The sequence below is a fragment of the Hemicordylus capensis genome, chromosome 7 (genome assembly GCF_027244095.1).
Source record: "Hemicordylus capensis ecotype Gifberg chromosome 7, rHemCap1.1.pri, whole genome shotgun sequence".
Lineage (NCBI taxonomy): Eukaryota > Metazoa > Chordata > Lepidosauria > Squamata > Cordylidae > Hemicordylus > Hemicordylus capensis.
The window spans coordinates 7,462,489-7,587,124 of record NC_069663.1 but is presented as its reverse complement, the minus strand read 5'-3'; the positions used below and the strand labels follow the sequence as shown (position 1 = coordinate 7,587,124).

At 48.0% G+C, this 124,636-nt stretch overlaps 1 protein-coding gene across 3 annotated transcripts; it reads right to left on the bottom strand.

Moving 5' to 3' along the window:
* Positions 1-58,985: 58,985 nt before the first annotated feature.
* Positions 58,986-114,725, bottom strand: MFSD2A (MFSD2 lysolipid transporter A, lysophospholipid). 3 transcript variants are annotated; one of them, XM_053268804.1, is made up of 14 exons: positions 114,209-114,725; positions 104,759-104,884; positions 101,996-102,120; positions 87,627-87,750; positions 85,800-85,878; positions 83,887-84,062; positions 81,115-81,205; positions 77,455-77,576; positions 76,059-76,142; positions 67,293-67,376; positions 65,249-65,361; positions 64,063-64,206; positions 61,507-61,683; positions 58,986-59,684 (listed from the first exon to the last, which is right to left on the bottom strand). In XM_053268804.1, the coding sequence occupies exons 1-14, from the start codon at positions 114,296-114,298 to the stop codon at positions 59,621-59,623; spliced, it is 1,599 nt and encodes a 532-aa protein (XP_053124779.1). In that variant the 5' UTR covers positions 114,299-114,725; the 3' UTR covers positions 58,986-59,620. The 3 variants fall into 3 exon arrangements, with proteins under 3 accessions (XP_053124779.1, XP_053124780.1, XP_053124782.1); XM_053268805.1 differs by lacking the exon at positions 114,209-114,725 and adding an exon at positions 113,805-113,942; XM_053268807.1 differs by lacking the exon at positions 114,209-114,725 and adding an exon at positions 113,721-113,805.
* Between the last annotated feature and the right edge of the window lie 9,911 nt (positions 114,726-124,636).

The window sequence follows — 124,636 nt, the reverse complement described above, 5'->3', positions numbered from 1 at the left end:
AGGTGGCTAAATAATCTATTTTAAATCGATTAATTGTTTTTATCCTATGAGATTGTTTAAACTTTTTATTCTGTTAAATTGTTTTAATTGCTCTTAATCATTTTATATTTGTTGTGCTTTAAGTTGTGTTTTTAAAACATGCACATATCAGAAGGTGGGATATACATGTGATAAACACACATAAATCTATCATTTTTACAAGACAGGAGTTTCAGAGCTCATCAGGAGAGCTGGTCTTGCAGCAAGCATAAATTATCCCCTTTGCTATGCAGAGTCCTCTATGGTTTACATTTGAATGGGAGACATGTGTGAGCACTGTAAGATATAACCCTCAGGGGATCAATGGGGTTGCTCTAGGAAGAGCACATACATGCAGAAGTTCCCTCTCTGGCAGCATCTCCAAGATAGAGCTGAGAGAGACTCCTGTCTGCAACCCTGAAGAAGCTGCTGCCAGTCTGTGTAGACAATACTGAGCGAGAAGGACCAATGGTCTGACTCGATATAGGACAGCTTCCCATGTTATCACCCCTGAATAAGATGTTATTCTGGTTTAACAACTGGAAGGGATTTTAAAAAAACATTCCTGGGCAGCCAGATTTGGATCAGGGGCTTCCAGGTAGGTAGATCCTGCTAGAGAGGTGGATTTCAATCCTCTCACAAGGAACAAAGACTCACAAGCAGCCTGAACCTTGTTTCCAAAGTAAAATTTTGAGAAATTTAGAAGATTCTATCCCCTTTATGCCATACACAATGCTCATCTGGCACACTGCCTAAATTCCAAGCTATTCCTTTCCATCCTAACCTACCAGCCTCAGAAGACAGACAGCGCCTTTTACATTCCTTTACAAATATATATTTCCTAATCAAACCCGTACCCATTTGTTTGTGAAAGAGGCTTGTCTATAAAAAAACTGTGCTATTGCCGGGACATGTTGACGAGAGGAAGAGGAGACACCCCAGTGAGGTTGGCTGGTTTTACCACAGCTTCCTGCTCTTGTCCTTTTTGTTACCATAGATGGTAAAATTGACAGGAGACTGCCTTCCCAGGCTTGTGGAAAGTGGAAACAAACAGGCGTAATACTGGCCTGGAGCTCTTAAATTTGTCTGCACAGACGTCTGCTCTATTTCTAGGATTCCTCCCGTTCAGAAAGGGGGCGAAGCCAAGGTCTGTTTTGTTGCTAGGAGGGAATTAAACAGAGCAGATTCATCATGCATGAGTGTGTGTGTGTGTGTGTGTATGCATGCATTCGAGTCAAGGATGCGGAACTGCTGACAATCTAATGCCTTGGTTTTCTGGTAAAGGTAAAGTGTGCCACTGAGTCAGTGTTGACTCCTGGCAACCACAGAACCCTGCTGTTGTCTTTGGTAGAATATAGGAGGGGTTTACCATTGCCTCCTCCCGCGCAGTATGAGATGATGTCTTTCAGCATCTTATGTTTTTATTTTATTTTATTTATTTAACATATTTCTATACCGCCCCAAACTCTGGGCGTTTGCTATATTTCCTATATCATTTCTGCCCGATTTAGGTTTTTCCCATATGGGAAACATACCAGCGGGGATTCGAACCTAACATACCAGCGGGGATTCGGCTTGCTAATCAAGTCTAGGGTGTGAGAATGCCTGGTTATAAAATCATAGGGCTGGAAGGGACCAAGAGGCCCTGAAGACCAATCACTTTGACAGTCCACACACTCGAAAACTGTGGACACGTGTTCTACCCAGCTTTGGGAGCTAAGCATGCGCCTGGTTTTTGATCGGGTTTGTGCATGAGCAAACAACTGGGCAGGAGAAGAGAGAGTGATCGTGTGCAGGGTTGGTTGTGAGCTCCCCGACTGCACAAGAAGCTGGTGCAGCCCGCCTTATCCCCAGTCTGAGCACCTCCTAAACTTGTTCTAATTGAAAAAATATAGAAAGAAAACAGAGGGAAGAGGAAATTAGAATGAATAGAGAACTGAAGAGAAAGAGACACAAAAGGAGGAGCCGAGGAGGGAAGAAAGGATCGGAAAGGAGAGATGGAAGGAAAAGTAAGGTGCTTTGCAAAGAATGGATGAGATTCTTTTCCTTCTCACACTATAGTTGAGGACTGAGACGTTTTCATCACCTCTTTCTACAGGGCTGTTCTTTATTAAAGTCCCATATTCTCAACTGCACAAAAACCTAGATCCCACTGCACAATTTCCCCCCACTGCACAAAATGTGTCTAGATGCACATTAGAATAAACCCTTAATTGTATGTGAGAACAGATCTGGGTAGGACTGTGCCGTCCTACCCAGCTGTCGTACTCAGCATTTTACCAAGGTAAGAGGAAAAACCATCTCACCCAGCTCCTGCCTCCCACACAGTCACCCCCACCACCTAGTTGTTTGCTCACACATGAACACGATTGAAAACCAGGAGTACACACAGCTCCTAAACCTGGGCAGGACACTAATCCTACCCAGTTTTTTATTATGTGAACTGCCTTATAGACTCATAGAATCATAGAGTTGGAAGGGATCTTGGGGGTCTTGTAGTCCAACCTCTGCTCAGTACAATAATCTGCTACAGGATCAGGGGCAGAGCGAAGGGAGAGTGGACCCATGTTCACTACATATGGCGGCCTCCCCTCCCCACGCAGCACCCACCCACCCCAGTTACAACACACACACACACTCCACTCACATAGCTCCACCCACCCTCCTTCCATCAGCCAAGCTCCCAGCTGATGGGAGGATAGGCAAATCCCAAGCTGAAGGAGGTGACTGGTGGCGGCGGCAATGGGCCACATGTGCAACCCCCTTCCTGTTGGGAATTCCCTCTGGTAAGAGATACTCTGGTAAGAGCTAATGAGCCCCTGGTGGCGCAGTGGTAAAACTGCCGCCCTGTAACCAGAAGGTTACAAGTTCGATCCTGACCAGGGGCTCAAGGTTGACTCAGCCTTCCATCCTTCCGAGGTCGGTAAAATGAGTACCCAGAATGTTGGGGGGCAATATGCTAAATCATTGTAAACCGCTTAGAGAGCTTCCAGCTATAGAGCGGTATATAAATGTAAGTGCTATTGCTAGTAAGTGCTATACTCTTCTATTACAGCAGAGTGCAGTAAAATAACCTGGAGCCAGTTCATAGCTTCAAATCAATATAAATGGTATTTATTCGAGAACTCCATTCTAGATAGTAAAGTGGAGAGATAGGATCTCTAATCTAGCTAGCTAGCTGGATACAGATGGATTCATCTCTGCACACATGGTGCAGGGAGAGAGGAGCTTGCATGTTGCAAGGGAGAAGGAAGGGAAGGAAAGGAGAGCAAGGAAGGAAGAGGAAGGCAAGAAGGAAGGAAGTTAGTCCCCTAAGAGTAGCAATCTACATACCAAAGGGATGGTGTCAGAACAGTAGAGAAGGGATGACCAATGTCTTGACCTCTCTAGCCCTCTGACTCACTAGTCTGTCCCCCTCTGTCATTGAGATGAGACAGCGCAAAGTCCTTCACTTCCAACACTTCCATCGGCCAGTAGTCTGGCCAATGGAAGGGGGAGGCCAACCAAAGGAGGTGGCTGGCAGTGGCGATGGATAGGCTGCCTATGTGCCCTCCTTCCACCAGGTGTGTGCACCCTCTTTTCATCAGCCGGAAGTCCAGCAGATAGAAGGAGGAGATGCAGAGCCAGACCAGCTGCTGAGGGAGGATGCAGTGGCAGGAGCTCGGGAGCTTCTCTGGTTGCTCCACAGGGCGTGATGGGTTCTTTGATCTGCTCTATTACAGCTCCTTAAGTGGTGCAGAAGCAAGCAGAAGGTTACCAGTTCGAATCCCCGCTAGTATGTTTCCCAGACTATGGGAAACACCTCTATCGGGCAGCAGCGATACAGGAAAATGCTGAAAGGCTTTGCATGTGCATGTTAACAGCCAGGATCGGGTCATAGGAACATAGGAAGCTGCCATATACTAAGTCAGACCATTGGTCTATCTAGCTCAGTATTGTCTCCACAGACTGGCAGCGGCTTCTCCAAGGTTGCAGGCAGGAATATCTCTCTCAGCCTTGTCTTGGAGATGCTGCCAGGGAGGGAACTTGGAACCTTCTGCTCTTCCCAGAGCAGCTTCATCCCCTGAGGGGAATATCTTGCAGTGCTCACATATCAAGTCTCCCATTCAGATGCAACCAGGGCAGACCCTGCTTAGCTATGGGGACAAGTCATGCTTGCTAACACAAGACCAGCTCTCCTCTCTCCTATCCAGTATTCGGTCATGAGAATAGTCCAGAGTTTAGGCCTACTATTACATGTTGGCTCTCTGAGTCAGAAAGGCAAACATCGTGGGAATAGAGGACCTTACAGACAGAGTCAACGGAGGAGCACCAGGTATTTCTTTGCAGGCACTGCATCTCTCCTGATCGCAGAGCAGCTGATATGCCAAGACACTTACAGGAGAGGTAGGTAAAGCTTGCTCTTGGACTTAAATGGCCACCCAGATTTTGCCTAGAGTGAAATTTGAGGAAAATGTAGTAGTTGTTGCTCAGGCAAAACATGAAAGGAATTTTGTGGCAATCTTGATAAGTACTGATGACATTTCTCCAGGCTGTTTTACATCTATATCTCAGTTGTTTAAAGAGAGATTTAAGGCAAGCTGGCAGCTCTGGTGTGGGCAAACAATTTGAGGAATTTTGAGAGACACTAACAGAGCTTCACAAAGATGAGTGACATTTCTCAAGCTCCCCCCCCCCCCCGCGGCAAACCCGCCTAATTAGTCACCCTTCAAAATGAGGTTACGGGAACAAGAGCTCCTTTAACCTCGTTTTATTGCTCATGTAGCAGCTGCAAAATTTGCAGCTGGGGTAATTGGTAGCATTTGGGGAGGGCGAAAGCTCATGATTTTTGACCTGGTCTACACACCCCTAGAAATGGAAAATAGGTGAGAGCCTTGAAAGACTGTCAGCTTTCAGTGAGTTCTCATACTTTTGTTGTCCTGACCATCGGGCCTGCAGTGGCCAAATCTGCAATGATGTTTTAAAAGCTTAAAAAAAAAATTAAAAACACAAAAACTACGATACAGTTTTCATTGATGATTTCAGAGGAATGGATATGAAAATTGGCAGGAATGTCCTCCAAAGATTACTCCACGGGGAGAAGTTGGCCTAGTTCTCACCGAACTGCTAAATGTAGTGTGCGTTGCACCATTTCAGACTGCAGATAGAGCTTTGCATGATGGAAAGATATGCAGGATTTGGAGGCGTTTTATTTTTGTGTGCAGAACATCCGATAATGTGGCTCCCCAGTCCGAAGCTTATTAAAAAATTGTAAGCCTGCGGACAGGCTTTGTTCTCTTGCATGTAATTATTTATATTTCAACTATTGCATGTATAAACCCATTTGCACCTTGCCTTCCTACTCAGAGTAGCTAACACTAGAAATTTACAACACAGCCTAAAAAAAAAATAAACCAATCCCTGTGACAACAGATATGAGCAGCAGTTGAAAAGAGGAAGCAATGTGATTGCATTGGCTGCTAGAGAACATAACAAGTGCCCTGCTGGATCAGGCCCAAGGCCCATCTAGTCCAGCATCCTGTTTCCCACAGTAGCCCACCAGATGCCTCCGGGAAGCCCACAGGCAAGAGGGGAGGGCATGCCCCCTCTCCTGCCATTGCTCCCCTGCCACTGATATTCGGAGGCGTCTGTCTCTGAGCCCAGGGGTGGCCTATAACCATCTGAACTAGTTGCCATTGATAGGCCTGTCCTCCATGAATGCCCTAAGCTTCTTTTAAAGCCATCCAGGCTGGTGACCATCACCACATCCCATGGCAAAGAATGTCATAGATTGATTAAGCATTGTGTGAAATACCTCATTTTGAAAATAGACAAGCTCTGCAAATTTGACACTGTCTGGAAGGTCTTTGTCAAGTTGTTGCCTGAGACTTGTGTCTAGTTCAAATTCTGGTGGTGCTTAAAAAAATGTTATTATTTATTGTCATTTTCACATTCCTTCTTCTGTGTCAAGGTATTCAGTATGGGGCTTAGGGGGATGGGATCTCAGGGGCCTTGTTGCTATTGATTGTATAACTTTACTGAAAGTTTAATAAGAGAGAAAGCGCGAGAGCGCATCATTGCACACACAGGAGAGCCTGACATAAGAAAACCAAACACCAATTAGGCCAAACACCTGCTGAAGCAAAAAGGTTTTTACCTGGTGATGAGAGAGCATCATGAGGCGGGGGGCAGACAAATCTCCTGAGGCAGGGAGTTCCAAAGCCTAGGCAAAGTGACAGCAAAGTTTTCTTTCTTTCTTTCTTTCTTTCTTTCTTTCTTTCTTTCTTTCTTTCTTTCTCCAGTTCTGAAAACTGCATTTTAACGCACATTGATCAGCTGGAAATGATTTGAAGGAACAGGGATGGAATGGTTGAGGGAAGAGCCAACTCTCGCCCCCTGTCCCTGGTGCCCAGAGAGAGGGTCGGCTTGATTTCTCCCTTCTAATGATTGAATATGAATTACATTAACAACATATAGCTGCAGAATGGGGGAAGGGCAAGATCCATGACTCAGTTGTCTAAGCCAGGCAGAAGTGGGGGTCGGTCACTCTGTGGGAGAAAAAATCTTGTGAGCCTGCTTTAAATGCATATTTGTAGGCCCCAGTGCTGGAGATCCAGCAGCACCATCTTGTGGAAAACAAGGAAATTGCTGGTTTGGAACACACAGGGCTTATGGGGCAAGGAGCATCTTCCTTCTCAATTTGTTCAACATTTGAACTTTGTATTTGAAACCTACTTTCCTTAAGGAAAGTAAGCTTATGAGATCACCCGGCATTGTGTTTGTGTGTCTGTCCATCCGTATGTCTGTGTGTGTGTGTGTCCTTCTCATCTATTTCACAATGACTAGACCAATATGAACCAAATTGGGTACAGTTGTAGGGACACATAAGGACACCTCAACGGCATAGTTTTTAATGATGTCATCCACCCCAATTCAAGATGGCGATTGTGGCTGGGGATGATGGGTGTTGTAGTCATCTGGAGACTAAAGTTCAAGCATCCCTCTATTAGCCTATTGAATCTGAAGTCAGTCAAGACTGAGGTTGTATTTTTCCACCACGGAAAGTAATTTTTCCTCTTTAGGTGTTCAATCAGCACAACAAGAAAGACAGTATTGACCCACCTCACAGGGTTGGTGTCAGGATAGCAATAGGATAATGCATGTGAATGCATTTATTTCTTTTATTACTACCCTGTATTTCAACATATTCTTTCCAAGGTGGCTTACAAAATCGTTTAAAACAAATAACAATTACAATTAGAGTAAAAAATGATGTTTTTCTATAGCCATCGGGCTCCTGGGAGCTATTTAAAAACCACAAAACCACTCGAAGGCATTAGAACACAATCAAAAGCCATTAAAAGCTGGCAAAAATTGAATTAGTTGTTCACCTAATGCTTCGAAAAATAATTGGACTTGAAAGACTTATTCTTATCTTGTAAATATCTGGGCTCTGTGGATTAATGTAACAGACTCACTGCTATTTCTTTACATTTGTGGTTCCCAGCTTCACAAGCTCTCTCCCTTCCTGCAACAAACTGGATGGCTTAATCTTCACTACAAAGAGGCTCTTCAATTGGCCACGCCCTCTACTGTAGGCCACACCCCATACCAGAGACTCCTCCCTGCCCCCTGCCGGCCCAGTCTTTTTTTTTTTCCCCCAGTGGAGAGATGCACAAAGTTCAGGGGCCAGTTGGCTGAGGGCAGAGTCAAAGGCAGCCCTGAATGGCTTCTGGAGAGAGTGGCTGTGTCTGTGGCTGAGCAAGGGCACCCCTGAGCATGTGCAGAATGCCCTTGTTGCTGGAGCCTTTGCAAGGGAAACAGGGAGGGGAAGCACAGAAGGGCCATGTTTCAGATATCAAGCAAGCTCTCTTTTGTTTGGATGGAGCTGACTTTCAAGTATGCGTGCTGAGGACTAGAGCTTTAATTTGGATTTACAGTTTGGAATTCAGTTATGCGTTCAGGTGCTGGCAGAAGGGGATGTTTTCTGGCAGCAGAATTACTATGGGATTAATTGTCAGAAAAGAAAGCACTCTTGAGTGCCCCCACACCCCGCGAGTAAGCAGAGAGGCCCAGTCCTGGAGCAGAAGGCAAGATACTTGTCAGGGGGTGCTGCCTGCACCTCGCTCTTCTGATGCCATCTATGCCTTCATGCTGCAGCTCTGAACATGTGCAGAGTATCATTGTTGCTGGGGCTTTGAGCATGTTTAAAATATCTTTTCCATACTTGAGAAAAAAACTGCATCTGGAATGATTGGTTTTCTTCATGTGCATGTGGATACAAAACATTTGGCTCTTTTCAGCCCAAACATTGTAACAAATGCATGTTCAACAGTGAAGCAACGTAACCCCCCGTGGAATGCCAGTAAGGCTTGACTTCTGAGTAAAACATGCTTGGTTTCCATTCTACCACACAGCCATGGGATTTATAGCTGCTTCCCTCATAAACACAAAGTGATCGTATATAGATTGGACTAAGAGTTTATTCAGAAACTAGTTATTTTAGGCCCGTTAAATTAACGGGCGCTAGGAGTATTGCGCACTCCGGGCCCCCCGCCGCCATTCCCCTACCCTCCGCCGCCAGCCTCCATGCCGCAGCCAGTCTCCACGGCCGGGCAAGGGCCCCCCGCCACCGCCGGCCTCCCCTTTCCGGCTTCCCCTGCCGCCTCTTCACCCCGTCCGTCGGTGGTTTCGGGTGGGGGGGTCCTCTTCCCCCCACCCGGCTTTGGCGGCGCGGCCAGGCCTCGGCCACGGCTCCGCCGCCGCTTCGGCCGCGCCGCATACTCTGGCTGAGGCCGCGACTCCGCCGCCACCGCCTCAGCTGGCTTCCCCCGCCGCCGCCTCCTCCCGCCTGGCTTTGGCGGTGGCCGCTTCTCCTCGGCTGCTGCTTCTCCTCCTCCAACATGGCCGCCGTGTCTCTGCGGCCGTATCTTTCTCGGGCGTTCTGGGCATGCGCTCTGCGCATGCCCAGAATGGCCGAGAAAGACATGGGCAGACACGGGATTACACCGAAGGCTTTTATTATAGAGGATGACTCTCTTTTTCTTTCTGACTCCACCTCCCACACTCTCTATAGGATCCCCACTGGGACAAACTTCTAAACAACAAAACACAAAAGATTACTAGCCAATGGGAGAGGAGAGGAGCCCAGCCAATCAGGGTGCCCTTTTGCCTTTGGGTGTGGCATCAGCTAGGAATGCTTCAGCCAATGGGAGAGGAGAGGAGCCCAGCCAATCAGGGTGCCCTTTTGCCTTTGGGTGTGGCATCAGCTAGGAATGCTTCAGCCAATCAGAGAGGAGAGGAGCCCAGCCACTCAGGGCTCCCTGGGAGGCTGGAGCTCGCAGAGACGGTGAGGGTGGCAGTTGGAGGACGCCATTTTGTGCAGGGCCCTGCTTGTGTGGCCGCCGTTTTGTCTGCTGTCCTCTCTGGCAGTCTGAGGAGAGCCAGAGCACTGAGAGATCCGATGCCGCCTTGGCAGCCGCCTCCTGTGGGCCCGAGAAGCAACCCCTGCCTGCTAAGAAGAAGGGGGATTGTGTAATAATTGGATAAAAATGGGGTTATGTAATCCTCTTGTGAGAGTTACTATTATTTATCCTATATAATAAAAGCCTAGACCGTGATCCTGTGTGCCCGTGTCTTTTTGGGCCGTTCTGGGCCACAGATCGGCCCAAAAAGATGCGGGTGGCCATGTTGGACCAGGCCGTCAGAGAAGAGGAGTGCGGGCCGAGGTGGCGGTGGCTGCGGCGGGGCGATTGGCCTCTATGGCGGCGGCCGCCGCCACAGCGAGACCGGGAGGAGCAGAAGCGGCGGGCAGAGAGTGCGGCCGAGGCGGTGGCGGAGCCGCGGCCTCGGCCAAAGGTGGTGGGCCGAGGAGTGTGGGCCGAGGTGGGGGTGGCTGCGGCGGGGCGACTGGCCCCGATGGCGGCGGCCGCCGCCACGGCAAAAAGGCCGGGAGGAGCAGAAGCGGCGGGCGGAGAGTGCGGCCGAGGAGTGCGCCGAAGGCGGGTGAGGCGGCAGCGGGCAACCCCCCCACACTAGAGCCCGTTATTACAACGGGCTAACACATACTAGTTAATAATAATTATGCTAGATTTCCTCAAGCAGATCTGGGGGGAGGGGGTAAAGAACTGAGGAGAAGATGCAGAGAGAGGACAGCACCAGCTCAGATGTGCAGCGCCAAAGCTTCAGGCAGTTCTCCTTAACCAGGAGGCCGAAGGGCCCCCAAGAGGTGTGCAGCCGACTCTAAGAAGAAGACCAAATAGACCGGATGGTCAGTTAACCCCTGCTAACTGAGCAAAGAGGCACCTTTTTAAAGTGGTAATTCTCTTTCTTGGGCGGGAGCGGGGGAGCAACTGGCCCGATCCATCCCCAGCACAGCATCCCTCCAGTGGCTGTTGCTGGTATCTAGCTTAGGTTTCTTCTTTAGATTGTGGGCCCTTTAGAGACAGGGAGCCATCTTATTTTTCTGTTAATTAATTTTTCTATGTAGACTACTTAGAGAACTTTGGCTGAAGAGCGGTATATAAATATCCATAGTATTAGTAGTAGGAGCAGTTACATAGGAACCTAGGAAGCTGCCATATACTGAGTCAGACCCTTGGTCTATCTAGCTCAGTGTTGTCTTCACAGACTGGCAGCAGCTTCTCCAAGGTGGCAGGCAGGAGGCTCTCTCAGCCTTGTCTGTTGGAGATGCTGCCAAGGAGGGAAATTGGAACCTAGATGTTCTTCCCAGAGCTGTGGCTCTCTCCACTGAGGAGAATATCTTATAGCGTTCACACTTCTAGTCTCCCTTTCGTATGCAACCAGGACAGACCCTGCTTAGCTAAGGGGACAAGTCATGCTTGCTACCACAAGACCAGCTCTCCTTTCGATGGAAGAAGTAACAGCTTCTGTCCCTTACCATCCTGTCTGCAGAGATGGAAAGTTGGGTCAGAGAGAATGCGTAGTGCAGACCAGTTCCCAGGCAGTGGCCCTGGCGGAAGGTTTCCTCCTGAGCCAGGGAAGCAACTTATCCTGCCAGTCGCAAAGGGCTTGGAACACGAGCCAGGATGACCTAAAACAAGCCAGAGGTTGCCCAGGAACGTGGATCTCACCACTCCATGGGGATGATCCACCTATCTCAACCCCTTCATGGGTTCGGGGTCTTCTTGGGGATCAGCCTGTAGAAAGTCCCAAGTTCAAACCAAGAAGCAGCATCTCCAGGTAGGACTGGGAAAGACACCTACCTGAAACAGGGGCGTAACTACTATTAGGCAAGGGGAGGCGGCTGCCTGGGGGCCCCCACGCCTTGAGGGGCCCCCCAGAGGCAAGTCACATGTGAAGTCTGTGTGCGTGTGTATCAGTGAGGGGCCCGTTTTAAAATTTTGTCGCTGGGCCCACTCCAACCTTGTTATGCCCCTGACCTGAAACCCTGGAGAGCTGCTTCTGGTCAGTGTTGTAGACGGTCCTGAGTGAGATGGACCAAGCCAGGGTCTGACTCGGTAGGCTCTCTCCTCCTGCACCATTCCTTTTCTAATCCCTCTCTCCCTGTTCCTGCTTCTGGGAACCTTTTCTTCTGTCTGTTTTAGATGCAACACCTGTCGTCAGAAGCAGCCCCTGATTTTCCTGAAGCTAAGAAGGCTCCATCGGACACTGGGCAGAGGCTGCTGTCCAGGGGAATCTCACAGGAGAGTGATGGAGGTGCCACCTTGCTAGGTAAGGCGAGATGCTGTGGACGTGTATGCCCCCCCGCCCCGTTCTCCCTCCCTTTTAAATATCTCTGTTGTCTGTGGTCTGCTTTGATGTTCCCCCAGCCTTTTTGAAGAAGATGCTCTTCTCCAGCCTCCTGTGAGCTTTTGAAAGTCTTTTCTTTCAGCAGCCACAGAAATCATGTACACTCAAGGCTGTACGTGATTCAGAGACAATGCATTTTCTTTTGTGGCGCTTAAGTATAAAATTGCACAAACACACACAATTTGTGTAAAGGATGAATCATCAGTGGAAACCATCCAATCACCAGGCCAGCATCTTTCCTGTTAAACACTCCTGCATCACAGACCTCAGAGGGTGGGCAGGTGTTCCCACCTGCTCCCCCATTGTGGGACCCCTGGGGTAACTTGAAGGCAAGGCGCTTTTCACACGCTTCCCCCAATACACATTTTTGTGCCCCCTCAGTAATTTTTCTGGAGTCTGTAACAGTTTCCTACAGTCAGGGGTGTAGATATAATTGAGCGGATGGGTTCAAAGAACCCAGGCCACCCAGATCCACCCCTCCCTATTTTCTTCATGATCTCCCTCACTCCGAGGGGTCGCCAGGGAGAGGGGCAAATACGGCCCGGGCCCCTCTCCCCTAGCTACGCCCCTGCCTACAGTGCTGCACTCAAAAGAGCTCAAGGGAAGGCAGAAAGCAGGAGAGGTTCATGGAGGGGAGGATTTTTGTGGGCACGAGGTAGCAAGGCTGCTCCTCCGGATGACCTTCTCCACAGAGTGAAAGGTTTGGTCTGCTGCCCTCAGGGAAAGTAACCTGCCACCTGTCAGCCACTAGTTTATAGCAACATAGGGAGGTGCCTTCTGTTGAATCAGACCATCTAGCTAACTTCAGTATTGTCTACTACATTGACTGGCAACGGCTCTCCAAAGCGTGGAGTTGCCATGCCCCCCAAAATTCCGGGTTTCACCCCATGCCCCCCAAATTCTGGGTTTCACCCCCATGCCCCCCCAAATTCTGGGTTTCACCCAGATTTTAAGCATCTCACCCAGATTGCTTAGCCCACCCAGATTCACCCAAATTCCAGCTTTAATTAAAAAAAAAACAAACCCCCAAAACTTAGCTTTAGCCCTTGTAGAAGCAGAGTTATGGAGCAAAACGTGCAGTCACTATTCTCAAAAATTATCTTCAAGCCAATTTACATCATATGCAAATTAGGCACCTGGATTTGGAAAGCCAGAATATGGCAACCCTACCAAAGTGTTGGAACAGCCCCATCCCCTAAAGGGAATCTCTTACAGCAGTCACCCATCCAAAGGCAAACCAGGATGTGCCCTGCTTTGCAAAGAGGACAATTCCTGCTCACTGCTGCAAGACCCAATACCCCATCCATCTTGGACTAGGACTAGGACCGGGGAGACCCAAGTTCAACTCCCCATTCAGCCATGAAACTAGCTGGGTGACTCTGAGCCTGGACCTAAGGCCACCCGCCCCGCTGCTGGTGAAACATCATCCCGCTACACACACACCCCGTGACAAACACAGTATTTATAACGTGGGTTTTTGAGGGCACAAACAGCAACTGAACTTGCAAGAATGTAAACAGGTATATTTATGCAAATGTACAGTAGTAGAAACATTTCAACATGCAACTTAACATTTTTCCATCCCACACATTTCTTTCCTCACTCCCCCCTCTGTCTCTCAAGCACCTGGCACAGGTCATAAGCACTTGGCCGCCCAGTGCAGTGTGGGCCTGCGGTGACCACAACACCCAGGACAGACTAAAGAGGATTTGGGGGGCCCCAGGGGGTATGGACGACCTGGACTTGGGCCCCGAAGTCCAGGGGTAAGAGCGCCACTGTTTGTAGATACAGAATGAAGAAGTGGCCATACGTTTCAGATTAACTAAGCTGCATGTAAGCACGTGGTTGGCGTGGCACACAGGGGGTAAGAAGGCCCACAGTGATCCTCCAGCATCCCTGCCACAAGGGCTCATTACCCAGCTGAGTGGGCAAAGATGCAGAGGGGTGGTGGTGTCAATTTCCACTTCCCTGCCCTCTTCCCCTTTCCACCTGCAGGAATGTGCTAATGAGGGCTGCCTGGCAGGTGGAGGGGAAAGAGATGAACATGGTTCTCCCCCGTCCTCCATGCCCAATCCTCGCTGCTCTGCATCACATCTGCCAACCAATGTCCCCCATTTCCAAAATGCTTACACGGCGGCTGCCTCCCGGGATGGGCCACCACTCTGACTGTATCGTCCAGACTGGCCCATCATCCACTCTCCCGCAGTGGCTGATGCCTCCCTCGCCTTCTCCCCTCTAGGGTGAAGAAGGAGCCCCTTTTGCTGTAGCGGGGGTGGGGTGGTGGTGCACCTAAGACTTGGGGAGGACTGGGAGGGGAGGCATGCTGCTATGCTACACAGCAGGGAGCTGGAGGGAAAGGAGAATTCTCTGGGCTGCAACCAGCCGCACTAGGAGCCAGTGGGGCATCTTCTCCACCTCCCCCATACTAGGGCTGCAAAGGGCCCTGGAAGTCTCCCGGGCTCCTCTGCTGCTGCACCATTTTTGGAGGAAGGAGGAGTGAACGAAGGGGGATGTGAAGCTTGGCTGTGGGAGTGGAGGGGGAGGAGGAGCACACCCTCAGCAGGGAAGGGGGGCTGATGCCTGGACGGTGCTTCTCCTGCCAGGGGAAGCCAGGCCTCTGGGGATGGGGAGAAAGGAAGAAAGAGAGGTGCTCCCTGCCCCAGTTGGTGCGAATGGAGGGAAGTGGTGATCTTTCTTTCCTGCTGGGGCCACACAGCCTCCCCAGACCCAAATAAAGCCCAAGAAAGGTTAGAAAAGGCCCCTGGGTGGCAGGGTCACCCTGTAGGATCTTCCTGCAGCCTTCCAGCAGAGGCATGGGGAAGGGGCTCCTGACCCCTAGGGTGGGACTTCCTTGGGTCAGGGGAATGGATCCTGCTTTCTCCTCACTCTTCAGCCCAAACTTCGCTTCCCTGCTTGATATCTTCTGGTGGACCAATATTTTGTCCATTCCTCTCCATGATGTTTTCTGGGTGGGCCTGATTTGCTTATCTGCTGCACTGCATGATGTTCTCTCCACTGCAGGCACGATCTTCCTCAAGCCTCCCTTCAACTTCCGGTGTTTCAAGGGAAGAGCGCTGGGCTCTTGTTCCTGGTAAGCAAGCAAGCAGTCTCAAAGCTTTGGATTCTTCTCACACTCTCCCCCATGACACTACCTGCAGGGGCTCCAACTACCAGAGAATCATGGCAGAATATTCGCTTCATAATTTCCTTGAGAGAAAAGAGAGATTTCCTCTTTCCCTTTGGCTACTAGTACAACCAGCTGCAAAGGCTTTTGCTGGCATTCCAGCATGAAGGAGGACTGCCCAACTTCTTGCCCATCCTTTCCTGCACCCCCAGTCCCCTTCCTAACCATCTTGGTCTACTCACCAGTTGATCAGGCTCACTCTGCAGGTATCTTTTCCTCTTACAGTCTGCCCACAAGTGCCAAACGGCAGCCTGCAGCCTGTGCTGGGAGTGGAGGGAAAAGGCCTTCCATAAGATTTGTCTTGCAGGCAACTTGCCCAACTTCAGGGTCATGGTCGCCAAACAAGCACTCCAGCGCTAGAGAGATGAAGGAGAAGGTTCAGGACTTGCACCCAGACATGGAAGGGACCCATGAAGAAAGCACCCCACCAAGACCCACCATTTCCCGACTAACTAACAGAGAGCACTATCTCTCCCTTTTGCTCTGGGTAATCCTGCCACTGATCATCCCTGAGGATGCAACCGAGACCTTTTATTTGAAGGGACAGGTGACCCATTTCAGGTCTGAGGTCGCTAAGCCCAGCCCTCAGCCATCACAGGCCTTTTGTCTGTCCCCTCCCACCCAGAAACCCTCACTTACCAGCATGGTAGGTCTCTATGCTCGCTTCAGTGAGGATGCTGCCTTTTTTGTGGACAAGGTGACCTAAAAACAAGGGTGGAAGGAAATGGAACCACAGTTTAGGAGCCTGCACATGAACAATCTGCATCCCATCTTTCAAGAGAGGAAGTCCTCCCCTCTCTAATCCCTCTGGGACTGACAGATTGAATGATTCCTTTGTTGACACTTAAGTCACCCTGAGAGGAAATTAAGCCAAGAGACCTCTTGCTCAGTGGGCCAGTCCTCCTGGGGAGGGAACATCTCCTGCACCTCCACACCTTTCTGGCAGTGTCCTCAAAGACAGTGAAATGTTGCCCACCAAAAAGACCCTCTAAGGGACACACAAGCTTCTTGTTTCACTTACTGATCAGCATGGCAGCCGTTTTCCTCACTGAAGGCTGCTCGCTGTGGAAGAACCCCAGGATGTTGGAGGCCTCCATCTCCACAGCGTTCCTGGAGCAGAGCTACGAGCAAAGACAAATCCTGAGTGAATAAAGTATCACCCAAATGTCCTTGAGTCAGAGCCGAGGGGCGGACAGGGAAGGGCTGCTCTTACCAGATGCTTGGAGATCTTGTGGAGCAGCTCCTGCAGGCAGGCTGTAAGAGTCCCGCGCCAGCAGTTTGCCTTGCAAGTGCTATTGGAGGGCTTTCGCCAGGAGCTTCAGATTATTTATTTAAAATATTTCTACCCTGCCCCTCCAGTGCACTACTGCTTGGGGCGGCTCACAACAATAAGACCATTATCCTTCACAGCCTTTAAGAGGAGATAACAAAATGGGAGAGAGAAAGGCCTCCCTCCTCCCATCACTTACTGAATTGTGGCCACTGGACTCAGGGATTCTAAGCAACCTCTTAGGGGGCTCCAAAGAGCAGGGAAGATTCTGGACTTCAGTGGCCTTTCATTGGCTGAAGCACCACTGAGGGAAGGACTTTGGGAAGACCAGATTCAAGAGGGGAAGCTGGAGAATGGAAGCTTTGCCCCATCCCAGGAAAGTGCCCTGGATGAACTTTTGGAAGAGAAAGTGGAAGGCGGCAGAGAGATCAATTCCCTGAAAGGTTTCTGAGAGGCCTGGAGGGGCCAAGCCACAGCGGGATAGCACGTTGATTCACCACCCCGTGAGGCTAACTCTGGGGTCTGGAAATGGGAGGCCGGACTTGGGGAAGCCTAAGCACCTTTGTAGAGGTGGCAGGGACAGATGAGCCCTTACCTGTGCTACCTCCAGATCTTCATCCTCCGCATGCATCAGCACCGTGATGAGGGTTGTGACGTTCTGTTCTGTACCCTCGTGATGGTGGCGGTGCTGCAGGAAATCTAGATGTGTCCTCATGGCTGCCCCTCGGATCTTAGCCACCTCCTACAGAGGTGAAAGAACAGGGGTTGATGGTATGGAGGAATTCTTTAGCTCCATTAGCACCAAGCTTTGCTTTCATGGGTCTCTTAGGAGGTATGTAGTTTCCCTTCTCCAACCCAATCAGAATCTGGATGATGGCCAGCCCTCATAGAGCTGGCCAATCACTTTTCATAATTGGCTGGTCCTGGGGCAGAGGGCTGGAGTGCAAGCACTTACATGGTGGAAGAGAGGGCAGCACAGGGCAGCCAGGGCAGCATTCACCATGGCCTGATCTTCTGAATCGCAGTGCCTCAGCCTCTCCATGAAGGCCAGGACCCCCAAAGTAGATTCCATACTAGAGATCCTGAGCCTTCCCAGGATCCAGGCACTAAAGTCCTGGAGTTTCTTCACCTAGGTAAAAATAATGTGGGTCCTTTCAGTTCTTTCACATGCTAATCCACCCCTGGCTAAACAGACCACAGGCCTCTCTGGTGGCTGATGCCTCTTGGCCACCATCCACTGCCTTGGGGAGAAGATCACTCAAGCCATCCCAGAGGCAGAACGAAGGGGGAGAAGGTGACATTGGAACACATGGGGAATACAGGGTTCCTACGGAGAGATGCAATCCTGTGTCTTCCCAGGGGGATTTCTCCTTCATCCTGTAGTAAGGGTTCCAGAGGCTGAATCCACACAGTTGCAAAAACCTCCCCATCACACCTTGGAATGCCTAGGAGCACCAGCCTCAGGAAGGGCTCCCTAAAGAGAGGATCTGGATGCTCTCTTTGTGCCCAGAGATGCTCCTAGAGTTGTGTGTCTGTGCCACTGCCTTGAGGTTGCCAGAAATATGGAGAAGGCCCCTTTCACTGAAGTAGTGGATGGTCTGGCTGGGATGGACAAGCCAAGCTACCAGGAGTGTCCAGATCTTCTCCAAGGAGGCGATGTGTTCATGTTTCAGGAGCAGCTAAAAGAGGCAAAGGAGCAGAAAACCCATAAGCCCCTGGGGCCAGACTCTCCTCTCAGGGAAGCCCACGCTGACAAACGTGCTTCTCACCTCAACAAAGAAGGCCACCACTGTGAGGGAATGCTCCTCTGGATCTTCCTCCAGGCTGAAGTTGGAAGTCAAACTATGTCTCTCTCTCCTCCCACAGCACTCTCTCTCTCTGTCTCTCCTCCCACAACACTCTGTCTCAGGGGCGTATGGTACATTAGGGAGCCCAGAGATGCTGCTGGAGTTGTGCGTCTGTGTCACTGCCTTGAGGGTGCCATAGATACGGATAATTCAATGTTTTGCAGAAGAAGTGGATGGGGCATAGGTGTCAAAGGAAGTCACCCTTGGTTTCCATCCCTTACCTCTCCCAGATGGACTGAGGAGAACCAATCCAGGGGCAACTGTGCTCTTCCTTCTTCTTCTCCGATGGTCCTGAAAGAGGCGAGAGAAAAGCTGCTCAAAGAACTGTCCTGTTGGAGATGGCAGCCAGCTGAAGAAGAACACGAGCACCCAATGTGATGCTAAGCAAGGATCTAGCCTCCCTTTGAAGGTGGACGGCAGGGGGACATCATCAGGCTAAAGATCTCCCAAGTCCATACTTTCATTTCCAGCTGCGGCCATTGAGAGGCCCTGGAAAGCATTCAAAGAGGGCATTGAGACAGGAGCCCTCCCCTGCTGTTTCTCCCCAACACCCAGTCATGGGAGTCTCGGAGCTCCCTCAGGTAATAGCCAGCAATAGACCTGCTCTTGTCTGTCTTGCACCGACTGCCAGTTGGCTTCCTTGGGAGAACTCCAGAGTTTTCAGAGAGCAGGGAGGGAGGAGATAACCCTCCATGGTGCTCAGAAATGGGGGAAAAACACTCCTGTCCCCTGCAGCCTTTTGGTTGCTGCATTAAATGTCCCCCAGCAGCCCTTCAGCTGAGAGGAGGGTACCTGGCCGAAGTGGGGGTTGGTGGAGAGCCCCATACCTTGTCCTCGATGCTGCTGACATCATACATGGTGCCATTCTCATCTGGGGAGGAAAGAGAAGCATTGTAGGGGCAATGTTTTAGTGCTTGAATTAACCTTCTAAGGCTTCTGAGAGGAACCAAGTCCAAGGGACGGGTGGTGTCCAGGTAGCACCCTATTCCTGATGAGTAGAGCTTGATCACACTTCCCAGAGGAACAGGTGATTTGGGGTCATCCATCATGCTGTATGGGGCACTGAGGTTTCAAATTAATGGAATACCCTCTAAAATAAGAAGTGCCTCTTAGAACAAAAGGCATTTAGCGTCTCTGCCCCAGAGAGCCTTGCATCCCATTTTTGGTCCCTTTCCAATGCCTCAGCTGTCAATGTGTCCTGGAACGCTGCATTTCCTCCTATCCCACCAATCAAAATCTCTCCCATGCAGCAGCGTTTAGAACTGGATCTGTTCCACATTCTTTCTCCTAATGGGGAATGGGACACACACACACAACCCACAATCCGTCCACATGGAACCATGGATATTAATTCCTGAACTCTACAGAGGACAGCTCTTCTAGCAGCCTCTTGATGAGACATCTCTGTGGCTTTGGGACTCTGAGAGGAGGAACAAGAGGCATGACACAAGAACATCAATGCATGTAAAGGGCATGAAAGCAACACCCTGCTTCTTACAGTGGACAGTAAGATGCCTCCAGCAAGCCCACAGGCTACGGAAGCAGAAAACCACCTGTCCCTGGCTTTTGAGTACATCCGTATTATCTATTTTAACTGTGGATTTTGAAGATTCTAGATATTTAATTGGTTGTGAACCACTTTGAGACTTGGATATATCTATATCTATAAATGTGTTTTATATATTAATAAAAATGATATGTAAGAAACGCTCATATTTCCCTGCAGACTTAATTTGGCTAAACTAATAAGCCCCCGACCATGCACCTCCTTTCTTCCGGGTTTTATTGCTGCATCCTACAACGTTGTAGAAAAATAGCTGTAATTTTCCTGTTGTTGGGAGTTTCATGCAAATTAGAGAAGACTGCTCACCCTGTTGGTGGCTTTGCACAACATCCTTTAATTATGCTGTCAATTCAATCCCGCCAAGCTGAAGCATTTTACGGTGGCTGTAGCCTGTAATCTGAAAAGTGCCCAGGTGAGCTGAATGCAGGAAGTGGGCCAGAACTGGACACTTTATGTCCCAGAAGAGCCACTGGGGAGGCGGGTTCTGCATCACAGTATATCCATTTCAAAGGCAAACAGCTGCTCCAGAGGCAATATTTGGTGGGGAAAACAGAGGGGGCAATTGCATACACTCTGCTTCCACATTGCTTGGGGCTCACTCACCTGTGGCTTCAATCCCTGTGGCAAATACTTCAATCCCGTAATGATGTGTTTGGACTACTGTGGTAAGGAAGGCCTGCCATTTTTTACCATTCTATCAGACTCCCATGGGACAAGGTGGGCTCCTAGTCCTCCTTGGACTCCAGAATGACTGGGTCAGTACCAAAAAAAGGCCAGCCTCAGGCACAGCCAGGGGAGGAGGTTAGCATGTCACCTGAGTCCTCCTGGCTTGCTGCATTCGGCCAGTTTCCTCTCTTGGAGAACTCCCAGCAACTATACTCAGAAGCAGCTCCTCCTCATCAGCTGCCTTGCCTTAAATACCCCAGTGAAGAGCTGACCGGGCTTAAAGTCTACTTCCTGACCTGGCTTCCTGTTTCCTGTCACACCCAACCTAGCTGTCTCCCTAGAGCTGTTTCCTGCAGCTCTCCCTGCTTTGCCCTCTCAACCCCACTGGGATCTAGGGATGTGCATAGAACTACTGCGGGGTGGTTCGGAGGCAGTGAGGGTTTACTTTTAAGAGTGGAGGAGGATGCACTTACTCCTCCCACCGATGGTATTTTAAGTAGTCCATTGGGCGGCAGCGTACCACCCTGCCCCACCCTGTTGCCCTCCTCTTCCGGAAATGACTGGAAGTCGCTGACACTCCTGTGCACACCAGCACGGGGAGTTATGCTGAGCCCCTATGGGCTACTTAAAATACTGGTGCCTGTGGGGGGAAAGTGGTGGGAGTGGGAGGGGTGAGTGTACCCTCCCCCGCTCTTAAAGGGAGACCCTCACTGCCTCCAAACTGGCGGAACCGCCGGTTCTTCGAACCGGTTTGGAGGCCCATAAAGCTGGGATACAACCAGCCTGGGCCCTTCTCATCCCCACTGCCCCCTAAAGAGAATGAAAGCCTCAGAGGATGGATGCCACGCCCTTCTCCAGACTCCATAGGGTCACCCAAGCAACCAGGTAACATGGCATCCCGACACATTTATCTTGGATTTTTCTATTTGTATTTATTTTGCTTTGTCAGCAGTGCTGGGAGACCTTAAAGGGATCAGACTGGGAGTGACTGGGACTGGGAAAGAGAGCAGGGCAGACTGCGGGGACCTTTGGGGCACCCCCAGACCCTGTGGGCCTGGGGACAGTTTCCTCCCTTGATCTATTCTCCCTACACCCCTAACTAGGTCACTTCCTTTTCTTTCCCCAAAGAAAACTGTAATGGAAGCATGGGTGTCAGCTGGAGAGTGAGGCGGAAGGCTGGGCAGAGAAGAGTGATTGACAGGCTCGAGTGGCCCTTGAAGGATCATGGCCAACTCATAGTGAGGAAGGAAACTGGTAGTAGAATCACGCCTGTTACAAGTGTCAGCTGTTAGAAACACCACATCCTATAACTGACTGCCTGTTCCTGGTCTCACATAGCCTAAATAAATGCTTCACTCTTTTCAGTTGGTTTGGTGTTCTGGTCTGGGTGGCAGCTATTGTGAGCAGGAGGTGTGTGTGTGGGTGTGTGTGTGTGTCTTAATTTGACTTGGTTGTTGACCCCCAGGGAACCCAAGCCTTGAGTGAGACTCCAGCTACATCACAAGAAGTTATTACTCAAACAAATGTCAGTGAATGGGACCCCAGAACTGAACACCCTTTCATTGCCATTTGCTCTGGGTGTGCTATGGTTTCAGGGTGCATGGAAACAAATATGAATGGGACCCATTGGTATCAGTTTCCATCCATTCAGAAAAGAAATGCACGAGTCTATCAATGTGTAACGGCCCAGAGAGGAACCAAACCCCATAAATCTACTGAACCCCAGAGAGCAGCTTCCCCCACATTCCTGGGGATTCGGGTGAGATCTTAGGTAGCAGACAATTTGGAGTCATAGGACCCAGAGTAAGAGTCAGGCCTCCTGCTGTATGGGACCCTGTGGATTCACAGTCAGGGATGGTGCTTTTAAACAAGAAAGGCCTAGCTAAGTTTGTCTATTTGCTGGGAAGAGCTACTGGCCACCTGATTCTGGTGGCCATATTCTGGCTCTCCAAAGCCGGGCACCCTAATTTGTATATTATGTAAATTGGCTTGTGAATATTTTGCATATTATGCAAATTAGCAGATGAACTTTCCAGTTGACTTTTATTTGGATATCTACCAACAATAGTTGGGGAAGATCTCTTTGCCTGACCATTTTCCTTGACATATTAACAGCTGCAATAGAACAGAAACATGCTGAGCTTTTCAGTTAAGGCTGCAGTTATGTACACCCTTATTACCTGAGAGAAGAACTGATTGAAACCACCAATGGTGCTTGCTTCTAAGTAGGCATGCACTGAATGCAAAGTCAAAGCCTTTAAACATTATGAAGCCTAATAGTCAGGTAATGATTTACACAAAAAACAAGCTAGCCTCTCAGCTGACCCACAGAGATCCCCTGCTGATAAAAAAAACCAAAGGCAACATTCCTCCTCAGTGGGGTTACTTACTTACTTGTGAACCTCTCCCTGCTAGCCTCCTGTGCTTTACGTACCTGCCTGCCTCAATCCGAGTCCAGCAGTTGAGCAGAATAGTAACTGCACGTTTTGCTCCATAACTCCACTTCTACAAGGGCTAGAGTGTGACTTTAAAATAAATAAATAAAGCAAGCAAGCAAGCTGAAATTGGTGGGATCCGGGTAGGCTAAGCAATCCAGGTGACATGCTTAAAATCTGGATACTACCTGGAAAATCAGGTGAGATGGCAACACTACACCTGATGCAGACTCGTGTTTTGAGGACCCTTCTGATGCTCAATTGCATGCTAAGCAAAGTCAGAAAGGGGATCGTGGAGCCGAGAAGTGGCAGAAGGGAAGGAGTGCACAGTCTGTTCCCCAACAACACTTTCCCACTATAATTCCCCTCCAGACTGCTCCCTTCCTGTGAGTGGTGAGTACAAAACAGAACAAAAGTGAGTTTGTGGTGAGTACAAAACAGAACAAAATAGAAGTCTGGAACCCTGGAGGGAAACGGTGGTTTGGGGCAGGAAAGCAGAATGAAGAAGCGAAAGGTGAAAAACAGGTAGACACACACCTCTTTCTGCTCAGCACTTCTCGTCCCCAAAGTTCCCATGCTGCATTCAGCCATAGCAGGGGTCTTTCACCTTGGCGTGAACAACTTGAACCCTGATTGTCTCTCATCCTGCCCAACAAAGTTACTGCTTCTACCACTGCAAATATTTATGTATATCGCTTTCAACATGGTTCTCAAAATGTCCCTCCAACCTGCACCTTCTAAGACTGGGTCTCTCCCACTCTCCCTCTAACGTAGCTTAAAATGGGGTCTCTCCCAACCCCTCCCAGGTCTGCCATGTATGGACTGGATTTTCATCCCCTACTAGTGACCATTTGGTACTTACGGTCATGGAGCACTCATCAATAGGCTCCTGTGGCTTGAAGTTGCTGAGGAGAAAAAGACACAACTGAGCGAGTGTGTCAAAAGAGCCCCGAGTACCCGGTTTCCAACAGTGGACAGCCAGATGCCTCGTGACAGGGCGTGGAGGCAACAACCCTCCCTCCTTTCCCCGCCCACAGCAATTAACATTTCAATCCCACGGCCAGGAAGTATAGGCTGGGCAGGAAGTGGGCCTTCTATTTATTTTTATTTATTTATCAAATTTATACCACGCCTAAACTTACCTCTCTGGGCGGCTAACAACAATTAAAACACATATAACAGTTAAAACAGTTCAACATATAACAACACACATAAAAGTTTAAAATACAATAATTTAAAAACCACAAAATTGAACAAACAGTATTTTTTTTAAAAACAACAACAACAAAAATTAGAAGTGTCTAGTTGCAGAATTGCTTCCTAATGCATAGGTAGTAAATAGGTAGTTAACATATACTATTCTAATAAAAGCACATTGGATAAAATAATGCACAGAGCTATGACAAACGTAGTGCTGCACCCCAGGGCTGCTGTAGACTTCATAGGCAGCCCTGATGCTGTTCAGAAGTTTCCACATTCATGACAAGGTGGAAACACTGCTTCCACAACCAGGGAATAGTTCTGAACAGTGACAGGACTGGCTTTGAAATCTGCAGAGCCCCTAATGCTGCACGTCATGTAAGCCATTTGAGAGAAAACCCCTGCAACCCACAAGTTGGCTCGTGATTTCAGGTCTACAAGTTTCATTTTCCTCCCCTCAGCTGTTGGCCATACACACACACAGCTGTCTTTTCTCTTCATTTACCGTTGCTTTTTCTTTTGGCTCTTTCTATGACCTGTAGGATTGGGGAAGTGCAGCTTCTCTCACCCGCAGAGCCCTCTGGTGTGACAAGCAGCACCTGCCCAAGTTCCCTCTTCTCTCCTGGGATGTAGCTCAGGGCCGGGATCAACCCTAAGAATCTCCATTAAGAAAAAGATCTCAGCTCCCTTGGTTGGGGTTTGGAGAGAGGCTGCTGGTCAGAATAGACAACCATCAACTGATTGGAGCAATGGTCTGGCTCAGCATCAAATGTTCAGAGGGGCTGCCATGACCCCCTCCTGTGCCCCCCAGAGGGGCTTCCATCACTCCCGGTCCCAGCTGCTCCCTTTCCCCTGCAGCCACTGAAGGAGGCACCAGGGATCCAGCCCTGAATAAGCAGCCAGCCACATGCTGGCTCCAGTGTCACATTCTGGGTGGCTGCAGGCCTCACCTGGAATCCAGGCACTGAGAAATTGTGTGCCAGGCGCACCAGCAAATGCAGCCTCTCAGCCCCTAATCCTCACAGTGCAGACTTGGGGACCAATTCCCGCCCCCTATCCTTATTTGAAACCCTAGGATGCTAAGTGTTCATGAGAACTCTCCCTCGCCTCCTGTGCCTTCATTCCTGGATCCTAACCCAAGGCTCAGGTAGCTCAGACTGATTGCCTGCTCTCCTTTGCCTATCCTTTCTGTCTTTCCGACAGAATTTAGACTGGGTGCTCCTTGCAAACTGGGGCCTTTTTTTCATGGCTAATGAAACCTGGCAAGTGCCGTGTTCCTTGAGAATGTCAGCAGCGGTATACAAATCTACGGTGCCATCAATCAACAATGATCCCTAATAATCCAGGGGGAGCAGGAGAGAGAACGTACCGGAGAGGAGTTACAGGAGCTTCCTTATCAAGGCTGCCCACACTGTGGAGTAAGGGGCGTCCTTTTCCCACGTCTTGCAAAGGAAAGAGGAGAGCAGGAGTCCACTGGGGTCAGAAGCAGAGATGGGCTGGGCCAGTCTCTTCCTGCCTACCTGGGTCAGCCCAAAGGGGCCAGGAGGGACTTGCATCCAAATATCTCCACCTTGACCCAAACCCAACCCCTGGTGGTCTTCTCCCACCATTAAACCTCTCTGGGGCAGTGCGGTGAACTGAACTCCTTGCCTGAGGCCATGTTCAGCGTTCCCTCATGGCCAAATATAGACAACAATTGGCATGAGCAGCCCGGAGAGACTGGAAAGCCCTCCTGCCAACGATCAAGACCAGAGAGTCAAAGGGCAGCAGCGGAACCTCCAGCCCCATCACAATCCGTCAGAACCTCAGAGCCATGGCGACCAGGTAAACACAGCCGGCCCTGGGATCCAGCACAGCAACTGCCACTTTTTGAAACGATGCAAGCATGGCGGAACTCCCAGGGCCTAGTTTTGGGTGTGGGGCACCAGCCGGGATCCAAACTGAAGCCCGTACCTGAGCACACATGGACATGGGCTGTGCCTTTCCTCCAAGGGGCAGGAGGAATGTTCCAGACATTTGGACCCTCAAATCTTCAGAGACTTTTCCACACAGGTGTTACAGGGCATGAGGGAGGATCCCAGTAAATCTGGATAACAGAGCTGTTGAGGAGCAGGAAGCTTGGCTGTGTGTGTGTGTGTATGTAAGATGGGGTTCAGGTAAGCAATCTTCTTCTTTCTGGCCATAGCGGGGCTTCATTCCTAGAGCCAAGGCACCATTGCTGTGGAGACTGATGAGGCTCTCCTGTGCTGCATCGGTGAGTTCCAGAGACTCCTGGTAGTGTGACAAGCTGCAGAAACATGGATTCCCAGGATGAGAACATAGCGTCAAAGTGTGTGTGTGTGTGTGTGTGTGTGTGTGTGTGTGTGTGTGTGTGTGTGTGTGTAGATCAAGGGCCAAATTATCACCTGGAAATCTGCCTGACCCAGTTTTTGCTTCTCTCCTGCCAGGGGCCTGAAATGCCAGTGGGCTTGTGGGACTCCTAGCAGGACATGAGACTTGACTGGCCATCTGTTGTGCTTGGCTTAGTGGCCACAATGACCAGGCTAGCTTTAGGAATGAAGCCCTGCTATGACCAGAGTCATAGTTCAGCAACATCTGGAGGGCCGCAGGTTGGGGAAGCCTTACACTAACTAACGGAGTAACCCTGCTGTTAATCCTCCTCTCGAGTAAACACATCTGTGGGTAGCTTCTTGGCTGCCAAGCATGCACTTCTATGCCGGCATGGGAGGGCATTCCAAGCCCAGCTGCACCTCAGCATGTGGGAGCCCTGCTGGGGCTTCCCTGGGAAGTTGGAGCGGCCGAGATGATTCTCGAGGGGCCAGCAAGGCTTCTGGGACATGCTGTTCCTCAGTTAAGGGTTTGGGTGCTGTGGCAGAGGGTGATACCCTGGGAGGGTCTGGAGAAGGACACAGCTCTGGGGAGAGTGGGGTGGGTGGGGGTTTGGGGTCGCTTTGGAGGAGGAACCCCGGTGGCAGTTCCCCAGTAAAGAGGAGTGGAAATCGTCCCGGGCTTCGAGGTGACCCTGATGTCTGTGGAGTGTTTTGCAAGGAGAGACTCCTTGTCTGAGGCTAGAGCATCTTCTTTGGTTTGTCCTTTTCTCAGGGCTGTCCTTAGGGCAGGGCAAACAGGGCCCCATTCTTTAAACCCCCATTAGAATTACCTGGAAGGAGCCCCCCCCACTGGCTGATTTGCCCCAAGCTCTGCACCCCACTTGGACTAAGGACAGCCCTGCCTTTGCTGGACCCTGAGCCTGGGTCAGGATGGGTGGGTGGTGTGGCTGGTGAGTTCCTGACACTTCTGCACTCAAGGAACATTCTCTTTCATAGAGCTATGCCCTCTCCCCTCCCTCCCTAGCCTTATTTACATATTTTATTGCATTTTTGCCCCACCTTTTAAGTGAGATGCTTTCCTTCCCACGGCCCAGAAGCAAGCCCACTTTATCTGTCCATTCCTAAGATACTGTCCCCAACATAGCTTGCAGCAGGAAGACTGAGCCAAATCTGAATTCAAAAGGGCATCATTCTTCTTCGCTTTCCATGGCTTGCTTTTCAGTTTCCTCGGATGCCCTTGGCACCCTGGACATGCAATACAGTGCATCGAAGCTTTTGAAACCACTGAGTCTATTGTACACATTTTGCTATCAGACCTGCTCCTCTATGACCAGCCAAAGGCTCATAAACTTTATCAGTTCTCTTCACATGGAGCCTCACTACCAGTGCTGCATATAGTCCCAATTGTTTGCAAGATGTTTCTGATTCCTGGCATTTGAGACGATCAGCATTGTTGGGGTTATCAGTTGTGTTCTTTTGTCTAGACAATCCTAGCAGCGGGAGGGAGACAAACGGCCAGCAGGTCCATTTCCCAACACAGACATTGAGTCCTTCTATGCAGTTCACTGGAATTAAGAGCCCCCCCCCCCCCGTGGAGTTAAGAGCCCCATGCAGGCCCCGAGAAGGAAACTAGGGAGCCCTCAGAAAGGCAGTTTAGTGAGCCTGGTTGCAAAGCGCAGCATGCAAGCTGAAAACATCCATAGGCAGTTTTCTGGGCAGAAAGGAGAGCAGGTCTTGGGGTAGCAAGCATGACTTGTCCCCTTAGCTAAGCAGGGTCTGCCCAGGTTGCATTTGAATGGGAGACTAGAGGTGTGAGCACTGTCAGATATTCCCCTCAAGGGAAACCCTGCCATAACAGAGACAATAATATCCCAAATTCTAAAAAGCAAAAGTTCAGCAACTATTATTACCACCCCACCTAAACTAATTAGAAGATATAAAAAGTACTTTTCTGTTAGTACAGGCAATAGAACAAAATTTTGCAACCTTGATAGGACTATCATTTTCACAATCCAATAGTGTAGCAGAAATCCCCTGGGTTCTTGAGTGAGAGACTGGCATGAGCAATTTGAGAGAAAACAGATTTTTATTGCTAGCAGTTGACTCAAGGGAATAAATTCCAAAGCTTGAGCCCCGATTACATTGTCGCTTCAGCTTTTATACTCACATTTATTTACAAACAGTGGATACAATCCTCATTGGTTAGCATCACTTAATCGTCATTTTACAATTATTACCAATGAGACAATTTCTCATACTAAGCTATAATTAAGCATCCCTCCTCCCTCCATACAGCCAAACTATTTTCCACTCCTTTCCAGATGTGTCCTTGAAGGTGTCGCTAGCTAGCGCCTTGTTATCTAGAGATATCAGAGGGGCCCCTTTGCCTGCATTCCAGCGGGAGACAGATTTATTGCTTTTAGCAAGTTTCAATTAAGCAGTTTGCAGACCCTTTAACCATTTCTTGACCACAACCTGAGTCTGCCTCAATAGGAGGAGGGAAACATAAAATTATCTACCTTCCCGGGAATGTCGTTAAAATTTGAGCAACCATTGAAGAGCAAATGGGCAGTAGAAAAGCACATGGCCGACCGTTTCTACTATTCCTGTTTGGCATGGGCAGCCATGCTCAATATAGGGGATATTCACAGGACTACTCGGGAGCTGGGTCGGTTTGCAGGAAAGGGTGTGGCCCTAATCAAGCTATATAAGCTTCCTCCTGCAGCAGGTTAATTGCTGGTACCAACAGATTAGAAACATAGGAAGCTGTCGTCTACTGAATCAGACCATTGGTCCATCTAGCTCAGTATTGTCTACCCAGACTGGCAGCGGCTTCTCCAAGGTTGCAGGCAGGCATCTCTCTCAGCCCTATCTTGGAGATAGGGCTACAGAAGCAAATGCTGAAAGCATAATGGTAGGTGCTTCCATGACCAGCAGCTTTGATCGCCCCAGGCTGTCAATCATGGAAATTCCTGCCATCAAAGTTTCGGCATTGCCACTGCAGGCAATTGCTGCTGCGACCATGTGCGGAGTCAGTGAGGGGGTGAGTGACGCTCAGGGTGGAACTTCTGGGTTCTTCTTCTAGGTCAACACTTCTTTCAACACTGTACACAGTAGTAGCAGGGGAAGCGCCAAAAGAGGCATCCAAAGGAGGCATTTCAAATCGCTTCAGTCTCTCCTGCCCTGCCCGAGACCCACGCTGCCTGCAGGCTGGAAAGTTAGTTATAAGTTTATTCGGTCATTGACCAGCAAACATTTACAATAAACCAGTATGTATTTTACAAATAATATAACAAAACCTGGCCATAACAGAAATAATATCAGTGTCCTCATTAGTTAAAAGATAATTTAAACAGAATTCATCAGACCGGCCAGGCAAATTGTCTAACATAGGATATAAAAGTCTTAAACGGGGTTCCCTATAAAAATCACAATAAAGAATAGCGTGCGTGGTGGATTCTATAACCCCTTTGCCACACGGGCAAAGTCGTAAAAATAGCAGAACTCCCTTGAACCTGCCATCCAATACTGCTGTAGGAAGAACATTTAAACGTGCTAAAATGAGGGCTCGTCTAAATTTAGGGACAAGCACCACATCAAAATATTTAGCTGGTTTAAGATTAATAGCTTGACTCCCTAAGTATAAACCCTGCTTGAGCCATGCACCTTCTTGTGGAACTTCTGTATCCAGGACACGTTGCTTAACTAACTTCCTGGCTTGCTCAATTCCTACAGTATGCAAATCCTCTATGGAGAGGCCAAAAAAGGAAAATTTGCTCAACACAGCTCGTTTCCAGCTCGAATTAAAACCATCATTCATAGCCAAAGAGGCTAAACCCGGCAGGCTGGAAATTCACCAGGTAGAGCTGTCCAGCCTGCAGTCAGCGCTGGAGGCACACGAGCTGATAGTCACTACTGATATACGCTTAAGGTAAAGGTAAAGTGTGCCTCCGAGTCAGTGTTGACTCCTGGCGCCCACAGAGCCCGGTGGTTATCTTTGGTAGAATACAGGAGGGGTTGACCATTGCCTCCTCCCGCGCAGTATGAGATGATGCCTTTCAGCATCTTCTTATATCGCTGCTGCCCGATATAGTATCCACGGGGATTCGAACCGGCAACCTTCTGCTTGATAGTCAAGCATTTCCCCGCTGTGCCACCTAAGGTGTCTGGTACACACTTAGAGCGGGTTTTTTCAAAAAATATGTGAATCGCATCACCCTTCAAAAGTGAAGTGATCTCATTACCTTTCACCTTCAGTGATCACATCACCGACTGTGATCACCTATGGTTATCTTGCCACCATTCAAAGATAGAGGTCCATGGGGTAGGTCCAGGTGACTCGTGGGAAACCTTTGCTCCAATTTACTGTGCTTCCTGGTGAGCCAGAATAAAGTTATTGAAAATAATTATCCCAAGTACTTATTTACTCTCATTTATGCTGGAGTCTGATGAAGAGATATTAGATACATGGGGTGGAGGTCCATGATTAATACTTGAGGATCTGGAGTGGGGGCAGTTATCACAAGTCTTCTAAAAAGGCACCTATACTGAGATTTTGGTAACAAAATAACTTTATATTTATTCAAACTGAACCTCTTAATAGACATATTGATTCAAATGGAACCAGTTAAACAGTTCAAAAGCAAACCATGACTCAATTAAAGAGTCTTTTACTAGCCATGAGCAGAGAGGCAGGGTGGTGTAGTGGTTGGACTAGGACCAGGGAGACCCGAGTTCAAATCCTTGTTCAGCCATTAAACTGGGTGGGTGACTCTGGGCCAGTCACTTCACTTTCAGCCTAACCTACCTCACAGGGTTGTTGTGAGGAGAAACATAACCATGTACACCCCTCTGGAAGATGGAATTGATTGATTGATTGGATTTATATACTGCCTAGTATAAAAATCTCAAGGAGGTGTACAGAATTAAAACAAAATATAATATAAAACATTAAAATTCATACAAAAATAAAAAAAATAATAGGTAAAAACACATTAAAATCTAAAAGTGTAGTCTCAGTTGAAGACCTGGGGAAATAGGTATGTCTTCAGGGTCCTCCTAAAAACAAACAGATAAGGAGATGCTCTTTTTCCAGCAGGGAGGGCGTTCCAAAGTCCTGGGGCCGCCACAGAGAAGGCCCGGTCCAGAGTTGCCACCAAACAAGTTGGCGGCATCCATAATCAGACCTCTCCAGATTATCTTTATAGGTGGCAGAGTTCACGACAGAGAAGGCACTCTCTTAAGTATCCTGAACCTAAGTCATGAAGGGCTTTATAGCTAATAACCAGCACTTTGTATTTCGTTCAGAAACATATCGGCAGCCAGTGCAGTTCGTTTAGAATCGGTGTTATATGGTCCCTTCAGGTAAACCTAGAGACCAATCTGGCTGCCACGTTCTGTACCAATTGTAGTTTCCGAACTACATACAAAGGCAGCCCCACGTAGAGTGCATTACAGTAGCCAAGCCTAGAGGTTACTAGCATATGTACTACCGTTTAAAATGTTAAAATAAAATAAAATAAAATAAAATAAAATAAAATAAAATAAAATAAATCCATTTGTAGAGATGCCATCTCTTCTGCAGTCAGGAGGTGGCACCCTTCTTCCAACATTTGATGCAAACCCTTCAGTGGGCAAGTCTGGAGTTTTGCCCAACTGGCTTGCAATTAATCACTGAATGGAGAATGAAGAGAAGTTCTGCATGGATTTGGACAAAGAGTCTGATATATGAGAACAGCTTCTGCTATAAACAGAACAGAAAGTCTGGTGCCTGGATTATTTTGTACGCACAGGGAGCTCCTCATTGGTACCACAAAGTATAGTAGCTGTAATAGATGTTTCCCCTGAAAAGAGCAGCAAAGCCTTTTAGGGCATATGGTGCAAAGACGTTGAGCAAACATATCCTTGAAAAAGATCTTTATCAGAGGCACGCTGGGAATATTAATAAAAGAAAACTCGTGGTGCTCGCAGCTGTGTCTCTTCTTCTCTTCCATTGGGCTTGTCCCCCAGCTTGAGCTGCTTGCTATTTTCTCTTCTCTGACCAGCAGGCTTGAGAGGTGCAGGGAGTAGTGGACCATTGCTAGACCATCATGAGTCCCCATCAGAGGGGGAGAGTTGGCCTTTTGGGAGCAAGCATGACTTGTCCCCTTAAGCAGGGTCTGCCCTGGTTGCATATGAATGGAAGAGTAGAAGTGTGAGCACTGTAAGATATTCCCTTCAGGGGATGAAGCCGCTCTGGGAAGAGCATCTAGGTCCCAAGTTCCCTCCCTGGCAGCATCTCCAAGATAGGGCTGAGAGAGATTTCTGCTTGCAACCCGGAAGAAGCCTCTGCCAGTCTGTATAGACAATACTGAGAAAGATGGATGTATGGTCTGACACAGTATATGGCAGCTTCCTATGTTCCTATCAGGGGCGTAGGGGCTATGGAGCAAGGGGAGACAATTGTCCCCCAGCCATAGGGTCTGGGGGGGCCCACCAAGGAACTTTCTTGCTCTTGGCCAGGGTGTCTCCTTGCTCCCTCCCGTACCCAGATGGCAAGTGAAGAGCTCGTCATCTGGGGACGTGAGGCATGACCATCTTCTCCGCAGCCAGTGTATCAATGAAACGCTGGCTGGGAAGGCTGGGAGAGGGTCCCAACGGATCAGTGGTTCTCAAGAAGGTCCCAATCAGCAGTTCTCAAGAAGGCAGAGAAAGGAGTTCTCACTCAAGGGGAAGCTCTACTGGGGCTGACGGGCCTGTCCTTGGCATTGGCCCTGCCCCACCCCTTGCAGCTGGTGTCAGATGCTGGAGGCGTGGCTTGGGGTGCACAATTGCGAAGCCTAGGGGGTGGGGAGCTGCCGAAGGATTTTGTCCTCCTGCCGCTGCCAAGCTCCAAACGCTCCTGGTCCCCATATTGCCTCTGTAGTGCCTGATAAGCAGTAGGACTGTTCTCATGGCAGTTAAGCACCTTTGGGAACCGTGTGCGCTCCCGATTTTTCGGTCACGTGGGAGTTAAAAATGAGGCCAGAGGAGAGGAAAGCGATAGTGTGGAAGGCAGGCACAGGCTCTAACAGCAACATCCTACCTAGCACTTTTACCCAGTGGTATCTTTTGAAAAGCGGTATATAAATAGTTGTTGTTTATTTATTTTATCATAGTTCTATACCACCTGATATAGGCAGTGTACAGAGTTAGAAAACACAACAAACATAAACACAGTATAAGCAGAGTTAAAATTCACAAAACAAATAAAAACACTCTCAGAAGAGAAAAACACATTTAATAGTTTAATATTTTCAGTTTAAAGCCTGAGAAAACAGTATTAGAGGGTCTTCCTACAAACAAATAGAGAAGGAGGAGTAGATCACAAAGCCCTGGGGCAGCCACTGAGAAGGCCCTGTCCGTCACCACCAAACAGCCCAGAGTCAGCATCAAACAAGCCGGCGTCAACCATAACTGGGCCTCTCCATATGATCTTAATAGGCGACAGGGTTCATGACAAAGAAGGCACTCTCTTAAGTATGCTGGACCCAACTTTTCCCTCCTCCAACCTAGCTTTTAATTCACACACACCCCAAAACCAGTAGTACACACCGCTTCCAAAGGTGAGGACACTTGTCCTACCCACATAATTGTCAGGCAAACAGCCCTACTGTATTTGAGTGGGCCAGTGGTCCATCTGTAGTGATTAGTCTCTCATGGCCTTTGCACAAGTAGAAATCATCAGTTGATGTTGTAGGAAGACAATAAGGCCCCCAGTTGCCCCAGTTCCCTGAGTCATGAGAAATTCTAGGGGTTTGCAGTGTACCTTGGATTCTGGTTTCCTTTGGAAGAAGAATCACTGCAGACTGACAGTATTTTCGGGTCCTTACAGACTGCAAAACACTGCATGACATGAGGGGCCTACACGCAAGTGTATCTTATTTCCCTGTGGAATCTCATGGCCTAGTCAGATGGCCAGCAGGGACCTTGCATGGTTTCTGCAGGCCACACCCACACCTGTCAGCTAGTTCTTGCTTTCTGTGAATAACCCACCCTTTCCCCCAATTGCCAGAAAAGTACAAATGAAAAGGGGTGGATTATTCACAGAAAGCAACTGGCCAGCAGGTGGCACTGTGGAAATTGTGCATAGTCCTTGCCGGCATCTGACCAGCCCATGAGAGCCCACAGGGAAAGAAGACACAAGCCTGTGGGAGTGTGTGGAGACTGAAGAAGCTCTCCTAACTTGTGTGCAGATGCTGCATGTGTTGTGAACTACACCTGGTTTCGCACTCTGTACATGCTCAGAGGGAAAGAGGCAAAGTCACATCATACACAAACTGAATTGGTTCTTGGAGATGGTGACCATGTAGGATCTGGGCGCGCAAACAGAGATAAAGAGAGACACACTCAGAAAGTTCAATGGGCTTTATTATAAAAAGTTGCTCATCAGGATAAAATAATCCACATTAAATACATGTTTCCGATTCAAAGGTGTAGTGTAATGTGCCTAACTAACATATGTGTGTGCAATCAGTAATTACAGCTATCTAACAATCTAACAAATCCTAAATAAAACATTTAGAGAGAAGCAGAGAAAGGAGGAGGAGGAGGGGGGGGGCTTAGGAAGGGGGTAGCAGTGATTAGTAAGGAGGAGGAAAGTAGGGATCCAAGGCTTGTGGGGTGGCATATTACCAGGATCAGAGGCTTGAGAATGGTGGATCTTTCAGCTGAAGGAGAGAGGCTTTTGGCTGGGGACAGGAGCTTTTAGATCAAGCATGCAGTTTGCTCAGAGCACGGCTGAGAGTCAGAGCACCATGGCTGGGGAAGTCTTCGCAGCAGAAGTCACAAACAGTCCCTTCTCCCATGGAAAGAGTTCCTGCCTCTAGCCCCGCAGCTTCGGCAGCAAAACCTTGGATAGCTCATGAGCAGATCTTGCTTGTTCAACAAGACTGCTAGTTCTCTGTCCAGTAAGCCTTATTCTTTATAGTTATATCTTCCATTGATCTCCCATCATCTTTCCTGGGTCCCAAAAAGGTGACAACTTGCGGCTACCTTCTGGATAATGTCTTTTAATTATTCAGTATATTAGCCCAGTCCAGGGAGATCTTAACCCCATCTTCTGTTAGCTGCTATCTTGAGGAGGGGACATTGCCCAAGGCAGATCTGCCTCTCTGAGCTGCAAATGGGCATCTTCTCTTGTCCCCAGATTTGGGCCTGGTCCCAGAAGGTGTTAGTAAAAGGACTAAATCTACAGGTGTTCTCCTAGGGTGGAATTTCTATAGACAGCAACTGAGTAATCCCCTTTGGGCATAGCAGAGCAATCATTGACAAAGATTAACATAGACTTCTTGCAACAGGAAAGGGGAGATCAGCCCCTGGCCTCTTCCACAGACATTATCTGATAGTGAGTTACATTTTAGCATATTGATTAGCTTAGGCCTAGCCCTTGTGTTTCTGTGAGTGCCCATTTCACAATACAATGCTGGATTGCCTCCTCTTTCACAGAGCAGTACATGAGGCAGTCCTGAGATCTGGGTGTCAGTTCACCTTGAGTTCAGGCATTTAATTGAACTCTTAATATAAAATGAAATCAGACACAGGCCTGAATTCCATATAATTCTGGATTGGTATCTCTGGGTCTAATGTTGGGGGGGGGGTGCATACCCAATGGGGGGCGTCTCCAACAGAAACATCTTCAGGCTCTCTTGGGACACACAATCGCCATGGGAGGAGAGCTGATCCTGTGCTAGCAAGCACGAATTGTCCCCTTTGCTAAGCAGGGTCCATCCTGATTTGCATTTGAATGGGGGACTACATATTTGAGTACTGTAAGGGATGGGGCCACTCTGGGAAGAGCACCTGCATGCAGAAGGTTCCAAGTTCCCTCCCTGGCGGCATCTCCAAGATAGGGCTGAGAGAGACTCCTGCCTGTAACCTTGGAGATGTCAGCAATCTGGCCACCAGGAAGGGAAGTCTAGGAAGATAGTTCACAAAACAAGCTGGGTTGCAGAAGTGAAACACGGCTCGGAAATATTTCTCTCTCTCTGTCTGGCTCAGGCTGAAAGCTGTCGACACGAGGGATGACAAACTACCAGCAGCTAACTGAAAGCTGTAGACGTGCTTTATAGTCCAAGCTGATAACTCTCAGCTGGCAGGGATTCAAGGCGTATCAGCCCTCTGCAAGAGGCGCTTACTTCTCCTGATGGTTTCCAGCTGTTCCCGCCACCTTGTGACGCGCCTCTGCTGCGGAGTCAGTGGAGGTTGCCTGCACAGCTCATCTTCTAGTCTGTCCGTCTCTGTCTCTGCTGCCTCAGACTGCTGTGCCTGCTCTGAAACATCAGCTGGACCTGCCTCAGACGTCTCTTGGGAACCGACAACCAGGCTCTGCCCCTCAGGCACCCCCTGCATCGGCTGAAGGGCTGTCAGCTTCCCTTTCCTCCTCGCTATCTGAGAGCGAGGGCGTGACAGAAGAACCCGCTGCCAGTCTGTGAAGACAATACTGAGCTCGATAGACCAAGTGTCTGACTCAGAGGAAGGCAACTTCCTTCCTATGTTTGGGAACAACCCCTCCAACCACCCCAGTGGTTGTTGCTGGTGCCCACAGCCCAACGTGTTTCTCGAATGTTTTTTTAAACTGAAAAACGGCATAAATATTCATAGCACTAGTAGTCAATGTAGTAGTCGTCAATGACGTAGCAACGTTGGCGGCAGCTTGCGGCTGGATTTTTTGGCGGCCCTCTGCTGCCACTCACCCACCGCAGCCCCCGCCCACCTGCTGCTGGCCTCCGCAGCCCTCGCTCCCCACTACTATCGCCCTTTGCCGGCTGCGAGGTGATAGGATGACAGCACAACCCTGGTTCAAGCCCCTCCCAGGGATAACAGGCACTAGAACAATGACATCATCACACTGCATCTCAGCTGGCAAAGACAGCCAAGTTGGCGGTGAAAACGGTGGTGCATGGGGGCTGCAGAGGCCAGCGGAGTATGCGGAGGTGTGTGGCGGCACGGAAGCCAGTGGCGGGTGATCATGCCACTGAGCACCCTAGGTGCATCTAGGTAATGTTGGAGCCTGGACCTGAAGGCCTTTGGAGCCCCCTCCCCTTAATGGATCCCCCCCCCACTGCAAGTCAAGGATTATCCCCCTACACACACACACACACACACACACACACACACCATGACACAGTATTTTTGACACATTCATCATTCGATTTCTATACCGCCCTTCCAAAAATGGCTCAGGGCGGTTTACACAGAGAAATAATAAATAAATAAGATGGCTCCCTGTCCCCAAAGGGCTCACAATCTCAAAAGAAATGTAAGAGAGACACCAGTAGCAGCCACTGGAGGTCCTGTGCTGGGGGTGGACAGGGCCAGTTACTCTCCCCCTGCTCAATAAAGAGAATCACCACGGTAAAAGGTGCCTCTTTGCCCAGTTAGCAGGGGACAGGGATGGGTTCTCGAGGGCACAAACAGCAACTGTACTCACAAGAATGTAATATGCAACAGGTATATTTATGCCAATATGCATTAGCGGAAATATTTCAACTCATAACATATTCCCATCCCACATATTTCCCCCCACTTCCTCCCCATCTCTAAAGCACCCGGCACAGGTCACAATCGCACTCAGCTGCCTGGTGCCAGCAGCAACTACACCTCCTAGGACAGACTAGAGAGGATTTGGTGGCCCCCAGGGGGTGTGTGGAGGCCCTGGACTCCGGCCCCGAAGTCCAGGGGAAAGAGCGCCACTGATGGCAGCCCCCTTGCTGTGGCCCCACTTGTGCGCAGAGAGCACATGTTTGGTCAATCACGGATCTGCCCCAGGTAATAGTAGTAGTAGTCCAACAACATCTGGGAACCCAGATTGGAGAACTGGACAAGTTAACCACAGCAGCAGGAACCGTTTCTTAGCCAGCCTTCCCTGGGGTGGATGTTTGCTAATCGTTCCTGCATCCCTGGCAACGGCCATTTCGTGTGATCCGTCATTCCCGGCAGCAGCTGAGCGATAAGCTATCAGCCCTCCTTGCTATCGTTTCCTTTGTACACGTCCAGCTTCCTTGGGCCATTGCTATGGATACTATCCTTTCACGCGAGTGCTGCGATGAACTGAGAAACAGGCACAAGAAGTTCGTTTCCAGGCGCTGCTTGTACTTCCCCCAGAACATTTGGTCCCTTCTGCTGTGGAGAGGGCAGCCGGGATCTTGCTCAAGAGAGACTGCAAAGGAAATCAGTCGGCTGATGCTCACATACATAGGAACATAGGCAGCTCTGCCATAAACTGAGTCAGGCCTTTGGTCCATCTAGCTCAGGATTGTCTACCCAGACTGGCAGCGGCTTCTCCAAGGTTGCAGGCAGGACTTGCTCTCAGCCCTATCTTGGAGATGCTGCCAGGGAGGGAACTGGGAACCTTCTGCATGCAGATGCTCTTCCCAGAGCAGCTCCATCCCTAAAGGGAATATCTTACAGTGCTCTCATGTGCAGTGGTGGATTAACAGAGAGGCAGAGTAGGCATTTGCCTATGGCAGCAAAATCTAAGGAGCATTTTGCTCCTCCTCAAATCTTGATGCCCCTCTCTGTGAACAGCAGCAGCTGCAGCAAGGGTGGAGTGGGCAAGAAGAAAGTCCCCCCTTTACCTTATTTTTAAAAAGGCAAACTTTTTTTGTTTAAGGTAAAAAGGCAGCAAAAGCTTAACCCATTCAAATGCAACCAGGGCAGACCTGATTTGACAAAGGGACCCATTCATGCTTGCTGCCACAAGACCAGATCTCCTCCACAAGATTCACCTCTTCTCCAAGCACAATGAGGCCTCGTTTGTCTTCTTTGACCCTCACCTGGGGATTTATGTCTTTATTATGATATATCTATTGTTTATTTTGAAGAGTTTGTTTGCTTGTGGATTTGTTTGTGTGAAATATAGTCACAATTTCCGATTACCTATGGATACCAACTTTTGCATAAACAATCCTGCCACTTAAATTAGCTAAATGCACTACTTCTTACACCAGCATATGCTAGGGGAAAGTTTTCAATATATTTTTTAAAAGAAGGAATTCTGAATTTAATCATATTTTAACTGTTATTGTTCTCAGCAGGTTTTTAACATTCCATAATCAGATTAAGAATTCACAAACAACGTAATGCCCATGAGAAGCAGAAGATCTTTCTCAAATTCAAATTTACGATGATTCAAATGCATATGGTAATTCATATGGTAATTATTCGATTCAATTTGATTATATGGTAATCAAATTGAACAATTATATGGCAGTCAGATTTATATTGTAATTATTCCATCAAAGAAATAAATGTTTGTAGTTGACATTCTACAAATTTAAAACTGTTCTTTTATTTCCCTTTTGCCAGCACATTAATAAAAAATTCTGCTACATAAATATTTAATTTCTTGAATAAGTGTAATCTATGCAAAATGAATTTGCCTGGTCAACTAGGCCTCACTACCAGTTCATTTTATTGATGGGCTGGCTTCCAGCAGACAGAAGGTTGCTCCTGAGGTGGGTTACAATAATTTAAACATGCAAACAGACATGAGCCATACAAATACAGCATAACTGACCAAAAGCAAAAATATTGAGTGGAAACAGTGTAAAAACAACAACATAGGAACTTGCCTTACACCGAGTAGCCTTACACTGAGTCAAACCATTCGTCTACCTAGGTCAATAGTTTCTACACTGACTGGCAGTGACTGTCTACGGTTTCAGGCTGGAGTCTTTCCCAACACCATCCCCAAGGGCACCATCTTATTAATTATTATTGTTGTTATTATTATTATTATTACATTTATATCCCGCTCTTCCTCCACGGAGCCCAGAGCGGTGTACTACATACTTGAATTTCTCTTTCACAACAACCCTGTGAAGTAGGCTAGGCTAAGAGAGAAGTGACTGGCTCAGAGTCACCCAGCAAATATCATGGCTGAATGGGGATTTGAACTCGGGTCTCCCGGGTCCTAGTCCAGCACTCTAACCACTACACCATGCTGGCTCTCTTACAGTGTGAGCAATAAGAGAGTCTGTCTTACAACACACAGGGCTCACATGAAGTCACCCATCAAATGCAAACAGGGCAAACCCTGCTTAGCAAAGGGGACCATTTATGCTCAGCACCACAAGGCCAACTCCCCACCAAGGAATTCCACATGGAGTGATTTGTTTTCTTCTTTCTCTTTGCAGAGTTGGTTGTTTTTTTATGGTTGTAGAGATAATGCTTGAAAAAATGAAGGCTCTGTCTGCAATAGTCAAGTCAAGTCAATCTTTATTACAGTCAGTGACCAGCAAGACAATGCAATAAAGGTATTTACAGGGCCTCAGAAATCCACTAGTCTACTTGTCTGTGATGAGTGAAAAATGATGCCTAATGAGTGTAAAAAGTTGGGATGAGCAATGTACCAAAATAGCTTGACAAGTAAAATATTCTGTCTGGCTGATAAACTGAGCCAACATTTCTTCACTCCCTGGGCATTTATGCAAATCATACCTACATCACTGACAATCATTGATTATATCATTGCTCCTCATATGGACTAGACATGAACTGAGGCTGTAATTTAGCAGCAGACCATCTGCCTCAAATACAGAAAGCTCCAGGTTCAATCCCTGGCAGCATCTCCAGGTAGGCCTGGGAAAGGCTCCTGCCTGAAATCTTGGAGAGCTGCTGCCAGTCAGTGTTGACCAGGCCTGCTCAACTTAGCCCCTGCCCCAGCTGTTTCTGAACTACAAATCCCATAATCCCCAGCCACAGTGGCCAGTAGCCAGAGATTACAGGAATTGTAGGCCAACATCTGCAGGAGGGCCAAAATTGAGCCGCCCTGGATGGACCAATAGTCTGACTCAGTATAAAGCGGCTTCCTCTATTCCTGTCAGCGCACTTTGGTTAACTCTGAAGGTGCATTCCCCGGCAAACGAAGACACCCCCCCACCCCCACTAACATTTGTATATTATCTTTAAAAATCCAATACTAATTCTGTCTTAAAATCCTATTTTTAAAAATCCTGTCTTAAAATCCTATTTTTGATAGGTAGTACTGGTAATAGGTATAGAAATAATTCATCCAAGTGATTTCAAGCAAAAAATAAAAGGTGTGTGTGTGTGTATTTATCTATTCCATTCATTCATTCATTCATTCATATGCTAAAAGACAATGTTTTTACTTCCGAAATTATCTTAAACTATGCACAAATTCTAATGGAAATCAGAGGTTGGCACACTGAATTTGATTTATCCTGCTGATAAAGGAGGGACTACCCTTTCCAGTTAAGTTATCCCCCTAATTCTTGGCCAGATCCCCTTTTTCTAATGTGTCTTCCCAGTGATGGGGTAGCCCAAGACTCTGAGGCAGGGAGGCAGCAGTCTTACGATAAGTGAGACCCGGTTTAGCAGGGTGAGCGGGGAGGCAGCCCTGGGCGGCTGGATCGGCCACCCATACGATTGCCGGCTCTGTGACGGAGCTGGAGGGAGTGGGGGTTAATTGGCCCCCAGAAGCTCCAGCATGCCCTATGTGAGTGCGCAGGGCAAGCTGGCGAGACCCCCGGAGCCGGGAGGCAGCTTTTTGCCTCCCCTCCGGGGGTCTCCTCATGAATAGGCGTGGAGCTGCACCGTGGCTACTCATGATCTTCAAAACCAGGTTTGCGGAGTCATGAAAATAGTCCCAAGGAATCATGAAAATAGTCCCAAGGTGTTAAATGCTTCTTTGCCCACGATCTTGGAGTGGGGCAGCCCCCTTTTCGAAACCAAAACTTGCAAGGTTGCCAGCAGCCTCCTCTGCTCTGCTTGTGCTTCTTGCAAGAAGTGTGAGAAGAGACATTCCTTGCAAAGCCTGCCAGGGTCAGATCATCAGCAGTCCCAAAGAGCCGCTCCCAAGGCGGCAGAAAGGGGCATCCCACTGCCTTGTTGGCGCCCCCATAATCTGCTGTCTGAAATGACCGTTCCACCTTGCCTCCCGAAAGGGCTGATCTGCCCAGTAAACACATATAATTTCCTTCTGACTTCTTTTAACTCAGTCAATGTCCTTTGGCTGCATTAGAAGTCTTGTTTGAATCAGATGGTTCACTGGGGTGATCAGACCCTGAAGTCCTTCAGAGACAGTGGCTTTTTCCTGTGTTGACAAGCTCAGCCAATACAAAGGAGCTGGGTTTTTCTTTGCCAACAGTTTTAAAGGCTGGCATAGTCCAGCTTTTCTTCTCGCTTCCTGGATTTCAGCTCCCCTTTCCCTTTGGCTTGTCTCTGGAATGATCTCTTTTCTCCACTTCCAGCCGTTCTGCTGTATCCTATTTAATAATCTGTTTTGTTCAATCAATAATCTTTATTACGGTCAAAGACCAGCGCAGGATATCGTACAGATACAATAAAATAAAAAATCATGAAAATTAGTATAGATACACCTAAAATGCTGCGAACCCATAGCTATAATTAGCCTATATGATTATATTATGATTATGATTAGGGAAATACAACTCTAAAAACTGTGGTGCTGATTAGTAAAATAAGCATAGGCATAACTATAGGGGGGGCAGGGGGGGCAGGGGGGGCAGGGGGGGCACGTGCCCCGGGCACCACTTGGCAGGGGGCGCCAAAAAGTGCCCCCGCCGATTTGCCAGAAATTTTAAAAAAAACTTTTATTTTATTTTATTTTATTTGCAGAGCAGTCCCCCTCCCCCGGTCCCAGCGCCCCCACCATTGGCATTGATCCAGCACTGGGCGCCGCGGCGTCTTCGTAATCCAAGTCTCTGACTCTCACTCCCCGGTGCACCCCGCCGCCCCGCCACCGATCGTGCATGCGTCGAGAGGAGGACATGCACCAGAGCAAACTTCCTGAACAACTCCCTCTTCTGAACAACTTCCTGAATGCCCGAACCAGTTCCCCTTTTTGCTCATTCAAGTCCTTCCTCCCCTATAATCTAACCACGTTTTAACTGAAAAGGTTCAGGGAGGGGGAGATGGGGGGATGTGGAACCTTGGGTTCCACATCCCCCCCATCTCTCCCTTCCTGGACTTTTTCACTATGTAATGCAAGCTAATTTAATTATATGTCATCATCAAAATGGATTAGCTGTTTCAGCCCATCAGGAAAGTCTAAACCTCCACCGATTTAATTAACCAGACTGAAAATCAGATGAACAGAGAATGTTTTAATGAAAGGTGGTATATAAATTTAACAATAAGTAAAACTATCATTAGGAGCAATTAGCGATTACTTAAACATTGGTGCTGCCAAGCAATTTGTAAATAAAACTAGAAGCCCTTTGAAAATAAGCTGGAACTAATTGTAGGTTAGGCAGGGGGTGAAAGTATATACTTCTAAACATTTATTGTTAAATTTATATACCACCTTTCATTAAAAACAACCCCAAAGTGGTTTGTTTTTAGTCATGGATTTTAATTTTAATTGCTCTTTTTGTCAATGTGATGAAGATTAGTTAAATCTGAGTGGTCTTAGGCAACCAATGTTGCATCTGAAATGCCATTTCATTTCTTATTGTCATAAATACTCTCCAACCAATTTAAATAGCAAAGGTGTATATTATCGCTTTATTCAATTGCAGGGAATCTCAAAAAAGCAGGAGTTGCAACTAAGGCAGTGCATATCTTCTCTAAAATGGCCCTTTTATAATTTTTCTAACTTTGAAATCGTAACATAAAACAAAGCATAAATGCTTCCCCCTCCATTTGAAACCTTTTCTGGTGTAAATAGCGCACGGTTTTGGAAAAGGGGAGTCTTTCTTTAACAGTGGGAGAATAAGGAGTCTTTAGCACTATCACCCTAGTCCCTCGAATTACTTTGGAGTCCTTGGTTTTCATTTTGTTAAAATACAGTCACTCACAAGGGAAAGTCAGGAACAGAACCAGGGCATGAGGGAGGGGCATCATAATCATAATCATCATCATTGCATCATAATTCTGATGTTTGAGATACAAGCCAACTTCACAGGGTTGTTGTGAGGAAAAACCTAAGTATGTAGTGCATTTTGAAATTTTTGGTAATTTTGGTAATTTTTTAAATTTTTAAAATAAAAGTTTTCTGAAACATGTGTGTCAGTCAGATGTATGTTGGGGTGGTGGTGGTGGGACGCGGCGGGGGGGGGGCGCAATTTCAGTGCTTGCCCCAGGCGCCGTTTTCCCTAGTTACGCCTCTGAAAATAAGATAAAGCAGGGGTAAAATTATGCTTAGAGATAGAGAGATTAATAGAGTAGAGATAAAACAAGGCTAAGTATACAACTATCTTTAAAGCAGGGCATCTAAAAATATAAAATAGTTAAGTTAACATATAAAAGGTAACGTGCAGAAGAGAAGCAAATAAAAATTATGCAATTCTTATAATTTTTATTTGTATAATTGTATGAAAACAGGGGTGTATCTAGGGGTAGGGCAGGCAGGGCATGTGCCCCGGGCGCCACTTGAAGGGGGGTGCCATTTTTTTAAAATTAAAAAAAAATTAAAATGGCTGCTGAAAACAAAATGGCCACCGCACATGCTCAAATGGCCTCTGTGAGGCCCTAGGCCATGCCCCTAGGCCATGGTCCCTGCGAGGCCCTAGAGGCCAGAGAGGGGAGGGGAAACCTTTGCAGACCCCCTCACAGCCTTTAGGAAGCCCCCCGAAGGGGCTACAGGTAATTTTCTTAAATTAATATGTCACTGTACACATATTCAGTTTGGCACTATGTACAGAGAATCAGATGGGTGTCAGATGTTTGGACAGGGGGCGCAATTTCAGTGCTTGCCCTAGGCACTATTTTCCCTAGATACGCCTCTGTATAAAAATTATACAAAGGTAAAATGATCATGGGGTATTAACTGGCACTCAGCACCCGGCGGATCTTGCATACTGCCACACAGAACCTGGGAGCATTGTACGTGAAGGTCTGATTGTCATCTGGGAGCAGCATCTTGGTGTAGATTTGACTAGAGCAACCAGGGTATTTGAGAAGCAGGGAAGATATGAGCTTGTCACCTCTGTCTTTATAAAAAGGACATGAGAAGAGCACATGCTCTATGGTTTCTACCTCCACAGAGTCACAGAGACAAAGCCTTTCCATGAGTGGGATCGTCCTGTATTTGCCTTTCAGAACGTTGGAGAGAAGGGCATGACGCTGGGCAAGAGTGAACGCCCTTCTATGGCTTGCTATTTCCAATTGTGCCAGATATGCAGAGGGGGAGACAATGAATCTATGACTATCCGGGGCCAGAAAGCCGAGCGCCTTACTTAAAATCTGTTTTGTTATTTAGAAGTTTGCCCCAGTGGTGATCCTGGGGGTGGGTGGGGGTGAAGTTGAGCAGAGATGGAAAGGATGAGAAATGGAGATTTTTAAAAAAAGAAAGTTCTCAGCTAAGTCTATCTATTTATTTAAAATATTTATACCTTATCCCTCCAGTACAGTACTGTTTGGGGAGGCTCACAACAAAAGTAATATAACATTTAAAACAACACAGGCAAACCTTGTTAATTGTGGACCTGGCATCCGCGGTTTCGAGTATCCATGGTTGGGTAATTGCCACCCGACCTTGGTATATGAGGGGAAAATCAAAGAGTTAAGACTCATGTATCTGCAAGTCAGGGATGGGCAGAAATGACCTCGGAGGTCATTTCCACCCGCCATTTTTGAGAGCAGGAGCCATTTTGTGGCTTGTTTTTGTGTGGGGAAATGCAATTTTGGACTTTGGGGGACATTGCTGGGGACACACAGAGCATGGTAGAGCACCCCTCAATTCCCCCCATTTTAAACCCCTTTTGTCCCTCTTTTCACTGCCCCAGGAACCTCACCACCCCAATTCCTATTGCCCTAATGCCCCGTTATCCGTTCTTTCGCTATCCCCTCCCCCTCCCCCATGGAACGTAAGCCCTGTGGATAACAGGGTTCTCCTGTATAGCAAATAAAATACAGCATTAGATAAAATCAAATAAAACAAACCCAATTAAAAATAACCCAATAACAATAAGATAAAAGAAAAGTAAACACATGATTCTTTGTGTTTACAAGGGAAGCAGATATAAAACACTTTCCTTCTCCAATTAGTGTCAGCTACAATTCCTTCTTTTACACAGTGCTGAAAAGTCCAGAAGCTCTGCTCTCCCTTGCTTCTGGTCTCCCAATATGTAGGCATAAGAACAGAAGAGCCAACGGCCCATCCAGTCCAACATCCTGCTTCACACAGCGGCCAAGCAGGTGCATCTGGAAGCCTTCAGGTGGGGGGAAGAGGGAAACCGCCTCCTCTCATTGGTGCTCCCTAGCACTTGGAGTTAAGGGGCACGTGCCCTCTGATCCTGATGGAAATGCATAACTATCAAGGCTAGTAGCCGGCCGGAAAGAGCATGGGGAAGCCGGCGGGGGGAGGGGGAGGCTTCAGAGACAACCCCCCCCCCAGCAGTAGTACCCCTCCTGGAGGCGGCAAAATTACCCCAGACCCAGCAGTGAATTATTAAAAAATAAAATAAAATTTAAGCGTTTTGACCTGCGTACCAGTTTGAACTTGAGCCGAACGGGTGTGTGTGTGTGTGTGTGTGTGTTATTCGGGAGTACACAAGACCAAATATGCCCTGTCCGGTTCAAGACTGGTCCGTACTTGAACTGAACTGGGCAGGCTCATTTTGTGCACACCCCTAGCTGCAGATGGGGAGTGGGTTACGGAGGAGCAAGGAGCTCCACCCCTTCCTGGAGGTTGGCTACCAGTGGCCCTCATCCAGAGCAGGTGCCTGAACTGCCCTCCCCATCCTCCTACGTATTTTATAACGGCTTCCCTCACAAACACAAAGCATTCATGTCTGCTTAATTAAACTTTATTAAGAAACAACTCAATTTTTAGCCTACTTTCCTTAAGGAAAGCAAGCTTATGAGATTTCCTGTGTGTGTGTGTGACGTGAACATTTGAGGTGCAAGTGGGCTGACTTGTGGACCGCCTAACCAATTTGAACCAAATTTGGTACATTCGTTGTGAGTGACACACAGGGACACCTCAAGAGTGTAATTTGTGATGATGTTATCAACCCCAATTCAAGCTGGAGGAGGCATGTATTATTGAGGCACAAATGGGCTAACTTGTGAACCATCTGATTGATTTGAACCAAATTTGGAACACTTGTAGGGACACCACAATGGTGTAATTTGTGATGATGTCATCGACCCCAATTCAAGATGGAGGACACGTACACTATTGAGGCACAAATAGGCTAACTTGTGAACCACCGAACTGATTTGAACCAAATTTGGAATATTTCTAGGGACACCACAATGGTGTAGTTTGTGATTATGTCATCCACCCTGATTCAAGACGGCGGGCGCATGAATGTTTGAGGTTAAAGTGGGAATGGATTTGAACCAAATTTGCTACAGCTATAGGGACACAGGGACACCTCAATGACATAGTTTCTGATATCATCCACACCAATTTAAAGATGGTGGATGCCTCAATGTTTGAGGCACGTGGACTAACTTGTGGAATTGGTAATTATCAATTAAGAGCATACTGAAAGGAAAGTTGGCAGATTAGTCCTTATTAGAACTCTTTCTTCTTCTTTCCCTCCCTTTCCTTTCTGACTCCACCCCACACACTCTCTACAGGATCCCCACAGGAACAAACTTCTAATTAAACCCCTGCTAACAGTTACCCCTACTAACTGGGCAAAGAGGCACCTTTTAACGTGGTGATTCTCTTTATTTAGCAGGGGGAGAGTAACTGGCCCTATCCACCCCCAGCACAGTACTTCCAGTGACCGTTGCTGGCGTGTGTCTTATGTTTCTTTTGAGATTGTGAGCTCTTTGGAGACAGGGAGCCATCTTATTTGTTTGTTATTTCTCTGCTTAAACCACCCTGAGCCATTTTTGGAAAGGCAGTATAGAAATTGAATGAATGAAGGAATGAATGAAATACTGCTAAATAGAATACCACAGTAAGCCCCATGAGAGGAAGAACCCCCTGAGCAGCTCAGCAAGAGAGCCTAGAGAGAGAGCCCAGCCCTGAGCAGCTAGCATCTCGGATGCACTCTGCTTGGGACCCCAGGGTGATGGAGTGGGTTCTAGGGACAAAACAGGAGCTCTAGGGGGAGGGCACTAGGTCTCTGAGATCCAGGGATTCACTGAGTGGGTTACTACAGGGTGGACAGCAAACTCTAGCTGCTCCGGGGCTGTTGAGCCGAGGGGACTTTTGTCCAGGCTGGGGGCCTTGAATGTGGTGCGGTTTCTTCCCCTTCCCCCTCTAAGTCCAGGTGGGTACTGACAATGGGCAACCACTATGCACTCAGATCACACACTTCCCTGAAAGCAAATAATATCTTGCACTTCCTCCTTGGGAATTTTTCAGATGAGAGCAGACGGTCTGTCTGCATGCAATCCCAGTGCCTCCGCCCCCCATGCAGCCTCACCCCTTGAATGACCTAGTTTAGTTCCACTTGAGTGGACCAGCTGCTTCTTTCCTTCCCTGGAAAATGGGGTGGGGTGGCCGGGGTCAAGTCACAGCCCCTTTGTAGGCCTTTGCATTTCTTTCCTTCTTCACAGCATGCCTCGTCCTATTCAACAAGGCATTTCTATTACCCCTTTTGTCCACTCATTCCGCCCAGTTGTTCAACTGGGCAAAGAGATTTAAAAAATAATAATTAATTCATGTATGTATGTATTTAATGCATTTATTTACTGCCCTATATAAAATCTCAAGGCAATTTACCATTTAAACAAGCAGCAACGAAAACTCAAGAATCATATCAAACCGATTAAAATTGCCATCAACAAAACTTTAAAACAGCATCCATATCCCTATTTCCAAGACAGACTTCCTCCTAAAGCAGTCTCCTGACCTCTGCTTGCTTTTATTTTGAGAAGCGATTCCCTCTCTGAACAAACTTGCTAGATCTCTTTGCATTGACCCACTTCTCAAAGTGGAAGAAGAAACCTCTGGGTTTGCCTTGCCTCAGAAGCTCTGAGACCAGGGACGACTGAAGAACAACTAGTTTGTGGCAGCAAAGGATGGCGAAGCAACTTATTATGGGAACAAAGATGTTGCTGTGCATTAAATATGTATAAAAGCAAGATGATTATTGGTTTCTCTTATTCGTGAAGCTTGCTTGACATTTTCAAACTTAATCAGAAAATGGGCCAAATCCCCCTAATAAAATACTGTCTTTTTGAATTAGGCCAAATCTTTCAGTCCATTTTTAAAAGGCTCATTTTCTTCTTCTGTCCAAGACCACATGGCTGGAAAGCCTTGGGTGGAGAGAGAGGTTAGTACCAGGCCAACTGAAATCTGTAGGGGAGATGGCCTTGCACCGCCTCCTGCACACAGGGTCTCACCCAACCCACTTCCTGCCTGGACAGGAAGCGAAGGGGTTGGCCTGGCTCCTGGGAGGCTGGAGGAGTCTCCTACCTACTTGGCGGCCCTGGCTTCTGCTGCTTGTTCTGGGACAGAGGAGGGAGTGAATTAGGTTTCTTTAAATATCTTTTAAAATGATCAATGCTGGCTGCAGGACCATAATATACGATGAGTGTATTGTCTGACCCTCTGCTGTAAAGGTCCTGTCTGGTGGATTGCAGGGTTGCCAACTGTCCCACATTGTGTGGGGAGTTCCTATTTCCTGGGGAGACTCCATTTCTCCTGCTTGGTGACTTCTTTTTTCCACTTAAAGCTGCTGCACAGCAGCGGCGCAGCAGGGACAGCGGGCGAGAGTTCTGCGCCTGCCTCCCAAACCTTGGCAGCCCAGGTGAGGCCGTGGCAGGTGGCGGGGGGGGGGGGAGGGTGGGCTGGCAGGCATACTCAGAGAGACAGCGGCGGAGGCGTGCGCAGAGGCCTGGAATTGGCCCGATCTGCCTCATTGGGGCGGAACTTGGGCCCGAGGGAGGAGCTGCCTCGCTGCTGCCTCTCAGCGGGAGTCTGCCTGCCGGCTGCTGTGACCTCACCCTGGCTGTCGTGGCTTGGGAGGTAGGCCCTGAGCTCTCGTCCGCCATCCTTGCTACATGACCATCACCAAAGACCTTCCGCGCCTGTTGTGACCCCTTTTGCGGGGAGTCCTATGCAGCTGTTAGCTTTGCTTGTCTGCTTCAGAAGAGGGGCCTGCTACCTCCCCAGAGAGGGGCGGGTAGGTAGGGAAAAGTGCGACCTCTTCCGAAGTCGCTCCCGAGATCCTCGTTATGAACCTGGCAGTCTGCGTGCTGTTGTGGTTCCGTCCTGCAGAGGGGGAGAGGTAAGGCGCCAGTCAGCAGGCACCCTTGCTGCCTGGGGCCAAGCCCCGCCCCTAGGTGGCCCCGCCCCAAGACTCCCTGCCCCTCCCCTGACTCTATCCCCCTTGTGTCCCGGTTTTGGCCAATGCAATGTTGGCAACCTTAAGCGGATGGGGGAGCAAAAGGGAGAATGGAAAATATTTGGGGGGGAGCACCCGCTACTTTCAGCAGCTCCCCGGAGTCACCCGTGCCTGAGGCTCTTCGCATCCTTTGACTGGGAAACAAGGCCACTTTTAGTCCCCAAAGAGCCACCCAGAACCCCACACAATGGCCTGGCCTGTCATCCCATCAGGCCTGACATCCCCCCCGCCGCCCGTCTTTGGGGATTTAGCCTGCTTCTTGATTGGCAGAGGCCAATGGTTTTGCCCTGCGCCTTTCAGCCCAGATGACGGGCTGCTATTCATTCCTTTATCGGCAGGCTGGTCCGGCGTTTCCATCGGAGGCATAATCCCTTCTGTTCTTTTTAACCCACTCCTCCTTCCAGCCCCGTTGCTTTGTCTGACATGCAAGCAGCACATGAGTCATCACCGCTAGTGCAGCCTTCCCATGCGTCTCTCATCCAGGCCCCTCTAGCCCCACTGAACTTTTGGCCATGGGAAATGCTATTCAAAGAGTGCCAGGAGGCTGTGAAGGAGGAGGAGACAGCTGCCTCCTCTCTGGAGTCTCTCTCCTCATCCCAGGAGCACTGATATCGAGAGGCTCCATTCAATCCCAAATGGGACGATATATTCAAGAGCGAGCAAAGAGGTCTGAATGAGACACGGGGCTTGGCTTGGCTGGAATCTGTTCTATTATCTAGGGCCAGGGGTGACTCCGAGGGAAGCAAATATGCCCCACGCCCCCTTTCTCTCCCACATCCATCAGACTGGAACTGTATAGCAAAGCGTAAAACAGTGCAGTCCTACTATATCATGGTCTTATAGCTTGGATTAATTATTTTAAAAGGTCTCCATTGTTTCAAGAAACTTCCTTCATTAACTGCTGTACCCCAGGCTCGGACTGGCCCACAGGGCAACAGGGCATATTCCTGGTGCGCCCCACCTGTGGGGCACCCCTGCGCCCCGACTCCCACCCCTCATGACCCATTCTGCTCAAAACCCGGCGCCCTCCCCACATACATTCCACCGCCCCCTCAGTGCCCCTAGTCCGGCCCTGCTGTACCCTAAAACAACACAGAAGCCAGTACAGAGCGAAGGATCAGCATCTCTAGCCTCCCAGGAGCCAGGCCAATTCCTGTCCTTTGCTTGCTTCCTTCCTGGCCAGCAACTGGACTGAGTGAGGCCATGTGTGCAGGAGGGGTTCAGGGTCATCTTCCCGGAAGATTTCAGGTGGCCTGACCTCTCTCCCCACCCCAGTTTTTCCTGCCCCATAGTCTTGGACAAGAAGAGAAAAATGAGCCTGGAAAGCAGACTGAAACGTTTGGCCTAATCTAAAAAGACAGTATTTTCTAAGAGGAATCTGGCCCATTTTCTGAATAAGTTTGAGAATGTCAAGCAAACTTCATTAATAAGGTAAACAAACTATCAACATAAATTACCTTACCTCTATATACATTTAATATATAGCAAAATCCTCACGCCCCCCCAACAACATTCTCTGCCACCCCTTTGCTTCCCGAAACTAGTTGTTCTAGAGTTGCTCTGACAAGGACTTAACCCTGGAAAATCTGAACAACAAAGGAGTGGCTTTGAGCATGTGCAGAGTGCTTTTCCATCTCTGCTAAGTAACTACCACCTACTTCTACATTATTTATTTTATATTTTATGTAACGTATTTATATACTGCCCAAAACATTTGTCCCTGGGTGGTGTACAATAAAACAATAGAAATTAAAACCAAATTAAACATTAAAACATTAATATAAGTTAAAATTCAACACATTCTCTTAAATACCCAGGGTGTTAGCTGTTTAGGGCTTTATAGGTTTTAACCAGAATCTTGTATTTTTGCCCAGAAACTTCTCAGCAGCCAGTGTAGCTCTTTCAATACAGGAATAATATGGTCTCTCCGAGATGACCCAGAGACCAACCTGGCCGCTGCTTTCTGAACCAACTGCAGTTTCCAGACTACACACAAGGGCAGCCCCACACAGAGCACATTGCAGTAGTCAAGTCTGGAGGTTATCAGCATATGTACCACTGTTCTGAGGTTGTTTATCTCAAGAAACGGACTCAGCTGGCTTTTCAGCCAAAGCTGATAAAAACTTAAAAGCACTTCTGGCCACCACCTCAACCTGAGCCACCAGGGAGAGGTTTGGATCCAGAAGCTCTACCAGACTGCGTACCTGTTACTTCTGGGGAAGTGTAACCCCATTCAGAACCGGCAGATCAAAACCATCTCCTGAGTTCCAACCCCGCACAACAAATATCTCCGTCTTAGCTAAATTTAGTCTGCTATCCCTCATCCAGCCCATCATGGTCTCCAGGCAGGCATTTCGGGAGCTTATGCCTTCTCCTGATGATGTTGACATGGAGAAATAGATTTGGGTATCATCAGCATACTGATAACACCCTGCACCAGCTCTCTTAATGATCTCTCCCAGCGGTTTCATGAAGATGTTAAACAACATTGGAAACAATATGGAGCTCTTAGGGGCAATAGCAATAGCAATAGCACTTACATTTATATACCACTCTATAGCCGGAGCTCTCTAAGTGGTTTACAATGATGTAGCATATTGCCCCCCAACATTCTGGGTACTCATTTTACCGACCTCGGAAGGATGGAAGGCTGAGTCAACCTTGAGCCCCTGGTCAGGATCGAACTTGTAACCTTCTGGTTACAGGGCGGCAGTTTTACCACTGTGCCACCAGGGGCACCATATGAAAGTTCAGAATTTGAAGAGCAACAGTCTGTAAAAGACACCATCTGGAATCTGCCTGAGAGGCAGCAGCAGAACCACTGCAAAGCAGTGCCTTCCACCCCCAACCCCCTCAGATACTGAAGGTTGAAGCCACCAAGAAAGCCAGAAGGACCAACAGAGCCACACTTGCTTTGTCAATTCCCAATAGGAGATCATCCACCAGGCTGACCAAGGCAGTGTTCACCCCACAGCCCACCTGAAAGCCAGTTTGAATGGGTCTATATAATCAGTTTCTTCCAAGACTCCCTGGAGTTGGGAGGCCACCACCTTCTCAATCACCTTGCCCAGCCATGGAAGGTTGGAGACAGGTCTGTAGTTGCTTAGCTCTGAGGGATCCAAAGCAGGCTTCTTCAGAAGAGGTCTAATAATTGCCTCCTTAAGACAGGAAGCCATCCTGCTCTCCCTCAGAGAAGCATTTATAATCTCTACCAGGCCCTCTACAACAACCTCTCTGCCAGATAGTCTAAGCCGTGTTGGGCAAGGGTCAAGAGAACAGGTGGTAGGCCATACTGTTCCAAGCAGCTTGTCCACATCCTCAGGAGTCACAAACTGAAACTGATCCAGTCTAACCACATCTTTGGGATTCAAGGGAAGACAATTGCAAGTATCCAGCCCTGCATATTGCCTGGATGTTCCTCGTGTTAGTTAATCACTGGTTGATGGGCAAAGAGGTCCCTAGCAGCTTGCCAGCAATTTGCCAAAAATTGCCAGCAATTTTCAGGCATGACACCCACACCTTGCAGGGAAAATGAGACAACTCTCATTCTCATGATCATGTTATCTCATGAAGAGAACAGAAAGGAACACAAACTCTGGCAAAAGAAATGCAAGGTGACAATAAGAGAGGCACAAAGAGAGTTTGAGGAACATTTAGCCAAAAGTATCAAGGGGAATAACAAAAACTTCTTTAAGTACATCAGAAGCAGGAAACCTGCCAGGGAGGCAGTTGGACCATTAGACAATGAGGGAGTGAAAGGGATTATTAAGGAGGCTATGGAGGTTGCAGAGAAGCTGAATGAGTTCTTTGCATCTGTCTTCACGGCAGAGGATACTGGGCATATACCTGTTCCTGAACCAGGCTTTTCAGGGATGGAGGCTAAAGAACTGAGTCAGATAGAAGTGACAAGAGATGATGTTCTAAACTGTCTGAAAAAAACTAAAAAACTAACAAATTGCCAGGGCCGGATGCCATCCATCCAAGAGTCCTCAAAGAACTCAAATGTGAAATTGCCGACTTCCTTGCTAAAATATAGAACTTATCTCTGCAATCGGGCTCTGTACCAGAGGACTGAAAAGTAGCAAATGTAACACCTATTTTCAAAAAGGGATCCGGGGGTGATCTGGGAAATTACAGGCCAGTTAGCTTAATGTCCGTTCCGTTCCAGGCAAACTGATGGAAAGTATCCTCAAGGATAAAATTGTAAAGCACCTAGAAGAACAGGCCCTGCTGGGAGAGAACCAGCATGGCTTCTGCAAAGGTAAATTTTGCCTCACAAACCTTTTGGAGTTCTTTGAGAGTGTCAACAAGTGTGTGGATCAAGGTGATCCAGTTGACATAGTCTACTTGGACTTCCAAAAAGCTTTTGACAAAGTTCCTCATCAAAGACTCCTGAGAAAATTTAGCAGTCATGGGATAAGGGGACAAGTACATGTGTGGATTGCTAACTGGTTGAAAGACAGTGGCATCTGGTGGGCCACTGTGTGAATCAGGATGCTGGACTAGATGGGCCTTGGGCCTGATCCAGCAGGGCTGTTCTTATGTTCTTACCCAAGGATTAAGCATAATTAGCAGAGTAATTAGCAGTGCTTACAAAAGCATTACCAGCCAGCTCACTATCCCAGGCTCACAGCAATAGATGCAATGGCTGACATCCAGACTGTTATTCAATGGAACTACTCAGGAGTTACTCTAAAGAACTACTTAATTTCAATAGAACTACTAACTTAGGATGCCTGTTAAGGGAGGAAAGAGGCACCTTTGGAAGTGACAATTGGGACACAGCTATACTTGAACAGGGCTGCGGATGGGCAGACACACATTTCTGGGTCCCTGAGGCAGAGGAGGTCCACCACCTGGTTGACAGATTGCTCTTCACTGTTGATGCTGAATGGATGTACGAGGCGATTGTAGATGGCATATATGTTAAACAAGATGTTCTGGTAAGAACTAACCTACCTACTTTCTTTTCACTATAATCTTAATTGATAATTACCATTTTCAAAAGTTAGCCCACTTTCACCCAAAATATTCATGCATCAGCCATCTTGAATTGGCTGAGTCCCTCAAAGGAATCACCTCTGCCCTTCTGTTGTAGGCACGGTTGAGTCAATAGCTCATGTTTTGCTTCACTGTTCCTTTTATAAATCAATTCGTTCCATTTGGATTGAGCCTTATATGAAAAAAATGTTCTGGGCTTTCTGATGATTATCATGTTGCTTTCTTTCTAGCAGATCTCCAAGAGGAGCCTACTTACAGAATTGCATGTTTTTGTGCCACGGCATGTAAAATAAGATGCTTGCAAACTGGTGTTTAAATTTATTTTATTTGGTTTTAGATTTCTAATTGTGTACTTACTGTTCAGGTGCTGTTTTGTTTGATCATTGATGGTAAATAAAAATAACTGAAAAATTGGGTGGATGACATCATCAAACTACACAGTTGTGGTGTCACTGCAACAGTACCAAATGTGGTCCAAATTGGTTCAGGCATAGCAAAGTTGATAAGGCGATGGACATTCTCCCCCCACCCCCTGTTCCCTCCCATGATCTCATAAGCTTACTCTCCTTAAGAAAAGTAGGCTAAAAAATGTTTGAGCCAAGGGAATGTACTCATTCAGGTGTGCGGGTGAAAGTGTCTATGTGCGTGAGAATTGTGCTGTTATTCACATAGGAGAGAGAGAACAGTCATGTTGGGAATTTTTGTGGTTCACCGTGTCCTTGGAGTTCTTCTGCAGCACAGAAATGGGGGAGAAGATGTCGTCCTAGGGCCCACTTCAACCTTGCTATACCCCAAGCTCTGATTCTCTTATATTTAGTAGGAAGAGAGCAACTATCCTTATCTAATAGCATCTCTTCAATGGCTGCTGCTAGTGTGTACCTTATTTCTTTTTAGATTGCAAGTCCTTTGGGCACAGTGAACAAACTTACTCTTTTATTTTTTGATGTAAACCACTTTGAGAACTTTTATTGAAAAGTGATATATATATATATATATATATATATATATATATATATATATAGAGAGAGAGAGAGAGAGAGAGAGAGAGAGAGAGAGAGAGAGAGAGAACCATATTTAACCAGATATGAAGATGACTCTGTATTCAAGATGTCCCCACTAAAAAAAGAGAGCTTAAATACCAGTTATATCTGCATTTACCCCAAAAGAAGAGGACTTTGAATTTAAGGTGATCCCTCAGTTTCTAACATCAAGGAACGTGGAAAAAAAAACCTAGCCTTGGATTTAGGTAAATACGGTAGTAGTAGTAGTCACTTTAAGTAGCGTAGTGGGGAAATGCTTGACTAACAAGCAGAAGGTTGCTGGCTCGAATCCCTGCTGGTATGTTTCCCAGACTATGGGAAACACTTATAATCCAGCAGCAGCGATAGAGGAAGATGCTGAAAGGCATCATCTCACACTGTGTGGGAGGAGGCAATGGTCAACCCTTCCTGTATTCTACCAAAAAGAAAACCACAGGGCTCTGAGGGCACCAGGAGTCAAAATAAATCAACCTGACAGCATACTTTACCTTTAGCAGTAATTTGATCTGTATGTTTACACGTACAGACTCTTCCCAGGCCACACGGAAGAGCAGGGCCCTGCCTTTGCTTTAAATGACATTAATTGTCCCCATCCTGTCCTCTGCAATTGTCCTCTCTTTTCTCCCTGCTGCTTAATATTCACAGGAGCAAACCACCAACTTGTCCCTATTTCAAAAGCACAACCCAAGCTTCTTGCAGACCTCCGCACACAGGGACGATAAATCCAACCTGCTGCTGAAGGCTGCTTTGGGGCATCCGATGGGTTGTTTGCAGAGCTTGCCCAGGAGATGTAAAAGCATCATCTTGCATTACGGCAAGGTCAGGTTAGCGCTTTCCACCCATTGCCTCGGGCTCTAGTAGTGCACAGTTTGGAATCTCGGCAACCGGCGCTTTCTTTGCCGGCTCTCTTTGCTTTTGATTCGAGCCTCAAAGAATGGGACCTTTGTTGGGTTGTTGTAGGCCTGCACTGCAGGAGAGGCAAAGGGTTAAGTGAACACAACAGCATGTTAATGAGGGGTCTGAATCAAGGCATTCCACTGCTCCAAACCTGCATGAAGGAAGAGAGGAGGTGGTCCAAGCCATTGGACAGAATGAGAAAGGAGGGGAGAAGGGGGGCTGTAGCTTGGAGCACACGACTTCCCATCAGGAAGGGCTCAGGTGGGTCCAATCCCTGGGTGTCTCCAGTTGAAGGAAATCTCTGCATGGGAGCTGCTGCCGGTCAGTGTCGGCAACACTGGACTAGCTAAGCCAACAGTCTGTGGGCTGCACCAGATGATCCCCAATCCAGCCCAGCAGGCGGAAAGGAACAAGAGCGCATCTGCAAATGCCTCCAAAGTCCACATATGGTTAGGAAAGAAAATCCAATAAGCAACATAAAATCCAGTGGGCGTTGGCCGAAATGGCACGGTCCATTTCAGAGTGTGATCTGAGGAAAGGGTGATACACCTTTTGACCCATCCAGATTAGCTGTATTCAAATGCTATGTCCCCATGTGGATGGAGGAGGAACATAGGAAGCTGCCGTAGACTGAGTCAGACCACTGGTCCATCTAGCTCAGTATTGTCTTCAGACTGGCAGCGGCTTCTCCCAGGTTGCAGGCAGGAGTCTCTCTCAGCCCTCTCTTGGAGATGCTGCCAGGGAGGGAACTTGGAACCTAGATGCTCTTCCCAGAGCGGCTCCATCTCCTAAGGGGAATATCTTGCAGTGCTCACACTTCTAGTCTCCCTTTCATATGCAACCAGGGTGGACCCTGCTTAGCTAAGGGGACTCTCACCAGCCATCCGCCTCCATAGGCTCCCTGCCCTCCCACCACTGGCCTTAGTAGCCCCCCCAATACCTACTCACTACTGCCGGCTTGCTTCCCTTTGCTGGTTGCAATGTGGCATAATGATGTCACTGCCCAGGGCAGTGTCCTTATGCTGCATGGTGATGGGCAAAGGGCAGGAACAGCAGATGAACGAGGAGCAGCAGGCTGCCAAAAGATTGAGACACGAACCACTGCCAGAGACATTACGTCACTACTCTGATGGGAGGGGAAGTTGTCTCCGCAAATTGCATTTCTCTTCTAAGGGCCAAACCGAACATTACGTGTAGATACATGCAACATTTTCATCATTTTTAAGACACACACACACACACACACACACACACACACACACACACACACCCCAAGGGGTGTGGGGCAGGGCCTAACTCATTCTTTTTCCCCTGCTCAAGACCTCTTCTCAATCCAGCTGCTTCCTCCCCCACCAGTCTTGGGGGTGGGTGGGCAGTTTTGTCACCCCCACCCACAACTGATACATGGTCCCCATCAGAACAAAATATGCAATTCAAGCAAGAGGAAAAAAGTTACCCAACATGTCCATTTTCCAGGCCTTCTAGAGGGTGTAAAAAAAAAAAAAAAAGATCACAACAGTGCAGGTAACATTTCTGTACTTTAATGTAAATTAATATTAATATTCCACAGTTTTCTTTTAGTGCAGACATATACAAATAGGAAACATTGCATTTTTATATTTACAACATCATTAAGTTATCTTTATTAATTAGGCTCTTCATATATACAAATATATATTTATATATATATATATTTATAAAAACTGCAACACCACAGAAGGCTTCTACATTAGTCACCTATTTACATGAGAAAAACAGTACAAGGTCAAGTTTGGCAAGGTTACGTCACTGGGTGTAATATACACCAAATAGCACCATGTGGGTCCATGATAAAATTAAATACGCACACAAAACCAAAGGCATTTTGCAGTACTGGAAACATTTGTGCGGAACTCTGTGCCAGCTAGATTAGTGCTGGGCAGCACACATCACTGCTTGCAGGCTTTTGGAAGACTGTCCGATGCGTGCACACAGCCAGTGCTCAAGAGACCCCATGCAAGGCACCACAACTAGTATCAGTGTTTGCAGTCTGGAAGGACGTCACAGAGCACTGCCCCATGGGAGCTACGGCCTGCTTCCATGACAGATGCCAGGTCAGCTCCTTTCTGTCCAAGGATCCCAGTGTGTAAACAGTAAAATGGAGGCCAACAAGTGTCAAACAATGCTCGCAAGCTCTGTCGAGTCCGACTCGGTGCTGCTGCTGTTGCTTTCTTCATCTCTGGGGAAGTGAAAGGATTTGAAAAGGTAAGTGCCATTAAAAAAAATAAAAAATCCAAAGCCCCACAAGCACAACATTAAAGATACAATGCATGAGTCAGCTGGGAGGGTTGGTACCATCAGAGAGGGGTGTGTGTGTGTGTGTGTGTGTGTGTGTGTGAATGCTCATTGTGATTTTTGACAAAATTTACCCCCTGGAGATAGAACACAGGTGATAGCACACTGAAAGCACTATCACACTTAGGGACATGGGAAGCTGCTATATACTGAGTCAGACCATTGGTCTATCTAGCTCAGTACTGTTTTCACAGACTGGCAGCAGCTTCTCCAAGGTTGCAGGCAGGAATCTCTCTCAGCCCTATCTTGGAGATGTCAGGGAGGGAACCTGAAACCTTCTGCTCTTCCCAGAGCATCTCCATCCCCTCAGGGGAATATCTTACAGTGTTCACACTTCTCGTCTCCCATCCTCCCTTGGGAATGTATTGTGAAGACAATACTGAGATGGACAGACCAATGGTCTGACTCAGTATATGGCAGCTTCCTACATAGCTGTGGTCTCTCTCTCTCCAAATTCTATTTTTGCTTTCTGCACAGTGGCTTGGCTTCAGTCCTCCTAGCTTCCTGAATCTGCTTTCAGAACTGCTCTTTTTACACCTGTGCAAGTAGCCAATATTCAAATACCCAGTTACGGTGGTGGTCTCTTTTAATGTGGCACCACAATCACCATTCTCAAGCAGTCAGGCATTCATGGCTCGCCAGAGACCTCAGAGCAAAAAGGTTCCTGATGCAACTTTTAATAGCCAGGAAGCTTAGCAAAGGGCAGGGTGAACGAGGTCAGGAAACCAAGGGGAGACATGTGTGCACAAAACCAACATTGAGAGTCACTCAGCATTTTAGCTCTCTGCATTTTTTCAGAGTGCTGCATCAGAGCAACAAGACACCTACTTGTCACAGAGCCATCTAAAGTCTGCTCTATTTTTAGCAATAAAAAGGAAAGAAGTCATCCTGAAAGAGGATCTTAAATCCCACCTGTTCTGACAAAATCTGATCCCCACAGCCACACACTGGGAAATTCTGGGTCCCTCACCACTAATGCTGCTTGTCATTGTTAATTATCAGCATGAAATATACAAGTTTGCCTTGCATCTTTAATTGCAGCTTCAGTGCAGACAGGATTCCAGATCCTCTGCCAATCAGACTTCTCCAGAGCTGATCTGCAAAGGGCGATCAGCCATTATAGTTCAAAGGTCAATTCCAGGGGTAATGGAATCAGGCACGTTGCCACTTTTTCCAATGACTGCAGCCATAAGCAAACTTTCAAGTAGAGACTATATATACCCACTAGCAAGAGAACATCTCCTGCTGTAAGGCCATATTTAAATATTGCAGATAGCTTGTGAAATGTACAAAGTGTGTCAGTTAACAGAATCAGAATTTTGGGGCATAATTTCCGATTCCATTCCTGATGTATTTTGCATGTTGCTGAAACTAAGGATTTTGTAAATATATGGCTTTATAGCAGGAGATGCCAGTGGGTATATATAGTACCAGCTTGAAAATTTGCTTATGGCTACAATAATCGAAAGAGTGGCAATGTGCCTGATTCCGTTACCCTTGGATTGCCCAAGAGACATGACACAGCTGTGGCGATGAGGCCTGAATAAAATGACATTCCTAAACACACACACTCTCCTTGCACCTTCTGGATGAACTGGCAGCCAGTCGTGCTACATGAGGCCCAGACAAGAACCAGAGTCTGCCAGTCACCCATTCCTCCCATACAACTGTTGTTTCCTTTTTCCACTTGAGAGGAAAGGACTCACCTTAAATCCTGCAAGGCTTTCTTGTTTTTCCTCCGCCTGTCCTCATCAATGGGGTACAACTTGAAGAGGAGAAGACCAATGATAATCAGAAGAATAGGAGCAGCACACACCAGCACCTTCAATGACAAGTTAACTTCTTCTGGTTGGGAGCAACCTCGTGTCTTGTATCCAGCAACACTGTGAGATCAGGAAAAAAGTTGCTAAAAAATTGCTAAAACATCTATATACAATAAGATTGTGCATCATTACAAATACTTATCCTCATTTCTCCCTGCTCTCACCATAACGTATATCAGGCTTCTTACATTATAGTCAAGACTTCTGAAAAAGGGTATGAAAGTGATGGAAATCAAAGCCCATTCTACGATGCTGCTTCTAGCTTAAGCTAGCATTTGTCCCCCATCCTGAGTTAAACCATTAAGTTAGGAAATACACATACAGATCTTCCATACAGATCTGCCCTCCAAATAAAAATACACAACTTTAAACAAGTGGAGTCTACTTTCTCCTTTTAACATGGTGACTCTTCATTAGGACCTCCTCCCATATGCTGTGAATTTGGTTGGTGTCCGACTGTCAGAACATGAAATACAAAAGGGTGTCTTCTATACTCTGAAAGGCTGCCATCTTGAAACACGGCCAGCAGGTGAAAGAATACCCCTGTGGGGGTCCTCTAGAACCTCCTCTCTATGTGCTGTGAATCTGGTTTGGATTGGACTAAAGAACGCAGAAGTTATTAGAGGGACACACAGATGTGGTGGTCTCAGGAGCCGTGCTTCCTTTGGGAAGCAGGCTAAAAATGTGTACCTACTTTCCTAATTTGTGCAATTTATTTTGCTTCCAAAAAACCCAAAATGTCTCTCTTTCAAAAGGTCCTAGATTGCAGAGAAAATGGAGTGGAGTGACAAAGGGTAGCAAAATTTGAGTCGGATGATTAGTGAGTGTTAGTGTTGGACTACTAGGGAGACCCAAGTTCAAATCTCCGTTCTATGGCTATGAAACTTCTGGGTGACTCTGGGCCAGTCACTTATCTCTCAGCCTAACCTACCTCACAGTGTTGTTGTGAAGAGAAACAAGTATGTAGTACACTGCTCTGGGCTCCTCAGAGGAAGAGTGAGATATACATGTAAAGATATATACATTTGAAGAGTGAGCTTGTTTGTGGCATTGTTTGTGTACCGTATAATAAATTCATACTTTTCGATGACCTACAGATATCAAATTTTGCGTGAACAATCCTGCACTGAAATTAGCTGAATGCACTATTTTCCACAACAGAATATACTTGGGAAAAGTTTTAAACGGTTTTTAATTTATTTTTTTTAGACAAAATTATGAATATCATATTTTAACTATTGTTCCCAGATTCTTAACAATCAGACTATAATTCCAAAGTGACATCATTTTCAAGAGAAGCAGAAGATCTTTCTCAGATTCAAATTTACTAGGTATGGTAATCATTCAATAAAATGAATGTTGAAAGTCAGGAACACAGAAAGCTGCCAAATACCAAGTCAGACCATTGGTCCATCTAGCTCAGTATTGTCTACCCTGACTGGCAGTGGCTTCTCCAAGGCTGCAGGCAATTGAAAACCTACAAATTTAAATCTGTTTTTTACTTCCCTTTGGCAAGTACATCATCATCAGCTATTATTAAAATTTGTATACCACCCCAAATCTCCATCTCTGGGAGGTTTACAAAAACACAACATAAAGCAAATTAAAACAAAAATGAAAACCTTAACACAATTTAAAACCAGTTGCAGGGGAGTAATGGCAGGAGAGAGGGCACACCCTCAACTCCTGCCTGTGGCTTCCAGCAGCATCTGGTGGGCCACTATGAGAAACAGGATGCTGGACTAGATGGGCCTTGGGCCTGATCCAGCAGGGCTCTTCTTATGTTCTTAGTCAAGTTAAAAAGCGAGTCTTAGGGACTTTTAAAAAGTTGTCAGAGATGGGGAGGCTCTTACACATATTTAACGTCTTGAACTTTCCTATGCAAAATGACTTTGTCTGGTCAATGATGGGCTTATTTATTAGTAAGGAAGGCTGGAGGACAGGTTTCATGACTCAGCATTTTTAATACACACATGGAGGATGCCTGGATACAACATTTTAATTTTGTTTTAGTTCAGTGCACATACAGCCCTACAATAATCCTTACTGCTCCTCAATAGCCTTGGGAGGTATGCCAGTACTCCCATTTTACAGACGGGGATCGAATAGATGACTCCACAACAGTTTGAACCTAGGAAGGCTACATAGCACAGTGGAAGAGCACCTGTTTCACAAGCAAAAGGTCTCGGGTACAACCCCTGGCATCTACAGGATGGTTTGGGAAAGATCAGCCTGACTCTCAATGGGAGATTCCTATGTTCAGCATCCTCTAAGTCCAGGCTTCTATCACAAGAGCTAGAGAGGTCTAATTTAGCTACAACAGACAGGAAGGAGTTCTCTCTCTCTCTCTGCCACCACACACACTCACTCAGGTCACTGTATTTCTCCAAAAGCAGCTGGGAGACATTCTGCAAGCAGCTGGGAGGAAAAAGGACTTACTGTAAACTAAGGGTGGAGATCCCCAGGGACACGCCAGATGCAAATTTGGTGAAGAAGACATAGAAAGAGAAGAAAATCGCTTCATGGCCACGGGAATCTGGATTCTGGAGTTTAAAGTCATCAACGACGTCTGGCAACATGGACCTGCGTGCAGGAAAGGAGAAAAGCAAGCCTATCAGTCACAGTCCAGACTCCAAAGTTGCCTCGTCTTCCACTCGGCAAGTGGATAACAAGGTTGGAGAACAATTGCAAATCCCTCCTCCAAAGATCTGGGAGGTCTTCCTGGCACCCTCCAGCCCCCAAGGATCCCCCACTCGTCTCGTTAGTCAGTACCTCATGAAAACCCAGACTAAAATTCTGCAGATCAAGTAACTTGGATAACACCAATTGCAGATGCAGCAAATTATGTCCATGTAGATCTTTGCGGTAAGTTCTTCACCCAGAGCAAAAACCAACAGGCCAGGTAGGTTGCAAATGCCTGCCATGCATGTATTTTAGGGGCTGGGCAGAGAAAGCCACAAGTAAGTAGTGAAAAATGGGTCTGCCCAGACCATCAGGAAAAAAACCCACACAACTTCACCAGCACATGTTTTGGAGAAACTCCATTTTATCAAGGAATTTATTATTCTGGCATATTACTATGGAAGTTCTGCAAAAAAAAAAGGGGGAAAAAGGGAGGAGAGCTGGTCTTGTGGTAGCAAACATGAATTGTCCCTTTGCCAAGCAGGGTCTACCCTGGTTTGCATTTGAATGGGAGGCTATGTGTGAGTGCTGTAAGATATTTCCTTTAGGGTATAGGGCCGCTTTGGGAAGAACACCTGCACACTTGCATGCAAAAAGGTTCCAAGTTCCTTCCCTGGCACCTCCAGCTAGGGCTGAGAGAGATTCTTGCCTGCAACCTCAGAGAAGTTGCTGCCAGACAGTGTAGACAATACTAAGTTAGATGGACCAATGGTCTGACTCAGCATATGGCAGCTTTCTAAATTCCTATAACCCATTTTCAGGGCTGAAAACAAGATCCTAGAGCAGGCCTGCTCAACGTCGGCCCTGCTGCAAATGTTGGCCTACAATTCCCATAATCACACTGTGGCTGGTGATTATGGGAGTTGTAGTCCAAAATCAGAGAGTGTGTGTGGGGTGGGGGTTTGAGCAGGCCTGTCCTAGAGTCACAAGAAAGCATACTTACCATGGCAAAAGGAAGGCAGCAGCAACACTGATCCCGGCAGCAACAGCCACTATGTAGGTGACGATAAGGTTACTTTTCAGGATTACAACCAAGAGGAGGAAAGGCGTAGCAGACTGTGGAACCAGAGATGGTCAAAATGGTCATTACCAGAGACAGTAACTTGATTGACAATAGGGCTGTTGTTCACATGAGCCTACACAGTCAGAGGAGCACCCACTCCCCTGGAGAGTAGGAGAGCCCATATGTGCTCCTGGTTGGCGGTTGTGTGGATTCAATCATCAGGAGAGGAGGAGAAGGAGAGCTGGTCTTGTGTTAGCACACATGAATTGTCCCCTTTGCTAAGCAGGGTCTGCCCTGGTTGCATATGAATGGGAGACTAGAAGTGTGAGCACTGTAAGATATTCCCTCGAGGGAATGGGGCCACTCCGGGAAGAGCATCTGCCTGCTTGCATGCAGAAGCTTCCAAGTTCCCTCCCTCCAAGATAGGGCCGAGAGAGACGCCTGCCCACAACCTCGCAGAAGCCACTGCCAGTCTGTGTAGATAATACTGAGCTAGATGGACCAGTGGTCTGACTCGGGAGAAGGCAGCTTCCTATGTTCTGACAGCAATGGATGCACCACTGAGAGACCTCAAAGGCCAAGCAGAAGACAGATCATCCTGGAGAGAATCTATCTATGTGGTTGCTAAGAGTTGACACCAACCTGACAGCACTTAATCAATCAGTCGTTCCTATGAAGGGAGAGTGACTATGTGGAAATTGGGTGGTGGGTAGGACAGCTTTTTGTCCAACCTCAATAAAATGCTGGGTACAGAATGTGGGCTGTACCACCCAGCCCCCTATTTTCACATGACCACCCTCCCCTCCTCGATGGATTCACACAGCTGCTGATAGGGAGTAGCCCATCTGGGCACTCCTCCATTCCTCTTTAGGGTCAAGTGAATGAGCCCAGCTGACTGTTTCATGGGTTTGGGGGTGCCTTTATCTCTTCAGTCCAAATGGTAGGCCTGTCCTTTCCTACCGAACATCCCAAGACTGCTTACGTGGAGTTTCCCCACAGGCAACTGTACGAAGAAGAACAGTGCCTTAAGGCAAGGGTTCCTAATTGGTGGTCCTAACCAAAAGTTGCTGGATGACAGCTTTCCTCATTCCTAGCCACAATCAATTGTAGCTGGGGGATGATGCGAGTTGTAGTTCAGCAACGTCTGGGAGCACCACAAGTTGGGAACGCCTGCCTCAGAGGATGGAGTCATAGCTCAGTGGAAGAGCATCTGCAGGCTGAAGGCCCCAGATCCAATTCCTTGCATCTTCAGGTAGGTCTGGGAGAGACCCATGCTTTAGACCTTGGGGAGCCACTCCCAGTCAGTGCAGACCATGGATTCTCAGCGTTGGGTCCCCAGATGTTATTGGACTTCAACTCCCATATTCCCCAGCCAAAGGCCACTGGGCCTGAGGATTATGGGAGTTGAAGTCCAATAACATCTGGAGACCCAACGTTGAGAATCCCTGGTGTAGACAATACTGAGCGAGAGGAACCAAGGGTCTGACTCCATCTAAAGCGGCTTCCAATGCCAGAGGTTACCAAGTTTGGTTCCCCAGATGTTGGACTACCACACCCATCAGCCACAGTTAAAGGCCACAACAGCTGGGATGATGGGAGTTGTAGTCCAACAACATCTGAGGACTCAAGGTTGAGAGCCTCTGCTCTGTGCCATGGCTTTCTCTGCGCCCCTCTTCCCAATACATCCTTTTGTATAGATCCCCTGCTAACTGGGCAAAGAGGCACCTTTTTAACATGGTGATTCTCTTTATTGAGCAGGGGGAGAGTAACTGGCCCTCTCCACCCCCAGCACAGTATCTCTCCAGTGGCTGTTGCTGGTGTCTGTCTTATGCTTCTTTTCAGATGGTGAGCCCTTTGGGGACAGGGAGCCATCTTATTTGTTTATTATTTCTCTATGTTAACCGCTTTGGAAACTTTTGTTGAAAAGTGGTATATAAATATTTGTTGTTGTTGTGTCTTCCCCCCCGGAGATATTGGTACTCACCGAGATTCCAATATAGACAGCCGTTTTCTTCCCAAAGCGAATAAGGAACCACTGCCAGAAGGGGATGGTCAAAGTGGCAGAGAGCTGCAAGAGATCAAAGAGAGGACGGGATAAATACTTCGGATGATGTAGCCTCTGCAGAGAATGCATTACGCCAGGGCACAGCGTCACCGCAGACTTTTATGATGCCCATCAGTTGCAGAGAGGCGAGGCAGAGTCGGAGAAGGCCCAGCATCCAGTTGTTTGGACCGCATGAGGCTTGGACCACATATTCCTAGGCTAGTTTCCCACCCCGCTGCATTTCAAGCACAAAGTTCTTATCTTTAAAAGTGCTCCCAGGATGGGTCTTGCTCATGCTCTCTGTCTTGTTTTCCCATATAATTTTGCCTGTGGTTTTTCACTCCTCTAGTTTTTATATTTATATTCCATTCTTTCACCTGGGACTCACAACAACCCTGTGAGGTAGGTTAGGCTGAGAGAAACAACTGTTCCAGAGTCACCCAGTGAGTTTCATGGCTGAAGGGGGATCTGAACTCGGGTGTCCCCAGATCTAGTCCAACACTAACCACCATACTATCAATTCCACCATCGTCAGCTACCCAAAGGTCTCTTGCTCTTACTGCCCCGGAACACTCTCCTGAACACCTGCCAGAGAGACAACAGCACTCTGCTTGCAAATCCCTCCTCCAATATCACCAATCCCCTGTCTGTGAATCCTTTGGCTTAACCCTTCTGTCTCGATGGCTGTCTGAAACGAAAGCGAAGTACTGCATCTGGCCCTATTCATACTACATCTCTGTGGTGCCCTCCCTTTTTCTTTCCCCATCTCTCTTTCTGTATAAGATCTAGACCAAGGCTGGACAAGTTTCAGCCCTCCTGTAGAAGGTGGACTACAACTCCCATCATACCCGACTACTGGCTACTGTGGTTGAGGATGATGGGAGTTGTAGTCCAAAACCAGAGCCAAAGTTGTACAGCCCAGATTTAGACTGTAAGATCCTTGGGGATGAGACTTTTTTTTGCTTATGAAGTTCTGGAGAGAAGCTTGTAAATTGAGGCTGGGTTTTCACCATCACAGCCATCCTGGCTGAAAGGTTAGCCAGGATTAGTGAGCCCTGTGAAGCCAACTGAGATTGAAATTATATTTATATTTATATTATCTGTACTTTTGTATTATGTATTTTAATCTTTGAGATCATCTGTACCTTTGTATTTTAATTGTGCATTGTTTTAACTATATTGCATTATTTTAATTATTAAAATAATTATTTTAATGAAAAGTGGTATATACATTGATTGAATGAATAAATAGTGACCCTGGTTATTTATCCTAGTTAAATGCTGGTTAACCAGAGGAATTTCACCAGGATTGCTCTGAAATTCCGGGTTCTCACAATCTGCTTAAGAGAGCTCACTAATCCTGATCAACATTTTAAACAAGATTGCTGAGATTGTGAGAACCCAGCCTGATTGTTGTTTTTATTAATGGAAAGAGGCATTGTAGTGTTTGCCTTTGCATTGTTCCCTCAAATCTCCCCATTCACCTTTGCTCCTTCTCTGCCTGAGAAACGGAAGCGTCAGAGGGACGCTGGGGGCATTGCGGTCCCTGTTTCCCCCTATGAACTTACCCAGCATCCAAGTTCCCTCCCCTCCCCCATAAAGTCCCGTTCCCAGGGCAGAGGCTTTGACCTGGCCTATTCCGAGAGCAGACCCAAGAATTTGCTTACGGCATGGCAGAATTTCCCCTTCAGATCCTACTCATTCAGAAAGGGAGGAGGATAGAATATGGAGAAAGTAGGGAGGCTGTTATGTAACAGATTGGCAAATGTTTTGATATCACCATGTGGGTGTAAACCAGGCGAGTCTTGCCAAGAGAGCTCAGTACATGTTCCACAACCCTTGAACTCGCAGTGCTGGGATGAGGTCACGGGCAGGACCAACAGTCTGCAAAACTGGGCGTTTGCCCAGGTCTTTGATTAGCATGAGCAAGTTGAGACCTCGGCGCAGCACATTCCCCAGGCTATCTTCTCCGCTGTTCCCTCAAAAGACTAATACAGGAAAACCTCAGTATGCATGGGGGTTGCAATCCCCGCCATTGATGTGGATAAGAAAACTGAATACTGAGTGATTAGGTCTAAGGCATTGCGGCCGTTAGGTTCCCGGAGGCCTGAAAATCAGGGACAAAACGGGGGGGGGGGTAAAGTGCCCTACCGTAGTCTGTGGGCCTCCGGCAATGCCCCCCATGCCAAAATCAGCACCCTCCCGCAAAATAAAATAAAATAAAATCCACGATTTTCAGATTTTTTTTTGGTCAAAACGAGCCACAAAATCGCAAGCAGAAATGACCTCGGAAGTCATTTCCGGGCCCCAACCCGTGGATACGTGAAAATTAACCCCTTTTGGCCGATTTTTATCACGTATGCAGAGATCGGGTGCCAATGACCCAACTGTGGATACACGGAACAGCAGGTATCGGGTCTGCAAATGCCAAGGTCTGCCTGTATTAAATAACATTTCATTATGGAGGATGAAGCAGCACCATCAGTCTATAAGACGCCTCCCAACAGGGTTCCCCAAGGTTGGGCTACAACACCCAACACAATGTGGCTGGCGATGATGAGAGTTATAGATTGATATTGTCTAACGGCATGTGGGGACCCAAGCGCGAGAAACCCTGCTTTACAAAGTTGCATAAGCAACTCTACCTGGTGAACGGCCAGCCCGCAGGCAACAGGGTGCTCAAGCAGGGCAGGAGAGAGAGAGAAGCAAGCTGAGCGGTCTCCTTTGGAGCCTCCCACCCCTAGGTCGTTCGGGTGGGCCACTCCTGCCCTGCCCCACGGACATTCTGGCAGCAGGGAGAACAGAGGCAGGGAAAGGGGAAACAAGGATGCAGCTAGGGCTGAACGCGAGCAAATCTATTTACATGGACCTGGGCCTGACCATAGCAGGAGGGGGTAAGGGGTTAAGCTAAGGGCGTTGCAGAAGACGGGGAGTTTTGAGGAGGGCTTATGGTAGCAAGAGAGCATGATAGTCTTGTTGGGGTGGGGGTGTGAAGCCACTTCAGGTCATGGGACGCCCCCTGATGCAGAATCTGACCACTGGATCCATCGAGCTCATTCCAGTCTACACTGACTGGCAGCAGCTCTCCAAGGTCTCAGGCAGGGGTCTTTCCCAGCCCTACCCAGAGATGCGGCCAGAGATCAAACCTAGGACCTTCTGCATGCCAGGCAGATGCTCTACCACTAAGCAGTGGGCCCATCCCCACAAAGCCATCCCTGGGTTAGGAGCGGCATGCTGGATTTTGTGCCCACATATTTCTAAACCATGTATTTAGAAGTGACAGCGCCAGGTCGGGTTATTGCCATTCCTAAATCCCTCCTAGTGGCACTATGCCAGGGGAAAAGTGCACGCACACACAGCCTAAAATGCTAACCAGGGAAGTCAATGGCACTCACTCTCCAAAATCTGTGCATCTGCTGCAAACGCACAACCTATATTTGGGGGGGGTGGGGGTGGAAGGGAGGGGGGGTGGAGCAGGGGCAGAGAGAGAGAGCACAGGGACAGATCGGCTAATCGAGCCAAATGAATGTGAAGGAATTGGAGACCACCCATTAGCGTTAAGCAGCAGTTTAAAACAAATACTTTGCACAGGAATGCAATGAGACCTATGCCAGACTGCCTTAGGAGGCCACACACACACACACACACACACACACACACACACACACACACACACACATGGAGACCTCCCGCCATCTACAGCAGGGCCCCCCTTTCCACCCCCCGCACCCAAATGTTCCACTAGTTTCTCCCCAAATATCCCACCATCTCTTTTTTTCCCTCCTGCAGCAGCCCAGGACATGCTCTTAACATTCCATTGGGGGATTTATAAGGCTCTTTTCAGTGGAGCCTCTCTCTTTCCCCCTTGCTTCCCTTACATTAGTCTCCAACCCCTCCCCATCACATCGAGTGCATTTTGCTGGTCTCCAGATGGGCGGGCGGGGCTGCATTCTGGACCGTCCGGACGGCAGAGGGGGGTAGGGAAAGACTGCCCTTTCGAATGCTCTTTCGTACTTTCAGAAACTCCTTGCATGCCAGAGGAGAGCCCATCAGGACAGTCCTTTCCATGCTGTGCGGGGATAGCAGTCAGGGAGTGTCTGTGGGAGAGGACTGAAGAGAGATCACCCCCCGCCGCCCCCCATCCAATGTCTAAGATGGTGCTGCCACCTTATTTGGTGAAGAGCGGCTTTATACAAGGAACAATGGGAGGTGGATGTCACAGGCACCTCCGAGAGCCAAATTTCCTCTCCACGGTTTGCATCTGTAGGCGTGCTTTTGAAAAAGAAATTCTACAGTAGACTATCCTGGAAAGTGTGTGTCAGGATGGACACAATGCAAATTGCTGGGAGAGACTCATCAACTGACCCTGGAGTTAAAAATAGACCACACGCCAACACCATATAAAGGTGCAACAGCTAACCCTTTCTTATGATGCTAGGTGCGCAGCCATAATACCGCAGTACAGCCTGTTCAGAAGCCGCCGGTTTAATCCCTGGCGCTCTAGGGAGAAAAGCCTCTGGTTAGCCTCTGCCAGTCCAAGTGGGAAGTATGTGGCAAAGGTGGCCGGATTTGTTCTTGTTTCATTACAATTTTTTCTGAAACAGCCACACAAACCTGGGAACGGAGGAAGCTGCCTTTGACTGAACCAAGCCATCGGACCCTCTAACTCAGCATTGTCGGTATCAACTGGCAGCAGCTCCCCAAAGTTTCAGGCAGGAGACTTTCCCAGCCCTATCAAGGAGTGAACCTGGGGCATTCTGCATGCGAGCAAAACTGATTGACTGATTGTTAAATTTATATACCGCTTTTCATTAAAACAATTCCAAGGCGCTTTACAGCCAAATGTAAAAAACAAGATTGTAAAAAAGACACAATTAAAATATTAAGCTAAAAATATACAACAAATCTGATTAAAAATTTAAAACAAAAGCATAAAAGCAATACAGAGTACAAAGAGCAGCAGCAGAGACAATCAAATAAAAGCCTGGGCACAAAAAGCCAAGGTTTTACACTCTTAAGCTATGGCCCCATCCCCTAAGGAGGATATTCTGCAGCGGACAGCACTCACATGTTCTCTCCCTGGCAGCATCTCCAAGATCGGGCTGAGAGAGATTCCTGCCTGCAACCTTGGAGAAGCCGCTGCCAGTCTGTGAAGACAATACTGAGCTAGATAGACCAATGGTCAGACTCAGTATAAGGCAGCTTCCTGTGTTTCTATGTATGCATCCAAATGCAAACCAAGGCAAACCCTGCTGAGCAATTCATACTTGCTACCACAGGTCCAGGTCTCCAGGCATTTTGCAGGATTATCTTTCAGCATTTTATCACTACTTAAAATGCAAAATGATTGTGTAGCTAACTGGTTTAAGTGGCCACTGATTCTGCACCTCATCCTCTGCCCTCCAAAGAGCCATGGGGACCGTAGTTTTATGAGGGCCCCTGGGATATCATTCAGAGCTCACAGAATCCCGACAGCATCACAACAGCTAAGCTGGTCCCCAGCTGGGTTTCCAAGGCCAAAGCTACACAAAAGACATGCAACTGGGTGTAATGATATCCCAGCCGCCTGATAAATGGGAACTAGCCTAGCAGGGATAACTCCAAGAGGTAGCAGGCGCTCCCCAGAAAAAATACTCCCTCCTGCCCCGTCCACCAGACTGGAACTTTACGGCAAAGCACGAGACCATAGAGTCAGAGTATACTCCGGTCCTATAACTTGAATTAAGTTAGAAGGGGATTCATTTATTGTTACTGTTTGAGCCGTATATTTTTCTGGTCAGCGGCCGTAAACAAACAGAACTGAACTATTTTAAAAGCCCTCCGTTTTTCAAAGAAGCCTCATTCACTGACTCTAGCCCAGAACAAGCTGCCAAAGGCCGTGCAGCCAGGTAGGTAGGTAGATAGGTAGACTCCTCCAGCCTCCCAGGGAGTCAGGCCAATGCCTTACCGTCCTTCCTGGCCAGACTGGACGAGACCATCCAGGACCTGAACTTCCTTCCCGACTGGATTGGAGGAGAACTCCATCACACAAACGGGTGCGATACGGTGGTAGCCCGTATCGGGGGCGGGGGCAGGGGTGTAAGTGGAGGGGCGGATGCTCAGGGACGGGGCACGGGTACATCTCGGCTTCTTGGGATATCAGGGTGATCGTGGCCATGGGGAGCGCCTTCTGCACTTCTGAATCTGCAACCACATCACTGGCTGCGGGGGGAAGAAAGCGGGTCCCGAGCCACAGGTGGCCGGCGGGGCGTCTCCACTGCCCGCTGGCGTATCCCTCAGGCTGCAGCTGAACGCTTTTGTGGGGCCAGAGAAGCAGCATGGAGCCTCTTTCTCGGTGCTCAGTGGCTCATGCTTCTGCCTGAATTGCTTTCAAGTGCCTGTGTTTCCTAGATACATGGGGAGGGGGGGGATCTTTCCTCTCCCCACCCCCCACAGGCTTTCTGGCTCAGCAGAGTATTTCCCAACACAATCCCCTCTGCTGCCCGCCCGCCCCCCATCCCCTCCGCCACCCCTCCATCTATCAAGCTGGAAAGGTTTTCCCAGACAAATCGGCTCCGTTCCTCCTATTCAGCAACTCTCCCCGATAAACACTTGAGCCTGTTTTTCTTCTCATGGGGCAGGCGGCGGTGGGGGGGAGGATGGTAGAATTCGGACAAAAAGGCCTGCACGGCTTTTATTCCTCATCCCCATTCATGGCTAGCTTCAGAGGCAAACAAAGGACACTCTGTTCTAGCCCAGTGGCTCTGTCTTTTCAGGAACCATGCTGAGTAACTGCTTTTTCCTTGGTTTTATTTACACTCCCCGCCGCAACCGCCTTGCCTCGCCTTTCCTTCAAGAAGATCCAGGTGGCGTGCAATATTCTCCTCACCAGCACCTCATTCTGTCCTAACAACCTGCAAGGTGCCTGCAAAGTAGATTCGGCCGATTATGGCTGCTGGAGGGCTGCCTAGCAACCTTGATGCTTGCCAACCTTGCAGGGATGTGGTAAGGAATACCAAGATCACCCACGTGGGGAGTTTATCTTGGGTTCCCCCCCCCACCCACTCCTAGTATGACATTCTAAGTCAGGGCTTGGCAAAACCCAGGCAGAAGGGAGCCAGGGTGCCTAGAAATTTAACCATGGCGCCTAGACTAGGCTGTTCTGAGGCAGAGTTATTTAATAAACTCTTTATTTATACCAGGCAGGTCCCTGCTAAATAATCTGAAGGGGAAAACCGGGGATTTCCTTGTAAAGTATTTATTAGCCGATGAAGATGAAGTAATTTCTAGAATAGTTGCTAAGTACTGTTATGTGGTTTTTAAAATAAGAGTCTCAAAGTTATGAGTGTATTTTGAAATTGCCATTTTTAGGTATACGTTTATTTTAAAGATTTTATGCTATCTTGTGTCATTTACTACTGTCTCTCTCTCTTTTGGTCACTGACCGTAAATAAAGTAATCTGAATCTACCAGGAAGGCCTGTTTCTGTTCTAAGCAGGTTACTTGTCAAGGGGATAAAGAGATCCTCATTCACCCTCTCCTTTCACAATGTCCATCACCAAGACCAATAATTCTGTCAAGTGCCCAATGTCTGGCTCTTAAATTTTGGGCATGGTTCCTAGAGCCAAACAAAGTTTGTCAAGGCCTGCCCGAACCACTATAGCCCACAAAGTCTCAAGTTGTTTAACCTTCGGCTTCCTCCACCTCACGGTATCGGGCAGTACAAGGGCTTGTGTGATTATTCAGGTGTGCGCACCCTGTATTTCCACACTGTTCACATGCTCCTTATGGTACAACATAGGAGCATAGGAAGCTGCCATATACTGAGTCAGACCCTTGGTCCATCTAGCTCAGTATTGTCTTCACAGACTGGCAGCGGCTTCTCCAAGGTTGCAGGCAGGAATCTCTCTCAGCCCTATCTTGGAGATGCTGCCAGGGAGGGAACTTGGAACCTTCTCTTCCCAGAGCAGCTCCATCCCCTGAGGGGACTATCTGGCAGTGCTCACACTTCTAGTCTCCCATTCATATGCAACCAAGGTGGACCCTCCTTAGCTAAGGGGACAAGTCATGCTTGCTACCACAAGACCAGCTCTCCTCTCTACCGTTCGCCACAGATGCCCCAGCACCTTCTCAGTTAGGATAAGCATTAGGAGCATGCTTAGGGGCCTGTCAGATGAACAGCACCCCACACGATTAAAGGATGTGCCGGGAGGGCGTTGGGACGTCCACGTATGTTCAACAGCATGCTTTCTATCTGCGCCCTGCATTTGTGGATGTCTGTACCCAGGCTCACTTTTACAATGAACACATGCACAGTTATTCAAACACGTGTACATGCGCACATACAATGGAGCAAGGCAGTTCACATAATTGTCATTAGGGCAGAAAGAGCCTCCTACCATAGTTTGGGAGCTGGGTGTGCTCCTGATTTCTGATCCTGTGTTGGATAAAAAAAGTCGGGAGGAGGGGAGCTTGCTCATCTGTCAAACCACAGCTGGGTAGGACAGGTGTGCCTTATCCCGATTCCATCCCCTGCCTCTGAACAAAACAGGTGGGGAAACAGCCTTACCCAGCTTGAACTTGAGGGACAATCCCACTCCCTTGGTTTTATCTAACACATGACAATCAGATCCAGAAATCAGGAGTGCACACCCTAATGTCCAAATAGGGCTTCGGTTATCACAGGGGCGGGGAGAACAAGGAGTCCGCCAACAGCAGGATACATACCATGATGGCCAGCAGGATGTTCTGGAACTCATTGCGGAATCCCAAGGTATACGTGCAGAACAAAGCAAAGTTGCCTTCCAGCAGCTGGAAAGAAGCAGGAAAAGCAATGCAAGTTAGGACAGAATGAGCTGGGATCCCTACTTGGTCCAGTAGCAGCTCGTCCTCACGAGCCAAAGGAAGGTTGTTCCTCTCTCCTGCCCGCTGCTTGCAGGTTGGCAATTCATCAGGTACAGCTGTGCAGGCAGCCATGCAGCTCTACCCGACGTATGGCTGTTGGCCAGCACGGCTCTCGGGCAAGGCGGGAGAGAGGAGCAACCCGAGCTGACTCATTAGGACCAGTCACTACTGTTCTAATCCCCTCCCCTCCCCACCCCAGGCTGAGCAAGAGATCGAGGCAAGCATATACTACTACAGAGTTGTGTCACAACTCAAGGATATCTGGCTACCCAGTGTATTGCTCCTTGTTGCTCCTGTGTAGTTAAGAGCTTATGCAAGTCACACATTTTTTGAGTGTTGGATAGCACTTTCCCAGTTTCATAATTGTTGGATCATCAGTTTGCATGGCGGCGGGGGGGGGGGGGGCAAGGTGAAGTCCCCCACTAATGTACGCTTCTAGTCAGCCTGCAACTTTCACGGAACACATTTAAAAAGGGAGCATGTTTTTAGAAAGTCTGTTCACAAAAACGCTTGGATGACTGGCAATCGGACCCCCTGTAAAAACCTGCAGCTCTACAATGGATGGTTAGCTTACAGAGAGAAATGTGTGCGCTCTCCTGGTTGGCAGCTGCTCCTCAGCCTCCACCAAGTTTTTAGAAAACAAGTAAAAAATGTTTTCCACCCTGGAAAGTGGACTAGAAGGTTTGGCCTAATCTAAGAGAGAATTTTCCAAGAGGAACCTGGCCCATTTTCTGAATAAGCTTGAAAGTGTCAAGCAAGCTTCATTGATAAGATAAACAAACTAACCTCTAACCTCCTTACCTCTGTAAGTAGTTAATATATAGCAGAATCCTGGCTCCCCTAATAATGTTCTTTGCCACCCCTCCAAACTAGTTGTTCTAGAGACACTCCTAGCAGGGAATACTTAGGTTCAATATTTAGGGAAAACCTCAATTGCACAAACAAGTTAGCAAAGGAATAGGCTGGCTGGAGAGACTGTAGAAGAGTTTGCACCGGAGACGTTCAAGATGAGCCACCCAAGAAGTGCCCAGGACATTCGAGCAAATACACACACCATGCAGTGCGAACACAACAGAAGAGCTAGCTGGGAACGGAGCGGGGAGAAGACCCATTTTCTCAGCCACAAAATATTGCACTATTTCAAGCTCTGGGAAAGAAAGGGGATTCTTGCAACCGAGAAATAGTACCGCCCTAATAGCTAAACAAGGTGCTTCCTTACCATAAAGGCCAGCGAGGTAAAGAGAAAGGCAGCTATCAGTTTGATGTAAGGGCCATAGTTCATCACTAGCTTCAGGCCTTGGAAGAAAGAAACCGGCTCATCTGACTGGAACTCAGAAGACTCTGAGAGAAGCAAAGCACAGGCAAATAGGTGAAGTTTGACAACAAATTCATTTTTGCATGCACACACACACACACACACACACACACACACACACAAACACACACACACACGTATACGTTAAAGGTCTGTACCAAAGAAAGTTGTGACCTGTGTGTCTCATGCAGATTTGCATCGTTTTGCATAATTCTGCCTTTGTTGTTCGTGCTGTTTTATGCAATCTGTTCTCAATTTGCTAGCCATGGGAGACACAAGGACATCAAAACCGACCAATTAACGTTTTGTGAAGTCACCTCTTGGGCACACTTGCAGGCATACTTTTACGGCTGTAATGGCTAGAAACTTGATTTAAGAATAAAAAGGACTACCACAACCAAACTGAGAATCTCAGGAAGTTTCATTCGGCACCCGCTAAGAATTTCTGCCATTTTCCTGCGCTATGGAGCTACAAAGAACCTGGATGTCATGAAGGAGGCAACAGAGGTGACTGCTTAAATAAAAAAGGAAGCTGGAGAAGAAAGAGAAGAAGAAACGAAAGCGAGAAGAAGAAGCCTGCAAGAGTTGGCGGAAGAGATGGAGTTGTCGCTTACTGAACTTTTTTTTAGGGGGGGGGAGATGCCATTCTTAAAATTACTTGGGGGGCAAGAGATCAAGCAGATCTCCCTACAAAACCTTCCTAGGTTAATATATCATTGCAGAGTGGTAGCTCTGTTAATCTGGAGCAGCAAATTGAGCGACACCTTAAGGATAACAAATTTATTATGACCCAAGCTTTTGGGAGGAGAAAAAAACCCTGCATGAAGCAGATAAAGAGAGAGTTACAAAGTGAAGCCAAAAGATCAAGCAATGCAATTGAGAGGCATGTCTCTTTACTAGGCAAAGCATAGATCAGGACTGCACACCAGCCCTCCGGCTGTCATCTGACTACAGCTCCCATCATCCTTAGCCACAGTGGCCAACAGTCAGGATCAGTGGGAGTTGTAGTCCAACATCTGCAAGAGGGCCAAAGTTATGCAGCCCTGGCATAGATGAAAGAGGGATGGGCCAGTCATAAGAGTAAAGATCCATTCACTCAAGGGGCGATGAATTGGCAAAGCAGCATCAACAGCAGAAGAAAGAGGCAATTGCTTTTTGTGACGAACAAGCCATTCCCGAGCCTTATTCAAGTCTGCAAGAAAGTTCTCAACACAACAGCTTCACGCTGGACTTCTTTTGGTTTTGGTGAAGTGTAGCAACTTCCAAGTCCATGGTGGCTGTTTTTTTAAAAGCAACATTTTCCGCAATGTATTCCAATTGCTTTTTGATTCACTCATCATTTGAATGTGTGTTCTGCAGCCCCCTCCCCAATTTAGGCTAGTCAAGACATCCAGATGTTTGCTGATATTTCCCATCAGGTTTTTGGGGAAAGCAGGTGGACCCCTTGGAGGAGAGCAAAAACCTTATCTCTTTGCCAATAAAAGTTGTTGGTTAATGGGAGAGGGAGGAGGAGGAAGCCAATTGCCACTTCACAGTTGAGAGACAGTGGACCTTGTTAGGACAAAGAGGCAATATTTGCCTGTGGGGAGTGGTTCTTTGCAAGCGCACCTTGGCCTTCATTGGGAACCATTCAGAGGGCTCAAGAGGAACTTGAGTCACAGTGAAGCCATTCCCGAGGACAATGAAGAGCAAAGATTAGGAAAGCCAGTTTCTCCTCAGAGGCTGGTTAGAACGAGAAGTGTCGGCCTTTCCCAGAAGGAGCCAGAGTCAGGTGACGCTTCATTCACGCAATGGGAATGCTTGCCCTATGTGGTCACCTGCGCCCTTGAACGCCCAGGTATTCAAGGGAGTTGCCCAGGGACACCACACACACGCTTTTGCAACTCTCAAACTGGCCTGATGACACGTTCAGCAGGAGGGAGGCAGCACGGGGCAAGCCTCCTGCCTCCAGCAGACGTCCAGTCACAGGAATAAATAACCTTCACTGATATAGCACATTCGACCTTCTTGAAGTGCTGCAAGCAAATCTGGCTGGTTTGTTCAAGTCAAGCAAAGCATGCATGGGGGCAGCTGGGGTGGGGAGCAGCAGGAGAGGAGAGCTGGTCTTGTGGTAGCAGGCATGACTTGTCCCCATAGCTAAGCAGGGTCTGCCCTGGTTGCATATGAATGGGAGACTTGATGTGTGAGCACTGCAAGATATTCCCCTCAGGGGATGGAGCCGCTCTGGGAAGAGCAGAAGGTTCCAAGTTCCCTCCCTGGCAGCATCTCCAAGATAGGGCTGAGAGAAATTCCTGCCTGCAACCTTGGAGAAGCCGCTGCCAGTCTGTGAAGACAATACTGAGCTAGATAGACCAATGGTCTGACTCAGTATATGGCAGCTTCCTATGTTCCTATGTAAAAGGGCATCTGCAAGCCCATCCAAATGAGCCCTGCTGGATCAGGCCAGGGCCTATCTAGACCAGGGGTTCTCAACGCTGGGTCCCCAGATGTTATTGGACTTCAACTCTCATAATTCCCAACCAAAGGCCACTGGGGCTGGGGATTATGGGAGTTGAAGTCCAACAACATCTGGAGACCCAACGTTGAGAACCCCTGATCTAGACCAGCATCCTGTTTCTCACAGTGGAAGACAGGAAGCTAACCAAGGGTCCCTCGGGCTCAGTATTGTCCACACTGGCTGGCAGCAGATCTCCAGGGTTGTCGATGGACTCGGGCTAGCTAGTTGGCCACTGTGGGGTGGAGCCACAGGTCAACAGACAAGCATCTGCTTTGCCTGCAGAAGGCCCCAGGTTCAATCCTTAGTAGCAGCATCTCCAGGTAGGGCAGGGAAAGACTCCTGCCTGAAACTGCTGCCAGTCAGTGTAGACAACGCTGAGCTAGATGGACCAATGGTCTGACTCGGTACAAGCACTGGAGCTCTGACCCCTGGACTTTGGGGGGACCCCCCAAATCCTCTTTAGTCTGTCCTGGGTCATGTGTTGGCTGCTGGTCCACACTGCAACGGGCAACCGAGTGTGATTATGACCTGTGCTGGGTGCTTTAGAGACAGAAGGGGGGGTGGGGGACACACGTTTGTCATGGTATGTGTGTGTAAGGGGATGATGCTTAACTTGCATTGGTGGTGGTGGTGGGGCTCCAGAAAGCAAGGGGGCCTCCAAAGGCCTTTAGGTCCAGGCTCCCAAATTTCCTAGCTGCAAAGCTTCCTTTGTTCCCCTAGGGACTGTACCGAGGACCTTCTGCATGCAGGGCAGATGCTGTGGGCTATGGCCACATCCCACAGTGGCCCACTTGCCCGAGTATCCACTTTGATGAGAGATGCAAAATGTTGGCCCTCCAGCTGCTGGACCACAACTCCCTTCATCCCCAGCCACGGTAGCCAATAGTCAGAGATGATGGGAGTTGTAGGCCACCATCTCTAAGACAGCTAAAGTTGCTGAGGCCTGAACGAAGCAGTTCACATCTGGGTTGTTCACACGCAAGTTGTTTTCTGGCCGAGTTTGACTTGTCCTTTCATCACCAGTCCTCCCTGCCCCCGCTTTGGGGAGGTCATTTCCTGTTGCTCACCTCTTTTCTCTCGCACGCCTGCCCACAGGATGATAGCACAAAGAATGTATATCCCACCAATGACACCCGCTGCGATCATGTAGGCATTTCTCTGTCAAAGGGAAAGAAAGAAAAAAAAGGATGCATAACAAGTCTAGACTGGCATGGAGAGCATTTCCCTGAGGGGCAGGGCTGATCTCCTGCAGAGGATGCATGCAGAATTACGAACTCCATTCTCGACTCCAGAAAAACTCAACAGCCTTTAATTATTGTTCCAACATTTGTATTCTTCCTTCCTCCGAGAAAAGGAATAACCCTGCAGTATCCACAATAACCCTGCAAGGTAGATTTGGTTGAAAGCATGCAGCTTCCCCACATTCAGCATTCACAGGTGAGTGGGGAAATCCTGAACCAGCCTGATGCAATACACCAGTGTACCACCCTGGTACTCAAATTACCCTGCGGTACTCAGAGCAATTTTAAACATGCTAATAGGAAAGGTTTCTAGTCTGTGTTAGCAATCACTGGTACTACCACAATGGACTCACAACCTAAGAAGGAACACAAAGGATACACGAGCAATAGCCACTGGAAGGGGAAGCTATGCTGAGTTGAACACGGACAGCTGGTCTTCTCCAGCTAAGTGGAAGAGTCACTCCTACAGGTGAAACTCGGAAAATTAGAATATTGTGCAAAAGTCCATTCATTTCAGTAATGCAAATTAAAAGGTGAAACTGATATATGAGACAGACGCATTACATGCAAAGCGAGATAAGTCAAGCCTTAATTTGTTATAATTGTGATGATCCTGGCGTACAGCTCATGAAAACCCCAAATCCACTATCCCAGAAAATTAGAATATTACATGGAACCAAGAAGACAAGGATTGTAGAATAGAACAATATCGGACCTCTGAAAAGTATACAGTGTACTGCGCTTGATTGGCCAGCAAACTCGCCTGAGAATCTATGGGGCATTGCCAAGAGAAGGATGAGAGACATGAGACAAACAATGCAGAAGAGCTGAAGGCCGCTAATGAAGCATCCTGGTCTTCCATAATACTTCATCAGTGCCACAGGCTGATAGCATCCATGCCACGCCGCATTGAGGCAGTAATTGCTGCAAAAGGGGCCCAAACCAAGTACTGAATACATATGCATGCTTATACTTTTCGGAGGTCCGATATTGTTCTATTCTACAATCCTTGTCTTCTTGGTTCCATGTAATATTCTAATTTTCTGGGATTGTGGATTTGGGGTTTTCATGAGCTGTACGCCATGATCATCACAATTATAACAAATTAAGGCTTGACTTATCTCGCTTTGCATGTAATGCGTCCGTCTCATATATCAGTTTCACCTTTTAATTTGCATTACTGAAATTAATGGACTTTTGCACGATATTCTAATTTTCCGAGTTTCACCTGTATATTCCAAGACAAGGTTTCTTCTTCTCACGCCAAGTTTTTGATATTAGAAATCGGGGTGGGAGGGTGGAGTCTTAAATTCATAATCCTCTCCCTTTCAGGTAAATACGGTAACAATCTATATTATATTATTTATTAAAACATTTGTATACCGCCCAAAACTTACGTCTCTGGGCGGTTTACAACAAATAAGTTATTATTCATTCAATTTTTATACCGCCCTTCCAAAATTGGTTCAGAATTTAACCTCTATTTTTAAAGAAAACAGCGGAGGCAGCATCTTAAATTCAGGGTCAGCATCCGGTACATTTAGAAGGTTCTTCTTTGCCCAGTTAGAGGCATTTATCACAATTCCTGGTATCCGAAATCATGGGAATCTTGTCCTGGTAGCGTTTCCAGCTTAAGGAACATTGAGTAGAAGGATACGACCATGTGTAAATGGCACTAGATCCACACATTAGGAAGAAAGGGCCATAGCACCTGCTCTGCAAGCAGAAGGCCCCAGGTCCAATCTGCGGCATCTCCAGGTAAGGCTGGGGAAAGATCCCTGCCCGAAACCTTGGAGAAGTCACAGCCAGTTAGTGTAGACCAAGGCTGTACAACTCCAGCCATGGTTGGACTACAGTGCCTATCAACTCCAACCATTGGCCACTGGCTGGGGATAATGGGAGTTGTCGTCCAACAACAACTGGAGGGCCTAAGGTGTAGACAGTACTGAGCTAGATGGACCAATGGTCTGACTCGGTATACGGAAGCCTCCTAGGTTTCTTACTACCTGCAGCAGATTTGGAGAAGGACAATGAATGAATGGATGATGAACAAGCACTGGATGAATTGTGGGCAAGCCCCTGCTAATTGGGCAGAGAGGAACCTTTTAGAAGTGGTGGCACTCTTTCATTTAGCAGGGAGGAGGCCGACTGTCCCTATTCAACCCAGCATCCCTTCCAGGGGCTGTGACTGGTATCTCTGTGTTCCTTTTTAGAATGTGAGTCCACTTAGAACAGGGAACCCTCTTTTCATTCCCTTTGCTCCGTAAATGGCTTTACAAGCCCTTTTGGATGAAAAGCGGAAGAAGATGTATTTGCACGCAGCTACAAATAAAACTTAGTTGAAAAGGAGAAGCTTGAAGTCGGTAGGGCACAGGCAGATGGGATGAGGGGCCACTCCCTCCACCCCCAGTTAAGGAAGGTCAATACTGGAGAATTGGATTCTGTCAGGGATGGGTTATCTGGGCTATAGGAAGGTCACCCTGGAGGAAAAGCATCAGGGAGGGGCACATTGCTCAACCCAACCTTGGGACACTGACTCCTGCTGGCCGCATTAGGATATTAACCCAGCCAAATGGGATTGCTCGGAAGGGTACATACTGTGCCTGTGAGTGAGCCGGTATCGTGGGTGTTGTTGAGCTCCTCCATAGCCACTGAAGAAGAGTTGGTGATGTTGAGCGAGAGCGGGCCTGGAATGCATGGAGCGTTGGCTTGGCCCACAATCTGCCCTTGGATGGCTGTTCCCAGGACCATCCCCAGCACTTCCACTGTCATGCCTGTCGGGAAAAACACGCAAGCCACTGAGTGTACAGTTTGGGACAACTCTCATTCGCAGCAGCAGATGCACAACCCAGTTCAATCGGCCAAGATCTGGGAATTAGTTAATGCATCTCTGGCTTCACACACCTTGCAAAACAGTACTGAATCACTTCCTGAGATGCTGCTTCCCAGCAGATATTCAAAGTTCGATATCCCCGTACTCTAAATGACAGAAGCATCGTTTATCTCCCATTCCCTAACCACTAGTTCTTCAAAACAATCTGATGGGAAAAGCTGGATCCACAAAGGATGCAGATTGCAACTTCTTCCCAATAAGTGAGGAGGAGGTGAGACAGCTCATGAACCTCACGCCTTTACTTGTCACTCCCATAATCCCTGGCTATCAGCCACTATGGCTGGGGATTATGGGAGCTGTAGTCCAAAAACAGCGGGAGGGGTCAAAGTTGAGCAGGCCTGCCCTAAGGGAATTCTCACAACAGACAGCACTCACAAATAGTTGCCCATCCACATGCAAACCAAGGTGAAGCCTGCTTAGCAAAGGGGACAATTCATGCTTGCTACTGCAAGGCTGGTGTTCAGTGTCTGTTGTAGAAATCTGATTTTCCGATCACACAGAATGTTGCATTCTGCATTGTACCATTGCAGCTGGAGTGGGGAATTCAATATTTTTTATTTATTTTTTTAGACATAACAGTTATGTAATCCATTGAAGAAAGGTATTTGAATTTGATACCTCCTGCATAATCCCATCTAGGATCACAAGGTGCAAGTGTCAAAACAAAACAAGAACACCAGGCCCTGCATAGGTGTTGCCTTCTTGCTTGGAGCAAAAAGAAAAATATAATGGGGAGGAACAGCCAGTAAGAGCTTTCCCTTTTTTAGCGGTTTCCCAGTGCTCAAGTGTACTTATACTGCACACTCATCAACCGGGTGTAGCAACCAGAGGCACACGCCCAAACTCTCTAGCCTGCACATGTAGGCAGATGGAGTATGCAGATGGAGTATGTGAGCGAACTTCACGCTTCACCTTTCCAGTAATTATACAACAAGTTGTTCAAGTAAGAATGAATCTGCCTACTTTCCTTTCACTATCCCTATAAATGGACCAAATTTGGTTCAAATCAGTTAGGTGGTCCACAAGTTAGACCTCTTGCCCCGCAAATGTTCAAGTGTCCGCCATCTTGGATCAGGGTGGATGACATCATTACAAACTACACCGTTGAGTGTGTGTCACTCACTACAACTGTACCAAATTGGGTTCAAATTGGTTAGACTGTCCACAGATTAGCCCACTTGCGCCTCAAACGTTTACATGTCCGCCACCTTGGATCGGGGTGGATGACATCACAGACTATGCACACCATTGAGGTTTCCCCATGAGTCCCTCAGCTGTAGAAAAATTTGGTTCAAATTGGTTAGGCAGTTCAAAAGTTAGCCCATTTGGGCCTAAAAAGGCTATGGGTCCTCCATCTTGAATCGGGGTAGATGAGGTGTCCCTACAACTGTACCCAGTTTGGTTCATATTGGTCCAGGCATTACGAAGTTGAAAGGGGGACAGACACACACACACACAATGCCGGGTGATCTCATAAGCCTACTGGAAAGTAGGCTAATAAGACTGTAGTTGTTCCCAACTGGCTGGAAAAGAGTGACATCAGCTCCCAGTCAGGAGAGGCAGAAGTATTTCAGCATCAGTTGTGGGCAAGGAAAAGGAGGAGAGGAAAGGTTCTTACGGTAGGCAGTGGCGGAGTCCCGCTCGCTCTGCTCCCTGCTAATAAACATGGTCAAGGCTGAGTACGGAACGTGAAAGCACTGCAGAGGAGAAAATGGAATAAGAGATGTTCAGACAATCACACATAGCTGTTCAGTTTGTGGTTAGTGGGTGGGGATGGGGTGATAGCTCAGTGGCTGAGCCACTGTTTTGCCTAAAGATGGTCCTGGCAGCATCTCCAGATAGAGTTGGGAAAGACTCCTGCCCGAAAACTTGGAGAACTGCTGCCAGTCAGTGTAGACCAGGGATTCTCAACGTTGGGTCCCCAGATGTTTTTGGACTGCAATTCCCATAATCCCCAGGCCCAGTGGCCTTCAGTTGAGGATTATGGGAGTTGAAGTACAATAACATCTGGGGACCCAACGTTGAGAATCCCTGGTGTAGACAATACTGAGCTAGATGGACCAAGGGTCTGGACTCTGTATGAGGCAGCTTCCTACGTCCCTAGTGGCTGACAAGTGTACCCAAGCACGTCCCACTGAAATTAGAGGGGCATGCCTATTGTCTTGAATTTCCGTGGGACTTCCTCAAGTACATTTGGTCAGGATCTCAGCCAGTGTAAGCAAAGAATGCCCAGCCTGCAGAATCAGGTTCTAACTCAAATCCAGCCACTTCCCTCTGAATGGCTCTGCCCATTCACATACACATGGGAAGCTACTTTATACCAAGGCAGACCAACGGTTCATCAGGTTCAATAGTTACAATACTGGTTGCAGCCATCCAGGGTTTCAGGCAAGGGTCTTCCCCAGCCTTAAGTGGAGATGCCAGGATTGAACCTGGGATCTTTGGCATGCAATGCATACATAGGCTCTAGCGCTGAGCTATCATCCTTTGTCCACACATCTCTCTAACTACATAGAGACCAGAGGATACCCACTGGACCACCACATCAAGGCTGCAAGCCGTCTTGCTTTCTCTCAGCGGTGCTACAGTGCAGGGCATTCCCATTGACAGCATTTTTGCTCTATTTCCACAAAGGTTAGACACTTAAATAAAATTTTAAGAATACAAACAAGAAGAGATGCTGAAGAATCCGGATTCTGCACCAGGCATCAGATCCTGATCAGAAAAAGGCACACAGAAAAACAGGCTGTACGCCAGTGTTTTCTCTAATTTATTTCATCTGTGTGAGGAATGAGTTTTGCTCTGGGCGGCAGTATCAAGGCATGTGCATTCAGAGTGGGGCCTTCCCGATTCAACCTGAGCGGGATCTAGAATTAACCGAGTGTATATCAAAAAACTTGTGAGCACGCACACGAGGGAACACTGCTGTATACCCTTTTGCTCAGTTTTAGTAGTCAATATAAGGCCCATTCACACATTATGTTTAACACTCGTACAATGAACTGCACTGACCTGTACACAGTACAGTCATTCACATATTATGCTGAACGCAGGTACAGAAATACACTTCCTTCAAATGGGGATACAGGCCCCATTTGAAGGGCCTCTATCCAGGTTTACTTTTAAAATGAACATGGGTACAGTCGTTCACACAAACACGTGTACGAGTGTACACACATCTGTACACTTGTACAGCACACTAGTGTTTATTAGCCCACAGCCAAATGCAGGTTGCATACAGGCTGCTAAGGGGTTCGCACATCTTGCTCCTTCCAGATCACCTTCGCAGCTGCAGCCACAGTGCCGTGAATCGTCGTTTAACGTCATGTTTGAAAACATGCAAGGAATGCCGCACAAAGGAATGCAAGGAGGCAGTAGGAATGGGGAAGAGAGAGGCTCAAAAAAGCACAGCTCTGGTTGTGGCATCAAAGGCAGGAAGACTCACCGTCACGAGGGTCTGGAAAATGCAGTAGAAGAAGAGATACCACATTATTTGCCCCCAAGAGAGGTCCGGCACAAACCAAATCAGGAAGTATGCGATCACAGCAAAGGGAGTGGAGAAAATAACCCTGTTGGAAGTTAAAGCAAAATGCAGTTTTAACACATTTGTCACAAGGTCTCCCCACAATACGTCATGTTACATAGTTCAACCTTTTAGGATGATTTTAAATGCAAGAGGCACACTCCCTCCACCATTAGAGAACCTCAACTACTCTTTGTGGGATTTCTGTGCAAGTGTTTTTGATCCCATTGGCTGTATCCCAGAATTATTATCTCTGTTAACTGGGCAAAGAAGAGAGGTGTGCAGAAACTGTCAGCGAACCGGTCCACCACGAACCGGGTCGGTTCGACAGTTTGATCGTGAATCGGACCAGTGGGCCACTAGCAAACCGAGCCCGGTCTGTGGCAGACCAGGCTGATGGTTTGAGAGGGACTATGCTTGTAAAGGGGAATCCAGTGAGAATACTTCTTTAACAAGCAAAGAGGAATCCTGGCTTGAAAATGCTTCTAAAGAGCCAATAGGGCAGCAGGGCACCTTTAAAAGTAGATGGAAGGTGCTTACTGGTCTGGCGGCCACTGCCGCTCCTCCAGCAACCTGCCAACCGCGGTGGCGCAGTTCCAGAACTGCTCTGGAACCACTTCGCCACCGCACGGGTGGGCTGCTGGGGGAAGCGCCAGAGTTTTGGGGAGTGGTGGCTACTGCCACAGCCAAACCGGTCAGTACCTTACATCTACTTTTAAAGGTGCCGTCTTGCTGCCACCCCAGCGGCCCTTTAGAAACGTTTTCAAGCCAAGGATTCCCTTTTGCTTGTCAAGGCAAATCCTTACTGGATCCCCCTTCACAAGGATAGCCCCTCAAACAGCCGAACCAGTCTGATCGAACTAACCGGACCAGCCAGTTGGTTTGACTGAACCGGTTCGCAGACCAGCAGTTTGGTTCGAATCTGAACCGAACCGCAAAAATTGGCCTGTGCACACCCCTAGCAAAGCACCACCTTTTCAAGGGGCAATTCTTTTATATTTACTCATTGGGGTAGCAGGTGGGGGAAGACAACTGTGCCTATCCAAGCTTAGTACAGCTTCTCTACAGTGACTCTTGCTGGTGTCTCTTTTTAGACCGTAAGCACCTTGCAGGGTGGGGAGAAGGATATATCTGACTCTTTTTTCAATGTAAAGCACGTTCTGAGCTTTTTGAGGCGTGATATAATCCACAAACCCTGCTGGAAATGTAAACAACCAACCACGGTAGCAAGAGAAAGCACATACCAAGAGCAGTAAAGGAACACCACCAAAATGTGCTACTGAATATCTTGAATTGAACTTACAGGAAAGCCAGCTTAGGTTAGACATTGGGAGGAATCTCTGAACTCTAAATGCCATTAGCAATTAAGCATAAATTGCCCCCTTTGCTAAACAGGGTCCACCATGGGAGACGTATGAGCACTGTAAGACATTCCTATTAAGGCATGGGGCCGCTCTGGGAAGAGCACTTGCATGCAGGGGCGTAGCAAGGTTGGAGTGGGCCCAGAGACAAGATTTTAAAATGGGCCCCCCCTCACTGAAGCTCAGCTCATGAAGTTAAAGAAATCTTAAATGAGGCTCAATAGTGGTAACAAAAAGCAGAGTAAACATACACACCTATGTGCCACAATTGAACATCATCCTAAATTATTTTTTTAAAGGTTTTGTAAATTGCGGACAATGCAAGTCATTGAATGGTACTAGAGAAAGACAGGCTGTTCTGGTAGCTCCAGGTCTTAACACTCAAATCCGTTTTAGAGGATGAATACAACTGAAGGAAGCCCGGGCGGGTGCGCGGCTGGGGGAGTCAGTCATGTGACTTGCCTCTGGGGGGGCCCCCAAGGCAGTGGGCCCCCAGACAACTGTCTCCCCTTGCCCTAGTATAGTTACACCCCTGCTTGCATGTTTGCATGCAGAAGGTTCCAAGTTCCCTCCCTGGCAGCATCTCCAAGATAGGGCTGAGAGAGGTTCCTGCCTGCAACCTCGGAGAAGCCGCTGACAGTCTGTGTAGAAAATACTGTGCTAGATGATCTATGGTCTGACTTGGTATATGGCAGCTTCCGATGTTCCTATTCCTGACAGTGGCCATCCAGCTTCTGTTTGGAAACCAACAGCAGTGGGGAGCCCACCCCCTCTGCTGACTCTCTGTTTTGCGGCTGACTCTCAAAACAGTTCTTACAGTCACAAAGCTACAAGGAAGCAGATTCAGGCTGTCTAATTTCTTTGAACATTTCCTGCCGCTAAGAGGGAGAAGCCCAGAACCCAAATCTAATTTTAGCAGCGAGCTTACTGAATCAGTGACCTGAAACGTGGGTGTACTACTACTGGGTTACTCAATTTCCCTAATGTACAGAAAGAGGAAGAAGATCTGAAATGCAGCCGCGTTGTTATTCTCTCGGTACAATTCTCTTTCCCACTCCAGGAGATTGTTGTGTTGCCCACCTCAGGCTCACAACCTCCCATTTCAAGCCCAAGAGATAGGATGACCTTCAGGTTTATCTTGTAGCCCTATAAGTTTAAAATGCCAAGCCCATCAGAGCTGGGAACAAAACTGTGTTCCAGAGACTGTTAAAGGCCAAATAATGTTTTGTGGAGCAGAGATTTGATCCCAGAGACCACAATCCCCCTCAATAAGGCAGCGTGAGAGGGGCCCAATGAGGTTAGAAACCTGTTGCGAGTAGTAAATAGATTAAAAATGCAAGGAAGGGACGCAGCATAAGTTTGCATAATGTGTGTGCGTGGAAAATAAGACAAATGACACCAGGAACTGGGGGCTATCCAATGAGAGGAACTGGAACTATTTAACCAGCTTCCTTTGGCCCCCAATGGGGTTTCCCATACATGACTCACATCGATACCTCTTTGATTGAGAATTGCTCCAGGTCCTCAACTAGGAAAGTACAACAAAACTTTGTCCTTTTTCCTCCTTTTACACCACAAATAATGAAAGTTCACATCCATGGTCTGTCAGGTGTGTAGCTTTTGAAAGCTGGTATCTGCACACCACACGTGGCATTGGTGGCAGTATGTATGCACTTTTCCATGTGCTGAAAACAGCTGAGGCTTGTTGTGCGTGCGGGGCAGGGCCTTCTCGGTGACTGCCCCTAGGCCCTGAAATGCCTTTGCCAGAGATGTTCACACACTCCCAACCATTTCAGTTTGCCACCACTTTCTTTCCTCTCTCTCTCCTCTCTCTCTCCTTCCTCAGGCATTTAAACATTCAGTGTTTGGGATCGCCTACTTTTTAAGCGCCTACTTTTTAAGTGGCTCTGTTTCTCGATCTTGAATGCTGCTTTTACTATGCATGTCTCCTTGGGACAATGTAAAAGGCGATGCATAAGATATAAAATGAATAGATAGCCACTCCTATTGATTTACTTGCAAGATAGTAGGCAGCTTCACGCGATCTTTAAGAGAGTAGAACAAGTGTCCTGTCCAAGTTTGGGAGCTGTACACATTTTGTGATCATGCACTTTTAAAAAACCAGGGATCGTGAGGGGAATGATAGTCTGCAAGGATCCCACTGGGTAGGATGGCTTTTCTTCCGACCTCATTGAACAGTTGGGTATAGTTGCTGTGTAGGACAGAGCCTCACAGACCATCACTTCCACCCCCTGTCGTCAAGCAAAACAGAAGCACACAGATGAGTCCTACACAGTTAACGTTCATGTGAACAAGCCAGTGATTAGAGCTACAAGTGCAGGATCCACAAAAAATGCTTTTGGGGGGGCAGGGGGGAAGAAAGAGTCAGAGAGACCCAGTTTGAGAATAGAGGGCGCGACAGTTCTTCCTGGGCTCCGTTTGATGCAGGACAGCCACCAGGGCTTCTCAGGACCCACCATGAAGTGTCTGAAGTAGATTTCTCCTCAGAGCCAGCGCCATGGGGCTGAGTCTGGAGAGACACCACAGTCTTTCCTCAACTGAGGTGCTTACCGTCTCGAGCAGAGGGCACACAGTGGCTACTATTCAACCGCTACAACGGCTCCAGGGGAACATAGGAAGCTGCCATATACCAAGTCAGACCATTGGTCTATCTAGCTCAGTATTGTCTACACAGACGGGCAGCGGCTTCTCCAAGGTTGCAGGCAGGAATCTCTCTCAGCCCTATCCTGGAGATGCCAGGGAACCTAGATGCTCTTCCCAGAGTGGCTCCATTCCCCTAAAGGAATACCTTACAGTGTTCACATATCAAGTCTCCCTTTCATATGCAACCAGGGTAGACCCTGCTTAGCTAAGGTGACAAGTCAAGTCATGCTTGCTACCAACAAGACCAGCTCTCCTCTCGGTGAAGGACGAGTGGGGCTGAAGGACGTGTGTGTGCTTGTACCCCTTTCTCGTCAACCCCAAAGCCATGCCTTGGGCCCCCCAAATCCAAGATGCTAATGCCCTTGTGAATAAAGGGGAGGGAAGCTTGCATGGGCATCTGAAGGGGGGGGCAGTTTGCCCCCACAACTGAGCCAGTTCTCGATGAATTCAATGGGACATACTCCGGGTGTGTGTGTTAAAGGATTGTTGGTCTCCCCTCCACCCAAAAAGGTCCTGCGGATGCCCATAAAAGCCTGCTCACTCTTCTCTGTCCCAGAAGCCATCATGGAAGCTTTTCTTGAGGAAAAAATAAGTTTTCCTCAGAGGGAGATGTGTCATCCAAAGCGCCAATTGTGCCCCCCTCATGCTGTGTGTGTGGCGGGGTGAGGGAATTGGGCTCAGAAGACTTCAGAGGAGATTTTCTCCCCATACATCCCAGGCTGCCTTCAGCTGTTAAAGGGAACATTTGTTACATTGATTCCCCTCCTTCCTTAGGTCATGAAACTTGAAGAAGCGTCCAGTGGAGTTCCCAGGCAGGCAGGCGTTAAGGACAGCCCACGTCTCACGCCATCCTTGGTGGTTTACACCACGTCCTTCCCAAAGTTATTAAGTGGGAAGAGGCTGGCCACATACACCCCAGCTGCCTTGTCCAACAGGAATTGTAATCCCTGGCCAGGATTATATATGCATCTAACTGGCGTACTTTGGAAATTCCTTCCTTAAACGATTGGTTTTTGAAAGTGTGGGACTATGCTTCAATTTCAAAAGTCTCAGCTTATGTACATGGTATCTCTACTGAATCATTCATGTCTGTTTGGGAACCCTTTATAAATTATAATATCCGTTATGGTCAAACTTTGTTCCCATTTTCTGGATTTGACTTATAGTGTTTTCGATATGTAACTTACAAGAAGCTGAATAGATTAGATTTTACAATTTTAAGAGTCTGAATTTCTTTTGCTTTATCTTGTTTTAGATATTTTTTCCTTACTGTTGTAATTAGAAAAATGAGGCTTTTCATTACGAAAAATGATTTGTTTTGTATTGTCTTTATGGTGATTTGTCTTTTGTCTTCTTTGGTTGACTTCTCAATAAAAATTCTTATTTTAAAAAAAGGAATTGTAATCCCTCTGGGATGGAGATCACATCCTTGTCCTGTTATATACCAAAACTACTGTAGTTCTAAGCAGAACTAATGGAATCCCTTTGCTGCTTCCCCCACCCCTAGCATGGCGACACTTACCTAGGAGCCCCTCCCACATGCTGTACATTTGGGTTGTATCCAGGCTGTCAGCACATGGGATACAAAGGGGTGTTGCCTATGAGTGGCTGCCATTTTGAATCAACATGGCAGATCCACACAAAGAATACCATCAGGAACCACAGAGTCAGCTTCAAGACACAGAAATTAGGGAGATGGTGATCTCATCTCTAAATCCCAAAGTCACAAGTGTGTCTGTACATTTATATCCTGCTCTCCCTTCAAGGAGCTCAGACTGGCGTCCATTGGGCATGTTTATCATCCTCACAACAGCGCTGCAAGGCAGGCTAGGCTGAGAGGTAAGCGGCTGGCCCCGAGTCATCCAGTGAGTTTCAGGGCTGAATGGGGGATTTGATCTCACGTCTCCCTGCTCCTAGTCCAACACTAACTACATCACCACATTGGCTCTCAAGTCCAGCAACATTTTTACTAGGACCAAAACCATTAAAGAAGCACCAGATAATCTGAGTTATTGTTTAGGGCAGATTTGCAAAAGTGTCTCACAAGAAGTGGGTGGAAAGAAGCAGAGCTTTCCTTTGCTTCCTGCACAGCACCTGGCGCAGAGCTGAGAGTTTAAGTCTAATCTCTTAGAGAGAGAGAGAAAGTCTTTCTGCACCACGCATGGGCAGGGAGAGAGGAGAATTTAACAAGACACGAGGACATATTTTTCCCTAGCTGTCATTTCCCAGGATGGGTGGGGTGTGTGTGTGGAGGAAGCAAGGATGACGTGTCTAGCAAGTGGAGGGAACCGTCATGCCAGAGGCTTCTCTCCACCCAGCAACATGGCCCCTCCCCTCGTATATCGGGTTACTCTATGGTTCCATCAGCTATTGTTTTCCTGCACCATCTGTCTTCACATCCGTAGCTTTGATCAGCAAACGGACACGTGTGTCCGCAGGGGGATAGTCATGCAACATCCCCCCCACCACACACACACCGTGCATAAGCAGGTTCCCTTTTGGGCAAGGGTTGCTGAAGAAACATAGGAAGGTCTATCTAACCCAGTATTGTCTTCACAGACTGGCAGCGGCTTCTCCAAGGTTGCAGGCAGGAATCTCCCTCAGCCCTATCATGGAGATGCTGCCAGGGAGGGAACTTGGAACCTAGATGGTCTTCCCAGAGTGGTTCCATCCCTTAAGGGGAATATCTTCCAGTGCTCACACATCAAGTCTCCCATTCATATGCAACCAGGGCAGACCCTGCTTAGCTAAGGGGACAAGTCATGCTTGCTACCACAAGACCAGCTCTCCTCCAGTTAAATGGAGTTAAGTGACATACAGCGTTAGAAGTGTGGTCAGCCCAGATGCCTTAGTGAGCATCCTTTTGGCCAGGAGCAGCTGGATCGGGGCCCCGATGGATTGGGATCGCACCTGGGGGAGGAGGAGGGTTTTTAACCCTAGCCCTCTCTGCTGCTCCAATCCCAATTTATGGGGGCCCTGATCCAGCTGCCATTTATTTTAAGGGGAAACCTTTTTTGTGTGTGGAGTTCCCCTCCCTGGGGTAAAGAGCAACCAGAATAGGCTGCCGCCACCTCCCCACTGACCCCCACACACGGGTCAGAACTGCAGAGGGCCTTGATCCGGCTGCTACCCACACCACTTTAAACGCCAGCCATAACCTTAGCTGAAAACCCAGCTCTCTTCCACCCACTGAGTGGCAAAGTCTCCAAGAAGTTTGACTTATAGTAACCTCCAACCCAGGCGTGGTGATCAGCAGAGATATTTGAAGCAGGCTCGAATGCGGCCGAACACACCCGGCTTCCTCATTGGCTGAGCGGGGATGGTGTGTTCCACTGCAATTCACTCCTGCACACACCCCCGGCCCATAAAACTCTCCCTTGCAAGCTTTAACTGTTTCCACGACGTGTGCAGAGTAGCCTCCCGCTTAAGAGGCGATAAGGAAGAAAGCTCATTACTAACCGCTTTCTAATTTGAACCTAGCTTACGGGAAGCCAAGAAGGGGCAGGAAAAGAAAGCATGTTGCAGTTCAAAAGGACAGATCGATTCCCTGCTGAAGTGTTAAACACATTCACAGTAATAGGCAGTGGATTTACAGAGCTGACTCAAGAGCCTTTACTCAAGGCTCCCATCTGGTTGGTCCTAAGAATTGTTCCTGCTCCTTGATTATTGCTAAATTTATTTATTATTAAAATTTCTATAGCACCTTTCGTTAACACAGTCTCAAGCCGGTTCACACAAGAGTTTAACACAAGACTATAAGAATTGCACTATTAAAATATCCAGCTAGAATATAAAAATACAGCTCTAATTTAAAAAGATTGAGAACGGGCACAAAAGACTGAACACAACTTGTGTGCCTCCTTCTCCTCTCTTCCCCTATTTCTTTTTAACAGCAAGGGAAGGTCATCTTATCTCACTGGTGCCTCAATCTGCCTGAGTTGCATGGGGATTCTAGGGACACACACCATCCCCGGAGAGCAGGTAAGGACCCGCTCTCCTTTGGCTTAAAGTCCCCATTCTCCCTGCCCCAGAAGTGCTTGAGCTGAGGTTCGTGCACATCCCCAAACTTGAGCTGTACAGGCTAGGTATTCCACCCCATGAATTCATGAGGCTGAATGACGAGTCCACAGATGATCAGCCTGCATTGCTTTGAGGATACAGTGGGAGAGAATTCCCAGTCCATGCAAAACTCTTTGAACAGGGAGGAGAGCTGGTCTTGTGGTAGCAAGCATGACTTGTCCCCATAGCTAAGCAGGGTCTGCCCTGGTTGCATATGAATGGGAGACTTGATGTGTGAGCACTGCAAGATATTCCTCTCAGGGGATGGAGCCAAGTTCCCTCCCTGGCGGCATCTCCAAGATAGGGCTGAGAGAGATATTCCTGCCTGCAACCTTGGAGAAGCCGCTGCCAGTCTGTGTAGACAATACTGAGCTAGATAGACCAATGGTCTGACACAGTATATGGCAGTTTCCTGTGTAAAGTACAGGCCGACAATGGAGGGAGGGCGACATCGTACGAGTGACCCGTAGAGAGTGAGCCAATAAGGTGCGACAACTCCAAATGGCCTGCCTGGAAGTCTCCTCAACCCATACATGGAGAACTCGGCCTTTGGGCTTCACAACTGGGGAGCAGGGTTCCTAAGCCCAGTTCACATGTTTGGCACAACACAGATCCCATTTGTGTACAGGGCATGCACAGCAATCCAGACATTATATCCAACACACATACAGTAGTACCCATCCCAGCATTCAAGGGGGCCAGTCGCTAGGCTCACCTGCAAGATCAGCACACATACACACAGTCACATCTGTACGCACGCGCAACGTAACATCTGGAGAGGATTCTGCAGTACACCCACCAGTTCCCTGGGGCTGCATGTTATCAGGGGGAACATAGGAAGCTGCCTTATCCCAAGTCCAAACTTGGGCCCACCCGAGCTCAATGCTGTCTACGCCAGGCCTGCTCAACGTTGCTCCTCACAGCTGTTTTTGGACCACAACTCCCATCATCCCCAGCCACGGTGGCCAATAGCCAGGAATTATGGGAGTTGTAGGCCAACATCTGCAGGAGGGTGAAGTTGAGCAGCCCTGGTCTACACTGACTGGCAGAGGCTCTCCAAGGTTTCAGGCCGGAGTCTCTCCCATTCCTGGAGAGGCTAGGGATCGAACCTGGGACCTTCTGCATGCCAAGCAGCCGCTCTTCCACTGAGCTACAGCCTCATTCCCCCACCCCAAATACTCGAGCACTGCTATACGTTCAGGCCAGAGCTCCATCTTACATACATAGCACTTGGTCCCAGCCAGGTGCTCTGGGAAACGCTCTAGCATAGCCTTCATGGGAAGCTACCTTACACCGAGTCAGACCACAGGTCCATCAAGCTCAGTATTGTCAGCGCTGATTGGCAGCGGCTCTGTTTTTTATAGCTGCTCCACCACCCTACCCCACCCCCTGCCATAACTTCTTTCTCTCTTTTTCCCCCAGAAACCACTCCATTTCCCTCCTTCCCTCCGGCTCCATCACCCCTCTCTTGCAGGGCTGCTCAACTTCGGCCCTCCTGCAGATGTTGGCCTACCATTCCCAGAATCCCAGGCTACTGGCCACTGTGGCTGGGGATGATGGGAGTTGTAGTCCAAAAAAACAGCTGAGGGCGGGCCCAAGTTGAGCAGGCCTGCCAGGATCCCCACTGAGACAGAACAACGAAATACAAAAAAGATTACGAGACAGAACACAACACTCTCCCAGGTTTCAGATGGGTATTTCCCAGTCCTGCCTGGAGATACGAAGGATTGAACCTGGGACCTTCTGCATGCCGAGCAGAGGTTCTGCCAAGGAGTGACTGTCCTTCTGCAGCTGGGGGGGAACGATTATGTGCAGGCACACTGTGTCTTTCAGATAAGTTGGCCTCCCGTTACTGATCGTTGCATTGAGAAACCCAGATAGGCTTCTGTGGAACGGGAGTATTCCCCAGAACTGTTTGAAAACCACAATAAGAATGCTATGCTATAACAGGCAGCCTTTTGCACTCCAGCTGCTGTTTAACTACAACTCCCATCACCCCCAGCCAGAATTTATGGGAGTTGTAGTTAAGCAGCAGCCGGGGGGGGGGGGCGCGCAAAGGCAGCCTATCTTGGGGCTAAGGTACAGATGCTGTGGGCCATATTAAGAGTCTCTCTTTAGTGAGTGAAGGAGAGGCGTGCATCAAGAAGGGACCGATTGGAGGCTGGCAAATTGACCCAGATGCCTAAGGACACGACCTCAGATTGAAACCATCTGCTCGAGCCATTTATTGAATCAGGAATGGCTAAACTTAACCTCTCACTGACAGATAAGCTATTCCAGGTTTCCAGCAGTCCCATGGGAAGGCAACGGGCCACCCAGGCTGAAAAAGGGAGAGCCGAGCAAGAGTTGCTGGCAAGCCACCAAGCATGCCTAGGCAACGCTCTTCGATCAAACTGCTTTTCAGCTCTTCAAACTCAAAACCACAACATGCACGTTGCCTCTCATGAGTCATAGGAACATAGGAAACTGCCTTCTGCCGAGTCAGACCCTTGGCCCATCTAGCTCAGTATCGTCTACACAGACTGGCAGCAGCTTCTCCAATGTAGGAGTCTCTCTCAGCCCTCTCGTGGAGATGCTGCCAGGGAAGGAACTTGGAACCTCCTGCATGCAAGAATGCAGGTGCTCTTCCCAGAGCAGCCCCATCCCCTCTTAGGGGAATATCTCACAGTGCTCACACCATAAGTTTCCCATTCCAATGTGAAGCAGGGCAGACCCTGCTTAGCAAAGGGGACGATTCATGCTTGCTACCACAAGGCCAGCTCTCCTTCTAGTGAGGAAACAGCTGGCACAACCAACGGCCAGGAGGATATTGCTCCAATGGCCAGGAGAATAGTGTTCCTTCTTCTCCAACTGGTAAGAAGGTCACCTGTTCTTCCATCTTGACAACAAGCTGCACTCTTATCGCAACAGCTTAGCAAGGAATTCTATACTGCAATAACCCCGCTTACAAGAGATTACTAAAGGTACAGCTGGATAAAGCAGCAATGATTCTTGCACACTTGAGTACAATCACACCGTTTGCACTCGTCAGCTTTTGCTTGTAGGCATCTTTGGGGGAGGACACAAGCATTGCCGTCATTATTTTATTAACAGAAGACTGAGTCATAGACCTAATGCACACAAGATATTCAAAGTACCTGAATCACCACCCTAAAATGAAACCTCTAATCCCTAGTGACAGGCCCAGTTCCCCACCCACAGCAATTTAAAGCAATCCTGCTTTAAACCAGGACTGTGAATTGGCATAGCATGGTGTGGTCGTTAGAGTGTTGGACTAGGACCCGGGAGACCCGAGTTCAAATCCCCATGCAGCCACGAAACTCGCTAGGTGACTCTGGGCCAGTCACTTCTCTCTCAGCCTAACCTACCTCACAGGGTTGTTGCGAAGGTACACATATCCATGAACTGAGCTCCTTGGAAGAAGAGCGGGATAGAAATGTAATAAATACATACATCAATTAATATTACTACTGCAAAGCTACTCTGGGACTTGGAAATTGATGGTATTCGATTTTCTTGGAAGTCTCTAGACCTCATAAATGTAGTGCAAACACTTGAATATAATCGGTGCAATTCAGACATCCGCAAGCACGATTGCACTCAGCAATCTGGCACCCCTTTCCCCTCCCTCCAACCAAGGGATCCACAAAGTTTGGCTTAGCTCACTAGCCAGGCATTATTTCCGGTCATCACCAATTCCCTCTCTTCCCTCAGATCCTTTTCTGACACACAGAGATTCTAGCTCAGTATTGTCTACCCAGACTAGCAGCGGCTTCTCCAAGGTTACAGGCAGGAGTCTCTCTCAGACCTATCTTGGAGATGCCAAGGAGGAACCTTGGGACCTTCTGCATACAAGCATGCGGTTACTCTTCTCAGAGCAGCACCATCCCCTACAGGGAATATCTTACAGTGCTCACACATATCGTCTCCCATCTAAGTGCAGACCAGGGTGGGCCCTGCTTATCACAGGGGACAATTCTTGCTTGCTACCACAAGTCCAGCTCTCCTCAGACCATTTATGTGCATGGAGGCTTGGTCCCACCATCTTCAAAGAAAACTGAAGACAATTGGCTGTGTCTGAATGCTCCTTGCCCTCTTTGGCTTTTGCAAGTTGTATTTGATAGCAAGGGCTGAGTCGGGGAAACCTTGGCTTCTGTTACCCATAACACATGGCTGAATGGCTAAAGTGCCACAACCATGGCTGAAATATGAAAAAGGGTTAGGCAGAGAAGGAGGAATTAGAGACTGCCTTCCTCTGGAAGGCATAATTATACCCTTAAAACCCAAGTTTTGTGGAGCAGGCCAGGAATAGCTTCCTTATTTCATCTTGCAGGGACTCCAGGATGAGAAGAATGATGAATAAGGAGGTCATAGAAAGCTGCTTTATTCAGAGTCTGACCACTGGTCCATCTAGCTCAGCATTGTCTACACAGACTGGCAGTGGCTTCTCCAAGGCTGCAGGCAAGAGTCTCTCCCAGTGCTATCTGGAGATGCCAGGGAGGGAACTTGGGATCTTCTGCACGCAAGCAGGCAGATGCTCTTCCCAGAGCAGCCCCATCTCCCAGAGGGGAAGATCTTACAGTGCTCACATATGTCGCTTCCTGTTCACATGTGAACCAAGGCAGACCCTGCTTAGCAAAGGGGACAATCCAGGCTTGCTACTACAAGACCAGCTCTCCTCCCAGTCTGCCACAGGCAGCAGCAATATGCCCCAGTCCTCAGGAGGAAGAGGAAGAGGAAGAGGAAGAGGCATTTACAGCTGTCCAGCTCTGCACACCAGAAGCCTTAAGCAGGCACTAAAACGTGTTCCAGTCATAGACACATTCCGAACAGTGACGAGAGCACTCCGTCACAGGAAGACAAAAACCAAAAACAAAACCCTATACCTGAACTCACAGAGTGAGGGAGGGAGGGGGCAGGAAGCTGCAGAAATGGGCAGTGCCCAGACCCCCAGCCCCTTCCCTGCACAAGGTCATCCAAGGATAGAGCCATCCCTACATCAAACTGTCAGAGGACCTCAACGGTTATCTTACAGAGAGATCGTCTCTTTAGAAACTGGCCTCCAACATGCTGTCACACTCGAGTGTGACCAAGAAACCGAACCCAGATGCTCCCATGCAGATGAGAGCAGGTTTGATTGAAAATAATGACACACCACTTCTCAACAAAAGCTCACAAAGCCACATTATAAAAGGAATAAGAATAGCTGTAATCGCCAGGAGCAGAGAACAGAGCAACCCCAAAGGTGTCCTTTAAATTTCTTCCACGTATGTAGATGAATGCCAATTCACTACTCAGGAAGAAACCTAAAGGACTTGGACCGTGTTGCTTGTAGGGAGGGCAAATCTTGCCCTCTGACCAACACTGGGTATCTTGGCATTTGCATCCTGTAAACATAGGTGGAGCAGCAGGGAAATGCTTGACTAACAAGCAGAAGGTTGCCGGTTCGAATCCCCGTGGGTACTATATCGGGCAGCAGCGATAGAAGATGCTGAAAGGCATCATCTCATAGGAGGAGGCAATGGTCAACCCCTCCTGTACTCTACTACAGGCAACCACAGGGCTCTGTGGGTGCCAGGACTCTAAATCAACTTGACGGCACACTTTACCTTTAAACATAGAAAGCCAACTTATACATGGTCAGACCACTGGTCCATCTAGCTCAGTATTACCTACACTAAACTGGCAGCGGTCTTCGAGATTTCAAGCAGGAGTCCTATCTGAAGGTGCTGCCAGAGAGTGAACCTGGCACCTTCTGCATGCAAAGCAGATAGGAACATAGGAAGCTGCCATATACTGAATCAGACTGTTGGTCTATCTAGCTCAGTATTGTCTTCACAGACTGGCAGCAGCTTCTCCAAGGTTGCAGGCAGGAGTCTGAGTCTCTCTCAGCCCCATCTGGAGATGCTGGCAGGGAGGGAACTTGGAACCTTCTGCTCTTCCCAGAGCGGCTTCATCCCAAGGGGAATATCTTCCAGGGCTCACACATCAAGTCTCCCATTCAGATGCAACCAGGGCAGACCTTGCTTAGCTACGGGGACAAGTCACGCTTGCTACCACAAGACCAGTTCTCCTCCACAAGACCATGTGGCGTGGCAACACTTTGCAAGCACACCCTGGAATCTTTACACAATATTAGCCCCCATTCCACTCATACACACACCCATTACAACGTACATATCATCCCCTAGCCCCGACTTTGCTTACCATGGCATCAAACGTCCAAAGCGAGTCCATGGCGTTTTACTGATGAAGAAGCCCACCAATGGATCAGTGACAGCATCCCACACGCGGCCCACAAAAAGGATGATAGAGGCATAAAAAGGATCCAGCTAAGAAAGACAGAACGGGAGACACCCAATTAGGAACATGGGAAGCTGCCATATACTGAGTCAGACCATTGGTCCGTCTAGCTCAGTATTGTCTTCACAGACTGGCAGTGACTCTCCAAGGTGGCAGGCAGGAGTCTTTCCTGGCCCTACCTGATGATGCCTGGAACAACCTTAGGTCACTGGCTCTCAAAGGGGGATGCCCCCAGAAAGACAAGGCACCATGAGCCAGGACCACAAGTTCTGGCCATCAGTACCACATCAGGTGATGAATGCTCATAGTGATTTCTGGCAACATCTATCCAGTACAGATGCCAACTAATGATGCAGCAGGGAAGTAACTAGCCTAGGGAGCAAGATATTGCCGGTTCGAATCCCCACTGGTGTGTTTCCCAGACTATGGGAAGCACCTATATCAGGCAGCAGTGATATAGGAAGATGCTGAAAGGCATCATCTCATGCTGCATGGGAGGAGGCAATGGTCAACCTCTCCTGTATTCTACTAAAGAAAACAAGGCTCTGCATCGCCAGAAGTCAACATGTTTGACTAAGTTTATTTTTAGCTTTCTATAAGATCAAGAAGTTGAGGCACAACTTTACCTTACTTTATCCCCTACAGATAGAAGATAGGTGATAACATACAGAAAGCTACAAGTGCAACAATGTTATCTCCTCTTCTTTATCCCCACCCCAAATGATTAGCCTAAAATGGCAGGTCATTTTTGCACAGAGCAAAGGATTAGGTTAATAATGAGAAAACTGTTGTATTCCCTCCCTGGAGCAATCTTTGGAGGACATTCCTGCAGATTCTCTCATTCCTCTGACAACTTCGATAAGGGTTTAAAGGAGTTTTGGCGCAGTGGGGAAATGACTTGCCTAGCAAGCCAGAGGTTGCCAGTTCAAATTCCCGCTGGTATGTTGAAACACATTTATCGGGCAAGAGCGATATAGGAAGGTGCTGAAAGGCATCATCTCATGCTGCGCGGGAGGAGGCAATGGTCAACCCCTCCTGCATTCTACCAAAGACAACCACAGGGCTCTGTGGGCTCCAGGAGTCTACACTGACTCGACGGCACACTTTACCTTTAGTGTTTTTAAAACTTTTAGAAGCTTCTAACACATCGCTGCAAATTTGGACACGCCATCCCTATAAGTCTGGGCTATTCATCTGTATTCAACCTTGGTGACCATTTCTTACATCTCTTTTATTTTCAGCGTATTACCGAGCTTTTTGTACATCTGCCCTTTTAGACGTTTCCCATTTCTCTCTCTCATTGGAATTTTATGCGACTGCGTCTTTAGTAACTTCTTCAGGAACTCCCACCCATCTTGAGGTCCTTTCTCCCCTATTGAGAGATAAGCCAGTCTTGCAATAGCAAGCATGAATCGTCCCTGCTGCAAAGCAGGATTTGCCCTGGTTTGCATTTGGAGGGGTGACCATGTGAGCACCGTCTTCTGCAAGGTATTTCACTTAGGGAATGGGGCAGAAGCTGAGTGGAAGAGTGCTGGCATGCAGAAGGTTCCTGGTTCAATCCATGGCATCTCCAGACAGGGCTGGAAAAATACCCATCTTAAACCCCGGAGAATCAGGAAAGCCAGTGTAGGCAACCATGAGCTAGATCAGTGATTCTCAAACTTGGGTCCTCAGGTGTTATTGGACTTCAACTCCCATAATCCCCAACCAAAGGCCACTGAGGCTGGGGATTATGGGAGGTGAAGTCCAATAACACCTGAGGACCCAAGTTTGAGAATCCCTGAGCTAGATGGATGAAAGGTCCGACTCTGTATAAGGTGGTTTCCTATGTTCCTAGCTTATCTAGTTACAGTGTACTACCTAGCACTCTGAGCTTCATTACAATTAGCTTTCCTGAAATCCAAGATACATGTTTGACTAAGTTTATTTTTAGCTTTCTATAAGATCAAGAATTCTGGTATTATGTGGCCACTTTCCTCCCCAGAGTTCCCATTGCTTCATCCTCATTGAGAAACTCTTCATTGGTGGCCAGTATCACGACAAGAATAGCTGATCCTCTGGTTCCTTCCTCGTAACAACCTCTAAGAGAGGAAGTTGTCAGCAAGACATGCCAGGAATCTGTTGGAAATTTCATGCTTAGTGGTGTTGGTCTTCCAACAGATATCAGGGTAGTCGAAATCCCCCATCAATTAATTATTCCTTCTTAAAGCTTCCGTCTTGTGTTTCAGGCATGCATGACCCACATCTCCTTGGTCTGTAGCAGAACAGACTCCTCCGGCGGAGTCAGACCCTCGGTCCATCTAGCTCAGCATTGCCGACACTGACTGGCAGCAGCTCTCCAAAGCTTCAAGCAGGAATCTTTCCCAGACCTACCTGGAGATGCTGGCGGGGATGGAAGCTGGGACCTTCTACACGCCAGGCAGATGCTCCACCACAGAGCTACGGCCCCAGCTGTTTATTTTTAGTCCTTATCTTAGGGCTTTTGTCTCCATCTCCTTCGAGATTTCATTTAGAGCAATCTTGATCAGGATTATTAGACTCTTGACAAACTGGGGAAGTTCCGATATGCCCCTTAGTCTCTTAGCCACTCCACTGTGCCACCTCTCAGAACCTCCGTGCGGGTTTTGCCTTTTCCCAGAGCAAAACCTATCCCTCCACCGGGCTTACCTGTGCCACATCCAGCAGGTAGATCTGCAGAAAGAAGCCCAAGGCGCAGCCAGTGATCTGGTAGGGTGCGCCACCAATGGCGTAACAAATTTTGCTGCATATCGATAACTTTCCTTTGCTTTCTCTCTGGAAGACGGGGGGGGGGGGGGAGGAAGAGAGAGACGGACAGATGTAGTGATTATTAGCCAGCAGTCCGAACAAGCTGTCAATATGTATTTAAAATATTTCTATTCCACCCCCTCCAGCACACTGCTGCTCAGAGCACCATACAAACACAAACAACAGTAAAAGGATAAACAAGAACCGAGAGAAATAATATGGTTCTAACTCACTAGCCCCCCAAACCAGATTAAAACCAGTTTTTAAATGCTTCTCTAAAAAGGACAGTTTTCAGGTTCCTTCCAACACACCAAGGAGAGAGACGGATGAAGCACCTTTAGGAAGGTATTCTGAAGATGGGGGGCCACCACAGAAAAGGCCCAGTTCCTAGTTCCCACTGAGTCTGCATCAGTGGCAGGGTTGGGAAGCAGGAACAACATTTCTAGGAGAATGATTAAAAATACTCGATGACTTGGGGCCAAAACGCCCAAGGATCTCCTCCTTTCTATGCCCACTGATTCTGTACACAGAGGCAGATCATCAGTTTACCTGTCCGATAACAGGCTAGTTCACACAAACACAGCCTCAATCCACAAAGGGGGGCAGATATGCCAAGAGCACACCCACCCGATATCAGTGTTCGGATGTCCTCTAATTGTGTGTGTGGGCTGTTCATCTGAATGGCCCCTAAACGCGTGAGCTTTGCAGGCTGGCCTTTCCCAGCCTTACCCCATAACACGACCACATTTGTTAACTCCTCGTTATCTATAATATGGCAGGGGTTCAGAAACTTGGGTCCCTAGATCTGCGGATATACGAGGATTTCCTTCCTTGGGGGCCTTCAGGAGAGCCTTAAAGACCCATCTTTTTAGCCTGGCTTTATGATATCTAGTTTTAATTGAAATTTTAATCTGATTTTAATTGCTTTTTTATTTCCATTGTTATGTATTTTTGGTTTCAGTGTAAACCACTGAGTCACTTTAGGAAGGAGGGTATATAAATTGAATAAATAGATGTTGGACTACTACTGATTAAAAGCGGGGTGGGGGAAAGAACCCACATACAATTGGCTTCTGCAAAATTGTATGGCAACCAAAGAAGAATCCAACCATGTCACTATATTAATAAAATAGTACCCTAAATCATGAAAGCTTAATATGGATATACCAATACATTTAATATACTTCAATATATCAAGATCACAAATACATAATTACAGCCTTTAAAATTAAATTTGCCAGGGAGATACAATCTATAACTCCTTATTTAAAATATTTGTGCAGCCTCGACTTAAAAATGAGCTTGACATAAAGGAAACCACGTGTCTAAGTGGATTTCCCCCCCTGAATCCAATGTTTGTAAAGGATTTTCCAGAAAACACATGTACAAGTAGATTTTTTCTAAAATCTACATTGTAGATGGCCAAAAGCCATGATGGGAGTTGGGTCCCCAGATGATGTTGGACTACAAGTTGAGAACTCCTGGCACAAGCTCTTAAAACAGAGCTAACAGCCTTTGATCAAGTTCACATGCTATTAACAAACAAGGACATTCCTTTTTATCCTAGGAAAATTAAAAAAACACCCTGTTCCACCTGCTCACAACCAGTCCTTGCTTTCCACACACATAATGAGCAAGATCTGTCCATTAAATAAGTAACGTAACATGCCACATTCTTAAATCAGTAGAACCATCTGGTTTATATAGTATATTTTCTGTATCAAGTCATGTGCAAATTTTGTTTCATTTGAACAACTTGCAGGCTGCAGAATATTCATTTCTTTTTCTTTTTTTAAGCAGCACATGGTACACAAGGCCCTGGCAACAGCTACAACAAGCTTACTTGTGGCAAAGCTAATATCAGAACTGGTTTCCTGGTGCGAGTCTCTGTGTTCTGTTCCTGGCAAATAATTTAAGAGATAGTTAGAAGAGGGGAGGGTTGGAATGCAGGGGTCTAATCCACATCCATTCCTTGGTCTACAGTATTTGACTTTGGCCAAGAAGATCTGGGTTCAAATCTCTGCTTAGCTATGTGGTTGGATGCCCTTGGATCAGCCATTCTCTCAGCCTGACCTACTGCACAGGCAGGTGGTGTGTGTGTGTGTATGTGTGTATGTGTGTGTGTGTGTAAAACAAGACAAAGTGTGCAGTTCCAGGAAAACACATGCAATTCCAAAATAGTATTTGCATAGTTCAAGAATGAGTCATGCAAATATTCTATGATATTAGCTGTTATAAAAAGTAATCCTCTCTAATAAAAGCCTTGGTGTCCGTCCGTGGCGTGTGTCCGTGCCTCCCTGGCACATGCCCAGAACACGCCGAGGGAGACACGACCGTGGCAACCAGGCGGCCATGATGGCCGAGAGAAGGAGAAGCGGCGGGCCGCCGGGCAGGGGGAGGAACAGCGGCAGGCCGAGCGGTGGCCAGGAGCGGCAGGAGAGACCACGAGTGGCGGCGGCGGCGGGCTCTTAAGCCCCGCTGCCGGGGGTACCGGGGCTGGCCGAGCGGCTCGGTGGGGTGGCTGCGGAGGCCAGGAGCTGCGGCCACGAGCGGCAGCAGAGGCCACGAGCGGCGGCGGAGGGCTCTTAAGCCCAGCCACTGGGGGTACCGGAGCTGGACGAACGGCTCTGCGGGGTGGCTGTCTCGGGACGAGGCCCAGACTCCGGAGGACAGGCAAGGAGGGAGGGAAATGGAGGAGGGAGCCCGCCGGGTGGGCGGGAAAGGAAGGCGAGCGGCGGAACTCTCCCCTACTAGCGCCCATTATTTAAACGGGCTTGAAAACACTTGTGATATATAAAACTACAGTAAGTAGCCCAATGAAAATGCCCAGTGACCCTATAACACCATATTCTGATGCTGCAAGCAATGACCATGAAGGAATATATTTGAAGCTAAACTGCGGGGAAATAACTTGCCTAGGGAGCAAGAGGTTGCCGGTTCGAATCCCCGCTGGTATGTTTCCCCGACTATGGGAAACACGAATATCAGGCAACAGAGATCTAGGAAGGTGCTGAAAGGCATCATCTCAGACTGCGTGGGAGGAGGCAATGGTCAACCCCTCCTGTATCCTACCAAAGAAAACCACAGGGCTCTGTGGGCGCCAGGAGTCGACACTGACGCGACGGCACAACTTTACTTTAAACTGTAGTAGATCATGCTTAAACTTTAGCCCTTTCCACACACTCTATGTGCATCATTCATACACCCTGTGTGCAGTGTGTGCACAGCTGCAATTATTCACACACTGTGTTGAACAGTACATTTCCTGTCTGTAGCCTGCATTTCGAGAGGCCTGTATCCAGGCTCACTTAAAATGAATGCAGGTACAGTCATTCAAACAAGCGCATGAACATGCATCTTAACACAGGTATAACATCTGAACAGGGCTTTTCATATGCAGACATTGCTCTTATCTAAGTATCGATCAGTGCCCAGAACTTAGAAGATTTGCTGGAAAGGGAGCCTCTGAACTTCTGCAGAGTTCATTGGCCATAATCAGAACGCACAGCTGTTTTGTAGTGATGTGCCTGATGTACACGAATGAGAATCACATCCTACTGTGGGGTTCCAAGTTCTGTTGCGAGGATAAAAATAAGGGAAGCCACGTAGACGACTGCCCTGAATGACTTGGAGGAAGATTCACGGGATTAATCACGATTCTATTGACATGGGACAATCAACAGATGCCCATCACCTTTGGTCTGTGCCAGAAGAGAAGGCATTTCAAGCATCAAAGAAGCCTGAGAAACAAACACAGGAAGTTGCCAGAGGACCCTCTAAATTTTTTCATCTCTGTGTGGAATGAGTTTTGTTCTGGGCAGCAGTCACACCTGCATTCAGAGTGGGGCCTTCCTGATTCAACCTGAGCGGGACCTAAAATGAACGGAGCGGACATCTAAAAACTTGTGAGCACGCACATTTGCACACGCCTTAGAGGGAACGGTGGAAGTTGCCTTATACCAGTGTTCTTCACTGTGAGGCTTGGTTGTGGGTGGCGGGGATACAATGGTACCCCCCCCTCAGCAACCCTAAGTGCAGCTTGTTTACTAATTGCTTATTGGGCCTGCCTGAAGCTTCAGCCAAAGCCTGCCATCATAACATCATAAGTACATATGAACAGTCCTGCTGGATCAGGCCCAAGGCCCATCTAGCCCAGTGTCCTGTTTCACACATTGGCTCACCAGATGCACAGCCCAAGAGATGCACAGCCCACCCCCGGCACCATGCAGGTGACCAGTGATGCTTCTTGCCCAGTGGGCAAGGCACTCTTAAGGGAAACCGAGCCCTCTGCAGACCCTGCACCAATCTCATAAGCCAGGCATGGAGTGCTGAGAAGTGTAGCCCTTCCCAGAGCTTTCAGAGGGGGCTCTGTCTCTCTTAAAGAGCCCTCCCTCCCGGCACTGAGAAAAACACAGCACTGTGTAAAGGTTAGCACAGTGGGAAATAGCTCTCACGCTGAAGGTTTTTTGGGGGTTTTTTTTGTGTGTGGCCAAAATGGCCCCCACTTGAAAATTAGCGAATATCACTGCCTTATATTGAGTCAGACCCTTGGTCCATCTAGCTCAGTATTATCCACACTGACTGGCAGCAGCTCTCCAAGGTTTCCGGCAGGAGTCTTTCCCAGTCCTACCTGGAAAGGCTGGGGAACTAATCTGGGACCTTCTGTATGCCAGCAGATGCTCTACCACCAGGGACTTCTACACACAGCAGGCCTTACAGTGAGTTTACAGGGAGGCTTTACTATGAACTCCAAGTTGTTCCAAAAAACCAACACAAATAGTAGATTTTTTAAAACCCCGGATATAAATTGGGCTATACTCTTAATGCGCTGTGAAAAACCTGAATTGTGTCTGAATTGCTCCCTGATAACTCACAGGGACTTCACGGTAAATCTGGCCGATACGTGATCACTCTCCATACCCTCCATTCCAGAAGAGATGCGTGTTCATGAGCTTCAAAAGCCCCGTGTGAAAAACTTCCAAGCTCTGGCCCCATCCCCTAAGGTAGGGCTGCACAGATCCAACTCTCCTGCAGATGCTGGTCTGCAACTCCCATCATCCCTGACTACTGGCTACTGTGACTGGGGATTATGGGAGTTGTAGTCCCACAGCTGGAGAGCCCAAGACATGCAGCCCTGCCCTATGTCAAAGGGGAATCTCTTACCGCAGACAGTGTTTGCATGCAGGTACCCATCCAAATGCAAGCCAGGGCAGACCCTGCAAGATCAGCTCCCCTCCCCACTAAGGTTTGTGTGTCGGCTATACATAGCAGGGTGGTTAATCTGTAACCAGCTGCCTGAAGTGCTTCCTGCCCATGCGTCTAGCCACATGCAACCCAGCACGTTTGCAAGGTGTAGTGGTCTGAATTGGGAACTTCAGCACAAGAGGTATTCCTGTTGAGCAGGGGATTCTGGAAAGGACCACAAGTCTTGCTATGACAGTCACAATCAAGCCCTAGTTTCTTAGAACAGGGGTTCTAAAACCTGAGGCCGCAGATGGTGCTGGACTTTAATTCCCATCATCCCCAAGGCCACTGTGGCCAGGGATGATGGAAGCGGTTGTCCAGCACCTGGGTCTGAGAAGTCATCTCTTAAGGGCAGCCGTTTCCGAACAGTATTTATTTATTTATTACATTGATATCCCGCTCTTCCTCCAAGGAGCCCAGAGTACTACATACTTGAGTTTCTCTTTCACAACAACCCTGTGAAGTAGGTTAGGCTGAGAGAGAAGTGAGTGGCTCAGAGTCACCCAGTGAGTTTCATGGCTGAATGGGGATTTGAACCTGGGTCTCCCCGGTCCTAGTCCAGCACTCTAACCACTACACCACGCTGGTGTACGCATCATTGAGATTGCCTGGGAAATGCTTCCAGTGCTCTAGATTGCATCTGCTTAGCAAGGAAGTTTCTTCACTACAGTCCATTATTTCCTCATAATTCAAGATTGGGGAGGCAGAGGTTGAAAGCCTGCCAAGTGTAGGAAGAGTGGTATTTGAAACATCAGTGACCGTCAGAAATTCAGGGGAAGCACCACGCAGCCTCCAAAACCACACAGTTGCTAAGAAAGAGGAAAGGAGGATATACAAGACCCAGTTTGGACCAGCACAGAAGACCAGCACACACGAGGGCACAAGGCCAGCTCTGCAGACAGAGAATGAAGCAGAATCCAAGACAGGGCCAAGCAGGGAGATTTCACTGTTAGTTCTTCAAGGGAAACGGATGCCAGGTTAGAAGCACAGCTGCATCCACCCAGAGAGAAACTGGAGGAGCTTCGTCCGCAGTCATCAGAGAGGGAAGGGAGAGGTGGAGAAGGGACACGGACACGTAATCAGAATCCAGTGGCGTATCCTTCCCGAGGAGTGTTGCACAAACGCCCTGGAAGATAGATTGACTCTCACACAAGGACTCTGCACAAGTGCTCCTCTCAGACAGCAGGCAGAAGAGAGGAGAGCTGGTCTTGTGGTAACAAGCATGAGTTGTCCCCTTTGCTAAGCAGGACCCATCCTGGTTTGCATTTGAATGGGAGACTGCGTGGGAGCACTGTCCCATAAGGGAACATCTCTTGGGGATGGGGCTGCTCTGGGAAGAGCATCTGCTTACTTGCACGCAGAAGGTTCTAAGGTCCCTCCCTGGCAGCATCTCCTGATAGGGCTGAGAGAGACTCCTTGCCTGTAGCTTTGGGGGAGCTGCTGCCAGTCTGTGCAGACAATGATGAGCTAGATGGACCAAGGGTCTGACTAGGTAGAAGGCAGCTTAGGTTCCCAAGAAGATTATGGAGGTTGCCAGCCAGCAGTTTCAACTCTCCAAAGCACTAATTCCACAGACAAGGCACTTCTGAGACTCCGCTTTCTCCCTCCCATGGCAAAGGGATGAAGTTGGCTATCTTGGCAGGGATCATGGCATAGAACAATTTGATGCCACCTTTTTTGCAAACAGCTTTTTGTGACAGGACAAAGCCAACAACACTCTTTGTCTTGGGTGTATGTGTGCAATATCAGTTCTGCTTCTGCCCAATATCAGTTCTGCTTCTGCCCCCATGCCACTCCTTGGGCCAGTGGACTAACCAAGCATATCAAATGCACAAATCCCTTTTTGTGACTCTTGGACCTGTCTTGAATTGTTTACCTGTATTTATCCAAATAGAAGATGACTCTGAATTTAAGACCACCACCCCCTTTAAACATACAAGTTAAATACAAGTTATATCCATATTTGCCTGAAAGGAAGGGGACTCTGAATTTAAGACAACCCCCTGATTTCTAACATCAAAGAACTTGGGGAAAACCTAGACTTGGATTCAGGTAAATACGGTAGTTAGGAAGTAGCATCAGATGCTCTAGAAATATATATTATTTCAGTCATTAATCTAACCATGGGGGTCTTTAAATATTGCCAAGACCCTTAAAACAACTTAGTAGCACCAGTGGCCTCCATTTAAGAATTTTCACATCATATTGCTTTCTGGCTTGGCTCTTAACCTAGCAGTTCTCCAGCTTGCCCCCCGCCCCCAGAGGCGGTTGGGCTACAACTCCCATCATCCCCAGCCACAGTAATCTTTGTGGTTGGGGATGATGGGAGTTGTAGTCCAACATCGGGAGGGGGTACATTTGAGAACCCCTGGGTTCACCTGTTGGGTACCATTCTCTTTCACCATCAACATATCTACGGAACATCTGAAGTGCGGAACACTTTACTGTCCTTTCAGTCTGGCAATATGCAGCACTATTCAGGGTAGGCTGGATTTTACTATACAGGCACACCCGAGGAACAGAGCGAGTGATTCAAGGTCAGCGCTTTGCCAGCTCTTAACCCTGGCTATTTTGTTTCCCACAGTGCAGATTAGGGCCACCACCATCATCTTCAACCCCCTCTCCCAGTTCTCAGCATCTCTGGGAGACCCAGTGGAAGGGCAAAGGACCCAGGCTCAACGCCTTCCCCACAATAAGAACAACAGGGCTCAAGGCTACAGAGCCAGCATAGTGTAGTGGTTAGAGCAGGCCTGCTCAACTTAGGCCCCCCAGCTGTTTTTGGACTACAGCTCCCATAATTCTCAGCCACAGCAGCCAATAGCCAGGGATTATGGGAATTGTAGGCCAACATCTGCAGGAATGCCGAAGTTGAGCAGGCCTGGGTTAGAGTGTTGGACTAGAACCTGGAAGACCTGAGTTCGAATCCCCATTCAACCATGAAACTCACTGGGTGACTCTGGGCCAGTCGAGCATCTCTCAGCCAAACCTACCTCACAGGGTTGTTGAGAGGATAAAAGTAAGCACGTACACCACTCTGAGCTCCTCAGAGGAAGAGCGGGATAGAAGTGTAAAAATAAAATAAAAATACAACACAGGCCCCCTCCCCCTTTCCATATCAGAGGCTCGAATATTCGTTTGTAAAAATCCTCTACAAATTCAATGCCACTCCACGGCGCTTTCTTAACATGCTAAGAGTTGCTTAAAGGGGACGCTCTCTTTTTGAAATTCTCTTGCCTTCTCCTCCCACTGGACCCCCACCCCACCCACTTTGTCATGGGGGGGGGGAGGGAGACATTTTGCTGACCGCCAAGCTTAAAGAGAAGCGAGGCGCGCACCGACGGACGCGCACAGGACAGCCGACGCGGCTCCTTTAAGGAAGTTTGTCCTTGCCTCAATGAATGAACTTGAACGGCCCAGCCAGAAGTTCCTCACGTCTGGTGGGGAAGCCGACCTCAGACCTTGGGCAAGGGGCAGTGGAAGGCCTGTAGCCTCCCCACAGCATCCAGGGGCCCAGCCAGAGAAGCTGCCCCACAAGTGCTCCGCCGGCCCCATTCCAATAGGAGCCATCAGAGGCACTACTACGCTACTACACCGCGGAAGGGCAGGGCAAGACGCCAACCTGGACAATGCGGATCCGATCCGCCGGGGCTGACATGTTCTCTCAGTTCCGCCGACCCCCCCCCTTCAATTTAGGTCTGCAAACCTTATAAAGGAAGGGAAGGGAAGGCTCCCTCCCCAATCCAGATGAGATTTGGATTTGCGCCCGGCTCACGTTTACACTACAATGCATGGGCGGGGGCTCGCATTCCCAACCCCCTTGAGATCTCTCTGCGTTTTAGAGAGAGAGGAGTTTGCTCCGCGTGGCGCCTTTTTAAAAAAAGAGCCAGGCCCGGAACTCGTTTCCTCCCCAGCCATCCGGATGCGCCGCCTTAGCCTTGCAACCCCTCTCCTCGCGAGTAGGTCTCCTCGGCTCCACTAGGACTTCCGAACGAGACAAGCCTCCTTAGGGACTTGTAGCTTTCAGTCGCCGCGAGGAACTGCTTTTACAAGCCCTAAAGGGGGGGAAGGCGACTCCTACCCCCCAACTTTTAAATTATTTCATTTTACCTTGGAACGTATCAGTTCTTCTTGCTTTAGGATGGTTTGCTGCAAAAGCCCCGCAGAGGAAACGTTTTCTGCTCCTTCTCCTTTAGCCATTAGCAAAAATATATATAAAATAAAATAAAATTACCGATGTATACTTTTTTTCTTTTTATGTATATTGAAAAAAAAAAAACCCAACCAAAAAACCCCTTTGTTTTTATTTTATTTTTTCCTGGTGGTTCAGTTGCCGGTTCCTTTTTCCTGTCGTGGTTTCGGCCGCCTCCTGCGCGAGGGGCATGAATAAATACATAAATAAATAAACCAAAAAGCTCCCACGCCGAAAGAGGGTAACTCTGAGACAGGCGCGCACAGAAACCCGAGGGTTGGAAGTTTCTTCAAGTTCTCCCGAGAAGGCGCCACGCGGAATGAATGAACCGATCAGCCTATAGCAGGTGATATTAAGTTACTGCTACAGAAGCTAAGCAGTCTCGAAAGACCACGCCCCCTTTCAGGGAGACACACCCTCTTCCTCCTCCTCCTCCTCATTGGAGGGGCGCGGCCGTCATCTGCCCCTTTAACGCTGTCCTTAACTGGAGACTCACCGAAACCCAGGCCAGCCAATCAGCAGCGGCGCCTCAGCAAACACCTTCGGTCTGCCCACTTCGCTGCATCACACGCTCCGCGTTGGCGTGCTGCGTTGCTACACTTTCTTAGCAGTGCTTCGGAGATCCTTAACTCTAATTTTAGGTCCTGCACCTGCTAGTCGGGTTACATTGTGACTCCGGGCGTATCTGAGACTTTTTTTTTTTTTTGGAAGTGGTTTAAGCCATATATATCAGATGGGAATTTCGGGGCTTCCGAGATTCAAGGTTAGCTGGAGGGTTTTTTGTTCTGTTTTGTTTTTGCTTCTGCATTAAAACTGAAATAGAGGAGAGAGAGCTGGTCTAGTGGTAGCAAGCATGACTTGTCCCCTTATCTAAGCAGGGTCCGCCCTGGTTGCATTTGAATGTGGGAGACTTGATGTGATAGAAAATGTAACTAATAAATAAATGTGTGAGCACTGAAAGACGTTCCCCTCAGGGGATGAAGCCACTCTGGGAAGAGCATCTAGGTTCCAAGTTCCCTCCCTGGTAGCATCTCCAAGACAGGACAAGATTTATTTTTTTTAATAGGACAAGATTTTTTTTATTGAACCAACAAACTACTAAAGCATACAGTACATTGCCAAAGCACAATTATATACAAAGTGGTTGTTTGTACATGATATATCTACAAAGATTTACACACAAGGATTTGGAAACCCACAAGGTTATGAAGTATATGCAGGTAGTACTGTAACTTGGGGGTGGGGGATTTCAAGGCACATCAGGTAAGTGGTAGTGGTGGTGGGGGTTTACGTCCAACTTCCATTTCCACAATTTGTCCCATTGCTGTTTAGAAGAGATACTCTTGTCTTTTTGCACATAACCATACAAACTTTTCCAGAAGAGATTTACTGTCTCATCTGCATGAAGCTCTTGGTCACATCTTCCCTCCCTATTCCTATGCAGGAGCATTGCATAAATGACATACAGGTTTACTAACCTGATTACGAGAAGGGGAACGTTCCAATTCCCTAGTATGAGGGCACCCATTCCGTCCCATTTCCTTGAAGGTTTCATTCTGGGACCTCGAAAGGAGGTTCTATTGCTCAAACCCGAGGTTAGTTCTTCCCAAGTCTGTTTTTCCAAATCAGGCCACTCTAACAGCTTGCTTACTCCCTGCCACACTCTTTTGGCTACCACACACTCTTTTAAGAAATGTGAGTGGGTTTCCCTGAATGTTTTACCTAGCTTACTAGCTTTCTGTTTGCAAGTGATTTTAGGGCACTCTTGCTGGTCCTCTAGGAGCCATGGCTTAGCCGCATTAAGTGGTAGTACTTGATGGTATAAGCGCCACCTTGTTTCCCATAAATGGAAAGGGACTTTTTTCTCCTTAAAGATTGCGATAGGGTGAGAGAGATTCCTGCCTGCAACCTTGGAGAAGCTGCTGCCAGTCTGTGAAGACAATACACAGCTAGATAGACCAATGGTCGGATTCAGTATATGGCAGCTTCCTATGTTTCCTATGTAAAGTTCATTCCCTGGGAGCCTGTGTAGGAGTGAGTACTAGCTGTCTCCATCCTCCGAGGCAAGATGCCTCTATAAATACCAGTTGCAGGGTGGCAGCAGCAGGGTAGAGAGGGGCATGCCCTCAGCATTTGGCTGTGGGCTTCTCAGAGGCATCTGGTGGGGAACAGCAGGATGCTGGACTAGATGGGGCAGTGGGGGGTGGGCGGGCTGCGTTACTTATGACTCACTTAAATCCCATTCATTTCCATGGGACTTGGTTGTGACTTTCTTAGCCTAGATTCTGCCCTGTGTTTCTGTGTGAGTCACCGTTCAGCGGGGATATTTAAATGAGGTAAGAAGAGGGCACTGGCAAATATTTTCCACCTCTCATTTGCTCCTCAGCTGACACTCACAGCATATCTAACCTTATCTAACAGGGGAATTTCCAGCCAGTGATAACCTGGATTCCCAGACATTGTTAACTACAAACCCCATCATCCCAAGCTGAAGGCCATGGCAGCTGGGGATAATGGGAGTTATAGTCAACAACAACTGGGAATCCCTGTTCTAGGGAATGCTCCAGACTTGGGTGCCCAGGTATGGTTGGACTACAGCTCCCATCATCCCCTGCCACAATGGTCAAATGAGTTGTGACACCCCCCCCCCTTTTTTTAACCAGAATGTGAAAGGAGGATCTTAAAGGAAGTTCTACTGGAAACTTGGGGAAAGTTTGCTTGCTCTTTTTCCTCCCCAGCAAGGGTGGAGACCAGGGTATTGCGTGACCATCATGCCTCTGTGTTGTGTGTACACAATGATCATATTTATTCCCAACAACTGGGAATGGTTTTCAGGGTTACTTCAGACCTTAGGCATTTGCTATGATGAAAAAAGCACCTTCATGTAGAAAAGAAAAGAAAAGCAATATCAGGGAGATGACGATTGCCTGTGTTGTGATTATTTACACAGCTATTTAACTCTGTACACCCACATGATGAGAATCTGAAGCTACCGTCTACTGAGTCAGACCATTGGTCCATTGGGCTCAGTACTGTCTGCTGTGTAAAGTAGTCAGTGTAGACTGACTATTGTGAAGGGAAGTAAGAAGGGGTTTCCCTCAGGGATCTGTCCTGGGACCGGTGCTTTTTAATTTATTCCTAAACGATCTAGAAGTTGGGGGTAAGCGGCAAAGTGGCCAAATTTGAAGATGATGCTAAACTATTTAGGGAAATGAAATCCAAAAGAGATTGTGAGGAGCTCCCAAAGGATCTCTCCAAACTGGGGGAGTGGGCAACAAAATGTCCAATGCGGTTCAACGTTAGCAAGTGTAAAGTGAGGCATAAGTGGCGGGGGTCAAGAAAGCCCAACTTTGCATATATGCTGATGGGGTCTGAGCTGTCGGTGACTCACCAGGAGAGGGATCTTGGGGTTGTGGTGGACACAGGTGTGGAGCCAGCTGAATGGTGGCCTGGGTCCGGCCCTGCCCGGCGGCCCCTCTAGCAATGTCCAGTGCATGTGACATCATGCACACGGGGGTGTGATTCAGGCTCCGGAAAGGGAGAGAAAGGGAAATAAAGGCTGTCAGGCAGCAAACTCTGCCTGAAAAGAACAGGGGAGAGCTCAATCGGGGCTCTCCGGTGCCTGGGCATGGGCAAGGGGGGAGTTCGCTTGAGGCTTTCCGGAGCCCGAGCCACGCCCCCCTGTGGGCTTTGGCGGCCCTTTTCATTGGCGGCCCAGGCTCTTTGAACCCGTTCGCAAAATGGTGGCTCCACCCCTGGGTGGACAGCTCATTGAGAGTGTCAACTCAATGTCAATTCAGTGTGCAGCAGCTGTGAAAAAGGCCAGTTCCATGCGAGGGATCATTAGGAAGGGAATTGAAAACAAGAATGCTAGATTTAGCATTCTAAACCTAAATCTCCCTTATACAAAGCTACGGTGCGGCCACATTTGGAGTACTGTGGACAGTTCTGGTCACTGTAACTTAAGAAGGACATTGTAGAACTGGGAAAGGTGCAGAAGAGGGCAGCCAAGATGATCGGGGGCCTAGAGCACTTTCGGTATGAGGTAAAGCTACAACATCTGGGATTTTTTAGTTTAGAACAAAGACAACTGAGGGGAGACATGATAGAGGTCTATAAAATCATGCATGGTGTGGAGAAAGTTGATTTCTCTCCCACTCACATAACACTAAAAACAGGGGTCATCCCATGTAACCGATTGCCAAGAAATGTAGGACCAACAAAAGGAAGTACTTAACGTATAATTAACCTACAATTATAATAATTATATATGTATAATTATGTATAATTATATACATAATGTATAATTAACCTCTGCCACAAGATGGGTGACAGCCACCAGCCTAGATGGCTTGAAGAGGGGTTTAGATAAATTCGTGGGGACAGGGTATATCAATGGCTACTAGTCTGAGGGCTATAGGCCACCTCCAGCCTCAGAGGCAAGATGCCTCTGAATAGCAGTTGCAGGGGAGCAACAGCAGGAGAGAGGGCATGCCCTTGCCTCTTGCCTGTGAGCTTTCCAGAGGAATCTGGTGGGCCACTGTCTGTAACAGGATGCTACACTAGATCGACTTTGGGCCTGATCCAGCAAGCCTGTTCTTATGCTAGCAATGGCTCTCCTAGGTTTCAGACAAGAGTCTCTCCCAGCCTTACCTGGAGATGCTGCCAGGAAGTGAACCTGGGACCTTCTGCATGCCAAGCAGATGCTCTACTACTGAGATATGGCCCCGTCCCCTTAGTGGATGAACTTCCAGCGAACAGCACTCATATATAGTCACCCATCCAAATGCAAACCAAGGCAGACCCTGCTTGGCATACGGGACAATTCCTGCTTCCCACTACAAGACTGGCTCTCCACACCACGACAAGCAGTTAGCTTATTGTGTTGCCAGTCTGTTTTCTGGGGGCCTGTGAGGGAGGGAAGGCACCACAGACAGGAGCAACAGGAGGAGAACATCTCAGAGGTGCCCAAGAGGCAATGGCGTACCCAGTGTGTTTTGAGTATTGCAACTCTGCTTCAAGGGCGTTTCTGAATCAATGTGTACAGAAGTCCTCTTCACACCTTGGGGCTCTTCATGCGATTGATCTTATGTCGGCTCCGGAGCAGTCTAGAGACTCCTGCAGTGCGCGCGCCTCCGTAGAGCGGTTGTGTAGACCCAGAGATTTCCCCAGATCTCTCAATGGCACTCAATATTGTCAAGTGAAGTTCAAATCTAAGATGACGGGACTTGGCTTCGTGTTGGCTTGGTGAATTGCCAGGGGCCACAGGGACAATGGGGTGGGGGTGGGGAAATGTCCTTGGGCTGCTGCCATCCGGGGGCCGCCACAAGACCCTCCCCCTCCCCAGCACCCCATGACTGACTGACACATCCCCATTGGCCGCTTTCAGCTGGTGAGTGCTTCGCTCAAGCGCTTGCTGGCGGGGAGAATCTAATAGGCAAGTGTGTCCATGCCCCATTGCTGGGCAAACCCCCGGCACAAAATGTCAGAAGGGGGCACTTATGCACTCTGCCCCCAGCTAGTGGAGCAGCACCTAGTTCCTTGCCTGGATGCTGTCTTCCTTTTTCAAAGGAAGAGAAAGGAAGAAAGCTTGTGGCAGCAAGCATGAATTGCCCCCTTTGCTGGGCAGGGTCCACCCTGGTTTGCAATTGAATGGGAGACTACATGTGTGAGCACTGTAAGATATTCTTCGCAAGGGATGGGGCCACTCTGGGAAGAGCGCCTGTCTGCTTGCATGCAGAAGGTTCCAAGTTCCCTCCTCTAGACTGCCACAGAGCTGACATTGGAGTGAAGATGTGAGCCCCAGTGTGTTCAATGCATGTGAAAATCTGTGTAGCGTGTTTGCCCATAAGCCCAGGCATCCTAAAGAACGCCACTGAGCACACTTACCAATGTCGAAAGCAGGTCAGAAGTCCCTGGCACATCACTCATCTCCCTCATCAAGCTGCTCACAGAAATGGCAGCATTGGTCTGGAAAGGGGGATGCTGTAACCATGACGGCACTGTACAGATGATACTGAGCTAGATGGACCATTGGCCTGACTCAGTATAAGACAGCTTCCTGTGTTCCGTGACTGGCTGCAGATCTGATTTATCTTTGCGGTTCCTGCATCTGCACACAACCATTTCCTCTGTATCAGGGCAAGTGAAGTGTATCGGGGGGATATCCTTACTCTAAAGAAATGAGCCCTGAACCTGAGCATCCTCGGGGAGGGGTTTTAGTTCTAGAATGTGCATGACAGCTGGCTCAAGTGCAGGGATTTGGCAGAGGATTTCTTGGGAAGCACTTGACTCTGGGATATCTTTGGGCATTAGTCCTCTGGAACTGGGCAATCGCATTCCCATGCCTCTTGCACCTGTCAGGGCTTAGAGGGCGAATTCTTTCGAGCATTTGGTCCCATCAACTCCGTTTCCATTTGACGTCATGGTCCTCGAGCACCAAGGCACTCGTCTTCAGCAGTTGTTCCATCTGCTGCTCTGACTCCTGCTTGTTGTGAGAGAGACTGAAATGTGGGTCCCCTGACCAGTCCAGGCCCAGGGCAGGTGAACCCCCTTGTCCAACGGATGCCATGCCTATGACAGGCATCCTACGGTGCACTCCAGATTCTCAATGGTGTGCTAGCAAAAACCTAAATAGGAGGAGGCAGGGTGATCATCTGCAAGAGGTGAGCTGAGTAGGATGGTGTCAGCTTTTAGCAAAACAGGAGGTCAAGCTGTCCTCCCCAGTTCTTCTCTCACAGACAATCACTCTCCTCTCCTCCTGTCCAGGCTTTTGGCTCAGAGCTTGGAAGGATGCTTGTCTTACCCCAATGAACAAGGGTGTGAACTGCCTTGCAATATTTGTGCAAGATAAAGCTACAGCAAAGAGAACTTTAGAAGGCAGCATGGGGGGACTTCTCCACACAGCAGCCTTTACTGCAGGTTGACTGGGAGGCTTTACTGAGAACTTGATGATGTTGTCCCAAAAAGCTGACACAAATAGTGGATTTTTTTACCCCGGATATAAATTGGGCTACACTTTAATGCGCAGTGAGAAACCTGAATTGTGTGTGAACTGCTCCCTGATAACCTGCAGGGTCTTTGGGGTAAATCTGGCTGATATGTGAATGCACCCCCTCCATTCCGGAGGAGATGCAGATTAAAGGGCTTCAAATACCCCGTGTGAAAAGCTTCCTGGACAGGATTTTCATGCATAAATCTGGATGTATTATTGCTCAGGGATGCAAAGCAGAAAGGAGAGGAAGGGAAGTGTAAGGTAGGCAAGCAGACTGAAATCAGGACTCGCTTCCTCCTTTTATGGAATTTTCCTGTCACTTCCTAGTCCCCTGATGATGACCCATGAAGTCACCCATGCGGGGTGTTTAGAATGACATAAATTGTGGTTTATCCAGGAAACAATAGTACGTTTATGGAGTTTTTTATTTTAAGTAAAGATTCTGAGGACTGGTTACGTAGATTGCTACGATTTGGTTTAACATACCAATTGCAGATGAAGAGACAAAAGTCTCACGGTGCTGTGAACTATTTATGTGAGCCCAACGTGTTTCGGCCAAAGCCTTCTTCTAGGGCAGGACACATAACATGAAAAATGTTAAAATATACCATCATAAAACTCTTAAAACACAATAATATTAAAATGACCTGTTGTGAAAACCATAATCCTTGTACACTGACATCTTATCCAATGTAATCCCGTTAAGAAAACCTTTCTTCAAAAACAGGAAACAATCTAAGGGACTTTTGTCTCTTCATTTGCAACTCTACTGTATTTGGTGCTTCTCGTTTTTCTCCACCTATTAACATACCAATTGGCCAGACAGGGGCAGGGCCAACCTCCATCCCTGCATTTTTCTCACCGGTGCCTAAGCATCGGGAGAGTCTCCAGCGCACCTGTGAAGTGTGAGTAACGAGTGCCACAAGTCCGTGATGTCACAAGCTTGCGATGCTTGGTACTCGCACTGCGCAGGCGCTCTGGGGGCTCTCTCAAGGCCCAGATGTATGGGACAGGCTCACCAGCTGCTGTGCCTGCTGTCACCACCATGGGGAGGCCTGTTTGGCTCCTGCCATTCTCTGGCCGCACCCATGGCAACGAAAATGGCAAAGATCAGTGTGGCGGGGCGGCAGCAGGGTGGTGGCAGGCTTCTGGTGAGGCCCCCAAAATGCAGGTGTCAACAACAACAACAACAACAACAACACCAAGACCTGGCAATGGCTTAAGAATGGCAACTTGAAGAAAGAAACAGAGGGTTTAATACTGGCTGCGCAAGAACAGGCACTAAGAACAAAAGCAATAAGAGCCAAAGTCGAAAAATCCACAACAAACAGCAAGTGCCGCCTTTGTAAAGAAGCAGATGAAACAGTGGACCACCTGATCAGCTGTTGTAAGAAGATCGCACAGACTGACTACAAACAAAGGCATGACAAGGTAGCAGGGATGATACACTGGAACATCTGCAAAAAATACAAGCTACCTGTAGCCAAACATTGGTGGGACCATCAAATTGAAAAAGTTGAAGAAAATGAAGATGTAAAAATACTATGGGACTTGCGACTACAAACAGACAAACATCTGCCACACAATACACCAGATATCACTGTAGTCGAGAAGAAAGAAAAACAAATCAAAATAATTGACATAGCAATACCAGGGGATAGCAGAAAAGAAGAAAAAGAAATAGAAAAAAATAGATCTACAAATTGAAATTGAAAGGCTGTGGCAGAAAAAGACCAAAATAATCCCAGTAGTCATTAGCGCCCTGGGTGCAGTTCCAAAAGACCTTGAAGAGCACCTCAACACCATAGGGGCCACGGAGATCACATCAGCCAGTTACAAAAGGCAACTTTACTGGGAACAGCCTATATTCTGCGACGATATCTATAACAACAGCAACAACATTGACAACAAAATTCAGCCATCCCAGGTCCTTGGGAAGGACTCGATGTCTGGATAAAGCAAACTGGTCAATAACACCTGTCTGACTGTGTAAATAAATAAATAAATAAATAATAATAATAATAATAATGGGAGGGGGGCTCATGGCCGGTGTGGGGATGGGAACCCTTCAAGTCTGGGCTCCATAATTACCTAGGTGTGCCAGTGTATGGGGTACCTCCTTCCAATGCTGTTGAGATTGGAAGACATTCCAACATGAAACTAAAGGAGTAATAAAACTACATCCACTATCACTAAAAAAGGACAATTTAGCAACACATGATAGACAGATTTGGCTTTGCCTGAACCACAGGGGCACGTACAGCTGATAGTCCAATGCTGCTGAGAGCATCCTGTTCAGATTGGAAGACATTCGCCTACTCAGAGCAGCCAATTTCGCCACCGTGCTCCTAAGAGCTGCAGAAGAGAGCTACAGATCACTTAGCCTGATTAACAGGGAGCAGAGCACTGAGAGGTGTGCTCAACTCAGGAGAGGAGTGCCAGCCAATAGAGGAGAGCTTTGCCAAAGGAGAGTGATGCAGCCCGAGGCAAGATAAGATCTAGAGGTGTCAAAGCAAACCCAGGTCTCCAGCTGTGGCCTAGGATGCCACACTGGGAGAGGTCTCCTTGTACGGAGGTGATGGTGCAATAACTCATTCAGATTCAGCCGCATGGCAGCACAGCAGAACTAGAACAACTGGTTCCAGGGAGCAAAGAATGTTATTGAGGGAGTGAGGATTTTGCTATACATTTAATAGTTAAAAGGTAAAGTGTGCCGTTGAGTCGGTGTCGACTCCTGGCACCCACAGAGCCCTGTGGTTTTCTTTTGGTAGAATATAGGAGGGGTTGACCATTGCCATCTCCGGCGCAGTATGAGAAGATGCCTTTCAGCATCTTCCTATATTGCTGCTGCCCGATAGAGGTGTTTCCCATAATCCAGTTGATTGCAGTAATCTGGGGAACATACCAGCGGGGATTTGAACCGGCAGCCTCTGCCTTGCTAGTCAAGCATTTCCCCGCTGCACTACTTAAGGTGACTTTTATAGCAGTTAAGAAAATTAATGTTGGTTTGAGCAACATGGGGAGCTTGGTGGGGGCTGGGGGACAAAGTCTGACCGGCGGCTCCCTCGCCCCCTGGGTCTTCCTTCGTGCGACCGCACACCCCAAGCCACGCCCCTGAGTCTGATGTCAGATGCAAGGAGGCTGGGTCAGTGCAGAGGACGGGGCCAGGGGCGGAGCCACCATTGGGCCAACGGGTTCAAAGAACCTGGGCCGGTGGCCAATCAGGAGCCGCGAGAGCAGCCCCGACACGCCCCCCGCGTCTTTCGTCAGACGCGGGGGCGGTAGTTTAGCTCCTGAGCGGGGGCCGCGCGGCCCCTTCAGGAGCTAAGACTGGTGCTGCATTCGCAGCGCA

Bases quoted from the DNA above. Each gene is read 5' to 3' on its own strand.
- MFSD2A (XM_053268804.1), bottom strand. From the start codon at position 114,298: ATGGCTAAAGGAGAAGGAGCAGAAAACGTTTCCTCTGCGGGGCTTTTG. The intron at 81,206-83,886 runs GTATGTACCCTT...TCCCTTTGACAG, and splicing joins CCGGCTCACTCACAGGCACA to AGAAATGCCTACATGATCGC. The intron at 76,143-77,454 runs GTAAGGAAGCAC...GCTTCTTTCCAG, and splicing joins TTACCTCGCTGGCCTTTATG to CTGCTGGAAGGCAACTTTGC.